The sequence below is a fragment of the Emydura macquarii genome, unplaced genomic scaffold, assembly GCF_026122565.2.
Source record: "Emydura macquarii macquarii isolate MOO-44397 ecotype Brisbane River unplaced genomic scaffold, CSIRO-AGI_Emac_v2 contig_383, whole genome shotgun sequence".
Lineage (NCBI taxonomy): Eukaryota > Metazoa > Chordata > Testudines > Chelidae > Emydura > Emydura macquarii.
In genome coordinates, this window is record NW_027130520.1 from 7,280,747 (window position 1) to 7,400,713 (window position 119,967).

General features: G+C 42.2%; 1 protein-coding gene across 2 annotated transcripts; it reads left to right on the top strand.

Annotated features, from left to right (window-relative positions):
* Positions 1-13,696: 13,696 nt before the first annotated feature.
* GRHL2 (grainyhead like transcription factor 2) lies at positions 13,697-114,102 on the top strand. Of its 2 annotated transcripts, none has more exons than XM_067537328.1 (16): positions 13,697-13,803; positions 37,050-37,239; positions 40,981-41,048; positions 43,349-43,739; positions 47,129-47,184; positions 50,409-50,565; positions 52,939-53,050; positions 62,154-62,248; positions 76,837-76,995; positions 89,139-89,226; positions 89,315-89,454; positions 92,568-92,599; positions 94,460-94,554; positions 100,122-100,207; positions 108,830-108,894; positions 110,627-114,102. In XM_067537328.1, the coding sequence occupies exons 1-16, from the start codon at positions 13,784-13,786 to the stop codon at positions 110,739-110,741; spliced, it is 1,869 nt and encodes a 622-aa protein (XP_067393429.1). In that variant the 5' UTR covers positions 13,697-13,783; the 3' UTR covers positions 110,742-114,102. The 2 variants fall into 2 exon arrangements, with proteins under 2 accessions (XP_067393429.1, XP_067393430.1); XM_067537329.1 differs by having other exon boundaries at positions 89,318-89,454.
* The last annotated feature ends 5,865 nt before the right edge of the window (positions 114,103-119,967 follow it).

Sequence of the window (119,967 nt, forward strand, 5' to 3'; positions counted from 1 at the left end):
GGCCTTTAACACTGTGTCTAATTATACTGCTTATTGTTCTGGGAGTCTGGTTCTGTAACGCTGTTTAAATATTCACATAATCACTCTAACTTTCTGTTGCCAACTGCAGTTATTTAATTGCTCTAAGCAATGGTAGCAGTTGATCACATGGGAATTCTCTGATTATTTTCAGTTTGGGTTAGGTGGAGATTGGGAGGAGTGTACTTCAACTGTCAGTCACTAATTAGACACTAATCCCACTGAGTGAAATTCCCACACATGGTGAAGGCATCCTTTGGTGACTTTCCCAATTAGCATCATAAAACCCAAAGCTTTTGAACAGTTTGTGTATGTTTATCTTTCTCTTTAAATTGCCAGATTAAACCAGTTTAATGCTAGACACAAGCCTATTGTCTGGCAGCTGTTAGCCTAAATCACCCTAGCCCTCCCCCTAGCAAATGGTTAGAAGCAAATTTATGTTAAAGTGGGCATCATATGTTTGTGTTCTGGTTTTGGATGTGCTTTTGATGGTATTGCTATAAAACTGGAATTAAATTTACCATCTAAAGGGCCAGTTTCTGCCCTTCCTCTCTAGGCATGTAGGAGCTAATAGGCAGTGGAGTCTGCAGTTCTGCTGTGAGGGTGAGTGCGCTGCAAGGGGAATGAAGGAAAGGACAACCTGTAAGGAGCCCACGCGCCACAGGAGCTGGATACATGGCAGAGGGTTTGAGGCAGGGGCAGGAACACGACCACTAGAAAAGAGCCCACATGAATCCATGGGTCTGAAGTACCCTTCTGAAAGGGGAGACAGTGGCAGGGAAGCCTACTGCAGTCCTGAAGGTTCAGTTCCTTTCCAGTGAGGTCAGAACTCACCTGCAGACTACAGACTGAGCTATGCACTTGGCCCTATGGGCCTTGATGCATAGCCCATGGAAGTCAATGGAAAAATGTTCCCTGACTTCCATAGGCTTTGGATCATCCCCTAAGAGCAAGTGGTTTAAAGAAAAGGAATTGCAAGCTCTTCAGAGGGCTGGAATAGTCTCTGTGTTTGTACAGCACCTAGCACAACAGAGTGCTGGTCCTGATTGGGCCCTCTAGGCACAACCACAGTACAAATGTTCAGTCTCCATGTTTCTAATTCATGGTAAGTCTGCAGGCAGTGGTTATGTCAGTGTATCCAGTCTTTATACTACAAAAAGCATGTGTTCAGAAATGTGTCGGAGAGAACAAAGGGAAATAGTCCAAAAGTGCTTCTAAGAATTCCCCCTGGTCTCACTAGCTGTGAGGCAGAACAAAGTGAGGCTGAATAAAAGAGGACTACACCACGTCCATGCATGGAAATTCCAAGAATGACCCAACTGTGCTGTAAATCAGGGACAGATAGGTACAGTGACTTCACTTATTTCTTACAGTTTCCCCTGGTTGCAGACCCATCATGTGATATGGCCAAGGTTCCGTAGTTGTCCAGGTCCTTACCTATCACTTTCCAAATTCACAAAGCAACCCTTCCACTATCCATCCTTCTCTCCTTCCAGAGTTAGCAATGCAGCCACTATCCATCCTTCTCTCCTTCCAGAGTTAGCAATGCAGCCAAGCCAGTAGCCATGTACCATTTATACAAACTATAGTCAACAGAGGCCAACAGCTGCTGACTTCTGAACTCTATACCATCCCGGTAAACTGCTTTTCAGTTGCAGTTTAAAGCATTGTCTTAAATTTCATTATGCTTTAATTGCTTGTTTACAATTAAGTAATCTAAATGTGTGACAGCCCAGCTGTGGCAATCTCTTCAGCTGGTCTTGTCTACAATGAGAATTTTGAGAATTTCTCCTCCTTTGGTCTAGCACCCATGCTTACTGAAGTGGAAGCTCTAGAAACTGAAGAGAATAGTGTAGAGAAAGTGTAAGCATTTCTACCATCATGTCACCTAGCAGCAGGGTTAGATGTCACAGTGGGAAAACACCTGCATCCCACTGACATACTTTCACCAATGCTAGACCTCTAGGTGCTAATGCAGTACAAATAATAAGCAACTATGGGATAACTTCTAACTTCATCAGTGAAGATGCAGCCCAAGAGTGACCTAACATGCCATGCTCCTCGATTGTACTATATATAATCTATCTTCTAGGCACTGCGCTTTCTGCAAGTATATTCCTTACAGAGAAGAGAGAGTGGCCATACTTACCTGCTGCTTAATTAATATTGAATTTTAGTCACAGTCTTTGCCCTTTGACCTACATCCACAGATGCTGCTGACTTCAGCAGGCCAATCTGCAGTAGAGAATTGCACTGTGTGTGTGCACTTAGAACAGTGTTGGCAACACTTGTGCCCTGTTACAACAACTTGTGTGGGGGATATGAAATGTGCAATAAGCAGGTGCTTCCAAAGGCGCTAGCAGTGCCAAAATTCTCTTATACAACCTGACTTGACGTGAGCCACGTTTCCAAGTGAAGAATTTGGCCCTTCAAATACTGTAATTAATTTGCTTTGTTGTACAACCTGTCCTAGAACACTTTTTCTGAACAAAAGACATCTTAGTTGTCCTGTCAGATCTAGCTTGTGCTTGATGTTTGCCCTAGTTCAAGTCATCATGTTAAAGCTACAGGCACAGCAGGCTAGTTCATCTGCATTATACAGACCCTTAACAAAATTAGTTTAAAGTATGTACTGCAAATCTCTTAAGGCATTGTACTTTGGTTTCCGCTTAAAATGTTGAGTTTCAAATGTAATCGCAAGTAATGGTGTCACATTCATATTGCAAGAATTTGTTGTACTTCCACAACCGTTTCCACCATCATGGATAACGTACTTGCTATTAGTCTAAGCAGCAAGGCCAAGCATTGACTGAGAATGCTTGAACTATCGCTAGAGCTGGTCTCTCAAAGGCAGGATTGAGGGATATTGTCAAGGTGTTGTGAGAACTATTGCTAACCATGCTGCATCTGTATGCAATATCCAGCAAAACGTTTAAGAATGTGCTTAACTTCAGAGTAGAGTCAGTTACTCAAGTGGGGCCACCTAAATGCTTTGCTGTACTGGGGCAAGAGTGTTCAGCACCTTGGAGCATCAAGCACTGTAAGAAAAAGCTGGCCTTGTGCTCATGGTCCTGGACTGGGGCTCCTACACTCTGTCTTGTCTATTTAGTCCATAAGCTTTTCATGGTGGTAACAGTCTGTTACTCTGAGCGTGTACAGGGCCTGTGAGGTCTTGAGTCTATGATCATACGAAATATTCCTGTGTTGTGGTTAGAAGACCTCACTGTCTAGCATCTGTCATGAGCTGCATTCATTAAAAGAAATATGTATCCACGTACAGCTAGGTCACACTGGAACGGCACTGGCAGAGCACTTGTTTTTACTGTCCCACCCAAACTGCTCTTTACTAATGTTTTAAGAATTTAGCTCAAATACTCTGCTTCTTCCCCAGAGGTCTGTGTAGCTTGAAAGCTTGTATTTTCCAAGTTGGTCCAGTAAAATGTATTACCTAACCTACCTTGTCTCTCTCACATCCTGGGATCAACAGGCTACAACAACACTGCAAACAACTTAACAGAGTTTTCAGTTTATAGAGCAGTGATTTGCCCCCAGTGCTGGGTTTGCATCCCTCTACGGAGTGTTAGTATGTCAAGTTAGTTTGTGGTAAAATATAGAGAAAAACACTCATACTGTGCACCCTCAAGGCTATTGCTGATGTGTGAGAGCTAGAGAAAGAAGTGGCAAGGAGATTGAAATGTAAATCTTACTGCTTTACCCCACACAACCATATGCATTAGAAAAACAAACAGCCATCTCCACCTACTTTGTTTTTCTAGCCAAACAAAGAGAGGCAAATCCTTAGAATGTTTGTCTGGCTGGAGCCACATGGAACTAACTTCTTCAGTATAATATACTTTCAACTCACTTGGTGAAAAGAAAATGCTTCCATGTAGGAGGAAAAGAGAAAAAGCAAACCTAGGAAAAGTAGAATGAAGAAAAAAGAAAAAAATACAGGCATTGTAAATCAACCTGTTTATTCTAAGATGTTTGCTTTCCATACTGGAATAAAGGAAGCAAAATCTCCAATACAACCATCATTTGTTTACAAAGTGTCTTGAGGCATTACACAGTATGAAGAGTTTGCAGAGTTCAAACTGCCTGAAAGGCTTGAGAAAACATAGATACTTTGTCTCATCCATCTCTTAAACACTGGAGCCAAGGAAACAGATGTAATGTCATTACACAGTGTGTTCCATAGCTTCGAAGCAGTTAACAAAGGCTCTGGCACCCGCTATTTACAAACTTTATTAAAGGATAGTTAATAAACCTGTGCCAGTTTATAGGACATAGGGGTTCAGCTAGATAAGCAACTGGTCTTGCAAGAGGATAAATAAGGCACAAAGCTACTCCATGCCTATACCTGTACCAGCCTGCTTTCACACAAAGGGCCTGATTCTTGGGTCCAGACATGCTGTGATCACTGCAGGACAGAAGAGCTGGAGGAAAGAGGCAAAGGTGGCTGTTAGTAGTAGTTGTATCTAGTAGTTTCTTTACTGCAAGCCTAAGGATAAAACTACTTCCAGTGGGGTCTAATATGAGAAATAAAATCTGCCTCTGTATGCTTGTGCTGCATGTGTATCATATAAACACTATCTCCTGGATTGTAAGCCAGTTGGGACAGGTTGCTGAGTCTCTCATTGTAGGAGTCCTGAGCTGGGATCTACCCAAAACAGTGGGACGGAATGCTCTTAAGGCTAATGAGCATTTGAAAACGAAACAAAACAATAACCTGGAACCAATAAGCAGCCCTGAAGAAGGCTGAAGATTATCTCAGCAAGCTATGATAGTCCAGTGTACTCAGCCTGGCTTGTTGAGCAGATTTATTTCACTTTTAATCCATGAAAAATCGTTTATATGCTCTCTTCTTAAGAACTGCCTGATTGAATCAATAAAAATAGACAAAAGAAAGTGAAAATTGACATACAAACAAAGCTTATATAGAAACTCAAATGGGGGCTATTGACCTTGCTATAGGACTAGGAGCTAGGTGTCCAGAGTTCTCCTCTTGGCTATAACTCCCTTTAACATTGGATAAGTTGCTTAACAATTCTGCCTCAGTTTCCCTGTAAGTAAAATAACAGTTACCTACTTCAAACACAGCTGTTGTGAGGATTTATCAAGTAACATTGTAAAGTCCTCTGCGGATTACAAATGCACCATCGATATTATCCAGACATTCCTTGAAAATTGCTATTCTTTTTATAAAAATGCCATTTACTAATATTTCTTCGGCATTAACATTGAAGTGCTCCCTGCCAACTACTTAATGAAGATATTATTGATATTTTTCAAGAGTCATTTTTATAATTTGTATAGTATTGATTTACTTTGTTAGCTGGGGCAATGTCCATTGCAATTAAACCTTTATTTCCTGATTTCAACTGTGCCGAATTAAAAGCTTTTTTTCCTGAGACTCTTAGGACTATGGTTCCTGAAGTATAGAGAAGATAAACAAGCTTTGTTTAGAATCTATCCTCCTTGTTCTCCTGAATGAAAGATTGCAGAGTGCCGGTAAGTATTCTGAATAAAATAACTTAAATGGGTATATCTATTACTTTTAGGACAATAAAGTAGGGGAAAAAGAGATCCTGAAAAAACACACTTAACAGTTTTTTAATCAATTATTATTTCAGCTGGAGATTTTAGATCTGTATTTTCTAAAACTAACAGCAGCTTTACAATTTCTGCAAACAGTTTGGAAATTCAGTCATAGGCTTCGATCCTAGACTGAACTGTATGCAGGCTCTGTGAAGGTCCATGGGGCCAACCTGCCCAGAGCTTACTGCAGGAGTGAGGCATTAGCGTGCAGTGTGACCAGGATTATGTTGACTGTAAAACCAGAAAAAAACATTGTTTGCATTTGTACAACTGAAGGAATTCTCTAGCATAAAACAATCATTTTAATTTTGAATTTTTGGAAAAGGAGACTGAGGTTAAATTGACGCACTGATATAGCATTTTCTCATTCACCTCCCACTCTTGCCCATTTATTCTTCAGATTGTACTGTCAACTGCCATATTTACTATAAGTTTCTGGAAACTGCAAAATAAATTATTGGGAATCGATTTCAACATTTAAAAAAAAAAAAGAAAGAAAACAACCATCCAAACAAACAAAAAACAACCACCTACATCACTGAAAGGATTGTTTAATTGTGGGATGTCTAGGAGTAAATGATTTGTTGAGAAGGGAAGGGAGAACAGAAAGTGCTATGCGTCTTGTTAAAAGAAAATCACCTGAGCTTGCTGGAACTCTATTACTTATCCATTAGAAAAAGAGAAATAAAAAGGGACCTTCTAATCATACTAGGTGAGAGTCTCTCCCCGGCTCTGGCCTCTTTATACCATGTAAAAGAGCTGGTATGGCATAGAAGGGCTCTAAAAGCCCTGGATCTGGCAAGGTGGAGAATCTCCCAGTGTGGAACAAAAGAAGACATCCGTGTTGTTGCCTTCCGAAAACCTCCTGGCAAGTCTCTGGTGTTGGGGGCTTGCTGGGAGCTGGTATGTGGATGGGCAGAGTGTGTGGGGGCTGGGGCACAGTATGAGCGTTGCAGCCCATAGGCAGTCAAGGACAGGCTTCCCTAGCTTAGACAGGCCTCCAGTGTTGCCCAAATTAAATTGGGGGCCACAGAGAAGCCCATGATTGGGGCACAAAGGTGATTTAAAGCCACTCTCTGGACTACAAGGCCCAGCCCAGAATTTTACCTGGAGCTGTAACCTCTAGCTGAACTACTGTCCTGTATCATTTGTCATAATGACATTATATGCTCCCTGCATGAAGGACTCGGAGGCAAATCCACCACTTGCAGAGGCAACCATTGAAGATGACCTGATTCCTGCAGATCTCCTTTTTTGTTTTTAGTTCTACACAATGCCATGTATTGGTAATAGCTTAAGTCTGGGTCAAGTTAGTTGTAAATGTAACAGAAAATCCTTACCAGCTGCTAACTATATTCTACAGAATTTCAATAGTGGTAAATTAATAGGTTTCTATAGAAATTCCCAGAGAAAAATGACATTAAACTGGAGTTTAGGTTGAGAGTGTGAATGAGTAATTTAGGGTAAAATACATTGTAACAATGTTGTAATTATCTCAAAACCAAGCATTGTAAACCCAGGAAATTCAGAGTTAAGGTTAACTGTAATAAAAATCCAAATATGTTAAGATATGGAAATGTACAGTTAGGGCACCCAAACAACTGTAACTGGTAGCTGAATTTTGTGACTTTGTCCTGACCCACAACTACTTCAGATTTGGAGGCAATCTATACCTTCAAGTCAGTGGCACAGCTATGGCCCCTCAGTTTGCCAATATTTTTATGGCTGACCTAGAACACCACTTCCTCAAAACTCGTCCCCAAGCACCTTCCCTTTATCTACGCTACATTGATGACATTTTCACCATCTGGACCCATGGGAAAGAGTCCCTCGAAGAATTCCACCGGAATTTCAATAATTTCCACCCCACCATCAACCTCAGCCTGGACCAGTCCACACAAGAAATCCACTTCCTGAACATTACAATACAGATAAAGGATGGTCACATTAATACCACCCTATACCGAAAACCAGCTGACTGCAATACATATCTTCATTCTTCCAGCTTCCACCCTGGACACATTACACGATCCATTGTCTACAGCCAAGCCCTAAGATACAACCAGATTTGCTCCGATCCCTCAGACAGAAACAAACACCTACAGGATCTCCATAAAACATTCTTAAAACTACAAGACCCACCTGGAGAGGTGAAGAAACAAATTGACAGAGCCAGACGGGTACCCAGAAGTCACCTGCTACAGGATAGACCCAACAAAGAAAACAACAGAACACCACTGGCCATCACCTACAGCCCCCAGCTAAAATCTCTCCAACACATCATTAAGGATCTACAACCTATCCTAGCAGATGATCCCTCACTCGCTCAAGCCGTGGGAGGCAGATCTATCCTTGCTTACAGACAGCCCCCCAATCTGAAGCAAATACTCACCAGCAACTGTACACCATACAACAAGAACACTAACCCAGGAACCTATCCCTGCAACAAACCCCGTTGCCAGCTCTGCCCACACATCAACTCTAGTGACACCATCACAGGTCCTAACCACATCAGCCACACCATAAAGAGCTCATTCACCTGCACATCTACTAATGTAATATATGCCATCATGTGCCAGCAATGCCTCTCTGCCATGTACATTGGCCGAACCGGACTGTCACTACGCAAAAGAATAAATGGACACAAATCAGACATAAAAAATGGTAATCTCCATAAACCAGACGGAGAGCACTTCAATCTCCCAGGACACTCTGTAGCTGACTTGAAAGTTCCCATACTTCTACAAAAAAACTTCAAAAACAGACTTCAGTGAGAAACTGCAGAGCTGGAACTCATATGCAAACTTGACACAATCAAACTGGGTCTGAATAGGGACTTGGAATGGTTATCTCATTACAAGAAGTAATTGTCACTGTTCACACATTCTCACCTTCTAATCAATGGTTGTGAATAGGCCTCATCTACTCTAACTGAATGGACTTTGCTAACACCTACCCTTCCCATTGTTGTTCCTTCCCTTGGATGTATATATATACCCCCTATCTGATTTCTATTTCTTGCATCTGAGGAAGTGGGTTGCAGCCCACGAAAGCTTATGCCTGCAGAAATTAAATGTATTAGTCTTTTACAGTGCTACAAGACTCTTGTTGTTTTTGCTGTATACAGACTACCCCTCTGGAACTTCTACCCTAACTATTCATTTCCAGGCTTTAACAAGTGTGGCTGTCTCTCTATTAATACTGTTGGATGGATCAAAGTACCTACAGAAAAGTTATAATTTTCTATTAAACTCTATAGAGCTGTCCTATAAGTGAGAGCAGCCTATATGAAATGTACTGATGGTCTCAGCCTAATTTTTAATAATGAGGTGGAATAGCAATCATAATCCATCATCAGACTTAGCATTTTTGTTGGCAGTCTCAAGAGGGAGAAAGGATTGCACTGTTATGTAGACTGAACTACTCTCGCCCCTAAAACTGTTTCTCCAGGTGTAGGTTGAGGCAATAAATGGGGGCACCATAGAACATCTTCACTGCTGCTACCCAGATTCTATTTAAGTCATGGATAAATTGAATGCTAGTAGCCAGCGTTATATATCTGGCAGACTTCAGGAGCACTACATCCACACCCATCTCTTCAAAAAACACCTTTTTTATTTAGTGTGTTTATATTGGTATTATGAAAATAGCATCTTTCGTTACCCTAAAAGAGATGCAAATTGGCATTTCAAATAGAAAATGCCAAGTTAAGTTTCATATCCTGTCCTATGGCTGTAAAGTACTTGATGAGCTGTTGTGCTGCATTGCTATAATTGTATTTGATACCTAGGTACTAAAGAATCTGAGGTTACTAAATGGATTGCCAGTAGATGAATGCGGTGAATTCAAACTGCAGGGTTTCTGTGTAGCTCAACAGAAATTCACTGACCAATTCTAAGTCTCCATATTAAGAAAACAGGCACCTTTTTTATGACAGTACCCGAGACATTTTACTGTGAAACATCACAACATGTTTATTATTTAGCAGCTTGGGCTTTTTTTTTTTTTTTTTTTTGGTTTTTAAATATTTTATTAGGGTTACAAGTGAATATTATAAATGGCTTCACTGTTCTAGCAAGAATATGATTCAGTCACAGGAGTCAAACTGTGGGCCAGATCTTCAGCTAGTATAAACTGGCATAGCTCTGCTGAAGTCAGCTGGGGATCAGGTCCTACACATGTATAAAATAAAAGAAATAAATTGAACAAAACAATTAAATAAAGTTTCATCAGGATGAAGTTTGATACAGAGGATGACTACACAGGGGAGCCTATAGAAAGGCTTAACATTAAATGCTACATGTCACAAAATGAGCAGGTAGGCAACTGACTTTGAACTTATTGTGATTGTGTGCAGTCTGGATCAACAACTGACAATGACATAGCGGTGCACAAGTAAAAATACAGGGTAATCCTTTCATACTAACAGAAGGGATTGTCTAACATCTGCTGTCTCACTGAGCTTCTTGATAGCATTGTTTTGATATAAATATAAACCTTTAACACTCTTTATCTCAGAGATTTCTTTTAGTAGTTTTCAGAAAACCATTTTAGGTACTTACCACAATTAGTAACCCTAGTTAAACCTTATTCGTATTTCCTATTTTCTCTGCCCAGTACTGGCAAGTCTAAACAATGCTAATATTAGCTGTAATGGAGCAAATAATGCAAACATGAGTAAGACCTCAGTTGAATTCTATGCTGGTTAAAGCTTTATAGGAGTAATGCCACAGTAAAACTAGTGGCTGCTATGCAAACAAGCAAGCCAAAGCAAAGTATGAAAAACAGTTGGTTGACTGGAACAGTAAATAAAACGGTCATTTTAATTGTTCTTGTAAGCTCCAAAGACAAGACTTTAAAATATATGCCACATGGCCATTGCCTTTTAGCTCACTCACTGTTTATATTACAAGAGAGGAAGATTGCTCTGGTCAGAAGAGACAGCTGATTTTGCAGCTGATTCAGTGACAAATAAAAAAATACATGTTAGGGAGACTTTGTAAATCATGGAGAATGAGCAGCAAGTTGGACCAGATAGGACTTGTTGGACTTGCTCAGCTAGAGCTTGACTCCAACGCTTTAAGATTTATTTCAGTCTGCTAGATGTAGCAGAAAAACACCATCCAAACAAAGAAATCCCCACCAAATATAGTCAAATGATTTCCAGGATCTATTTTCCTTCCTACACACCTCCCAGCTGGGGAATAAGGATATCACTAGTCCTCCCCAGTGCCACAAAACAGAAAGGGACACTACCCTATAATTTTCCACTCTTGTCCCTAGTTCTGACCTTGGTCCACTCTTTTTGAGGGTGAAAGCTCATTCACTCTCTAGGTTAGTTCATTCTAAGGGAATCTCCTGAAAACAGACTGCCAAAAACAGTTTTGTGTTGTGATCTGTGTACTAGGACAACAAACTTCAGTTCAGTTCAAATTACAAATTGGGCTTGATCCAGGATTGTAGATGTGATGAGAATGTTTTTCTTATAAAGTCACCCAACCTTCCATGTCAACACTCCTACCCCAAGACAGGTGGGATTTTCAAAAGCAATCATCACTGGCTTTACAGTTAATGGTTGCTTAACTAATGTTAAAAATAAAGAGAAAGAAAGGATTAGCCTCAGTATGGCAACCATCTATTTGCCTTACTCATACAAATAGTTCTTTTTGGCCCAATAGCTTCTTTCAGGAGATGAAATCTTGATCCCATTGAAATTAATGGGAGTGTCCACACTGATTTCAATACAGCCAGCATTTCACGATTTATTTGTCCAAGAAAAGCTACTGAAGAATTGTACCTTTAGGCCCTCAAGTGGTTTTAAGATGGCACCATAATTCCTTGTCAGAAATTAGCAAATTATTTGTAGTGAATAATTTATTGAATGTATTTTTATTGAATGTATTAATTTTTTTTCTGTTTGACTTTGACCTTTTCAGATTTGTTGCACACAACTACTCATATAATCATTTTTATGAATAATTATTGGTCTTTTAGATTTTGTGCAGTTTATTGCCAGCATTTGTTGTTCAAAATTCAAGATGTTACTTAGTTTTGACTGGATCTATAGGTTGCAAGGTATTGGTTTTGTCCCCTGACAATTAGGCCCTGTCTACATTCAAAACTCTACTGGTGTAGCTAAAATCATTTTAAAATCAATTTAGTTAAAGCAATGAAAACTTTTAGTAGATACTCTTATCAACTTAAATCTGGTTTATATTGATTTGAGCTTAATTTGGCTTACAACTTTGAATATAAACTCAGGTTTGTGCAAATATTTATGCACTTGATTCTGATCTCATGCTGCTTTTTACACTATTGAAATCCCATTTATTTAAAGAGAGATGAGCCTTATTTAAACTGGTGTGAGAGGAGAATCAGGCACCACAAGTTCAAAATTTTCTGTCTTTGAATATAATATTTATTGGAAAATTTACTGTGTCAGTGAATGTTCCTACCAGTGAATGCCTTTATGAACTAAAAAGGCATATGAGCAGAGCTGAAGTTGAAATACCAAGGTGTTAGGTGCCTTATGAACAGCGTTTATCTAGTGAACTACTTGTTCAAAGCATTTTACAATGCTTAACTAATTAATCCTGCTGTGAAATAGGACAACTAAGCATTATCCCTGTGAAAAACTGTATTATATAGATATAATGGCCTAGCTTTATACACTATTTAGGATATAAAATATTACTATTTATAAAGCACAGCAAGCTTTTGTCTCTAAGCTTTTCTAGCTCTTACGTTTCCTAGGACTTCTGTGCTTGCAGACCTGCCATACCATTTGCTACCATTAGCTCTTAAATTCAGATAGTGGTGTCATCTTCTGGAATCCTGTATCTGTCTTCACTATGAAATGTTCTCTTTACTGAGAAATCCACTAACTTAAAATTCAGTTCACCCCAGCCTCATGTAATATCCATTCTAAGCTTGAAGAATTGAGTGTCTGTCTAATTCCTTTTTTTGTGATGTTACAGGGCAAATGGTGATGCTTCCCTGGAGAACATCCGATGACAGCAACAAAATGAAACACAGAAACAGCCAGGGGATGTTGGTGTAACACTGGTGGGGATCAGAAATTGCAGCAATGGTTCAATAGGGAGTGCAGGTGACTAGAGGGTTAGGTAGTTGACAGGAAAAAGCCCAAAACCTAAACATTAATTTCTCCTTACCATTTACCTGAAGCCAAAAACAAAGCTGGACAATGCTGTTTAACTGAGCAGAAATCTCACAAGTGCCCTTTTATAGTCCTGATCAAGATAGTAAATCTTGTTGTAAAGATAAAACTGGTACCATGCAATTATGTAATAGCTCCACTTGTCTATAAGGCAGCTGTAGTTACATATTTCTGCCAACCATCCCTCTTTACAGGACAATAAACTTTCTTGTTTATTGTTCTCAGCCATACCCCATTGGCCATCCAGGACTCTTTATATCCTTGAATTCAATAGCATTGGCCTTTTCCCCTGCTCGGCTGGCATTTCAGCTGTCTGCGGGTGGGGGCTGGGCTGATTGTTAAACAGCCCTAAGGATAAATTGCATGGAGGGCAGAGAGCTGTGATGGGGCCTCGCTCGGGCCTGCGAGCCGCTGAACCCTCCGGTCTCCCCCAGCTCAGCTCTCCCCTTCTCAGCTGCCTGCAGCCAGCTCTTTTCTCAGCTCTTCCGTCCCCAGAGCCAGCCCCGTGCTGCCCTGCTCCCCAGTGAGTTACCTGGAGTTAAGCAGGGGCCTTACCTGAGCGCACCTCTTCCAATGGCAGCTCACCTGAGAGCCTCTTCCAGCCAATCAGCTCGCAGCTCGTCCCTCTGGCTTGTATCCTTTAGTGAAAGAATCCAGCTCCCTTGAGAAAGTTACCTGCGGGCGCCTGCTAGATCTGCTGCTTGCCTGGCCGCTCTGTGCCTCCCCACTGACCCAGCACCACGGGAGAGAGACCAGCACCCAGCCTCTGCCCACATGTGAGGGGGAGGGGGCTCTACCTGTCCTACCTCTGGGGCTGGCGGAGGGAGAAGCAGCGGGGGGGAAGGAAGGAAGGAAAGCAGAATTACCAGTAGCTCTGGTTCTCCCGTCCCGGGCGCTCACACACACCTTCACCTGCACAGACTTGAAAGTCCAGTTCCACCAGAGAGACAGAGGCAGCAGGAAAAGGGGCGAGAGTTCATTGGATCAAACATGTCACAAGAGACGGACAAGTAAGTGATCACAGACATCCCGCTGCTGCTTTGGGCTGATCAGACCAACTGGTTGGTTGTGTTTTGTTGGTGGTGGCTCTGGACCTGCTGCTGGGATTACGAGTCTGCCTCGGGAGAAGGCACTAGCTAGACTGAGAGGGAGGTTGAGTTCCTCCTCTCGCTCTTTTTAGCCCTGTCCCCTTTTAGCTGAGCTCTCTTCCGCGTGGGGGGCTCTTTCTTTTCACGCTGGAGCAGACAGAGCAGCTCCTTCCACTGGCCTCGGGCCCGGGCCGAAAAGTGGCTCTTGGCTTTTGTGTGAGTGCAACAAAGAGCTTTTATATTGGCTCACAAACGGCCATCTTCTTCCCCCTTCTCCTTGCACTTGTGCGTGTGGGCCCGAGAGCAGCAGGAGGAGGGGCTCTGAAATCTCTCCTGGGGGAGAACTGGGCCCGGGAGAGAGACCCCCACTTCCCCCCCCCCCCCGGCTGGGGGTGCTGGGAGGAGGGAGGTGTTCGAAAAGTGGCTTTTGTGGGATTTTGTTTCCTCCCCACGGGAGTCAGGAAGTCCAGGCACAGGCTTGTCTGGCCGTTGTTCTCTGGGCTGCTTGTCACTTGGAATGACCTGCACCGATGTCTTTTCCAATCTCTGGGACCTGAAACTGTTTTTAAGCCGGGCGTTTTTGCAGCGCCGAGGCCTCTAACCGCAGCCTGCGCGGGACTCCAGGCCTTACAAAATAACTTTTACAGTCAATCGCCCCGAGACGCTGCAGAATTACTATGGTTTGGGTGGGTTTAGTTTTTGTCATTAGTGCGCAATGAAAACAAAGCCGTCCCCATGTATTTCATGAAAGGACGCTTAGACCCCCCCGGCGACTGGACGTCCTGCTTCTTGTGAACAAATAAATCCCCCAAAGGGCGAACTTTGAAAAAGTTGCATCCAACTTTTTACGCCTCAATTTCGAAGGCCACGAGACAGCAGCGTGTGCGCCGGGGCTGTGTGTTACACACGGGTGTCGTCGAGTACCTCTCTGGGCAGCGGCACTCGTCCCCTGCTCGCCGAGTGCGGGGCAGGGGGTGGATCCCGCGGGACGCTGGGTTTCCCTGCTGGATTATATTACTCCGGTCAGTCGAGTTGCGTGAAAGCGCCACTGGCTCCGTCGGGTGACTCCGGATCATGCAGCAGCCTTCGGGGCCCGGCCTTTCAGCGCATGCCGATGCAGGGAAAGGGGCCAGGCGAATGCAGGGGCAGGAGGCAGGCAAGGGCTTGGGCTGAGATCAGATCAGAGCAGAGCAGATCAGGAGGGGGAGCAGATGCCGATTCTGCTCTGGCCACTTGTACCTTCTGCTTCCGGGCATGTGCAGAGTCAGACACAATGTGCGTAGCTCTGGGAAAGTCTCTGGCTGCACTGGCGGCTGGGTCAGGGTCGGGGCCGGGTTAGGATCTGAGTGGAGGAAGCTGGACTGGAGCAGAGACGTTTCGCGGATGGGGGTTGCAAAGCAGGGGAAAGGGGAAGGAGGAGGAACGGGGGGACCTAGGGCATGAGGGGACGAGCAGCCGGCAAGGGGCACCCGGAGAAGGGTGGATGGGCAGAGCAGGGGTGAGCGGGAGGGATAGTGATAAGGGATAGTGATAAGGGGGCGGATGAAGGAGGGAATGAGCCCGGGCGTGGGTGTGTGGTTGGAGAGATGCCATGCGAGTGGTAGGTGTGTGGGGCGGGGGTGTCAAATATCGGGCCCCTGCGGGGGCTTGGGGAGGGGTGGACCTTACAGTGTCGTACACCACGGGCAAGGCCTGTCAGTGTGCACAGAGGGAAGGACAGATCTTAGAGACGCTGAACTGGAAAAACCAACAGGACGGGGTGAGAGCCGGAGTGTGGGGGGTGGGAGGGGAGCTGAGCTGAGCTGAGCTGATCAGGGGAGGAGGCTAGCAGGGCCAGCAGAGAGAAGAAGGGACGCTTCAGAAGGGAAGGGTGGCAATTTTTTTTTAGCCTGGGCCACTGGGAGCATGGAGGGGCAGGAGGACACTGCTGGCAAGGTAGATGTTGATGAGGCATTAGAGAAGGGGAGGCATTGGTAGTGGAGATCAAGATGTGGGTGTTATCAGAGTTCAGAAGGGAACTGAAGCCAAGGGAGCAGATGAGATCAGTGGTACAAGATAAGGGATAAGGTTTATAGAGAGGAACAAGGCTAGAGACCTGAGCGATGTTGATGGCGAGGGAGGAGCCGCTGAAAGAGTAATGACAGAGTGACTGTGGTTTCACTGGAGTAGAGGGGCAGAAGCCAGGCAGTGAATCAAGGAGAAAATCGAAGTTTAGAAAGCTCTTGGGTGGAGAGGAAGGAGAGTTTGAAGAGGAAATAAAAGGTGGAGAAACTAGTCACTGGTCTTTGTTGACATAGGTGTGAATTAAGGAGGAAAAGAACAGTTACCGTATGTATCAAGGGAAATGGCAGGGCTGAATGAAAAATAATTTTTGGTGAAGGAATTCTGTTAATTTTGTTTTAATATATTCAGTATATCATTGTATCTAATTGAAACATAACCTGTAGAGTTATCTCCATGTGGAGTCTCCCTTTATATAGTATATATATATATACACATTTCCAAGGGGCAAAGCAAGATAGAGATGTTTATTATTATGATGTCAATTAATTCCTGAATTAAGTCCCGTCAGTTTAATTGGACTTTTTCTGTTACGTAATATTAATACGTTGGGATAAGTAGTACTGACAATATCTATGAAAAGATGCACTATTCCTTTTTCTGTGTAGCGGGGGTGGGGAAAGTTGGTGCAGGATTTGCATGTCCCACACAGGACGTCTGCATGATCTCTGCAGCACAGTTCCATAGGTGCTCCATGCACCTCAGTGTTCAATTGAGATTAGTGGGAGAAGCGGATCCAGTGGATTCACAACTGTTCTGTGTGGATCCAGTGGCTAGTCTCCCTTAAGAGAAGGTGCATATCGGTGGTCATGTGACAACAGTAAAGAATCAGTCATTTGATTTTAACACTGAACATGAAACTTTATTACAATAAGAAGAAAAACAAGTATTCTTGAAGATACTCTCTCTCACTCCTTCATTGTAGCCCTTCTGCCTCGCTTCCGTCTACAGATTTAAAGAAACAGTACACGTACTTATACCAGCCAGAAGGGCCAACAGCAGTGGTTGCTGTGCAGCCTGGAGGGAATTCTTTTCCCACAGCTGCCATGGAGCACCCCTGTGCACAATCTCTGTATTTGCACTGTGCTCAGATTCCAGGATTTCCCCCTCCATTAATAAGTTAAAACCTTTTAGTATTTATACATTCTTGCTGCATGATATATAATTTAATATATAATTCAAAGATCTTCAGACCAGTGATACTAAGTGCACCAGTGATACTGAATGATGCTGGCCTCAGTTTTCATGGGATTTAACTGGTTCATAGGAGCAGATTCACTGTTGCTCTACTACTGCATAGCCAGTGCAGGAGGGCTATAGGCCAAATCTAAATCATGCATAATGAATACCATTAGTACAGTGTCCCCTTTGACCAGACACACAGCCCCTGGTAGAAAAGGCCTGGGGCAGGTGGAAGCAAAGCTGAGTCTCCCTGGTGCCCTAGTTATTGCCCTGTGCCCCAAAGCCCATAGGGACTGTATCACTAGACTGGGTCTGATACAGACCCGGAAGTCCTGGAACTGTGGAGACAAGCTGCCTCTCCTCTGTCCTTGTCCCAGCCCGAGTGCTGGTACAAACTGACAGTGTATAATTTAGTATATCATGGTTTGGGTGGCTGAAGCCTTCCTTGCACTCTTTACAGCTTAGCACGAAGCCCTTCTCATGTTCCTTCCCAAGTGACTGTATCTAAAGGTATTTATTTTTTGTTCCCTTTGTCATAGTTAAGTTAGGAAGTTAAACAGTGTGGTTATCTAAGTCTTTATTTCTGATCTGCAGAATCTCCCTACTGGCAAGTTTTAATCCTTTCCATATAAGGCCATAGTCTTAAATTGGTCTTGAGCTGCTATAAGATATCTATTTAAGCCACATTTTCAAAGTATTCACTACGTTTGAATGCTTCAAATGCCCCAGTGTATGACATCGCTGGGCCTGATTTTCAAGTGGTGAGCATCCAGCAACTCCAAGGGAAACCAATGGGAGGTGCAGGTGTTCAGTACCTGCATTTTTCAAAATGTTGGTTTTTATCTATTTCAGTGTCCCTTGAAAAGTGTCTGACTTTGTGTCAGGGAAGCAAGCAGATGGTGGTCGCTATTCTGAGGAATGTGCAGTACCCCACAGAATTTTCAAAAGGATTTGCTTGCTAAGAATAAAGGTAGCTAACAGACATGTTTTGATCTAAGGCATATTTTACTCTTACACCTCTGCCCCGTCATAGGGCTGGAGACTGAGGCCCTACCTAAAACGAAAGCTCAGAGATGGAGGGGACACTTCTGAAAGGCAATTGTTATTGGAGAAGAAACTTTTATTGGAGTGGTCGCCTGCCCTCTCTGCACTGGGGAAGGATTGTGGAAGCAGGCTGGTGAGGATGTGCTCTTGTCCTGACCACATTGAAAAGCTCATCATCATTGCCATAGATGGGGCATCTGAATGGGAAATCACCTGAAACCAATTGACACTAGGTGTCTTTTGAGAAATACGAATTCGGTGAACTACTGGAGATTCCTCTGATCGTATCATATTTGCCATAGTAGAAGGGGATCTGGTTCTATCTTATATTGCTCAAAATACAACTTCCAAATATTCACCAAGATTCTAGGATTCACCATTGTATGAATCTGTTAGCTTATTAATGGCCCTCTGAAAAAGCAGTGGCTAAATAAGATTTTGGGGTCCTGGTGTTTAATTAGCTGAACATGAGCTCTCAGTGTGACACTGTGGCCAATAGGGCTACTGAAATCCTTGGATGCATAAGCAAGGGACTCTTGAATAGGAGTAAAGAGATTATTTTACTTCTGTATTTGGTATTAGTGTGACCACTGCTGGAATACTGTCCAGTTCTGGTGTCCACAATTCAAGAAGGATTTTGATAAATTGGAGAGGGTTCAGAGAAGAACCATGACAATGATTAGAGGATTAGAAGTGTTGTAATCGTATTGGTCCCAGGACATTAGAGAGACAAGGCGGGAGAGGTAACATCTTTTATTGGACCAACTTCTGTTGGAGAGAGACACAGAGACACAGAAGTTGGTTCACTCACCTAAAGCAGTGTCTCTCTAAAGCAGTGGTCCCCAAACATTTTCTGTCATGCCCCCCCTTACCTGGTCCAGGCTCCCTTGGGAGCTGCAATCAGAAGCCGAGGCCGTGGTCGGTGGGGCCAGGAGCAGGGCTGCAGTTGGGGACAGAGCCAGAGCCAGGAGCAGGGCTGTGGCTGGAGCTGGGGCTGGGGCCAGGAGTGAGGCTGTGGTCGGGGCCATAGTCAGAGCTGTGGCTGGGGGCCGCAACCAGAAGTGCGACTGTGGTTGGGGCCAGGAGCAGGCCACGATTGGGGCTGGAGCCGGTGTTGAGAGCAGGGCCAAGGCCAGAGCCAGACCTGCGGCTGGGGCCCCAGCCAGAAGCAGAGTTGCAGCCATGCCTGAGGCCATGTCTGGACTCCAGAGTTGCAGCTGGGGGCAGGGCAGGGCAGGGTGTCGCTCCCTTCCCACCTCCTGTGGGGGCTGGCCTGGTTCCTCTGCGCCCCCCGAATTTTCCTCCGTGTCCCCCTAGGGGCATGCCCTGCAGTTTGGGGACCACTGCTCTAAAGCATAGTTTCTCAACCTGTGGTACGCGTACCCCTGGGGGTACGCGAGACACAGGCAGGGGGTACTCAGGAAAAACAGAAAAGGGGAGGCGGGCAGCAGCTGCTGACTTCTGGGGAAGCCTGGCGGCAACAGCCCGCTTCCCACCCAGCCCCCGGCTTCTGGGGAAGGCAAGCGGCAGCCCCTCCCCCCGCTTCCCGCCCAATCACATCTCCCAGCTGGGAGGCAGGCGGCAGCCGCTAGCTTCTGGGGGAGGCAGGCGGCAGCCGCCTGCGTCCCATCGGGTCCCAGCTCCCAGGTGGGAGCCCGGTGGCAGTCTCCTGCATCTCGGGAGCTGGGTTTGCAGCTGGGCGGCAGCCACCTGCACCCGACTCCAAGCTGAGGGACAGATTCCAGTGCCCTAGCTTGAAGACAGGCAGCAGCTGCTTGCCCACATCCCTGGGTCCCAGCTAGCGCGGAAGCCTCCTCTGTCCACCTCGGAGGGGTGGCAGACAGGCAGCAGCCGCCTGCAACTTGCCCAGGTGGCAGCCCTCCTCCCTGGCTCAAAGCCAGTGCCCAGAAAACTTGTGAATTTCACTGCTTTAGCTGAGCAGTGAAATTGACAACTATGACAGCCCCAGATTTTACCAGTTTAAAAATGTTAAGAGGGGCCCACATAGTGTGATTTGCCCCAGGCCTGCACGCCCCCTAGGGATGGCCATGGGGAGCGCTGCTATCCACTCTGGGCTGCTAATGCCTGCTCATACCTCAAAAGTTCACACCTGTGTGAGGAGAACACCACGTGACCCCTGCCATCAGGCCAAAGTGATTGGCTGGTGTTGACCTTTGCTCCTAGTATGGAGGAAGGGGAGGAGGAAGAAGGGGAGAGAGAACAGGGGGTTTTGTGATCTGCCATAGCCACACAGCATTGCAGAACTCAGAACTCTTCTGCTTTATGAGAAATACAGCTGTCCAGGAGTAAAGGAGGAAAAGACTGTTTCTCAGAGTTTAAGCATGTGCCAGTTTGCTGTAGTTTCCACTTTTAGTGTTTGAATGTAACTGGGCTTGTGTTACTGTTTTAATTTTACTTATTGTGAGGTTGTTAAAATGGATCATTTTCTTGTTTGAAAGAAAAAGAAAAAAAAAGACTTCAGATTTAGAAGAAAGTAGTTCCCATACAAATGTGGAACAAGTGTTGGATCCAGAGGGTCATGTTTCGGAAAAAAAAAGCATCAGTAGTGATAGTACAAAATCTTCACAGGTTCATAAAGCGTGTAGCTACGATCCCAGTTATCTGGCTTTTGGGTTTACAACAAACAGAGGTATACCTCCATTACTACTTTGTGTGATCTGCAGTGAGACATTGTCTAATCATTGTATGAAGCCTTCCCTTTTGAAAAGATATCTTCAAATGAAACATCCTGATCTGAAGGACAAATCAATAGATTTTTTCACAAGAAAATATGAAAGTTTGGCAAAATCAAGTGCTGCTATGAAATTGTACTCTGCAATGCCTACACAAGTTCTACAAGCTTCGTTTGAAATTGCACACATGGTGGCAAAAACGAAGAAACCACATACAATTGCTGAGAACCATGCTATCAGAATTGCTGAAATCATGTTTGGCAAAACAGAAGTAGATAAAATTAAAACCATCCCACATTCAAATGGCAGCATGACAAGAAGAACTGATGACATGGCAGAAGACATAATTAAACACATTTCAGAAAAAGTCATCCAGAAAAAACAGTTCGTTTTACAGATTGATGAATCTACGGATGTATCCAACTATGCACAACTGATGTTTGTCAGATACTTTGATGATGAAGACAAGCAAGGAATACAGGAACAAATATATGGCTGCAAAGAGCTGGACACGAGAACAGGAGAGGACATTTTTAAGATTTTAAGATTTAAGATTTTAAATGAGCACGTTGTAAAAAATGGATTGTCATGGGAGTGGTGGTGTGGAGTGGTATGCACAGACGGAACAGCAGCAATGGTAGGTCAACGAAGTGGTCTTGTTGCTCGCTTAAAAACTATAAATCCTTCAATGAAGTGGAACCATTGTATTATCCATACACAGGCATTGGCTGCAAAGCAACTGAATGAAGATTTAAACAGCATACTAGGAACGGCCGGAAAACAATAAACTTCATAGAAGTGCGGGCTCTGAATTCACAGCTTTTCCGATCACTATGCCACAACATGGAATCTGAACATACTACTGTACTTCACACTGAAGTTCGGTGATTGTCATGTGTAAGGTTGTTGAATCGCCTGTCCGAGTTGAGATATGAAGTTACTGTCTTTGTCAGAGATATGAAATCTTAATTCTTACAGCATTTTGAAGATGAAGTATGGATTTGCAAATTAGCTTATCTTTGTGACATTTTTGATAAAATCAATAACTTGATCCTTCAGCTTCAGGGATACAACACAAATATATTTATTTTGCATGACCAAGTAAGAGCTTTTAGAAAAAAGTTGAGGTTCTGGAAAAATCGAGCTTTATGTGGAAATTTTGTTTCGTTTTCACAGCTCTCAGAATTCTGTGAAGAAAGCAAAATCACTCTGAATGAAGGTGTGAAAGAAAATATTAAAGAACACTTGGTAAATTTGGGGTCAAACTTTGAACGTTATTTCCCTAATGTTGAAGAGCATGAAGATCCACAGAAACTGTGGATTTTGAATCCATTTAATGACAGCGCTATTGAACAAGCAGGGATTCCAGAAAGCATGAAGGAAAAACTTTTTGAGCTTTGCATGGACAGTACATTGCAGAGGATGCAGAGCATGGGACTGGGTGACATCCCTGCATTTTGGCAGAAAATGAAATGGGAATATCTACAGCTGAGAAACATGGCTCTCACAGAACTTCTCTTGTTTGCCTCAACATATTTGTGAGAGACCAGTTTTTTTGGGCTTGACTGGGCTAAAATATAAAATAAGAAATCATTTGTGCCTGGAAAATGATCTGATTAGTAGCAATAAGTGAGATTTGGAGATAAGAGATTTGGAATGCTTATGTCATCCAAACAGGCCCAAATTTCTCATTAAATCCAGCTCTTACAAGAACTCATTTTTAAGTTATTTTGTTAAAACTAGCAAAAAGTCCTGTCTAGTCCCACATTTGTAGAACAATTCTAGAGGGGAAGTATCAGTTCCAGTCACAAAGATACCTGTGTTTAGAGAGTTTAATTAATATAAGTGTTTGAATTACATTGTTTTTACTGTTCTATAATTTTTATGATTCACGTGTTATTTTGTTTAAAAAACTGTTGTAAAATTCAATAAAAAAGAATAAATCTTACATTCTGAATTATTGTATGCTTATTTATGTGTGTGTGCGCACGTGTACCTCCATGTCTGCCTGCATGTGTGTGTCTCAGCATGTTGCTGCATGTGTCTGACTACGTCCTTCTGTCTTTTTGTCTCTGAACTACATGTCCAAACACTCCCTTCACCCACTGCCACCACAGTACTCCTGCAGACATACCCTTTTTAGAAAAAGAGCAACCACAATCTTCCCTCTTGCCCTCCTTCCCTGTCTTTCTCTCTCTCTCTCTCTCTCTCTCTCTCTCTCACACACGCACACCTTCTTTTCCTGTCTCTCTCTCACCCCTTCCTCCTCTCAAATCTATGGCAAAAAATTTGGCGCGCTGCACATTGCACAACACTTTATATCCCCAGCATTGGCATGCCACTCAAAGCCTCCTACCTTTGACCAACATCACCTCTAGCCCAGGTACATACTTGAGTTGTGCACCTCTGCTGTAAAAGTGGTAACCCTACCCACACTAGATCTGACATCTGTCATCTCAGCCCTTCTTCCAACATATGGCTCCCATTAGTCTGTGAATATAAAATCCCATGGAAAATTGAGTGTCGGGGTACTTATTAAAATTTTCAGAATTTACGGGGTACTTGCTACTTAAAAGGTTGAGAAACACTGCTCTAAAGAAATAGAAAACATGCCTTAAAGTGATGGACTCAAGGATCTCAATCTATTTAGCTTAACATAGAGAAGGTTACGATGTGACTTGGGGAACAAATGTTTGATAATGGGCTCTTCAGTGTAACAGAGAAAGGTATAACACAAGCCATTGGCTGAAAATGGAAGCGAGACAAATTCAGATTGGAAATAAGTCATACATTTTTAACAGTGAGGATAATTAAGCATTGGAACAATTTACCAAGCGTTGTCATGGAATCTCCATCACAGGCAATTTTAAAGTAAAATTAGATGTTTTTCTAAAAGATATTCTATAGGAATTATTGGGGACATGCTATGACCCGTGTTATAGAGAGGTCAGACTAGATGATTACAGTTGTCCCTTCTGGCTTTGGAGTCTATATCTTAGCCTTCTAATTAATGACTGGAAGAGTAACAGCTAATCAGCAGAGAACAGCTAACAGCAATAACTATATCTGATATCTCAGCAGATTAGGTACACTATCCTTCTTTTTTTGAATGGTACCAAATGTGTAACGAGGAAGAGAAATCTTCCTTTTGAAAGACTGACTAATTAAACCATATTAAGTGTGTTTGAACTGTGGAGAAATAAAAAATTGCCACATCCCTGTAACTTGTGAATATATTCTTAATAACTGTTGCCACAAATGAGAGACTCACAGACTTGCTATTTTCCCTAATAGTAGTAGAATGCAATTCTGTCCCTGGTATTGAAGAATGTATCTATTTTATGTTTGAAATAAACTATGATCTTATGATAATTTGCTCTTTTTCCAATGTTAGAAGTCTTGGCTCGAAGGAGGCTAGGACTGTTGCATTTGTGAGTTCCATATGATTGTTGCATCTTCAGAATAGAAAGTCTCTTTAGTCATCTACATTGTTGTTGCTATAATTATTGCATTCCTGTTAACTTCAGTGAGAGTCTTGAGTGAAAAAGGGCTGGAGGAACGAGCCTTAAAATGCAACGTGTCCAGGAAGCTTTGTCATTGCTTCTTGGTGATTAAAAAAGCAGTGCTGTGCCGCCTACACAGAGAGGTCTGCTCAACAATCTCGTACGATACTTCCTGTCAAAAGAAGCAAAATACAGAGCTAGACCCAGATATAGGTCCTGATACAAAGCCCATTTAAATAGAGGGAAATATTCCTGTTGACTTCATTAGGCCTTGAATCCAGTCCATAGTGCAAATACAGAAAGTCCTCCATTTTTCTTTGAAGTTATGCCACACAATACTGTCCTACTAATACAGTGAAACCTGTCTTCTGTAACTACCCAAGGGACCAGCAAAAATTCATTGCTTAATAGTAATTGTTTTTAATTAAAGGTCAAACAAAACTGTATTTGAAACCACCAAGATACTTTAAAGTCTTTGCTTATGATAGGAAATTGACTATTAGAGATGGACCTCGGTGCAGGTTTTACTGTGGTTTTTTTTTTATCCTTTCTTTCTGTGTCAAATACTTTTCTGTAGCTGACTTTGACACATTTAACAATATATCCGTGTTTGCAGAATACTTTACTTTCCCTCAGAGGTTACTGTAGGCAATATAATTGCTTTTAGTCATTCAGCATGTTTGATCTTGTTTAGATTTGTCATTATATTGAAAAAGAAAAATTTCCCCAGAATTACAAAAGAGTCCCAAACTAGCACTCCTGAGTAGGCAAACTCCCACTGATTTCAACGGGAGCATTGCCTGACTGAGGAAGAACTGCAGATTGGGCCAGAGGCCTGATGTCTTCTTACTTCTAATTTTGAAATAGTCTAAACACTCATTTTACTCTACTCTGAAGTTATTCATGTATATACATGTTTGCAGGGTGTGGGGTGAAGTGTATTATAAGGACTTTGTGTCTTCCTCTGAAACTTCAGTATTGTCCATTACCAGAGACAAAACATCTGACTAGATGGACAATTTTCTTATTTGAGTATGGAAATTTTTATATTTCTTTGTAACTTTGACTGGACACAGATATCTAATTGAGGTCCGGATTTTATTAGCTATTAAACTGTAATTTCTTGGACAAGTTCTCTGGATTCCAAAATATCTATTAAATAAATCAAAAAGTCACAGTGAGACTATGGTATATTTTCTTCTTCACCTCCTGCCCATAAAATATATTATGAATAGAGTTTGGGCCGAGCTAGAATTCTTAATTCGAATCCCTTCAAATTCTAGGAAAGCCAGAACAACGATCAGAATTTTGTGACTTGTGCTGATTTCTGTAATGGGCACAAACTAGAACTCTCAAATACTCTCAAACTTGGAGAAAATTCAGATCTGGGTCTTGAAGTTGTGAATTGGGCCTATTGCAAACATGCTTTTTGTTGTCATTCACCTACACTCTCAGCTTTGTTCAGGATGTGCCCTCTCTTTAGCTACACTCAAGCAGGGCTTTACTTCCACATTAACTAAGACCTGATCCACAAAGCTGAACCAGTTTTAACTAAATATTTTTATACTGATATAGTTAAACCTGTGCGATTTGTGTGTGGACCCTTGGTTTAAATCTAGTTTATATCAGCTTCACGTGTCTGTAAATTACAGGTCCAACTAAACAGATCTAATCAGTTTAAAGTGATACAAGAGAATCCACACACAAAAATTGCACTGGTTTAACTAAACCAAATTAAATTAAACTAGTGCAACTTCAGTGTGTAGACAAGCCCTGACTTAGTATCTTTTCACACTTCTATATAATGGCATGTTGCCTCCAGGCTTGAGGTTTGGTGACTTATTTAACAGCTGCTACAAGCTGCCACATAGGGCCAGTCTACATTACAGAGTTTTGTCAGTAAAAGTGTGCGTCCTCACCAGAACCGCACGTCCTCACTGCGTTAATTACCATGGTGGCTAATGTCCACACTACCCTCCGTGGTTCTGTGGAGTGCGTCCTCACAAGGAGCAATTCCACCGACCTAAGGGGCAGTGTGGGGAGCTGTTGATCTACACATTTACTCATATCTATCTAGAAGGCAACTACACAACAGCACATAACAAGAATCAGCATATCAGAGAGAAACTGTCATCTAAGCATATCTGTACTTGAAGCTTGTTGCAGGTTTTGTGTATCTGCACTAAGTGATCTGCAACAACTGTTGCACAAGCAGTTTGTATACATTACACTGTTATCCTGCGATTAAGGTATTTTCACCTTGTGTCATTGTGGCCACACAGCACTGTGTTGGTTCTAAATAAACGCTCAGTATTTTGGTCAGCCATCCCGTGGTGCATTGCTCTGTAGCTGGGCTGTATGCATTCTGGGATTTTTTGCACTGTGCATTGTGGGTATCTATCAGAAGGCAATAGAATTGTGGGCTCTGGGACACGTCATAATTCCTTGGATTCTTCTTATTTCTTCCCATCATCCATCTGGCTTTTGCGAGACAGCACCATTTTCAAAGCATGATGTCTGCCATCATGGAGGATACATATGAGAGCGCTATGATCTTCATGGTGATGAATATAAACAGGCTGTTGCAAGTGTATCTAAATTCATCCAGTATTCTTTAGAACCAGGGCAATTGGGCCCCTGATGAGGAGGCTGACATCGAGCAGACATTTCTTCTACATCTCTTCCTGGGGCGACTTCGCTTGGTGGAGAGCTGCTTTTGGGCACAGACAACTAGCACTGACTGGTGAGACAGGATAGTGATGCAAACCTGGGATAACCAATAGCAGAGGCAGATCTTCAAGATGTCAAAAGCCACTTTCCTAGAAATCTGTGCAGAGCTTGCCCTGGAGCAGCAGCAGCAGAACAGTGACACGGGAGCTTCCATCACTGTGGAAATGCACATGGCCACTGCTGTCTGGAAGCCCACAACCCTTGATTGCTACTGGTCAGTAGCTAAGCAGTTTGGTGTTGTTAAATCAACTGTCAGGGATGTTGTCATGGAGATGTGTACTGTCTTGGGCATCAGTTTGGGCAATGCATAGGAGGTTATTAATGGGTTTGCATAGCCTGGGGTTCTCAAATTGTGCTGCCCATTGGTACAACATGTGCTTATGCTTTGCCTCCTCACTCTCCAGCCTTGGAGTTAATCAACAGGAAGGGCTGCTTCTTGATGGTGCCACAAAGCCTAGTTGATCTCTGCAAAAGATTCACTAATATTGACATGGATGGTCTGGAAAGATCCATCGTGCCAGGATCTTTAGAATCTCTGGACTTTTTTTCTGCAGTGAGAAATGGAATTTTTGCTCCAGTGGTCTCTATGGACTCTACTCTGCGTTCTAGCTAAGGGACCTGCTAGTGAGCAGTCCAGGCCTGTTCTATCCCATACCATGCTGCATATCCCTGAGCACTTTCCTAAACTTCTGGTTCTCCCTCCCTTCTCTGGGTCTGCCTGTTTCACCACTCCCTCCTCCCAAGGAGCAACTGCAGCCTTCACTTCTCTGCAGCCTCCACTCCCTCGTCCCAGAGAGCAACAGCTGCCTTTCCCAATATCCCCCTTCTGTTGCCTGCTTTCTGGCTTTATAAACCCAGCCCAGCTCCTCCCCCAGCTGGACTTCATCAGCAAATTATGCCTTAGGATTCCCTGGCTCTCCTCCAGGGTGACCTGTATGTTAAGCGACCTACTTTACCCCATCAGACCTTGTGTCGGGTGGACCCTCTATCACATATACCTTGAGCGTTGCAGAATGGCAGTGGAGTGTGCACTGGGGAAATTGATTGATAGATAGATAGATAGAGGTGTTTGATGCCTAGGCTAGAGGCTGATGAGAAATAGCTGCTCCTTATGACAGTTGCTTACTGTGTTTTTGCACAGCCTTTGTGAGAGCAAGGGAGAGAGCCTTGCAGATAGATGGGAAGAGGCGGTTGGCACACTTGGCGAATGTTTTGAACAGCCAGAGAAGATGCCTCTGTGAAATTTTGCAGCTATTCAAGGGCACAGTCAGAGATGCATTATGTTCCTATTACGAGGCTAAGGGTCACTTGTGAACTATGTATATGCTTTTGTATATGGCTTAAATGAGGATCACTGTGTTCGTATTAATGTGTACAGGCCCGCCAACGAAGGGCTAGGGGGGCAAGAGAAGGCAATTGCCCAGAGGCCGGCGATTTAAAAGGCCTGGGTGGATAGGAGGATAGATATGTATCCTCCTCTCCTCCAATCACCCCCTTTACCCGAGGCCTCTGCCACTTGCGCTCTCTGCCCCTCCCCTGAGCCATGCTTATTTATTATGTGCCATGCAGAGGAGGTGGTATCTGCTACTCAGCTTCCCGGGTTCATCAGTAATCTCCCTGGGGGTTCCAAGGGACCAGGGAAGCTGAGTAGAAGATATCACCTCCTCAGCCACCCAGGAACCTGCATGGCACATAATAAATATGTAAAAACTTCTGGTGGAAGCCCAGTCGGACCTCAGCCATCCCTTTCTAGGGGGGCCATTGATGGTTCTGCCCTGGGGCCCAGAATTGCTGTCACTGGGCCTGAATGTGTATGTACAGTATTGCTAAGCTTTTGACATTCTGCATATAGAGATTCTAATATACTCTATGGGGGAATTTTTAACATAGCATATGTATGGATTTTATTATAGGGCATGTGAAGGTGGGCATTCTTATAAATTAGGTCAATGGATGTATGCATTTTCACAAATTGTTCTAGATGCAAAACCATGCAAAGACATTTTCAATACATTTTTTAATAAATAACAATAAATACACTAATTTGAAAGTTGCGATCATTAAAAAAAAGTATTCAACATTCATAAAATGTGTAAATTGAAAAACACATTACAAACCTTAGAGTTATAAAGTATAGTGTGCAAACAAGTTTGTGCTTTCAGTGTCACAAATGTCTGTGTGTTGGGCATTCAAAACTGCTCTCTGCATCTTGGGATGTGGTAGAAGGGCATCTCCCTGTGGCTGAGGGACCATTATTTTCTTTATCTTGTGCCACAGAGTGCCTAGAAAAAAAGACCTCTTTCCTGGCATTGAATGGTATGTCCCAGAAATTGGAGGTTTCAGAGGTAGAAGGCTGCAGGGATACATAGGCTATGGCTTAGGCCTTGACCACAGAGCCACCATACTCTCCAGGATTGTTGTTTGCCTTTCCATCATCTGCAGCAGCTCTGTGTATGAGGACGTAGCCATGTCCCTGTCCTTTTCTTTCTCCTCTTCTGTTGTGCTTCAGGAACCCTTCCCTCCACTCTGTCATTTGTCCCTCTCTTGGGATGTTCTCTGAACATGTCATGTCATGTCATCTCATCTCTTGAGCGCCTTTGCCTCCTGTGTAGTAGATTGGACAGATGTTCACTCAGTGTTAGCAGCACCCTATCGCTGCTCATCACAATGTGTCTCTGCTATGGTGAAAAAAAAGAAAAAAGGATAACTAGTTACTGTTCAAATTGAAGTCTCCATGTAATCAAATCTTGCTTCTTCCTTGATTTTGTAATTCCATTCCCACAATCTCATCTCAGTCTTGGGTGAGCTTGGAGATGGTGAGATTGTCTTCACAATCTTTCCTGTTTTTGTAGGACATCTGAGCCTGTGATATGAAGGGGGTAGTTTGTTCACCCAGCTTGGGGAAAGGTGTGATAAATACAAGGTGGGCAGTGGGTATCAGGGCTGGGGGCTATCTCAGGATGGTGCAGCAGAGGCAAGGTAGTAATTATGTGTGAACCTGTGCAAGCTGTCCTTACTTTGAAGGATGTTACTCTGAGGCATGTCACCAAAAGGCAGAGAAGGATTCTGTTAAAAAAGGCCATGGGCAAACCAGAAAAATGTGCTGTGCAGCTGTTTATCAGGATGATGGTACCCAGAGCTGGGGTCCCAGTAGTAAGTAACCACAAACTATGGGCAGTGACAAGAGAGCTGCATTGCTGTGCAATTGCCTTGCCAAATCAGAACCCTATGTTTGGCTTAAGATCCATTTTTTAACACCATGAATCAGCATAAAGTGCACTGTAAAATAAATAGAATGCTGCAGTAGCCCAAAGAGGGCTGAAATCCTTATAATGCCTTACAATATTTTTAGTTTAGGAACTGTTTGTGTACCATTTCTTTTCTGATTTACCTCAGAATACCAAGTGTTGGCTAAAAGCTGAGGGCGTTAATGAAACTGTGAGCAAGATAAATAATTCTAGTGTTTTTCTTTACTGTATCTGCCACTACTATAAAAGCGCCTTTACACCATCTCCTTTTTAACCCATGCAGTACTGCCATCTTGGCTGGAGGGGAGGGGGGTTGATTGGGGACAGGGGAGGAGGGAAGACCAGACAGGAGAGACACTGAGGTGGGGGAGTTCGGGAGATGGACAGGACACAGCACGCTTAAGCGTTTGTTGTGTTTTTTGTTTTGTTTTTGTTTTTTAGTTGATGCAAAGGACAGACCAGTTTGTACACACTCTCTGGGGTGGCCGCCATTTTGAGCAATGGATGCATGGGGCTAAGATAGATGAACAGGGTGGGACTCTGGTGAAACGTGGAACTAAGTTATTTGATATATCACACAATAGTAACTGGAAATGGTCCCCTCCACAGTGTGGGGCTCTGCCTCTGAGCCACATGGTTTCTCCAGATGTGATTCAGGCAGTTTCTTGGTCTCCAAGACTGTGTCTGCTTCTTGGTTCACTGGCCCAGTGAGATCAGGGATTTCATTATCATTCTCCTCCTGGTTTTCATCACGGTTGGCATGGCAGGGATGTCATTGGTGGTGTCCACAAAATGCAGTGGTTGAGTAGTGGGAACTCTCGTAACTATACAGACCAACTCCTCATAGAAGCTACAGACCCTGTGAGCTCTCCCAGAGGCCCTATTATTGTCCACCATACCCTTACCCTAGCCAGAGCTCCTTGTTGTGGCACTACTTAGGCCCCTTTCCTTCATTTGTTTGGACAGCCACATGTGCATTGTGGTGGTTAGAATTCAGATGGGCCTGTAAATGCTCCTCTCCCCAGAAGGCAAGGAATCCAGGCCCTCAGCATGAGACCACACTGAAGCATGACTCGTTAACAGTCAGGAGTACAGCACAGGTATCTGAATGCCCCACAAGCTGGATTCACAAAGGACAGCACCTAGCTATGTGCTATCCTTTAAACAAGGAGATGACATTTGGTCAGGATGACCATGGAGTAGTAAAGAACACCCAGGTAAACAGACGGACCCACCCAAGTGCTCATCAAAGCAATCGCCAGGCATTTTAACGTGACATAACTCCAATTAACCTATAATACATTTCAGATCCAGACAAGCCCTAAGCAAAGGCATTATCTTCATTAGCATAAAAATCAAGCCGAAGGCTGCCAAAACCAATAGCCAGAGCACAGGAAGCGTTAAGAGGCCCAACAACTTGCCAACCAAAAGCTCACTGAATAAGTCAAAACTCACTTATACCACACAATGGCTCAGAGGGATAAGAGTTCTAGAAGACAGACATGGACAGAAAATCACATCAAGTTGAGCCTTCCTCTATGGCACAGACAGAATAGATGGTTGCCAGGGAGCAACAAAATATCCATTAACTATTTGTGTCTGTGTGTATCTCCAATCTGGAGGTGATGGACATTTGCTGTTTGCCTCGAGCAGCAGAAACCCCTCAAGCCAGTCCCACGCAAAGACCTAGGTTGTTAACCACTTGGTATAGCTTCCTGACATAAAGGAAGCACATTAATGAAAACTGTGACTTGCTCCAGTGCAGCTGACATGGAGCAGACTTCAGGGTCATGAGGCAAGATGCACCAGTGCAAGTCAGTCCTGGTTTACATCTGTTCACATGGCCTACATTAATAGGAGGACATAACAGTGTATGATGTAGCTGTACCAGTGGCTAGAACAAGAAAAAGAAAAGGCACTGAAATCTGTCCAGATGTGCAGCCAAAAGTGAAAACAAAGGACCTATGCATAGACTGAGCGCACATCACAACACTTTCTTCCTGACCATTTCAACCAATTATTTAAAAACACCCGATTACAGCCTTTTCTGCTCTGCCAGTGCAACCAGTGGCCGGAGAATACCTATTTGCAACCTTTTTTCTTAACCAACGTACCCAACAACCGCAGACCAATGTTCTACTCCTCCTCAAAGAAGACCCCAGCAGCACATTCACAGCTCTGCCATCTGGAAGGAAAATGTACCGCAGAAAACCCATAAACAGCATCATGTCAAATAGGCTTGAGGAGAGCCAACAGCCAAGTGGTGACAGGAATTGAGGAAGGAACCTGCAAACGTGCCTTGTGTGACCCACCTGCAGAAAGAACTTAGCCTAGAGGGATACAGGAGATTGTGAAATCCTGCCTATTAGGGAAGATATGGTTTGTACCAGAGAGGGCAAGATGAATTGTCTGTTTCTTGTAATGTTTCAGAAACCAGATCCCAGGAATGAGGGAACTTTATATGAAGTATTCTGGATGTGTACATTCCTTGGAGAGTCAAAGGGCAAAGTGTGGCCTGGATAACCCAATGCTGGGACATTGAATTGCTTCCATTTGCTAAACCTGTGCTTAGGTTTCGGGGATTAAAAGGGGAAATTTTGTTTTTGTGACATGAAGTTTCTATGGACATTCTGAATCTCATGGTATTTATGAACTCCAGATGGGCCCAATGCAGGTGGCCATGCTATAGGGAGCAGCTTGCTAGAAATCAAATGTAGGAGCAGGAGGGAGGCAGACACATGGACTGAAAGGGGCTTAGCGCCATTGCATTAGTATTGCTGTTAATAATGCCTGGTGATGAGCACTCCAGATGGCTCATATTCGGGTTGCCAATTTTGGTTGGACTTATTCCTGAAGGTTTCATCACATGACATAATCTTTAATTAAAGATTAATTTTTAATCCCTGGAAACTTCAGGACAATCCTACAGGGTTGGCAACCCTACTTACTATCCTCAAATGAGTTCTTTGTGGGAAGTGCTAGTTCAGTTTAATTTAAACCTGTTCCAAGTTTACTTAAGCAACACTGGAAAAACTCCCATTTGACCACAATAAGATAGGGGTTTGCACCAGTTTAACTATATCAGTTCAGATCCACACTTTTGATTATAATTGTGCAACTTTCTTGTATAGACAAGGCCTCAGACTAGGCTTATACTATTGTGGAGACCAATTTGCTTCAGTGTGTAAAAGGCTTGTTCTACTAAGCTGACCAGTGGGTAATGTAATGGTGTTCCTTTTCTTCACAAGCTTGTATCCCTTCCTTCCATCTCACCCCCATCCTTCCTCCCCACCAAAAAATGCTCTAATGCTGCAGTTTATGCATGGCTAGCATGTTGGCTGGATGCTTCTGACAACAATCAATTGGTTGAAACAATTTCACAATGCTTAAATGGTGATAACCAGGCCTCAGCATAAACTCCCCATTGAGCTGACTGCAGGAATGAGGTTAGGAGTTTTTATTTCTGTTAGTGTTATTGTTTCAGTCTGTTTGCAAACTCCATAAAAGGACAGTGCTTTTGTTTACATGTTGCAGGCTATCTTCATAACCAGAGGAGACAGGCATTTTATTTTTAAATAGGAAAGCATAGAATCTAGAGAAAATGTGTTCAGTTCAATCTGAAGGAAGACCCTAAATCCTAGTCTGTTGATCTCTGCTGCTATGAGTTTTTACCTCCCAGACTATTTAATTATTGACATGCAATTCAATGACGCTCATCGCTTTAGTGTCTAAGTGTCCTCCAAAATGATAGATGCATCACTTACAGTACCTCTGAAGTAGAACTCTCCTTTCTTACCCCTTTAAGATGGGTCTCACTAGGACAGAGTACTTAGCGGCCGATTCCTTCTGATTTGGGTGTCTTAACATTTCTCCAGACAAGCCTGTTACAATTTAAAACCGGTGCATCTTGCAATAAACTGTAGCACTCACACTATAAAGTCAGTTATGATTGTCAAATGCAAGAGCTCCAAGTGACAGAAGACTGAATGTTTGCCATTTTTGATTAAGAACTAAGATCACTACAGAGGAGAATGTATGTGGTATTTGTGCTGTTCACAATGGGCAGTTGCCCATGTCATAAAACCATCATATGTTTAGTTAAAGGAGAGCTTTGTTTAGGAAAGAAGAATCCTAACACGGAATAATTACCTCTTAGCTGGAGAGAAGTGGCTCTTTGAGGGTGGGAACAAGGTTTCAATCACCTCTTAAGCGCAAAGAAAGAGGCTGTTGTAAATCTGAATTGAGGGTCCCTAACAATACGAAGCAGAAAAGGAAAGCAGACCTTGCAGTTCCTTGCATCTGTCACTTGTATTATAACTAAATGCTTTGGTTTCCCTCACTGTAGCTGTAGGAACCCAATTTATACATATGGAAATTGGGGGAAGCTTTAAAATAGTGCAAAAGGCTAGATAATGGTCGAAAGGCACTGCAAAAAGGAAAGGAGTATCTTAAAGTCAAGATAGTTTAAACAGAAGGAAAAAAAATGAGATAATTATTCTCGTTATTTGTGTAATGAAGTTATTAAATGCTCCCTCCTGCATCTCATAACATTTTGATCCAGGTACTGTCTGAATAATTTTGTTTTTCGTTAAACAAAGTAACATGTAAACAGTGCTATGTTCTGTAGAGATGATAATCTCTACCTCACAAAATCCTTTCGTTATTCAACAAGAAAATGAACTTTACAAAGCCCATTCAACTATCAATAGGGTTCAGTGTGAAGTTTGTGTTTATTGGTAAATTCACACTAAGGTTCACTGTAACTGGAAAATTGTAGGACAGGGCATATCCCAGGGGAGTAAGGGAAACACTTATTTAGATTATGAATTCAGTTTGATCTTTATTGTCTCCTATTTCTCAAATCAAATTTAGGACTAGATTGCAAAGTGCTTGTGTTAACAGAAGTCCCACTAACTTCAACTGAAATTTTGCCTGCTTAAAAACTGTAGGATTAGGCCAACAGTAATTAGGGAAGAACCAACAAATTAAGGTATTCTAAAATGAGCAGTTTTTACATAAATGTAAGAGATTGCTAGGAGTTTTTTTAAAAACACTTCACGAGGAAGACTAGTCAAGTAAATAGGCTGGCAAATGAAAACAGAACATTTAATTTTAAGTCATTTTTACCCAGTTTGATTCTTCCTTGGAGAGTTGATAAAATTTTTTAAGAGGAAATGTATAAAGAAGATTTCATCAGATACATAGTTTGAACAATCCCAGTGTGCTTCCAATGAACAATGGGATTATCTACCTTTCAATCCAGATAAAACAGTTCCCTCCCAGTGCAGGTTTACATTCGATTTTTGTGTAATAATAATCATTTGCATTTATATAGCTGTTTATCTGTCAGACCACAAAGCACTTTACAAAGGCAGTCATCGTTATTTCCATTTACAGTAACTGAGACTTTGTCTGCACTGGAGATTTCATTGGTAGCCAGCCATCAGTGTAGTTGCATCAATGTAAACCGCTAGTGTACATGGGCAAAACCATTATAAAACCATGATTTACACAGGTTCAGTGCACCCCAGTTTCAAGGAAGGGGAAACTACACTGGTGCAAATCATAGCTGATTGTGGTTTTGCCTGTCTATACCAAGGGTTTACAATTATCCCTGAGGCTGAAATCTACATAGACAATGCCTGAGACTCACATTATGTCTACATTACCACTTACACTGGTATAACTTATGTCGCTCAAGGGTGTGAATAAACCACCTCCTGAGCGACATAAGTTACAGAGACTAAAGTGCCGGTGTGGACAGCGCCATGTCAGCGGGAGAGCTTCTCCTGCCAGCATAGCTGCCGCTACTTGTTGGAGGCGGATTAATTAACTCGATGGAAGAGCTCTCTCACATCAATCAGCTTAAAGCAGCTACACTAGAGAGCATCCATGCAGCTGTGCCACTGTATGCTCTTCAGGATAGCCATAGCCTCAGAGAAGTTAAATGATTTGCCCACAGTAGGTCAGTAGCAGAGGTGGGAATAGAATCCAGGTCTCCTGATTTCCAGCTGCACGCTCACCCCCCTGGACCACAAATGCCCCAGTTATTAAAAGGCTATCTGAAATCAAGGTCAAATTACCTTTCAAAGTAAGCAAGAAGGGAGAAAAATAGCTCTACTATAAAACAGACCTATTTATTAAATGGAACATACTGTACATCATATGGTTTAATTATATTTACATTTAGGTGAAGAAGGATACAATTAGATACTCTTATGATTTGTTTTGAGTCACATTGCCCTCTGATAACTGCTTTTAGTTAAATTTTTATTTAGTCAGTTAGTCACAGGTCTAATTAAAAGACTTTGCTGTTAATGCAAAAACATTTTTTTTGGTATTACCTATTGTTTTAAAACTATTTGAAAATTATTTTAACAGATACACCAATATACTTAGTACAATGTGAGGAAAACAATGCACACAAATCATTGGTGTACAAATGCACACAAGTTTGGTCTTCTGGACACATAGATACATATCTTTAAGGTCTGAGGATATCCATCCAGTATTGATGCATGTTTTAACAGCAAGTTCGGTATAGAAGTCTTTGCTTGATATTGTTAGATCAATTTCACTCCATTTTGTCTTATGTTTTTTGCTCATCCTCTCTTGCAAAGGTTATGCAATAGAAAATTTTAAGGGTTTTATGGATCCAAAAGGAAAAATCTCTGGTGACTTACCATTGCATGCCTTGTGTTTTACAGTAACAAACGGCTTGTGGCCTTGGTGCCAAATGACACACCATTCAATACCAGACGAGCCTACACAAGTGAAGATGAAGCCTGGAAGTCGTACCTGGAGAACCCCCTAACAGCAGCTACCAAGGCTATGATGAGCATAAATGGAGATGAGGACAGTGCTGCTGCTCTTGGTTTATTGTATGATTATTATAAAGTAGGTAACGTGATTGATAGATCTTCCAACCCTGTGAACTAGCAGGGATCTGTTATTAAGGTGTATCAAGAAAGAGAATTATGCCGTAGAATAATTTCCAAATAAGTTTCTTCCCACCGGATGCTGGCATTAAACTCCCTCTCCAGTTCAATAAGACAATTTCAAGGCCTTTTGATTTAGCTACCACTGGGGAGTAAAGCTAAAATTACAAACCTTAGATGAGCCCTGTACCCATTGTTTTGTTCAGCAGAGTATTCCTGCTTTTCTTCACTTCTAAAAGCCTCTGATGAATATAATTAAGCTTTCTTTTGGTTTATAAACCTGGAGTATTCTTTAAAAAGCAGAGACCTTGCTCATCTGGAGGTTTTTCTATGGTATCATGACTCATTTTGGTTAACTTGAAACTTTTTTATTTTTGCCCTCTCTTTAACTAGGTTTTGTCTCTTAAAGGCAGTTTCCCTTTTTGTTGTTACTGATTTTGTATTACAGTGGTGCCTAGAGGTCCCACTGGGCTCAGGCCTCATTGTGCTACGCACTGTAGTAAGAGTCAGTCCCCGCCCCAAGGAGCTTACAATCTATGTAGACAATGAGAGAGACAAATAGTAGAAGAAAGGAAGTAGTATTACCCCTGTTTACAGATAGGGAACTGAGGCACGAAAGATTAAGGGATTTCATCAAACTTACACAGGAAGCCTGTGACAAAGTCATGGTTTGAAAACTGAGCCCCAGCCCAATACCTTAACCATGAAACCATCTTTATTTTCATATCTCTGATAATGTGGAAGTATGGCTGCTGCTAAGACTCTGACCCTGATTCCTGGCTCCGACTGAAGTCAAAGCAAAACCACATGATGCTTCTTACCAACTTTGCAATGCTGTACCCGTGTGAGAAATACCATTTAACCCCTACAGTGATTGTCTCCTGCTCTAAAGCATGAGAGTTGATGCTGATTCCCATTTGTGTAATCTGAATTTCTTTTGTTTCACTTATGTTGTCTTGGTACTAATGTCTCTGACATGATGGATGAAATTTTTTTACATTATTTTTGCAGTGAATGTGCATTGTCACATTCAAGCTGCGTTTCAATAGGGTTTCTTTTTCATGTTTGTCTTTTAACTAACCAAACAATATTTACCTCAACAATTTAAACTCTGTCAACCAGCAGAGTGCTTTAGTACAGATATGACACCACCAAGTGAAGATCAGACTCTAGCTAGTCCTCTGTGCCTCTGTTGTTATCTTAGAAATATACTTTATGTTAATTTTGATTTTAATTATGTTAATTTTCACTGGACTACAGGTGCTTATTGGTTTTTCTCCAAGCCTGCATTTCTCCTGATTTTTCTTTGGTGCTTAAAGGCTGTAAACACAATTTTTATTTGGCTTTAAGTCCTTGCTCTGTTGTCATGGTGGTCCAAAGCCATGATGAGCTGGAAATAGCTTCTTCTGTAAGAATATATCAGAAGTGCTGGTTCCAAAAATTGCTAATGCAGCAGGGGAAAAGAGGGTTAGCAAGAACTTGGGGCCTTGAAATTTTATTAAAAGCCTGAACAGCTATCTGAGATCATAATGAGGACTGTCTGAGGAAAGTGGGAGGGCCCATACACTCAGAATTCAAACAGCAGAGCCAAGAGTCTCCAGTTCCATGCTGAAGATGAACTGCAAAGGAAAAATGGAGTTATGTTCTTTTTCACGTTGTTTAGGATATGTTAAGAAAGTCTGTGATTTTTTTTGTTCTCATTGTTTCTACATTAGATATTCAGATCTTTTTCTATCTTCTTTTTCCTGGAAGACTCTATAAAAAATACTTGATATATGACATAATAGAAATTATGCAAGTGAAACTTTAAGTGAAATAGGAAAGGATTTTTATTCAGGCTGTTTTAAGTCTGACGAAAGACTTTAAAGTCTGTTTAAAGACTCTTTGGGTCTCATTCCTGTGCTTGACTCAGAGAAGGCTGGGTTGTGGTAAAGGTGGCTTTAAATTACCCTGAGTGTCACATAATCTGGGTCTATAGAGGGGCTTGCTTTGGCTTTCATTCTGCTTTCTTGGTGCTCTGTAGACTCAGCTATAGTTCAGTGTTTTCTGGTGATGCCCCAACATGTCCCCGCCAGATGTGGAAGCAGGCCTGGTGCACAACTTCTGTGCCACCTTGAGACCAGTGAGGGAGGCTCTTTGAGCAGAGGATATTCTCAGGGGGCTGTTTCTTCCCACATTAAGGCCCCTTTATGCTGCCAGCCTAGTGTAAAAGGGCCTTGAGATAACTAAGAATTAGGCCCTTTGCTTTTTTAACACCATTTAATTCAAAGGGATGAGGAGAATGCCTCTTAGTTAAAGATTCAGCAGCTCCACCACTCCAATTAAGGAGTGAGATAGTTCCTGATCCTCACCTCTGTCACCTAAGGGCATGTCTACACACAAATTTGCCCAGATTGAATCAAATTGATTCAAATTCAGGAAACCAATTTACTTTGATACACGTTAATGGCTGTGTCTACAATTCAGAGACTATACCGTCGTAGTTATGTCGGTGTAGCTTTTCCAGCATATCCCATTAGTGTAGACACAACCTACACCAACCAACAGGGTTTTTCTGTCAGCACAGGAACACTACCTCCCCAACAAAGTTAGCTATGTAGCTGCATTTATACTGCGGGGTAGGTTGACATGGGGTATGTCTACATTACAAGCACTACAGTGGCAAAGCTACAGTGTTGAAACTACACTGGTATAGTGTAGGCACTTGCTACAGTAATGGAAGAGTTTTTTTCATCAGTGTAGTAAATCCACTCCCTTGAAAGGCAATAGCTAAGTCAATGGAACTTCTGTTGACCTAGTGGTGCCTACACTGGGGCTCAAGTTGGCTTAACTACATCTCACAGGGATGTGAATTTTTCACACACCTGAACAGTGTAGCTAAGTTGACCTAAGTTTTAGGTGTAGTCCAGGCCATAGCCACCTTGGTTAGAAGTGTGGTTTTTCACACCCTTGACTGATATAACTACGTCAATCTAACTTTTAAGTGTAGACCAAGCCATTGTGTGAAGACTTTTAGTTTGGAATAAAAGTAGCTATGGGCTTGTCTACACGGTGGGGTAATGCATACTAACATGTTGCACATTAATTGGTCTATGTAGACCTTACTGGTGTGCTAAAGGTTCGTTAGTATGCAATTAATGTATAACACATTAGTGTGCTTTAGAAATCACACCCCTGTAGTGTGCATTGCTGCACCATGTAGACAAGCCCTCGGTTTGATTTAGCTAAAGCTAGTTTGTTACTAATCTGAGATAAATTGACTTCAATCATTTTATTCCAAACTAAGACTGTCTACACACAGATATCTGTGTGCCAAAATAACTAGATTGGTTTTAATTCACTTCTTTTATTATAGTTGTGAAAATTGTATATATACCAAACTTAGGACTTGATATTCCTGGTATTTCAAAGGTAAAGGGCAAGCAGAATAAAATCTTTATTTGGGGAAAGAAAACCAAAAACCTTTTCAGACCTTGTTTATACATCCAAGAACCAAAGGAGAGAACAATTCCTGTATTTTTTTCCTGAGTGGGTCATCTTTAAGGTTACTGTCAATATAATAGAAAAAACTAACCCCTGACATCCATGAGTTTGACATCCTTGGTCTAAATAAATCTTACTTTTGGTTAGACTATATTAATCTGAAGTTGCAATTACAAACTGTTACACTTGTCTGACCAATTCCTGATGCTCTTCTCAGGTTCCCAGAGATAAAAGGCTGTTGTCTGTTAACAAAGTGAATGACAATCAAGAAGACCGAGATAAAAGGTATAGTATCATTTAAAATAATACACCAATATACTGCTGCTAAAACAAACTTTGATCAGAGGTGAATCAAAAGAATTGTTATAGCCTCTGGCTTTCTTCTACAAGATAAAAGAACAAAGTCTGCCATGGGAAGTAACCGTTACACACTTCTACATACAAAAAAATGAAATGGGATCTTTAAAAAAAAAAAAGTGATTTGCAAAGTGGTGAAGAATTCCAGTGAAGTCATCATGTTATTTGAAAAAGTAAAACAAAAAAAAACATTGACATTAGAAATGCTGTTCCCCCCTGCCCTCCAGAACAAAAGCTAACTAATTTAGCTTCAGGTATCTGATTTAGGTAGTTATACGTAGCCTAATCTTATCTCTTTTAGGGAGCAAATAACTTTACATAACACCCTCTTCATTAAAACTACCTTTTGTCAAACATATTCTTCCCCCACATCTGTCAGATTATAACTTCTGTTGTGTCTGGAGTAAAAGTTGCTAAAGGATCCAGTGTGGCAGGTTAAGAAAAACAACTGACTTTATTGAGACTCATGAGCAGGAGAGAATGAGGCTGTGTCTTCACTGCAAAAAATAGGTATGTTTGTATGTTGTTAGCTATCTTGATGTAAAATCCTAGTGGAGAGAAGGCACGGGTAGTTTTTACTTTAGTTAGTCATGGTCATAGCTATTCCCCAAAGTGGGGTTTGGCTCAAGTCAGTGGCGGACCAAGTGGGGGGCCATGCCCCCAGGCGCTGGCCTCGGGTGGGGGGGGCATTGGCCATGCCCTCGGAGGAGGAGCCACCCCCCACTGACATCCCCAGTGGTCACGCCAACCCGGCTCCTCCACCCAGGGCCCCCACATGGGGGGGGTAAGGGTACATTTTACCGGGACCCGGAGGCCCCGGGGAGCCTGCCCAGGCTGAAACCCCCATGGGTATGTGTGTGGGAGGGGGCCCATGTTACAAGTTTGTACTAGGCCTGAAAAAATTATGCTTGGGCCCTGCCTCCACCTCCCGTCCTCCCAGCCCCTTCCTCTCCACGCTGGGCGCAAGGAGGGAGCCGCAGGGACTTTGGCTGCGCAGGGTCCAGGCAGCCAAAGGCAGGGGTCCGGGGCAGAGCCGGTCATGCCCCTCCCACTACTGGGTGGCCCCCCATACTTACATTTGTGGGCCCCCCGTTGGTGGCAGTGGCAATGGCAGCAGCACCCTGTGGGGGTAGAGGTCTGCGGGCCCATTTCCCACTCTCCCTCACTCCCACTCCCTGCCGCACCCACAGTGGGCAGGAGTGGGGGAGAGTGGGAAACAGCCCACAGACACCTCCCCCAGGAGGTGGTGCCGCTGGAGGTGGTGGGGGGGAACAAATGTAAGTATTGGCCCCCGGGTGCTGGAGATCCACGGTATGCCACTGGCTCAGCTAGTTATATTGAGGTAAAAACTAACAGTGCCTTGTCTCCAGCATGATTTACATCAAGCTAGCTATCTTGATGCCTAAAAAGCTACTTTTTGACAATGAAGACATATCCTTAAACTTCTTCAATCTGTATCTGGAGAGAGAGTTCCACTTCCGTCTGGCTCCGGAGAAATTCTACAGCAGGACTGACAAAACATTCTTCCAATGGAAAGCCAAGATGGCAGCATTGCATCGTCAGAACACCTCTCATTAGCTATTGAAAATGAGAATAAAGCACTTAGCAACTGCTGGTCACTGAAAATGAATTGACCATTTCACATGTCACACAGCAATTACTCATGATATTTATGGATTTTAAAGGGCACCTTCAGTTAGAGAAAGGGTGGAAAGCTACAGTGCACCCACAACAGTTCTGTTATGATGGGATTCCTGAATGTACCTGGAGGTACCCTGTGGTTGTCTGAAAGGGCAGGTATCAAAATATTAATCTCATTACTGACAATTTACTCTCTCTATTCCACAAAAAATTTGTTCTACTGTCAGTTACATATATTATTTTAAGTAAAGCCCTTGATGTTTATTTTGGGCAATAGGCTTTTGTATTGATCTACTGACTATGTATCCAAATAGTGGTCTAAGGAGAATGAAAAATAGGTCACATAGGATTTGTCATACTAGATCAGACAATTTGTTCATTGGGTCCTGCATTCTAATTGCTGTAGTGGCCAATACGTTATGTTTCAGAGGAAGGTAATCTCCTCTAGTTCTCAAAACATGAAGAAAGTTTTGCACTGAAAGTGCGTTTTCTTCCTGACTTCTGTAGCAATCAGCTTACTTCCTAAACAAGGAGATTTGATGCCAGTTTCTATTAGGACAATTCACAGATTTTTATTTGTTTCATAGAAATTGTCTTGGTACTAATGAAGCTCAGAATAATTTGACTGGAGGAGAGAACAGAGTTCAAGTCCTGAAGACAGTGCCAGTAAACCTTTCCTTAAACCAAGAACATCTGGAGTCTTCCAAAAGAGAGTACAGCACAAATGTCTCTGGGAGCCCAACACCAATCTCTGTGACTGGAGTTACCGTGGTAAAGGCAGAAGAGTTCACACCAGTTTTTATGGCCCCGCAAGTGCATTATGTAAGGGGAGAAAATGAGGAGCACCGGGGGGTTATCTTCGAACAGACTCAGTATGACGTGCCCAACATTGCCCCCCATACAAACTATCTCAAAGATGACCAGCGTAGTACTCCTGATAGTACTTACAGTGACACTTTCAAAGACGGGGGAACAGAAGTAAGTTTTTCATTTACAAACTAGTATCTTGTAACTCATTAAAAGAGTCATACAATGTGCCTCTGTGTCTGTATGGGACCAAGCACAGAGGGGGCCTGGTCCTTGACTGGTTGCTAGTTGCTACAATAATAATAACAAAAGCAGCATATTTTAGCTCTCTGAAGGACAGAGGAGCAGGTGAATGACTGTGACCATCTTTAGTAAATTCATCTGCTCTTCGCAGTTCTCCTCTCTGCCTCCTGACAGCATAGGGGTACACCATCTTCCTACAGGGTAGTTTGGCTTCTTACCTATTGGAAACAATGAGAGTGGATGGGTGTTCTTATAGAGGGCATCTTGTGGCCTCAGTCCCATTGAAAATAAAGGGGGAGGAAGTGGTCCTTTTTGAAAGAGGACAAGTTAACTATTAGCTGGCTGTAATTTCAGTCCTATTCAGAACAATAGGAGATGGCAGCCATTTTGAAAATGGGTAATTGCTCATGAGCATCTCTTAAGGGGAAGAGTTCATGCACCACTCCCTGTTGGTGGATACATTTTTAGTTGTGAAAAGTCATGGAAAAAATTACGACTAATCCTAAATAGTTCATTTCAAAAGCTACCTAGTGCACCAGATCTGCTCATCAAGAAGGGCAAGAGGGGGAAACAGGTGGCATTCGGAGAGTGCAAGGGAATGTGGAGGTTAAAAGATATGGGAAAAATAGGGTAGGTGGGTGGGCATTTGTGCAGGGGAATGTTGAGGACAGGAGGAAGCGGAGAACTAGTGTACACTTTGGCTGCTATGCACTGCTCTGGCAATGCAAAACAGCTGTAAATTCAATTTAACTGGCTAGTATCCTCTGGTTGCTCTAAAGTGCTTGACCCTAAAAGTTAAAACTAAAAAAAAAATTTAAGATTGATCCTACATATCTTCACATGACATAGTAACATTCTCTGTGGGTTTCCAGATTCCTGTTAATGTATGAAATGAATAATTTTAAAAAACCCAAGGAAATTCCCAGACAAAAACTACATTAAGATGGAGTTAAGGGCGAGAGTGTGTATGAGTCATTTAGGAAAAAAAGATTACAGGGATGTAATTATCCCCCAAACAAATAATCTAACCCAGGACATTCAGAATTAAACTTAAATTTAAAAGAAATCCAAATATGTTAAAGTATGGAAATACACATTTAGGGTACCCATACAACCTGAATTCTCTCTGTACTGATATAATGAGGAAATCTACTGTGCCTTTAAAGATTAGTTTAAACTTATTTGAGAGCCCAAGCACTATTATGCATTAATTATAATTGTATGATTTCAACCTTTGTTCTGGGCTGCTGGTAAATACGGGGGGGCTGGAACAATTTATATAATGGGAGAGCCATTGAAACAAACTGTAAACCTGTATATGATGGAAACCATTCCAAGCCACAGAGTCCAGCAGCACCCCCTGCACTCCTAGTTCAAGCACCTATGGGTAAGTACCGTTTTATAGGAGCTGGGGTGTAATGGGCACATGGGCTTTTCCCAGGGTAGCACATGGCACTGATTCCATCATGCCAATACATGCTGTGGGAGATGCAACTGGACACTGACAGAACAGTGAATCCATCCTATACACCAAGTGCTGTCAAATGGACGTAATTACAAACTGAAAAAGAGCAAATAAATATACTTGCTAATACCTCAGTGACATCTGTACTATTTTATCACATGCTTTTTAAAAAAATATACTCTGTAATTTATATTACCCATTTAAAATGAGATATTATGCAGTCTACTGTAACTTCCAAACATGGCCCATCCTACCAACATTGCCGCACATAAGCAACTTGACACATGTAAATATTCTCAGTGCATTCAATCAGATTACTCATATGAGTTCTGGCTCTTGTTTTTGAAAATGTGTGCAGAATGAGCCCAATTCTGCTCTCTTATTCATGTGAGTAATTCCGTTTAAATCAATGTGACTACTCATGTGAGCAAGGACTACATGTGTGAATGAGTTTGCAGGGCCTTGGGCCTATTGTCTCAAGTGTGAAGTATAAGTTTGTAAAAAGTAATTTTTCCACCAACAAAATTGCCTCCCACATATCATTGCCCTATGCACATATATTTGTTATAAAAGTGTAAGTGCAGATACCTTTCAGAAGAGTCATCTTGATGTACATTTCCTTTGATCAGCTAAGTCAGAATGCAACTGACTTATGTATAACATTCCATATATATTACAGTACGAAGATCATGATTTTTTCATTATATTATAAAAGTGGTAATTTCTATCTGATTTTTGCCTTATTTTAATATGAATTTAATTAAACGTGATCAGATTTTAAATTGTGCCTCAAATAGATTAAATAAAGTAGTTTAATTACATACTAATTAATATAAACTAGTTGTATTTATCTAACAAAAACAAGGATTAATATTTTAATGATGTTTATCCTCCGTAGACATTCTTGGCATAATTACACCAAGCCATACATGAAAATATCACATGAAATGATATAAAAAAATCAGACCAGTGAATTGCAAATCTACAACCACTGCTGTGCCATGGTAAAAACTGCCATCTCTTAAACAGATTTCAAGTCTTTATTACAGAGCATTTTTACCATGGCACAGCAATATGTAATTAACCTTGAGTGGTGACAAAATAGTAATAATAATAATTAATAATCCAATAATTCCTCTGCTCAGTAATGTTGTGCATAATTCTTTACTCAATCTATGCAGTGGATGTCATTTTCTTAATTCAGCCTCTTGATGCAATATATTTTGCATTTTTCAGCTATAGTTTTTTATAGATCTGTTTTCATTTTGTAAAGTGAATCTATTATTCTAACATAATCTTGTATTACATGCAGAATACTTCCTTAGCCTATGTCCCCACTCCCATCCAAATCAAATGATATGATAATATGAATTTTTATGAGCCTCAGAGCGGGGGTTGTAGAGGATAATTAGAAATAGATTCACACAAACACTCTTAAAAAAGAAGACACCATAAAAGCTTTCATTTAATCTGTGAATTAGGACATGCTTGCATTTGTCAGTGATGCATGTTATTACAGGTTTCTTTTAAATATGCAATAATGTAAGGGCAAGCAGGACACAAAAACATCTGCTGCTTTACTGATATGTTTGTGATAAGCTAGCTAGACTGACAAAATCCAAATACTTGATGCAAATGATTTCTCTGTGTCAACTCTAGAGGTGCAACCACATAGGGACTGCTCAAACTAACAGGTATTTTGAGTCTTAACTACCAAATAGTTTCTTACAGGGTTCCCTAGTTAGAAAAGTTTTGCTGTGATCTTTTCAGTAATTTTAATTTACTTTGTATCCAATAATTCCTCATCTGTTTTTGTTTGTTTGTTTATTTGTTTTATTTCTATAACTTTCAGAAGTACCGCAGTGCATCAGTAGGGGCTGAGGAATACATTTACGAACAAACAACAAGGTATGTGACTGAAAGACAATGGACAATAGATGGAGTTGATTGGCCTCATTAAAATATATTATGGAGAGCCCCACTTTGCCACCCCAAAGGGTGTACTGTGCTCCCCCAGCACTGGAGCACAGCTATTGCTGCCTTCCTCCATTTCGGTGCATGTTGGCTTTAAAATCTAAAGTGTGTGCCTTCAGTGAGTGCGGGGGCCTGATGCTCTTCCTACTTGCACTAGTTTAAATGAAAAGTAACTCTGCTTAAGTCAGCGGAGTTATACAAATGTAAAACTGGTGTGAGATGAGAGCCAGGCTTTCAGTACCCCAACTATGGAGCATAGATTGCCAGCCTACTCCTGGAAAATCTCCACTGCCTTCCAGGATGAGAGGATGCAGAGCACACGTCTGAGATGGTTGAGTCAGCTCCCCCAATTTTATGAAGTTCCCATTTTGTTTTGTTTTGTAATGACTGGTTTTCATGGAGACCTTTGTCTTAGACACTATATATTGTGGTACGTTTCTGTTTATTTTCTATTATTATATCTGTTAGGTGTCTATCACAACCCAGCTAAGTGCTGCACAATAAAACAAAACTTTTGGAGAAATACCTGGTCATTGCTTTATTAGCTACTAAACACAGCAAAATACATGCATATAAATGGGCAAGAGCTAGATTAATCATTGACTCATATAAACTGTGATTTGGGAAAACACTTAAGCATGTACTTAACTTTAAGCACATGCGTAGTTCAATTTATATTAGTGAAACTATTCCTGTGCTTAAAGTTAGATGTATGCTTAAATTTTTTTCCTGGATTGGGGGCCCCATGCATGGGTTGTTTTTTCCATGGTGTAGCTTTCTTAGGGCCCAATCCCTTTCCTGCTGCAGTCAATGGCAAAACTCCCTTTATCCTGAATGAGATCAGGACTGAGTCCTTAAACAGGAGTATATTTGAAGCAGCAATGTAGCAGAGTTTCCATTTCCTGTGTTGGGTATTTTTGAAACATAATCCAGGAATGTTTGCATTGTCAGCATTTCTGTGAAGGTGAAAACTTTTAGCATAAGAGCCAAGGGCAACTTCAGATGAGAATTTACCATTTGGAAAGGAAATGCCTCCCCACTGTGAATTATATAGCATTTTGCTAAGTGTTCCGTACCCCTCATGGACAGAAATGAATGCTTCAGTTTAAAAAAAGATGATAAATAACATCAAAATAATTTAGGGCCTGGTCCAAGACCCACTGAAGTAGATCGAAAGATTTTCAATGATTTCAAAGGGTGTTTAGATCAGACAGTTGGTGAGATTCAAAACAGGCTTAGAAACTTTTCTGAATAATAACTGAAGTTACATTTGCTAGGGTAAAAATGACAAGTGATAGCAATGCTCATGCTTTAGGGCATAAACTAATTGCCAATTGGGATCAGGAAGAAATTTCCCTTACGGTATAGTACAGATATTGCACAATTGGCCAGGTGCAGTATGTCTGGGATCATGGGTTGTTTTTGTTTTTTTAACACCTTCTGAAACATCCAGAGTAGAAAACTGTCATAAACAGGAGACCATACTACTGCACATGGACTATTAGTTAGTTCTACTGTGACATTTTCTGGGTCTGATTTTGATTCACACTAACATCCCTCTTAGATTCCTTTATATGCCCAGAGTGATGTAAAGGAGCCTTAATGTTATGAGAATCCAGCCTTCTATGTTCAAAATACCTTTCTATCATAAACAAAATGTATACTGTACATAACATTAGCCTTTTCAAAACAATGCCAAATTTAGCACAAAAAAACCCCCAAATTTTTTTCTTTTAAACATTAAAATGAAATAGATTTTAAAGTAACATAATCAGGAGCACCTTGAAAATTAAGCCTTCATTTCAAATAATAAAAATTAAAGTACTAAATTATATTGATACTAAACAGTTTCTGAATGTTCTTGCATTGACTGGAGAAAATATGCAATGGACATTTTTTCATCTCTTTGGGTGAGATTTGAAAGTAAATTCTCATTATTACTGCATTTTAGTTTATTTTTAATTTGGTGGGTAAATATAAGAAAAAAAGTGGTTTTTATCTTTGCCTCACTTCCTTTTCATATTGTCATAGGCAATGGTATGACATCAGAGTACATTTGGTTTAAACTAGAAATTCAATAACACCTTAACCTTTTGGTTTAGCACGTTCTTGCTTTTGGCCCTGATTCAGCAGTGCTTAAATGCTTTGTTGAATTCAGACCTTTATGAAGGTATTATTTTCTTCAACTTGTAGCAACATCTTGAAAGTGAGTTTTACATTAAGCTTCCTTTGGGGGCTGTGAAAGTACTTTGAAAGGAAATGTTTATTCAACAAGTAAATGTATTTTATTAATGTTATAGTGTGATGGGGATGAGTATTCTGAATTGTCGTGAAGCAGCATGGTAGGATGCTGATAGATGAAGTTCTGTGAAGAGTGTGTTTAGAGAAGGAGTCTATAGAAGAGCGATTCTCAAGCTTTTTCCTAGTGCAGCACTGATAAAGGTGCAGGTCCTCATATGGAACGCCTCCCCTTCCAAAATCCTAATTCCAATATGATGACATCACTAGTATCTTATCTTTTGTTTTTTCTAATTATATTATTAGTCAATTGTACTGCCAGTGAAATCGAGGTACTCTGCACTGCCAGGTTCATTTCTAAAGATACTTGTAAAAAATGAAGTTCAAATTTGTCTAAAAAAATTAACCCCACTCTGACGTTTCCCTGTCCGATCTCCTCAGAACAGTAATCAGAAGTCCTGTTCATTCCTTCCACCCACTGTCACTGCAGCTTCTGTGATCCTCTCATTGGACTCTTCTTCTTGTGCCAGCTGTGGGTTCAAATGTTCATGGAGGCAGCTAAGCTCCTCTTATCAGCTCTATTCCCACCTGTTAGTCAGTACTCTCATCACTGGTGTGTTCCTAGAGTCCCATGATGGACCATAGCTATGTACAGAGAAACTAAAGACATAGTCCTTGTCCGTAGAGGCTTACAATTTAGCCAGTTTATTTTTAATGAATGCCAGATTTGATTGATTAAAGAAATTCTCTTTCTTCACCTGTCTCTGCTTTTACTTATTTTGGCCTTTTCCCATAATTATTGCTATTTAGTTTCCTTTTCGTTTTATGCCAATACCTTCTGTACTCATATAAAATGTATAAATAAATAAGGACAAAAAGATTGTTTGTGTGATTTCACTCTCTCTCTCTCTCTCTCACAGCAGCACTTTTCAGTATACTCTAGAAGCTACCAAATCTCTGCGTCAAAAGCAAGGGGAAGGACCGATGACCTATTTAAACAAAGGACAGTTTTATGCCATTACTCTGAGTGAGACGGGTGACAACAAGTGTTTCCGACATCCAATCAGCAAAGTCAGGGTATGATCAGCTTTTCCTAGACAGAACAGAGCAGAACTCTTCAAATATGTTTAGGCATTTGCTCCTGGTTTGTTTTATTTTTCTTGTGGGAACAGCAGAAACACTTGACTACAACAGCCAACATATATATGGGGAATAGTTATCGTCTATGTATACTTGCTGTATATTTTGATCTTTTTTCAGGCCCATCTCGTGAGCGACCCAGTTTCATATGTATGTTCAGCACGTGTTTAACTTTAAGCATGAGTACTCCCACGGACTTCAGTGGAACCATTCATGGGCCTGATTCAGCAAAACACTTATTCTTATGTTTAACTTTAAGCACATGCTTAAATTCCACTGAAATCCAATGTTAAGGACCTGCTTGAGTCCTTATGGCCCAGACTTGTGAGGTGATCTCCCAGCTTCCAGTCAAGTCATTGGAAGTCGATGGCATTCAGCAGCTTGCAGGATTGAGCCATTAATTTACCAATTATCTGTTTTAAAAGTCAAAACAAGTGTGTTGTATGTGTGAGAACTGTTTTATATTCAAGAAGGACACAAACTTTAGGGTGATTCCCACCTTAGAACTGAGACCTATGGCTTCATCTAAGTTCTCAGCTTCTGAAGTGGAGTTGCAACAATCAAACTGGTGAACAGACTGGGCTCATCTGATAATGTTTCTTTTGGATTAACTGGTGCTCATCCATTAGACTTGAAATGAAAAATGAACCTCAGTGAGAATTGCACTATCTCCGGAAGCTCAAAGTGCTGCAAATATGCGAAGCAGATGAAATACTCTCAGGTTGAGAAAGCTATGGCCATTGTAGCACAATCTCATTTTCAACATGCTTGTCTTGCTGTGTGTCAGAGACACGGTGGGGGATTAAAGCAGGATCAAATTAATCTGTTTATTCAGGCTCTTAGATGATTAGATCTCTTAAAGGGGCTACCAGAGTTTGTGACATAACCCCTTCTGAGACAGTTTGGGGACACTCCTCAAATCCTGCTAGAAGGGAGAAAATGTAAATATAAACCCGGAATAAATGGCTAATGCAAAGTCAATTGAAGTTGGTGAGAGGCCATTGCACTGGATCAGGCCCAAGGGAACAGCATAAATTGTGCTCTTTATCTCACACGTAGCTTTGGATACTCTTTTGGGAGAGGCAGTGATTTTTTTCAAAACGTTTGGTGATTCAAGGTGAGAGGTTATTTAAAGGGAATTTGTGTGGAGATTGGAAAGATTTCTTCAGTTGAGAACAAAAAGAAGACATTAGGGGTCTGTTTTTTGTGCTCCATAATTTCAGGTTACCATGGCATGCAGCGCTTGTGACTGGATTTTTTTTTTAAATGTGCTTAAATAGGCAATTTTTCCCTGAGCTTTTATGACTCTAGTGTTAAGATGCAGAGTGATGTTACAATCCGGTTTGGTTTGATTTGGCTTTTGGTATCACAATATTAGAGCAAAATGAATCCAGAACTTGAAATGAAAACTCAAATGAGACTCAGTAAAACAACCATAAAGCATTGTGGTAAAAATAAAAAATGTGAGACTTCTGATCATAAAATGGGTGGTTGGGACTGAGGGATATTTAAAGTGGTATATCCATAAATGCAGACAAAGAACTCTTTTTTTTTTTTTTTTTAAGTGATTGCTGCTCATCACATGTGAAAACATCTTTTTGAAAGAAGCTCAAATCTTTACATGTTACATGCTGTAATGTGTCTTAATTGTTAACTGTTGCAGGCACTAAAATACAATATGTTTTAGTCAGGGTGTATTTTCAGTTGTGTTAAATCAATTTACATAGATACTTTTAAAAAAATCAAATAGCGAGAACATTCACAATGATATTTCCCTCCACACTTCTGATTTTCCTGAGGTGCTGTCAACAATACCCCACACACTTAATTGACTGCAGCATTAAAGGAACTTTTTGTATATGTTTGTTTTATCCGGAAGAGCTTCTATCATACAGATCATATCATTTCTACTTTTATATAATCTTCTAACAGCACAAGTCCAAATGACTTAATTCTGGTTTCTCAGTAAGAATTAGAATCTGGGATGGCTTTTGCTTTTGAGATTATCACTTTTAGCACTATGAAATACAGCCCTCTTAAATTTAAATACTCAGTTACATTTTATTCAAACTCCAGAAAAAGTATCATCATTGGCCCTGCTTCATTTTTAAATTACCTCTTTACTGCACACAAATATTAAATGCATCACACGTGTAGGGCGAAAATACAAAACACTGAACGTTTTCCTCTTCAAGGGAAGATTTTCTAGTGGCAATAGAGGCGGGTGGGAGTTTCTAGTACTTAGGCATCTCAGAATTAATTAAACTTGACGTACTGCCAGTAATGTAGTTTCCACTCCCTTTTCTGTAGAGCGTGGTCATGGTGGTATTCAGTGAAGATAAAAACCGAGAGGAACAGCTGAAGTATTGGAAATACTGGCATTCTCGGCAGCACACAGCTAAACAGAGGGTCCTTGACATTGGTAAGTGAGTAATTAGTTCTCTGAATTTATATTCTCCTCCATTCACCATATTGAAATGTGAAGAAGCAGTTTGTTATTATGTGAGGAATAGAACATTCAAAGAGGGAAAAATCTACTCTGTTAGTAGAAGGTAGATGCAATTTATATGTGAACAGCATTGCAAATACTATACAAAAGTACCATAGGATGTTTCACAACTGATCACAGGGTTATCATATATTCTGGAGATTGGTGGTGGAACTTTTAAACACATGGCCTACCTAGTGATTACAGGTAAAGGCTTTGTGCCACAACTGTTAGCAATTGCTGAGCCTGGCTGAGGAATGGGCTGAGGGGAATAGGATGCAACAAAGGAACCAGTGAAAAGCCTGTGCTGTCATGTAGGAGGAGTGGACTCAGAGAATATCATGTCCCCAACTCTTCCATTGATGGAAAACCTATCCCCTGTACTCCAACTCCTCTACATGGGAAAAATTCTTCTCTACAGAAAGGATGATAGTTTGGGAACTTTGCAAGCCTAAACTTGTGGGAATCTCGCAACCACTTTTTAAATTGGAATAGCTAATCTGTCCCTCTCTTTCTAGATAGTTATCTCTTAGGGCTTGTCTACAGGGGAGAGTTATGCTGATATAGGATAAGGTGTGAATTTAGACCACTCTAGTTATATTGATATAACCCCCTGGGTGGACATTCTTATTCCAGTATAAAAATGACTTTTCCTGATTTAATTTATGTCTCCTTGTAAGATGCTGAAACTAAGCCAAAAAAGAAAAAAAAGCCACACTTACTCTGAAATAAGAATGCCCACATGAGGAGTTATACCAGTATAACTAGGGTGGTTTAACTATACCAGTAAGCTTAAGTATGTGCTTTTGTGCTTTGCTGAAGGTGAGGTTACTCACATACTTAAAGTTAAGCATGTGCTTAAGTCTTATTGAAATCACTGGGAATTGAGCACATGCTTAAGAGCTTTGTTGAATCAGGGCATCTGTGTATGTTTGTTTCCTTAATCTTTAATTAGAATGCAAATGAGGACTTATAATTAACTGGTAAAGATTGCCTCTTAAAAGCTTTTTCTTATTTATTTCTTGACTTTAATTTTGAAGACGAGTGGCTTTATCAATCATTTTATCTACACTGCCATCAACAGCTGAATTTCTGATTAATTAAATATTAGTGATTGGTGGGTTTTGGGGTTCTTTTTGTTTTAGTTGGAATAAATACCAGAAATTGTCAGTAATATTCTAATAGTGTCAAAAATAATGGTATCATGTTTGGTCCTGGGAAAATAAGGCTTCTAATAATAGTACAGCTGAGTGCTCTCTCTGAGAAATGCACTATTTGGTTTCAAGGGAATGAATCCATATTCCAGTTTATTTGCTGTTTTCTTGAGTGGTATTCTTACAAGGTTGGATTTACCCTCAAATTGTGCCTCCTCTCTATATTTCTCAGATATTTTTGTTCAGCAGCAGTTTAAGGCAGGCAACCATATAGTATGACTAATGTGAAGAAATTCCACATTTCTAAGAAGCCTGCACTGATATTGTCCAAGGCAAGGTTCTTTATTTTTAAAAACAAGATGGTTCATTGACCAAGGCATGATCTTCATCCAACACTAAAACCTGATTCTTTAAATGATAGTGTCCTGGTGGACTGCTACATCCCCACAGAGCCTCATCAAAACCAAGTAGTGGGTCTCTGTGAAGACACAGCAGTCCATTTGCACTCGATTGTAGGATCAGGGCCCAATGTCGTGTCCATTCAGCACTTCATATATGATGGCCTAGAAAACGTGAAAGGGGAAACATACAGAAACTCCAATTCTAAATCTTAAATTGCCTGCTATGAAGATGTCTCTGCTATAAAACATTCCTGCTATTAAAAAACAGTGTTGCAAAACAATACGTATGTGCAAATATCCATTCTTGGTCTCTGCTCAGGAGCTCTGAGTCTGCATGAGTGGTAGCCAGTGAGCACTCAGCGCTCCCCATCTCCCTTTGTTTTCTGCTTTAACTCTTTGTCTCACCAAAAACTGAGAGTAAATCTGTTTGAACCCCATATGAGTTATACTGATAGCTCATGTATTGCTCATCCCACCACATGCATTTACAAGATTCTGTGAGAGCCTGCATCTGCCCTCTCCATGTGGTTGGGAGGGTTTCATCACTGGCAGAGCTTCCACCTGCTGCCAAAGATCCTAAACCCAAATCTGTGGGAGTGTCTAGACATCAAAAGCTTCCCTCCCATGTGCAATTTACAGATAGGGTAATCTGCCAACAGATACCAGCCTAAGGAGTTTGCTAGACCAAAGCAGGCAGAGTTTACCTTGTTTTGACTGCCTGAAGGAACCAAATAATTGAGTGCAGGGACAGAAGGGGAAGAAAGGAAAGCAGGACTCAACCTAACTATGTAAGCATGCACACTACTGTGTTCTCTGTCGCTGTAACTCGCCATCTATGCCGACCTAATAAATCCACCTTGGCGAGAGGCGTAAGGCTTAGGTCGACATCATTTGTAGTTACTTTGCATTGCCTGATTGACAAGAATGTCAATTTCACTGCTGGTAAGGTCCTTGTTTTGAAGTTGCACCTCCAGAACAGGGGAGTATTCCAGCTGTGAGCCCCACAGTGCTGACAGCTGGAGCCTCTACCAGTGGTGAGAGCCCCGGCTGCAGGCTCTGTGTGCAGCTTACAGCTGGAGCCTCGCTGCCCGGTGCTGAGCTCCCCATGGAGCTCCCAGCTGGGAGCCTGGCTGCAGGGCTCTGAGAGCCCAGGCTCCTAGCTCCCTATGGAGCTTCCATCCCCCCACACTGCCCTTCTTAAGTCGATGGAAGTGTTCGTGGTGAGGACACGCACCACCAGCAGAAGAAGGGTAGTGTGAACATGAAAAACCACAGTAATTACTGTGGTGGCTGTTAAGTCAACCTAACATAGGTCGACTTAATTGTGTAATGTAGACAAGACCTCAGACTAGGATTGTTTAGAAACCCACCTGTTTGGTCAGAGCTACTAAGGAGCTATTATTAAGTTCCTTTCCTACTACCAGCCTGGCTCCAGTGACTCAAGTTGAAAACTTTGTCCATGTTGAGAGGATTCATTAAAAATTCTCTCTTTCAGCTCCCAGGCCAAATGAATCTGTCTGTTTAGTTCTTGTGGGAAATACACTAACAGAGAAAATATAGGGAGAAGTTGTATCATGTCACAACTATTGTTTAAAGCTGTATATTTTGGCACTAGTACATACATGCTGCAGTACCAATGTTCGTATCTTTGCACATTTGATGGCAAGTGGTGAAATTCCTACTGGCTTCAACGGACCAGGATTTCACAATGGTTTAATTGATACATTTTAGGACCCTTGCCCAAACATGTAAATCGACAGTGGGTGTTCAGTGTGTCAAAATGAATGCTGTGCATAAGCAGTGTGTTATACGTGCTAAAATTAATGTCTTTTACATTAGTATTAATTTGAAGAGAAATAGGCTGGTGCTGATGTCCACTCACTCATATCTGTACTTTTTATTTAGAGGGTAAACTTGAATGAAACCTGGTATAACTAGATTTAATGATACAATGTTCAATGTCAAACATGAGAACTATTTAATAACATGTATCTAAACTTTGCCAAAACATTTCTGAGGAATAAGCTGTAGCACTCTAGAAACTGCTCTATGGTATTTCAGCTAAGTGCAATTGAAATAAGCCCTTTGATGGTTACCATTGTCAAATAAAATGTTTACAAAACAGAATTTCCTTTAAGCAGGAATTAAAGTTTTGGTCATTAAAACCCAAACTGCTGGTGTCACAAATGATGCTGCCACTTCAGAACAAAATGATTGCCAGGTATAGTTCATATGTGAGCTTTCAAATGCTGTGCTCAGCAAAACTGTTGCACTTCTCTTATAAGATGAAGTTTTCATGGTATAATAATTCAGTGCTTAGTGTATGCTACCTCTATTTCAAACAAAAGGCCAAGTTGTGGCAGGGACAGAACATGCTACACAACATTGTATATAATTTTCACGAATTTTTATTTGCACGTAGATCTGGGTGTGAACTAATGAACACACTTTATTTGATCTTTACTCTTTATAGTCAGTATATTATTCCTCATACTTCTGTTTCTGTTGCATCTAGAATACAATATCAGGATCTTCTTAAAGATAATTCAGTAGCTGCCAGCTTCCTCTTGGAGGGGAAGAATTCTCTTTCTCAGAGTGCTAATATAACAATAAACTGGCTTAGAGTTTGTGATCATGTCTCCCTCTAGTGTCTGGTCCAAGAAACTCCTTTCTGGTCTGTTCTCATACTAACTGGTTGTGTCATTTCTATATTCTAGCAGCTATCTAGCAGAATCTATCTATCTAGATGTATCTTTCTAACTATCTAGCAGAATCTAGCTTGTAAACTCTTTGAGGCTGGGCATTATCCATCCTGTGAGGCACTTAGGCATGGAACAAGTAATGCACATTGGACATTCTTTATATTAAAAGTACAGTACAGTTGATAAAGGATTAATAAATGATTAATTGATGTTGTAGTAAACTGTTTGTCAATTGTCATAAATAGTTATAACCATCTATAACATGTGCTTATAGCCTTGTATGTAGTATATTATTCATGCCTGTTACATGCTTATAACCTCTATTAATCATTCACTAATCCTTTATAAACTATTTATAAATATATCCTTAATATAAAGTATGACCTACATAACAACAGTGACATTCAGAGCTAACAGAGTAATTCCTTTGGCTCAGATAATAGAGGCTGGTGCTGAAGGTTCCAGTTGTGATCGCTGTTAACAGCAGGGGTGTCCATGTCTCTGAGCCAATATTCCATCACATTACTTCTTTTTAGCTGCTCCTGTCATCAGCTTCTGTGCGTTCTGATTCTTTGAATTAGAGATGGGCTTGAGCTGCAAACTGCAGTTGTGGTGCCAACTTCTACCCAAATTCAGGAGGGTTCAGATCTGGGGGTTTCGCTTGGGCTCATCTCTACAGAAAGGCATCATCTGCTGATCATGTGAATGAATTAAGCTTCCATGGCAGGTTGATGTCTCAGTCGCAGTATTCAGTTTGGGTTCAGATTTGAGAGCGTGGTACCATTCTTGGAGAGAAGCCAGAGCAGTTATTCACCAGTGAACAGCTTGTGACTCCCTTTTTGTCTTCCATTAATAGAGGATGTGTGTGAGCAATAAACCAAATGATGCAAATTTGTATTGACAACCCTTGGAACTTGAGGAAAGTCAGTTTTCCTACTGCTCACTTATGCACCTCAAGGCTGGAGAGACCAAACTGAGGCAGAGGGAGTCTGAAGAAAACATTGCGGACACTTTGCAGAACTGAAGACTCCTTTTTTTCCCTAGCTGCTGCAAAAATGAGCCGTCTGAAGGCTGACTGTAAGGGGTTTAACTGCTGAACAGCTAGCAGTGGGAGGGATCCTTAGCTGATATTCGGACTAGCCATGGGAGGGTGAATTGGCTGATATTTGGATGTTGTTTATATTGAGGGGTCCAAATATTTGGGTGATATTCAGACACATACCCAGCCCGAAAACATGAATGACTTCTGATAGCCTCAGTTTCCTTTCTCTGCCTTCCCCAATGACTTAGGACTGCCCCTGAGGAACACTTCTCTCTCTGACATAGGGTTGTCTTCTGAGGGTAAGGAGTAAGCTCGGTGGCCTGTTCCCTCATCCCAGATATTTAGGGGTGGCTAACTTGGTCCACTTTGATTTAGTGCACCAGCTGATAGCCTTGCTAGGGAGGAAAGAAGATCCAATGGTTAATGTGCTAAATGGGGGCTTTGGAAACCTGCATTCAGTTCCCTCCACCACAGACTTGTGACCTTGGTCAAATCACTTAACTCTCTGTGCTTCATCTGTAAAATGGGACTAAAGCACTTCCCTATTACATGGGTGTATTGTGAGGGTATGTTTGCTAAAGATTGTGAGCTCAGTTTAAGTACCTTAGAGTTCTATCTCCCAATCCAACATCTTTAAGCATATGCTTAATTCTAAGTACAAGCTTAAATCCAGTTATTTTAATGGGACAAGCACATGTTTAAATTTAAGCAGGTGCTTAAGTACTCTTCTAAATAAGAAAGGATTTAAGTTCTTAAGCCCTTAATTAGCAGGGAGGAGAGGGGCTTTACTAAATGTAGGTATGGATTTTTGTGGAAAAGGAGATAGGTACTTCCGTTTCTTTCCTTCAGCAGAAGGACTGGAAAATATTTCTGACCTTTTAACACTTCAGACATCCCACAGTGCACTGACTTTCTCTTTCAAAACAATGTAGCATAAAGAATATAGTAGTGGATTACATTACAGCATACTGTATTCTTTTGGCCAGTATTGACACCATAATATGACCAACAGTGGTTCAGTTTTACCTATATTTTACCTAATCTCTTGGATGCTTAAAACAAAAATGGATAGTCATAGCATATAATCCATGTACCCAAGTTATGAATTATTAGTATTTTAATAGAGAGTACAAATTTCAATATTGGTTTCATATGCAATTTTCCAAACAAATAATAATAAATAATTCCTACAGAGCCATTGTCTTGCATATCAAAGAATCCCAATTTTCTATTTCTGTTAAAGCAGCAGCAGCTTGAGAGGAGAAAGTATAAGATAGCAACTTTCAAATCTCCATGGAAATGAGTTCTAATTGAAGGTTTATTGTTCGTTAACATTTATACTAAGGTAGCACCTAAAGGCCTAAGTTAGGTTGATGCCTAAAATAGCTACAGTAAGTCATTTTCAAAACCCAGGAATGATGTTTTATCTGCTCTGGATTTCTTAGTTATCTTTGGGCTGGAGGGAGTGATGTGCAGTTCTGTTTTTAAATGGCATGTCACACATTTCCTGAGATTTGTGTATGGCAATTAAGGAAATGGGGGCATGTATTGGGGGAAGAGAGAGACTAGTGGGATGATTGGTACTTATTGTCTTTTACATGAAGAAAACATATGTCTTTACAAGACATCTTGTTCACCCCTTTCCAAGATGCGCCTACACAGCATGCTCATGTGCAGCAACCATTTGCATTTTTGCATTTTTGGGTGAATCATAAATCGAAGGGATGGGTGGGAACGTGAGTGCATGTGCATATGAAACTACATATGTATATCTCCTCATTCTTCTTGCTTGCACTCCCCTTATAAACAGGGAAGTCAATGTCTTAATTTAGAAAGATGAGCTGTGTTCACGGTGGAGATAAAAATCAGGAGACCCCCTCAAAACACATTTACTGTGTCCAATTGCTTGAACTCACTGAAGGTTTCATGCCATGCCTGTGGTCTGAACATCCTGAATTCTTTGATCCAAACAGTTAAGCATTCCAGACACATTGTTTCACTAATCCACACAGCATCCCTGTGCTTCAGAGCAGAGAAATATATATTAATTATACTTCTCTTCTTTATGTTAAATCATTACACCCACAACACTAGCACTTTTGCCATGCAAATGTACTTGAAATTATTGTTGCTTTTTAATTAGTTTTTGAAAACCTAGATAATGTTAATTTTTCTTAAAGGGATAACAAGGTTGAGGAAAAAAATACCAAATTCATAAAAGGCCATCACTAAAACATTCCCTTTATAAAACTGAGTACAGAGCTATGAATCAACACACTTTTGAAGTGCAGGTAAAAGTTAAGATAAAGGTTATTAATTACATTGAGTAATCTCAGTCCTTTGGTACTGAGTCTTTTTACAGCTTTCAAGGGATTTTTGGGCAGCACATGCCCCATGGACGGTCGACACATTTTCTTTTTGAAGAATTTGAAAGCTCTTTTAATCTGTGATTAGATATGCAGCTAGAAATATTAAAGGTGACTGGCAAAGGAGAAAAAATTGGTTATGTCCCTTTTTGCTTCTCTGTGATGTGTAAAGAAAACCTGAAATCTCTCCCATGTTCTTGCTTTTTTTTCTCACATTTTTTGCTGCTGTTTTCTATGTTAGAAATTCAGGTCTCATTTACACTGGGTTTTTTCTTTTCAATATCTTTTGATGAGTAGAGTATTGATAGGATTATGACATCATTGGTCCCAAGGAAACAAAAGCCAATTAATTGCGAGGGGGCACATTTGGTTACTTCTGTTTTCCTTTGTTTTTAAAAACTCATTTTTTTTTTGTTTATTTTTGTTAATCCAATTAAATTTTTGGAAGAAAAGATCCCTTTGTTAAAGATCCAGTGCTCTGCACATCCAGTTATGGGAAAGCAGAGATAGTTTCTAACCATTGTTCTGGGGACACCAATGGATACATTCCTGATATTTCTAACTTAAAAACAAGCATGCTTTTTTGTTTGGTAGTGGGTGGTGAATGGTTTGTTTGTTTGTTTATTTAAATTGCAACCCAAACAAAACTTTCTAGTCAAATTGGAAAGGAGCTATATATGTATGTGTGTGTGTGTGTGCGCGCGCCTTTTCTTTGATGATTACCTGAGCTTTCTTGCTTGTTAAAGTGATCATGTCTTTAAATGTACTCAGTCATGACTTTTCCTGCACTTTGAAAGAAAAGATCCTTCGCAAAGTTTGCAGTGCAGGAAGCTGGAGAAAGGAGAGAACACTACTTATTTTTTTCTAAAAACGCTAGCGGATTAATGCCAGACTAATTCTTGCACAGCATGTTGCAAGCCTTCCTCAAACTTCGTTGTAAGGTCAGTGGTCTCCTCAGTGCCACGTGTTTCTTAAAGGGTTAAATGTTCCTTTTAATGTTCCCACTACTTTGTTTAACTTCCCAGTTTCAGCCTTTCCCTCCTATTGCCACGTTAACAAGTACATGCACTCATTCCCAATATAGAAATACTGAATCTGTGTTAAGAATAAAACCTCCAGTAAAAATACAGCTAACTCAGTGTAATAAAGAGCATGACTCCATGAGGATTTATTACTTTGAACAGCTGAAAGCTTACATCTTTGTAAATCAGATTTTTAATCATGAAACATGAGCAACACCATAGCTTTTCCTGGCATCCTAGACATGCCTGCATGAAAGGCATAAGACAACCTTGAAGAAGAATCTGTGAACTATGAAAATAAATGATAGAACCCTTTTCTTAATGTCAGTGTTATTGGTTGTGTCTTACAGCTGATTACAAGGAGAGCTTTAACACCATTGGAAATATTGAAGAAATTGCATACAATGCTGTGTCCTTTACTTGGGACGTCAATGATGAAGCCAAGGTGAGTTACAGCACAGAGTGAAAGTGTTGTTAGTATGCTATTTATAAATATCACCTTCCACCCCATTCACTTCTTTAAGAAGCATGAGAAAGACAGAGGTGAGCAAGTTCCACATCCTCAGAGCCAAGTAAAGGCGTGGTCACTTGCTGATTTAAGTTGTGATGGCGGAATCTCTACAAGGCAAGGTAGTGTGTGAGAGTGCGAGCCTATCAGGAGGAGACTCCTGGAGGAATGTTTCAAACATAGCCAGGTCCCTGTCTACTAAAATGAGGTTCAGGGTAAAAAAAAGGACTGTAAAAATGGCATTGTGTGGGTCTTCTTTTCCTCCTATGCCTCTTATTTCCTATGCCTCTTATTTCTTTGCATATGAAAATACCTCCCAAAACCTTAAAGGGTCATGCCCTGCGATTGGAGGGTCTAAACCCCTAGGCACCACTGCCCTTAAGGGGCAGACTACACTGTCACATACTGATACAACATGCAATCATTTATCCATGCAAAACAAAACTGATGAAAACAGCTTTAGAACCAGTGAAGGTGACCCAGCATGAGTGCAGGAATCTGAATATCCCCCAGGAGTAACTATGAATGAATGTCAGAAGGACAAGTGATATTTTTTTTCCTGAGTTTCCCGTTTCAAAGGAGGTGGATTTTACTGTTGGGAACAGAAGCTACTTCTACAACTGGTTAACATTTTTCATTTGCTACTTTTGGGAGGGAAAGGAAGGGAAGGAAGGGAAACGAAAAATGGGCTTTTTCCTTCAACTGATCGGAAAGGAATTTTTCCTATATTTGGTTGTGCAGGGAAATTCTAATTCTTTTTTTTTTTATTCATTCTGTTTCAAAACTAAAAAAAAAAAATTGGAAATTGTGGATTTTCGTGCACAATGAAAAATCTGGCTCATGCCCAGCTCTACTAGATGGGAGCGTTCCAGCCTGCAGGAACAGATGCAAATTCTGACTACCGTAATTTATTCATGGAGATGCAGTTAATCAGAGACTGAATTGAGTGGGTATTCATGTAGAGATTATGGGGCTACCTAAAATGGCATGAGCTTATCTAAACTTCCCCCTATTAATGCTTAGCTGGATTTCAACTGGCACTTTCTGGGTTTTTCCTATTTTGTATCAGCATGCAGGTCATTGCAGTAAGCTGTACAGATGCAATGATATGTCTGAGAAATGAAAAGCTATAGGTAATGCCAAAAACAAGCTTGTATTGTCTGAGCTTTTATTAGCAAGCAAAATGTACAGTGTAAAAAAGCTCTTCAGAGATCTAGAAATAATAATAAATATTGAACAACACTGTCAATGCTCAATAGATTATGGGTCCAGCTTCATTTTAAATACAAACCACACTGTAATGTAGCACAAAGGGGATGACAAACTCAGGACAGTACCCTCACAGCCTAGGTCACCACTGCATCCTACCACACCAGCATTCTCCTTGCAGCAGACTGCACTCAGAACTGAGCAGTAACCTTAGCTCCCATTCCCCTGGCTGTTTGTGGATTGAAGTAGGAACACAGAGATTATTTTAAGAGAGATTTTTATATTTAATACACATTTTAGAAGAAAAATACAATAACCACATCTGTAAAATAAAGGTGCTGAAAAGCTTCCCAGCTCCTTCAAAACCTGGACCTTGCTAAATGATATCATTGTACTTATAATTGCCCAGTTGTCATGAGAAATTCCTGTAGGACTTCCAACCCATCCTACCCTCTCATGCCCAAGAAAAGCAGGTGACTCCAGCTGAATGTCCAAGAACATCCAAGGTGCGAAGAGAGAGCCAGAGCTACATGGACCCCTCATTGACGGAGCTCTCTCTCATTAGCAGCTTTGTGCATGTGGTAGTAGCATGATAATTGTAAGGACACTGGCCAGTGGAAGCTGGTGCCCAAAGCAAGTGGTGGGGCTTGCAATTAGATATCTGCCCTGCCCTGCAAAAATATTTGGCACCCCATCATCAGAACGTTGCCAACTGTCATGATTTTATCATGAGTCTCACAATATTTAGTGTTTTTTCTTAAAGCTCGAACTCTTGGAATCACAAGAATACTTAAGCATCTTAGGTTTTTTTAAATTAAGTTTCTAGCCCTGGTGCTTGCAGAGAAAAGTTTGAAAATGTGACCTGAGTGCACCCTAAAGACTCAGAAACCAGAAGAGAAATAAAAAGGCTTCCAAATAGCAGGTTTAGATAACATGTACCCAAGAGTTTTAAAAGAGCTGCCTGAGGAAATCACTGTACCATTGAAGTTGATTTTCAATAAGTCTTGGGACACTGGGAAGTTCCAGAAGACTGAAAGAAAGCTAATTCTGTGCCAATATTTAAAAAGGATAATTGGGATGACCTGGGTAATCATAGGCCTCTCAGTCTGACATTGATCCCAGGCAAGATAATGTAGCAACTGATACAGGACTTGATTAAGAAAGAATTAAAGAAGAGTTTTGTGATTAATGCCAATCAACATGGGTTTATGGAAAACAGTTCCTGTCAAACTAACTTGATTTTTTAAGTGATATTACAAATTTGATTGATAAATGAAATAGTGTTGCTATAACATATTTAGACTTCTGTAAGGCTTTTGACTTGGTACCGCATAACATTTTGATTTAAGAATTACAACAATATAAAATTAACATGACACACATTAAATGTATTAAAAGCTGGTTAACAGATAGGTCTCAAAATGTAATTGTAAATGGAGAATCATAATCAATCAAGTATGTTTTCTAGTGGTGTCTTGCAGGGATAGGTTCCTGTCCCTAGCTACTTAATCTTGTTATCAGTGACCTGGAAAAAACATAAAATTATCAGTGATAAAATATGAATATGACAGAAATCGGTGGAGTGGTAATTAATGAAGAGGACAGGTCATTGATACAAGCCGATCTGGATTGCTTGGTAAACTGGGTGCAAGCAACAATATGTGTTTCAGCCTGGCTAAATGTAAATGTTTACATCTAGGAACACAAAATGTAGGCCATCCTTACAGAATGGGAGACTCTACCCTGGGAAGCAGAGGCTCTGAAAAAGATTAGGGGCCGTGGTGAATAATCAGCTGAACATGATCTCCCAGTATGATGTTGTGGCCAAAAAGGCTAACATGATCCTTTGATACATAAACAGGAATCTTGAGTAGGACTACAAAGGTTATTTTACTCCATATTGGTACAGGTATGATTGTTGCTAGAACATTGTCCAGATCTGGTGCCCACAATTCAAAAAGGATGTTGATAAATGGGAAAGGGTTCAGAGAAGAGCTACAACAATGATTAAAGGATAGAAAAGATGTCTTGTAGTGATAGACTCAAGGAGCTCAATCTACTTAGGTTGACAAAGAGAAGATTAAGGATGACTGTCTGAGTACCTACCTGAGTAACAAATATTTGATAATGAGCTTTTAAGTTAGCAGACAGGGGTATAAGATGATTCAATGGTTTGAAGTTGAATTTAGGCAAATTCAGACTGGAAATAAAGCATAATTTTTAATATTAAGGGTAATTAACCATTGGAACAACAATTTACCATGGGTTGTAGCAGATTCTCCATCACGGACAACTTTTCAGTCAAGATACGCTCTAGGAATTATTTTGGCCTGTATTAAACAGGAGGTCAGATAAGATGATCATACTGCTGCCTGCTGCCTTTGGAATCGATGGAATGTCTTGTTTTATTAAAAATCTCATTATTTCAAAGCCAATCTCATGATTTCTGGGGGCCTGGCTCCTGATATTTAGCTACTTGGCAATTGTGTGACCAACCAAAACTGATTCTGCCAGGCCATAGCCAGCCAGCCAGCCCACCAGGGGTTTTTAGAGTGGTAAGGGCTCTGCCATTCCATGTGAGATAGGAGCAGAATGGCCGAGGGAACTTTCTCATACTAATCCTCTCCAATCGTTCCGTTTCCATGATGTTAAGAAGGCAACTCTCACTTAAATCACTGGGAATTTAAAATATTAGGAACTAATGAGTCTTTTTATGACAAAACAGTGCTGCCATGCGGCTATGCATGAAGTCTAGGAAACATGTTTCTTGCCAGAGTTGCTTATTGAAATTCATGGCAGGAGCCAGGCACCCAGAAATCATGGTTTATTCATTCACATGATCATCAAATATTTGACCCAATGTGGAAATCTATGTGTATTGACAAGAATGAGATGGTTAATAATAAATTTGGGGGATGCAATTAGCAGGTTATATGATAACATGATAGGTACAACTTGCTGTGAGATATTACCGTATACTAAAATGTTTTGGCCAGCACACACACACACTTTGAGCTAGGGGTGTGATTCCCCTGCTTGTGTACACAATGCTTGCTCTGGTTCTCATCAAGCTAGCGTGAGTATAAATAGCAGCGTAGCTGCAGTAACACTTGTAGGCGGCAGCAGAGGCACAGCTGAACCGTGCCAAGTAGAAACCTGCCTGAAACCAGTGGGAATGTACTCAGTAAGGCTCAGACAGACCCTGTATCCAGAGATAGGTCTTTCCTTTCTCCATCATAGCCTGCTCCACCTGGTGGGCAGCTGATTTAGGGCCAGATCTTCAGCCTGAGGGGAACAACTTGAGGAGAAAGATATTACTCAGCCTGAGTAAGGGCGTCAGGATCTGGCCATCTGCAAGGAAAGGCTGTCCAAAACTTTGACGCAAAATCTCAATTTGGTCTTATGTAAAAGAAACAAACACGCATACAAAGAATTCAGGCAGAAACCTCTTTTCTCTCCTCAGTTATGAGAGAATTAAAGCCTCAATAAAACCAGCTTATCTTGCAGTAATCCTTGATTTTTCCAGTGTTCCTGAGTGTAGGTTGGAAAAGGGAGAGGAATCATTCTCTGTGAACCTGCTACATAGCACACGGAATTGAATGGGAGTCTATTCATCAGTGTTAGTGGGCTTTGGATCAGGCTCATTTGGATTCGTTTTCTTTTGCCAATTAAGATCCTTCCGGACTTGATCCTACTTCCACTGAAGTCAGCAGTGACAGAATCATAGAATCATAGAAGATTAGGGTTGGAAGAGACCTCAGGAGGTCATCTAGTCCAACCCCCTGCTCAAAGCAGGACTAACCTGAACTAAATCATCCCAGCCAGGCTTTGTCAAGCTGCATCTTAAAAACCTCTAAAGATGGAGATTCCACCTCCTCCCTTCCCCCCCGCCGGTAACCCATTCCAGTGCTTCACCACCCTCCTAGTGAAAAACTTTTTCCTAATATCCAACCTAGACCTCCCTCACTGCAACTTGAGACCACCGTTCCTTGTTCTCTCATCTACGACCATTGAAAACAGCCTAGCTCCATCTTCTCTGGAACCCCCTTTCAGGTAGTTAAAGCCTGCTATCAAATCCCCCCTCATTCTTCTCTTTTGCAGACTAAACAAGTCTAGTTTCCTCAGCCTCTCCTCATAAGTCTTGTGCTCCAGCCCCCTAATCATTTTCGTTGCCCTCTGCTGGACTCTCTCCAACTTGTCCACATCCTTTTTGTAGTGGGGACCCCAAAACTGGACAAAATACTCCAAATGTGGCCTCACCAATACCGAATAGAGGGGAATAATCACTTCCCTTGATCTGCTGGCAATGCTCCCACTAATGCAGCCCAATATGCTATTAGCCTTCTTGGCAAGCAGGGCACACTGCTGACTCATATCCAGCTTCTTATCCACTGTAACCCCCCAGGTCCTTTTCCGCAGAACTGCTGCCTAGCCCATTGGTCCCCAGTCTGTAGCTGTGCATGGGATTCTTCCATCCTAAGTGCAGGACTCTGCACTTGTCCTTGTTGAATCTCATCAGATTTCTTTTGGCCCAATCCTCCAATTTATCTAGGTCACTCTGTATCCTATCCCTACCTTTCAGGGTATCTACCACTCCCCCTAGCTTAGAGTCATCTGTAAACTTGCTGAGGGTGCAATCTGCCCCATCCTCCAGATCATTAATGAAGATGTTGAACAAAACCGGCCCCAGGACCGACCCCTGGGGCACTCCGCTTGTTACCGGCTGCCAGTTAAACATGGAGCCATTGATCACTACCCGTTGAGCCCGATGATCTAGCCAGTTCTCTATCCATTTTATAGTCCATTCATCCAACCCATACTCCTTTAACTTGCTGATAAGAATACTGTAGGAGACTGTATCAAAAACTTTGCTAAAGTCAAGGTATATTGCAATCACTGCTTTCCCCACATCCACAATGCCAGTCACCTCTTCATCGAAGGCAATCAGGTTGGTCAGGCATAACTTGCCCTTGGTGAATCCATGTGACAGTTCCTGATCATCTTCCTCTCTTCCAAGTGCCTTAAAATGGATTCCTTGAGGACCTGCTCCATGATTTTTCCAGGGATTAAAGTGAGACTGGCCGGTCTGTAGTTCCCTGGATCCTCTTTCCTCCCTTTCTTGAAGATAGGCACTATATTTGCCTTTTTCCAGTCATCAGGGACCTCCCCCAATTGCCATGGGTTTTCAAAGATAATAGTCAATGGCTCTGAAATCACAGCAGCCAACTCCCTCAGCACCCTCAGATGCATTGCATCTGGCCCCATGGACTTGTGTATGTCCAATCTTTCTAAATAGTCCTGAACCTGTTCCTTCAGCACTGAGGGATGTTCACCTCCTCCCCATTCTGTGCTGCCCAATGCCGTAGTCTGGGAGCTGACCTTGTCTGTGAAGACAGAGGCAAAAAAGGCATTGAATACCTCAGCTTTCTCCTCATCCTCTGTCACTAGGTTGCCTCCCGCATTTTGTAAGGGGCCCACACTTTCCCTAATATTATTCTTGTTGGTAACATACCTGTAGAAACCCTTCTTGTTCTCCTCCACGTCCCTTGCTAGCTGCAACTCCAATTGCGCTTTGGCTTTCTGATTTAATTCCTGCATGTTCGAGCAGTATTTTTATAATCCTCCCTAATTATCTGACCACGCTTCCACTTCTTGTAAACTTCTTTTTTGTGTTAAAGCTCACCAAAGACTTCTTTGTTAAGCCAAGCTGGGTGCCTACAATGTTTGCTATTCTTTCTGCACATCGAGATGATTTGTTCCTGCGCCCTCAATAAGGTTTCTTTAAAATACAGGCAGCTCTCTTGTATTCCTTTCCCCCTCATATTAGCCTCCCAGTCTTTCAGTGAGAGCAGGAATAGGCCCTCAGTCAGCACACATTTCCTCCTCCCTCTCAATGGTGACTTTTCTTACCTATTCTGGCTGAAGCTTGCACTATACCATGAGATTTATTGGCTAGATCTGGGGCCCAGAGAAATCAGAAGAATTGATTTCCAGCCATGTTAAACCTCATTTCAGCCTCTTCAGAAGAAAAGCACTGTAGCTATAAAGGGAGTGTCACTAGAATGGAATGGAAAAAAGGGTTTTCATTCCCCCGTTTACTCTTTATGTATGGAATATTTATATTTAAGAACAAGGTGATCAGCTGGGTTCTCACTTAGTTGAACATGAAGGCAGCCTTTAATGTTGGTGAAGGGAAACGAAAAGCAAATAACTAAACGTGAAGTGGCTGTGTGACTGTACAAAGCTATTATTTCTGCAATGTCTGTCCTGCTGCCCTATGGATGTGCTGAAGTCACAGTTTGGCTGGATGACAAAGATCTAGTGGAACTTTGGTGACAGCATAATTCATTTTTTCTAATAACAGTTACATTTTCAGTTTGACTTATGATAAAATTTGAACTTTCAGGGAAAGTAATTAAAAAACAGACCATACTACATGCATGGAAACATTTTTTCCTAAGCTGCACAAACTCTTAAGATGTAGCTGAAAATAAATTGGTGCCTTGAGCATGATTAACAGAAAATGAATTTAAATGGTTAGAACTGAGCTACATCTGAGCTTTCTCCATGATAAAAAACGTGCATACAGACAATTTACTTTCAGCAGTTATTTTACATGAAAGTCAAGGCACAGTTCATAAAGAAATACATCACTTTACTGCAGATACAAAGCAGAATGTAGATTGGGCTGAGGTGAATACTGATGTCCATGAAATATAGTATGGGCACGTGGATAAACAGGAATTGTAGTAGTACCTTGTTCGCATGGGTGCACATTTAGGGCTTGAACCCATAAACTCATATTATTGGGTGCAGTATGTACTACTTGAGTAGTCCCTGTCCCATTGTAATCAACTGGACACTGTAGGTTTGATCCAAAATGCACTGAACACAGAGACGCTTTCCACTGACTTTGTGGGCGTTGGCACAAGGCCTATGGCAGTAAGCAATACACTCAGTAAGTGATTGCAGGATTGGGTCCTGCAGCTTTCTGGGACAAATTCAGCCCTAGCACAAATGGGTACAACACTAAAAATCAAGATACCATCAATAATACAGAATCTCCAACAGTATGTGGATCAGAGCTAAGGCTGTTTACCTTGTGATGACCTATGCATTTCTGTATAATCAATATAGATAATGTGTTTTGTTTGTCTTGTGAGGAGTGTAGGATTTACGATGGCTTTACCTATTCATTTCCTTGCTAAAGCCACATCAAATTCCATTTAATTAAGGAAGAAATTAGCAAATATTATTGTTATTAAGTTTTTATATTGCTGTAGCACGTAGGAGCCCCAGGTATGTACCAGGTCCCTATCGTGCAAGGTGCTGCACAAACACAGACCAAAAAGAAATCTCTCCCCCAAAGATTAGTCTTTTTCAAACTTTTTTATTAATATTGCTTTTTAAATTTAGAGCTGGAAGGAATAGGCATTTTATATTTGAGTATTGGTACTAGAACTTCTGTAGTATGAGGCTTGGAGCCAGGTTTAATAAATCATTCCTCTGTATATGTATAAAGGGGAAGGTAAAACAGCTTGTGTGGTTGCAGGCAAGGTTGAAATTTCATTGTATAGAAATGGTTCGGTAAATATGCAGTTCGGATTCAGGGCAAATGGCATTTTTATGTAGTTGCCGGGGTGGGGTATGGGTTAAGGAAGCTTCAAAAGAGAAATGTAAACATTCTCTGGAGACATTGGTATTGAACTACAATAAAGGCTTTACCTTTGTGTAGGATTTATAAGGTAATGGGCGACAAGAGAAACTATAAAGCTGCACTTATGGTATATAAAAGGAATGATGGGATTGATTTTTTTTTTTTTTGATGAAAAGACTTTTTTAACTCTTTGGTGTCACAGTATGCAAAGTGGTGTTTCAAAAGCTGAAGACCGATCAGTTCTGTAAAGAACAGTCCACTAGGTGTAGACTCCATATACGGCCAGCGCTATATAGAGAAATGGTTCCACAGTTTTTAACTTTATGTTGTGAAAATCTGCTATTGGTTCTTTTTAAGATGTTGAAAGCAAGAAATGTAAACAGTGATAAAAGGTTTATACATTACAGATTTAATAATTGCAGACCTTTACAATGTATAAATCAGGAGACTGAGGTAGGAGTCATTTTCGCTGGATTAAATGCTAAAGGGGAAATTATCCCCTGAACCTTGCATTCTCTCAAGGCAAGTAGTGGTGTTTTTTGTCTTGTACAGCACTAATTACCCTGCCATTGTTATCAAACAATAAGTAATCCTCATAATAATTGCTACACAAGACAGGAACCGCTGCCTGAAAAAGGTAGAGCTTTTTGTTATAGGTTCCCTTTTTGAAACAATATAGGCTGTTTTAGGCCAGTTTGTCAGCCTCTCATGCATCAAATGTTTCTCCAGTTTAATTTTTCATTGTCCAAGTGCACTTGATCCATCCTCAGATAAGCAGATGGATAAAATGCCCTCATTGTCTTGTTGCTCAAACATGTTCCTCACATCCAGCGGAACCCTAGCTAAGGCTTTCTCTGTACCAAAGATACAACCAAAGCTCTTTTCCGGTTACAGAATGTAGTTAAGGTCCAGTCTACACTACATATTGGAGCCATATTTGTAAATTAATTGGAGGACAATTGCCTGTGGTCAGAATCCCAAATATGGTTGTATATGGAAGATTAGACAGGGCCTTAGGGAAAACAACAGTATTTTTCTAGCCTATTACAGCTTTTTCCAAGTCTATGTTGTCCAACCATATGACTACCATGGAGGAGGCCAGGGGCAAGAAGGCTCTTGGACCAAAGAGTATCTCTGTATGTGATGTTCTTGTTTCTCCTGACTCCTGATGGTCAGTATATTAGGAAGAATGGGCCTGGGAGCCTGATATGAGTTATTCTTTTGCACCCTTTCATGGCTAGTTGTGATGTGGCATTGCTACCTCAGAAGAGGCTGTTTGTACTCCTACCCTCAGGCCAGAATATGGTTTACATGGATATTCTACAAGGAAATGTGGATCCCACATGAAGGGGCAACTTAAATCACTGTTGGTCAGAACAGCCCACATTCCTTAGTCATTTCCTCAGAAAGTGAGGAAACGAACATTATGGGTCAATATTGGAAAAGGGGAAGGAGAATCTCCACTAGGTTAGTTGGGTTCCTTTCACTGCAGAGAGATGCTACAATAGCTATTATGGCCAGTGCTAAATTCTTCTAGAGGGGAAAGAAGATTAACAATGTAAGATATCAGAGGAGGTGATAAGGCAAGGAAGAAGGATGATACTGTAGAGGATTACAGTCTGGGTGATCAAACAGAAAAGGTTCACCTGGTTCCTTTTTCATGTTGTTGCTTTTCCCCTCATATCAAATTCCAAACTTGTCTTCCTCTATTCTGGGGAACAGCTTATATGGGATTGTATGTAATGCACTTAAAGAAGGGATCAAAGGTAGAAGCTGAATTCATAGTTATCAATAGGACAAGTGGAAAGACTGGACTATGGTTCAGCTTGTATGATTTCATAGAACATATATAACAGAAAAGGCATCTGCTATAGAATAATTTGTTTGCAAATAGCAATTCTACTGTTTGGAGCAAAATAGTCCATGTTTCAATTTCTCGTCCTGCTGCATGTGGTAGTTTCGATTTCTGTTGTGCTCTCTGCTGCCTGCCTATCTACTGATCTATTTCTAGAGCATCAGTCACCATGGTATCTAAGTGCCATCCTGTCTAGAGCAGCTCAGTGGAGCCAAACACTCTGTAAAAATTGAAAATGCAGTAAGAAATAATTTAAGGACCCCTGAGCATTCAAATAATTCATGACTAGTCAGACAAGTCTTCCATAGTCAACTCCAAGGGAGCACATTGTCATTATCAGTGATGCAAAATAAGAAAATAAACTCCAAGAAGCTGTATAGTCTCCCCACCCCACCATGTTGTAAATTGCTTTTCCAGATCAAAAGCCTGTTTTAAAATAAAGCTAATAGAAAAGTGTTCTGAGGCACAAAATTCTTCTGAAAATCTATTATCTGTGTTAATTCTAAGCCCTGTCTAATCCACATGGTTCAAATGAGACAACATTAAGCACAGTATGCCAGTCCTCACCTCCATACGTGTGCCATGAATGTACAGTCATTGACCATTAGAGAGATGAAATATCACTATGCAAGATTAAGATATTGAATTTTATAACCTCCATCTATTATTCTCGTTGAATTATATCTGTCTCTGTAATAGGACCTTTGAAATGTTACAGAACAGTGAAAGAATGTTGCAGCAGTTAACCTATCTTCTCTGACTGCTAAAAAGACAAGTACTTACTACTTCTCCTAACCCCCAGAAATGTAGGCCAGAAAGAATACACAGTGCATGTAACTGGATAAGATGGGGCAGTGCTTTATGTCCCATGTGAGCACACTGTGTGCTTCAGAGTTTGTAGATGAGCAACCTGTTGGGCAAACATGAAGTGCAAACATGGTGTGAGTTTCTCCTCCCGTTTTTGATGTTGCATTCGGTCCTGACCAGTGCAAAACTATAGACTAAAATATAGCAGGACCAGAGCCTCACCTGTTTTAAGGCCCTTGACGTGATCTAGCAATGTAAAGGGGTGTTTATGCCCTCTTTAAGGCACTGTCAGAGCAGTGTAACAGACTAAGGCAGTGGTTCTCAAACTTCTTGTATTGGTGACCCCTTTCACACAGCAAGCCTCTGAATGCGACCCCCACCCCTTGTGGGCACCTGTCCCTGGCCCCTGTGGGCTCCCCACTCCCGCTTTGTTCCTAATCCCTGCAGTTTGCCCTCTTCACCCCTAACCCCTGCAACTCCCTCCTGTGCCCACCTGGGAAACTCATCTGCACGCACGGAGCGGCTGGTATTGCTGCTTGCTCCCCCCTTGGACACTGCTCCTCCACGCACCGCTACGGGCTGTAAGCAGGAGGAGCGAGAAGCAACATCAGGGTTCCCTGCATCCAGGTCACTTTTCCCACTTGGGCTGCATAAGGGGAGGGCAGAGAGCAATAGCTCCTGATGCTCGCCTCATAGCACAGCCCAGGTGGGGAAAGTGACCTGGATGCAGGTAGCCCTGGCGTTGCTCCTCGCTTCCCTCCTTCCCCCGCCACGGTCCTCTTGGGGGGCGCGGAGGAACGTTAGGGTTGTGGGGGTGAGCAGTATCTGGGTATCACCGCTTGCCTCCTCCCCCCATGTTCCTCCATCGAGAGGAGGCAGGGAGGTTCACAGCCCCGTGCCTGGCCAGGGTTGGGGTTCCCAGTTCGTGATCCCCCACATAACCATGTTGCAAACCCCAGTTCAAGAATAAATGGACTAAGGTAAATGAGAGTAAGGCCCCCTGTGTTTCAAAGAAATTTGCACCCCTGTCCACACCTAACCTATGGAGCTGGGTAGGCTGGGCTGTAAACTGAAGCAGAATAGCACTATCAGTTTCAAAATCAGAGTTTCAGCTAGGGCACTTCCCTGTTGCCCTCCCCTCACTTCAGTTAAAGTTCAACTATTTCATTTGTAAATGCAGCCAGTGTGATACAATCAAGTGCAGAAATGCTGCTGTGCCATTAGCTCAATCAGGCAAACAAACTGTGCCAACTCCATCATAAAATACCTTGCAGTAATATTAAATCCCGCAGTTAGAGTGAAGTGCCCCTCCCCCCAAAGCTACACCGACACTGCTCTTTTTTCTGGGTGCCAACTAGCATGGGGATATTAGGATTTGGACTTTCTGAAAATGTTCCCTGTTAAACAAAATGTTTTCCCTTGGTGGGTCGGGAGAGGCCTCTGCAATTCCAGGACTTCGCTAATCTTTATACAACCCTGGGGATTCCTACCACCCACAAGTCTCTCCTCTGCACCCTTAGAGTCCCGCCACCAGCTTGTATCCCTGCAGATGAGCAGGACTTTGGGCTCCCGATGGAGCCTGCCAAAGCTCTTCCTTTGGGAATTTTACTCCAGAAGATTTCATTGCCATAACTTAGGAAATTAGCAGCTTTCCTTTGTATCGTCTGACTATGAAGTGCTTAGTTTTCATCGATGGGAAAGTGATAGAGCTAATCAAGTTAAAACTTAATCAGCACAAATGAATATATGATGCCCAGGTACTTCAATGGGAAATAACTAAAAGCAACTGGATCTTTAGTATCACATTTTCATCTTTAAAATTCCATCTGAGGTATCCTGGACTGAGAGAAATCAGTATTTCAGAGCAAAAATAAGAATTTATTATTTGTATTGTGATAACATTTAGGAATGCAAGTCATGGACAAGGACCGCCTTTGCTAATCGCTGTCCAAACACAGAACAAAAAAATGGTCCCACCCCCGAAGGATCTTACAATCTAAGTATAAGGCAAGAGACAACAGGTGGATACAGGCAGACAGACCAGGGGAATACAAGGACGCAATAAGGCAATATTTATCAGCACACCAACTGCCTAACTGGTCTCAACCTTTATGTAAACTTTATGGCAGGGAAGAGTGTAAAGAAAGGATCTGGAGGTGGAGAACGAGGCAGTTTGGCAGATGTTTATGAGAAGTTTGTCCCAAGTGTGTGTAGTAGCAAAAAAAAATTTCAAAAATTAACAGTGTGTGGGGATAGGCCATGAAAGTGAAGACAAGTAGCTTATTATTTGACGGAGAAAGTGGAGGGGTGCAAAGAGAGGGGTGACATGGTCAAAGGGCCAGGAAAATGATCTTGGAAGCAGCATTCTGAATGGATATGAGCAAAGCATGATGGACTTTTGAAGGCCAGAGAAGAGGACTTTGCAGTAATTGAGACACAAGCTGATGAAAACCTGGATGAGAGTTTTAGCTGTGTAGATGATTAGGAAAGGCCATATCTTAGAGAAGTTATGCAGAAAGAATCAGCAAGATTTAGACACAGCCTGGATGTGAGAGGTCTGAGTCGAAGATGACCCCCCGGTTATGGGCCAGAGTGACAGAGAGCATGGTGGCGGTATCCACAGTGCTAGAGAGTGGAGAGGGCTGGGGGGAAACGGGGTGGGGGGAGGGGCTCTGTTCTGGCCATGTTGAGCATGAACTGATAGCTGGACATCCACAAGGAGATGTCAGAGAGACAGGCCGAGATTTTAGTTTGGACAGAAAGAGACCGGTCCAGAGCAGTGAGTAGATCATTAGCATTGAAATAGTAGTTGAATTTAATAACAGTATCTCTTTTGGATGTGTGGTTTTGTTTTGTTTTTAAATAAAGATGACCCTTACTTTAAACTTTGCCAGACATTTCCATTTGCTCCCAAGAGTCTACATTTAATAGCAATTTCAGAAAAATAGTTTGCACAGCATTTTAAGGTAACTTCTGCTCTCCATCTCTTTGTTTCAGATTTTCATCACGGTGAATTGCCTGAGCACGGATTTCTCCTCACAGAAAGGAGTGAAGGGGCTTCCTTTGATGATTCAGATAGACACATACAGCTACAATAATCGCAGCAATAAACCCATCCACCGGGCCTATTGCCAGATCAAGGTTTTCTGTGACAAAGTGAGTGAAGATAACATTGTGAAAGATGGAGGGAATCTTGTTAGATGGATGTAGCCCATCTCCCAAGGTGTCCCTTTTCTCTCTTAGGTACTTGCTATTGCCAGTATGTGGCGTGACTTCTCCTCTCTCCTTGCATGGGTTGGGGTTTGGATTCTTTTTTTTCCTTGGTGCATGGATGACTCCTCCTGTGCCCTACACACAGGGATGCAGTCCCTTGAAAAAATCAGTGATAATCCTGCAAGCTAGAAAGGAGTGTCAATCCCAGGACACAGGACAATATGGTAAATAATACTCGCACAGAAGCACCCTTACAGAAACAACAGTGTAACAGAGGGAGGGGAACTTTATTGAGAACAGGAACATAGGGTCTGGGGAAGGAAGGGATTAAGATTAACTAATAAACATCTATAAATAAGCCAACTTTCTGCCTCCTAATGCTAACAAATGCCTCCAACCGCGCCTTTCTACCTGGCACCGTACCAAAGTGGGTGGCCAAGGCTGCATGTGGTGAGGTGGAGCGTTGCAGTGCAGTGTCATTAACCAGCTTAAACAAAAGTCACCTTACTTTTTCTTCATCCCTGTGTGGAGTGGGGTCCTCTCCTGATTCCAGCCAGGGTCGTTGGTTTCCTGGTCTGAAATTCTCCTAGGGTCTTGGCTGGCTTTCAGTAGCTGTCACTGGGTGGGATCTCTCTGCCTTTGGACATTGGTTGCCACAGTGCTGCTGCTGAATGATCCAGGCAGCTAAAGTCTCAGAGCGAGCAAACGCCCTTCCGGGGAAGGGAGAATTCAGCACGGACTCCCTGAGCTGCACCCACTCTCTCTCACTTCCCCTCCCTCTCTCCTCCTCTCCCCGCCCCCCAGCTCCAAAACTCAACAAACCCCCCAAACCACCTTTCTTTGTCAGGCTGTCCCTCATCAATTAACTTGCTGGGGGCTGTACAGCCCTGGTTTGTCACTGCTCCAGTGGATGCTTGTCCAAATTACCCAATGCAGAAGCCTCCCTAACTGGCTCCAGCAGGTGTTTTTAGTTTCTTTTTGCCCCCACCCCTAACTCCAGGCATGCTGGGAATAAAGTCAGAGGGCTCTGGTAGCCATCTTAGTTGTAGTTCGATTGGTAGCACCTCTTAGGGTATGTCTACACTGCAATTAAAAATCTATGGCTGGCCTGTGCCAGCTGACTTGCGCTCACAGGGCTTGGGCTAAGGGGCTGCAGACGTTCAGGCTCGGACGGGAACCTGGGCTCTAGGGCCCTGCGAGGTGGGAGGGTCCCAGAGCTTGGACTGCAGCCCAAGCCCGAATGTCTACACTGCAATTAAACAACCCCTTAGCCCGAACCCTGCCGCACGGGTCCCTTGTTGGTATAAACTAGAGTAAATGGTCTGTTCTCTGTAAGTCAAAGTAGTTAAATCATGCTCTCAGGACTTTGGTGACTCAGCCAGCAGTTATGGGTCTATTGGAGTGGGTAGGTGAGGTTCTGTGGCCTGTGCTGTGCAGGAGGTCTGACTCGATGGTCTTAATGGCCTTAGTGTCTGTGAGTCTATCCACAGCAGAACAGCTTCAACAGGAGAGACTCTGGGGGACCCATAGCCCAGTGGTGAGAGACTCTCCTGAGAGGTGGGAGACCCTGTTCAAATCCTTTCTTCTCCTGTGGCAGAGAGAGGGGAATGAACCTGGTCTCCCACTTCCCAGGTGAGTGCTCTAACCACAGGGCTAAAAGTTATAAGAAGGGCACTCCCTCCTCCAGCCAGATTTGGAATGAGCCCTGATCCGGTGGGTGTGCTGAGAGGCTGCCTACTGGATCAGGCCCTGCACGCGACATAGGTGGATGAACACCTGTCTTTCCCTCGGTCATGAATTGCTCTGAGGCTGAGGCAGGAGACGGGCATGTGGACGCTTAGAGGGAGGCAGCAGTGTACATGCCGAGAGGCAGAAACTTAGGCTCTGAGGGAACTTAACCCTGAAAGCTTAGGTGCCAAGTGAGCTTAGGCGCTCACAGGGTTCAGCAGGAGTTCTGTGGATTATAGTGGAGCCTAAAACTGGGACTTAGGCACCTGAACAAACCAGAGACGTAGGCGCCTAAGTTTGGGATTGAAGTGCTTAAGTACTTTTGTGGATCCTGCCCTAAGTGAATTAGGCACCTAAGCACCGTTGAAAGTCAATGGGACTCAGGCAATTAAATCACTTAAGTGCTTCTTTACACTATCAGAATTATCATTCCCATTTTACAGACAGGGACAGAAAGGTTAGAGGCATGCTCGAGGCCACAGGGAGTCAACTTTTAAAGTGAGAATAAGATCTCAAATGCTCCCAGTTCCCAGGCCTCTCCTCAGATCACTATATCACTCCCTCTCCTTTTTTCCACTACCTCTCTCTCAAATTCTCCCTTCCTTCTCACACCCTCTTGGCAACAAAATCTTTGAAGGCTAACCAGGCAGCTTTATGAGTGGAGAAAAAAATGTTAAAAGTAATTAATGTAAATGTATGCGCTGAAGTCGTCTTAAGGCCTAAGTGCTATATTTTTATTGTAACTTTGAATGTCAAATATTTAGAGAATTGAAGCTACAGCTGGCTGTGAAAAGCTCAGTAAATATCAAAGGAACAAGTGTTTTTCATCTACCTGTTTTTGAAAAGCAATTAGAAATATCTGAACTATAAAAAAAAGTAAAAAAGAAAGAAAAACATCTAGTGCACAGCCTCATCAAGGGTGACCTGTAGACACCACAGGGTAGAGATCTGAATGATAAATGTTCATTACTTAGATAGCCACCTAATTGATACTTCACATTTCTAGGATAGGAAGCAGGAAATGAATGCTGAGACATTTAATCAAAACCATCTTAAAGTAGGAGAAAAAATTCCAAGGGTAGTTAAAGTGTTACATACATGAAAACTATGTTAAAGGTGTGGGCTGGAGGGCTCACAAGGATTGGGAATAGGATATAAAACCTTTTAACTGTAAGTTTTTCTAAAGGCTAGTAATGACTGAGATTCATCCCTCTCTGAAGGATGTTTAGTGGCCTATGTGAAATGATTTGGTGGGGTCTCAGTCCAGTTCTTAATGTACAAAGAGTTCACTTTGCTAAACCCAACATCACAATTGGTGTTAACTGGCACTTTGCATAAAGACTGAGGCCTGATTTTCCACTCCATTACACTGGTGTAAATCAGGAGTAAGTCCACTAAGCCTGATTTACATTGATGTAAAATGCTTGTAAGTGAGAGGAAAATCAGGCCCCAGGTATTGGTTGGGCATGGAGGCTGAACTACCCTCTGTGCTCTCTCCTATACATATATGTGTACCACCCACATCCACCTGGTTTAGTGCCAATTTCCTTACGAGTTTTGATGGACAGGCCTGGGTTCTTCTGGATCCTGTCTCCAGCTCAGCAGATTGTAACTTCTTTATTTTCTTACCAGGTGAATTTATTTGGTGGTGCCTCCACCCCCTCGCTCTTTCCTGGCAGGGTCACCAGGGCAGCTTGTTAGGAAAGCTAACCACAGAGTAACCCCCTCTTACTTGCCAGGTAGTTGGAGACTCGCTCCCAAGAAATAACACAAACACCCAATATATATTTAACAGAGTAGTTATGTTAAACAGGAAGCAAGTATAGCATGATAGGGTAAAACACTACTCTTAGGTCACTGGTGCCCACACTGATAATACCAGGAATTTCCCCAATCCCATCACCCGATAGAGCAAAAGTAAAATTTAGTGGCCTGTTGGTACACACACGTCATAGGAGTCCTTGATGAGCTGTGACAATGTCTTCTGTATCTGCAAAGCAGCTTGGCTGACTGAGTTCAGTACAGCCCACAAAACTCACACATGGGATAAGGTGGTAAGTCCCTCCACAGCTTTAATAGGCGGCAGGTAATAAAATCCCCAAACCCTTCCCCCTTGGATTGAGAACACAGTTCAGGGAGTAGGGGGTCTCCCGAACAATTTCCCTGGCTATGTAACTAAAAGATGGTGCACGCCCAGCTCCGCCAATGATCCTCAGGTTCAGAGATGACTCTGGGCTCCTCAGCAACTGCAGAGGGGCTGACGATCACAGTTGGCAGGGATCCTCTTCGTGAAGGAATCAGGCTGGTTCTGCTCCCCAGATTTCCCCTCACCACTAAGGAGTGCAGGGCTCAAGGTGCAGATGATGAAAACGCTAGCACTCAGATACACTCACAGCAGGCAGGCAGCCTGGAGCTGGCAGCAAGAGCAGCCCTGGCTGGCCACGTGGTAACTGAGTTGACCTAGGATCTGGGGGGCTAGCTTAGCCGTTGCAGGGTAAGGAGATTTCCCAACAGAATTCGATACCCTGGGGAGTGACTTTGAAGAGGGAAAGGGCCAGGCTTAAGGCTATTTCATCCAGGTACCCAGAGGCCAGTTCTCAAGGGAATCCTGCATGCAGGTTTGGGACTCAGGAGCTCACCCCACAGCCAGTCCTTCACTTTCAGTGGCTGGTTCCAGACGCCTTCAAAAATGGCTTCTCCCCACTCACAACGCTCCCACGGGCAGGCACCTCACTTCCTGTTGGTCAGGCTAGCTCTTCTTCCAGGGCTTTTACTTATCAGTGGTTTGACTCTAACTCTCCACACCCTCTTACCCCCACTTTCTCTCAGGCATTGCTCCTCCTTTCAACCTGTGTACAGGTGGCCATCTAGGCAGCCTCCTATGTGCTCCCCTACGCCCTGAACCAACAGGGGCCTTTATTGCTTGAAACAGTCTCTTTTCCTCTTGGTTGCCCAGCAGACTCTGACACCCCTCTCCTTGGTCCCCCTGCCTACCAGGGACAGTGCCTCCCCCTGAGTTACAAGGACACAGAGACCCAGGAAGCAAGGAAGCTCCCAGCGGTTTCATATAGTCATTCTGTGCTTCTTGCAGCTGGGCAGCCAGACCTTCCTGTGGATTTAAACTGACGGTTTCAGCGTGACTGCAGACCAAAGTACTCAGTGGGAATTGCAGCAGCAGCAGATGGTTTTGCATCCTGCTGAGGCAATCAGAGAAATTCAGTCAGCACAAAGGAAGAAGAAGAGCCGGACATGAGCTGAACAGAACAGCAAAATAGACAAAGATACTGGATTTTTACTACCAACAGTCTAATTAGAGTTTTTCTGGTTTGATTTCTCTTACAATTCAGATACACACCACCTAGTGACGCAGAAAGGAATTACTGCTACAAAGGAAGAACAGAACATTTCTTTGTGCCTTTTGCTGCTCATTTCCAAGATTAAAAAAAAAGACCATTAAAAACAGTTTTTAAAAAGACAAGCATACAATCCCCTGATGTGTTTGCAAAACAAACATTGCAGCATCATGCTGGCTGGCAGATAGTCAGAAAATGAAAGTGACTAGAAAATGATCTGGTTATTTTCATTTTCCAGGGAGGGGGAATTGCAACCTGAAACTCTCCTTCCATCATAAACAGTGAGATGAAAATACAATTAAAAAAATTCTTTTAGTTTTAATCATCTAAGGTGTTGTTTTTAAAATGGGGAGAAAACATTTTAAAGTGCTTTGTTTTTTAGCCCAACAGTGTTTTTGCAGATAGCTTTCTGCAGTTACCATGTCTCTTTAGAGCCCATAGAAGTGTGATATGTTAACTAAGGGTACATCTACAATACAGCCACTACAAAGGCACAGTGTGGTTTCAGACCATCTCAGGGCACCACTGACATGATTTTTGTGCACAACAGATTCAAGAAAAGTGTAGAGAACAACACCAGCCATTGTTTATGGCATTTGTTAACCAACAAAGGCCTTTGATTCCATCAATTGTGAAGTGTTATAGAAGGTGCTGTTTAGGTTTGGTTGTCCACTGAAATTCATTAGTGTTCTCAGGCTACTTCATGATGGAATGATGGCTACCATCCTCTGTAATGGGTTAGAGATGGACCTGTTCACCATCCATACTGATGTTAAGGAGAGCTGTGTTCTTGCCCCAACCCTTTTCCCCAGCTATTTTGCTGTAATCTTGACTCTTATTTGTGACCGACTTTCCTCTGGAATTGAGATTGAGTATCACGTGGATGGCCAGCTTTTCAATCTGTGGCATCTTCATTCTAAAACTAAGGTCACCAGGCCTGTTATTACTGACCTTCATTATGCTGATGTCCGTTCTACTCGTGTGCACACTGGGGCTGACTTGCAGTCCCCCCTAGATCTCTTCTCAGGTGCCTATCATAATGTAGGACTCTCCCTCAACATTAGGAAGACTAAAGTGCTCCACCAGCCTGGCCAAGCACAATTTGCCCCCCGTCTCCCACAAATTGTCATCAGCAGGGAGCCTCTGGAAAACATTGAGCATTTCCGTTACCTTGGTAGCCTCTTCTCCTAGACATGTGGAGATAGAACATAGGATCCGTTGTGCCAGTGCATCCTTCAGAAAGTTGCTCTGTCGTGTCTTTATTGACCGAGAACTGTGCATGGAAACTAAGATCCTGGTCTACAATGCAGTAGTCACCACACTCTTCTTTATGAGTGCAAGACATGGGTGACATATCGAACCCATCTTAAGTGTCTAGAATGGTATCAACAGCGCTGCGTTAGGAAGATTCTCCGTATCAGATGGGAAAACCATTGCACCAATGCCAGCATTCTCTCTGCAGCTAACATCACCAGTGTTGAGGTGAATATTATGAAACATCAGCTTCGCTGGACAGGTCATTGAGTGCAGGTGACTGATACTTGTCTTCCAAAGCAAGTCCTCTTTTCTCAACTTTCATGGTAAGAGAACCTGTGGGGGACAGAGGAAACGCTATAAGGATACACTGAAAGTATACCTTAAGAAGGGAGGCATTGACCCCACGAATTGGGAAGAGCTGGCTGGCAACGGACTGCAATGGCGTCACATCACACATGAAGCCTCAGTCCATTTAGAAGAGGATCGCCTTGTTCACGAGGCTGAGAAATGGCAGAGGAGGAAGGAAATCATCCGGCCAGCGGTTGTTCTCTCTCCGAGCAACTGCCTGTCACGTGGAAAAATCTGTAGAGCTTGAATTGGACTTCTCAGCTATCTTAAGTCTCATCAATGACTTTTCCCCTAGCAGACATCATCCTAGCAGTTGTTCTCTCTCCGAGCAACTGCCTGTCACGTGGAAAAATCTGTAGAGCTTGAATTGGACTTCTCAGCTATCTTAAGTCTCATCAATGACTTTTCCCCTAGCAGACATCATCCTCATATTGAGAGATAGCTGACGACAATGGCACGCCTATGGGGCTGCAGTTTTGCCACTGTGGTTTGGACATTTCCTATATTGACAGAAGGTTTCTTTCCATCGATTGTAGGTAATTCATCTCTCTTCGAGGCCATAGCTAGGTTGACAGAAGGATTCTTCTGTCAACTAACCTCATCTATATCAGGGGTTAGGTCGACCAAATTATGGTGCTTAGGGTGTGAAATTTTTCACAGCCCTGAGGGACATAGCTAAGTCGACCTAAGTTTTTAGGCTTAGACAAGGCCTTAGTCAAATCACAGGTAAATGTGGCTAATTTTGAAGACAAACTTCTAGTTGAATGAATATACTATAACTGAAATTCAGTATCAAAGTACTATAAGCAAAATCATCAAAGAAATACAATTGTATCCAATAGTACATTGTATATATAGCAATATTATTTACTCAAGGATTGCATTTCTTTTGCATATCAGTTATGTAGCACCTGATCTAGCATATGCTTTCCTTGAAGCATGACAGTAAAGTGATAAACATGACAAAGGCATGACTGGTAATCTATCCCCTCTACCTGCTTACTACATATTCTCCAGTGCTTAGTCCATGTTGTTGTCCACCAAGTACAATTCAAGCAACCTTTATGGAGTTTCATTTTCCTACATGTTAATCCTACTACCCTTAATGCTCCTTTACAATGTGGAGAGCATTCATGCCTTCTTATCATAAAATGATATAATTTTTATGCCTTAAATAAAATTACATAGGTTGTCAGGGAAACTTGCCACCAAGTCTATTTATATTCATGTATTGTAATGTACTTTTACCACAAAGAATGATAGAATTAGGACTCCAGAAGAGTTTGATTCTTTATGTTATGGTTCTGTTAAAATAGTCAAAAAAGCATTTAAATCAGGGCATTTTGTTTACAGAACAATACTATGTTTTCTTCCAAAGTCAAGAGGCCTGGCCCCATATTCCTTATTCAGGCAAAATTCCCTTACATTTATTGTTGTTCCAGTGCCTCCCACTCCTTTATACTTTGATACCAGTGGTACAGGTGGGTATGGGTTTCAGTTTGTAGCTTATTACAGTACATCCACCTTCAGTGCTAGATAGAGAGAATTTGGTTTCTATGGGCTTGCTCCTCCAAGTCATTGAGCATTCTGGCCTTGATCCAGCAAAGCACTTAAGCATATGCTTAACTTTGAACATGGGAGTATTGCTGAGTAGGTTCAAATGTAAGTACCTTGCTGAATCGGGGCCAGAGTGCTCAGCACCTTACAGGATAGAATCTTATATGAATTTCAGATTTGAGGAGAAAGAAACACGTCATATAATCTGAAATTCACATACTGGGATTTAGCTGTATTACTAATAAATAACAGAAGTAGTGCACATGTTGCTGTTATACAAAACCCAGGCATGAGCTACTAATGCTTGTTTTGGTGAATCCATTCATAGAAAAAGGCCAACAGCATTAATGTTACTAAGAAATAAAGGTAGACGAGTCAAAGCTCCAAGGTGATTTATGGATCCAAACTTCCTGCAAATTGAGGCGGTTTGGAGCAGATGTTATGCTTCAGGACCATGCCACCGAAGAAGAGAGGGAGCCATGGTGAAAATAATCCAGCCTATGCTGTTGCATTTTGGAATTATGATTGTGCATACAGTAGAGGGAGGAAATACATCTAGGATGGGATGGAAATTCATTTATATGATTTGTCTGGCTATAGCCTGATTTTCAGCCCAGCATTTCTGGGCTGAGGACTGTTTCCACTACAGAGAACCATTCAGTTAATATTAAAGCTCTGATTTATCAAATATCAATATTAGAAGATTCAGTCACAGAAATCCACCAGCAGGAATCCTATACTCAGCTAAAACTCCAGCATGGCCTATTGTCTCAATCTAAAGCAAAGACAAGCAAAACACGCCTGATTCACCACTGCTTTGAAAGTTGTGTAATCAGTGGCACCTGTGCAAAGTGAGTGCAGCATACTAACACATCAGAATAGTAGCTAGTTTTTACATTCACTTTTCATGCATGTAAATAACAATGCAAGGTGCAAAGCTGTAGAGAATTGTATCCGGTAATGTGCTGTTAAATAGCTGGTTCATTTCAGTGGTAGGCAAAGTGATTATTGTGGGCCCAGTCCTGCAAGGGGCTAAGTACCTAGGGCCCTATCCACTGAAGTCAACAGTAATCTTTCTATTTCTTTCTGTGAGTGTTGGCTCAAACCTTACTGCAGACTACTGAGTGTCCTGAACTCCTGCTAAAGTCAATGTATTTGTAAAGCTCTTTTGGCACCATTGGGATGAATGGCACCAAATCAATCCAAACTATACAGATTCTTTTCTGAGACTGTCTCTGTCCTTTAAGGTTTGGATGTCTAGTAACATTTGGCTTCAGGGGCAAAATCTTTGCAGGCTCAGATCTTTCAGAAAATATTATAGGAAAGCACTAAAATATAAGTTGTGTGTAATGTGCGAAATATCAATCAGGGCAACGGGGGAAAATACCTCTAACTTTTAAAAATAATTAGCATCAAATATAGTTTTGGCAAGTGGAAAATATGTACTGAGAAAATATTTACGTGCCAAATTAAAATAGTCAGTGCTACGTGTTAGCCTTCTCATGTCAAGTCAGCACAGAATTTACATGTGCATGGCCAGATTTCATTGAAATCAGAGGAGTTACTCTGGATCTATCCTTGGTATAACTGAGATCAGAATCCATCCATGCAGTTTTCAGTTGAATTGTAATGTTACAGTGGAACTGACTTATAGAGCTGTTTTATCTCCCTACTTTGTATTTTATATTTTGAACATTTTTCCATCTTTATTGTCCCATTTGTCCATTCGCTAATAGTATTAGTGGAACTGTGAGCACTGACACTCAAATGGCTCCTCCGTGGGGCTTCCACTTGCAGTGAGTGTGGAGAGAAGATCTATTTTAATAGTCAACAGAGTGGAAACCATAGGGGCCATGCTGAGTCTAGCTTGGCGAATTGCTGTGCTCTCTGCTACCACTCATTTCCGGTGTGTTTACATGGCCAATTTTTAAAGGAAAGTGCTGCTGTAAAAGAAAGCAGGGCAACAGAGAGACATGGTATGAGTTATGTGGCTTTCCACAGCAATATGGACACTATATTTCAGGGAACTAATGCCTTAGCTACACTTGTATAAGTTCCTGCTGTGAAGAACAGCATAAAAAGCAGTTGTAATATTGTATCAATTATCTTCCAGAGCAATTATGCTGAAGGCCAAATTCTCCTCTGCTTTTAGGTAAACCGTGAATCCATTGGATTTGCTTTGACCTAGCTCCAGACTATGCAGGTTGTGTGTGTCGACTGATAGCAGCAACACTACTCTGGGGCGACACTCACAGAAAAATACCTTTTTCTCCTTTAATGAGAAAAACTGCACTGATGCAAAACGTACAAGCCCCTTTCTCATTAAAGAGAAAGAAGTCTTTTTAATACAACGTCACCGATTGTAAAGGTTTGTAAAGGCAATGGGATTATCCTGCTTCCTTTGAAGGCAAAGGGAGTTTTGCTGTTGATGTCAATCAGAGCTGGATCAGGACTTACATCTGGGTCAGAGGTTCTGTTATACATGTTCATTTTTAACGATAAATAACTTCAGTTTTTTTCTCCAAATGAACATTTGCCGTTTTCACTCTCTGGGTTGGCTTTTGCTCCCATTGCAATCATCAGAAGTGCCATCAATGGGTCATGTCTAGGGTTCTCAGCCTACCAAATAGTTTCATTCTCTCTTACTTTCTTTCTTAGCTTGATTCGTTTAGCTCTGAACAAGTACATGTGAATTTTACTGTCTTCAAGTGAATATTTTCCTCTTTGATTAAAAAAAAAGAAAAGAGGAACTTCTATTTTTAATTTGAAAAAACTGGGATATTTAATATCGAACGATGACTTTTCTTGGAGCATATGGATTTTCATTTTGCTTAACAATATGTCTGTGCTTCTATTTATACAATAAATTTGAATAGCTTCAAAGGAGGTTTCGCTGCTTGTTATGTCAATAACAAGGCTTATTTTATAAACTCCTGAGGAATGTATTTACATACCAGCCCAATGATTGCAAAGAAGCTGTTAGGGCCCATTAGGTCAACACTATGCATCCTCAAAGTCAGTATGTACTTCTCCATGTCTGTAAATGTCTATAAATATCTGTTTACATGCTTGAAGGCTGGGGCTGTACACTCTTACCCCTAAGGGCTATATTAGCTTTCCCACCATTGCTAATAATAATAATACCTAACTCTTATGTAGCACTTTTCATTAGTAGATCTCAAAGTGCTTTACAAAGCTAGCTGCTGTGCTGATCCAAACCTAGGAGATGCTAAGGGAAAGCTCAATGTAGACAAGGCTTAAAGGAATGTCAGTCCTGCAGGGTTCTCAGTTTATTGCAGGGGTTCTCAAACTTTTTTTTCCGGGACCCCCTTTGAAAATATTTCAGGCTGTGATGACACCCTCCCCTAAAAATGACACCCCTCCCATGCCATGCCACCCTTACTTCTGCGCTGCTGCTGGGGGTGGCTCTGCCTTCAAAGCACCCGGCCAGCAGCTGCTGCTCTCCGGCCGCCCAGCTCTGAAGGGGTCTGGCTGTCAGCCGTGCACAGGGCTGACAGTTGCAGCCACGGCATGCGCGGGGGCTGACAACTCATGACTCTCCCCCCCAAAATAACCTCGCGATACCTTGAGGGGTCCCGACCTCCAGTTTGAAAACCCCTGGTTTAATGCATAATGGAACGAAGCATCTAGGCATAGTGAAATGATACAGAGTTGGCCATTGTACTGAGTTTTCACTTGCCTTGGTTTATTTCACATTAACATGGTTCTCTCTCTTTCCGTTTAAGCATTTCTAATGCGCCCATGAGCATGGTGTCTAGGCATCACATGCAGTAGTTTGATTAGCTGATCCCTGTAAGGTAATAATGGTATTTTTGGTCTCAGGGAGCAGAAAGGAAAATCCGTGATGAAGAGAGGAAGCAGAACAGGAAGAAAGGGAAAGGCCAAGCATCACAAGCCCCATGCAATAATTGTGAGTAAGAAAAGGCCAGTCCAGATTGCACTAAGTCATGCTTCTTATGCCTTCTGTCATAATAACACTGCTCTGTGATCCCTGTCAGCAGCTGAAGGGAAATTGTCTGCTCTCCCTCTGCAAAAAAAGAGTGATATCACCTACTTCAAAACAATGCCTGACCTGGATTCCCAGCCAGTTCTCTTCATACCAGATATTCACTTTGGAAACCTACAAAGGACTGGACAGGTAGGAAACAACAACGAGACGCACAGGTGTCTGATAGGTGTCCAGCTGCATGTGCTGTAAGACACGCTTCACAGACTCAAAGCAGGGTTTTTGGTGGCAGGGCTTTGGGGTTTTTTTAATTTAACGTTGCTCCCGAGTAGCCCTGTGGTACAGGAACACAAGGGAGACCTCAGAAGAGAAAGAAAACATTGTTCACAGTTCTGTAGGGGAAGGAAGGAATTAATTCAATATATCTAGATGTTTTAAGGTGACTATGAAGGGAACAAATAATTAAGACTTTCAGAATAGGAAGTTGGCATGTGATTGAGAGAAACAATTTTTTCTTGTCTGTGCTGACTGACTTTAGAGAGAGAAGGAGGGTGAAGTAGTATCTTTTATTGAACCAACTTCTGCTGGTGAAGGAGACAAGCTTTTGGGCTTACACAGAGCTCTTCTTTAGGTCTAGGAAAGTTACTCAGTGTCACAGCTAAATCCGAGATGGAACAGATTGTTTAGCACAGGCCCACTGACAGGGAGTGGGAGGCAAAGGGGGCAATTGCCCAGGGGCCCAGCGATTTTAAAAGGGCCTGGGCCATGGGCAGCTGGTGAAGCTTCCCCTCGGGAAGGCTAGCTCCCCATCCTGCATCTTCCACCTGTGACCCGCCCCAGGCCCTGTCCCCGTCCCCTCCCCGCCACAGCATCCCCCCCAACTCGACCTCGCCACTCACTGTGTCCCTTGTTCCCCCCCTCTCTACTCAGCCCTCTCCTCTCTTCCACATCCCCCATTCCTCAATCAGCCTCCCTACTGCCATGTTCCTCCTTCCCGTTCAGCCCCCCCACCATTGCTTGCCATGTATGTCCCTTCTCTCCTCCCCAGCTCAGCCCCCCACGGCTCCTCATTGCATCCCTCCTCCCTCCCTGCTCAGACCCCCCATCCAAGAGAGGAGGGGACTGAGCGGAGTGGGGAGGGATGTGGGGGAGAGGCCTGGGGGCAGGGCCTGGGGTGGAGCAGGGTGGAGCATGGTCGGGGCCGCTGGTGGAAGAGGTTGGACGGAGAGCTAGCCTCCCAAGTGAAAGTTTCACCCGCTGCCCATGGTCATAAACCTCAGCCATCTCTTTCTGGGGGGGATAGGGGGGATGGGGGACATTAACTCTTCTGCCCTGGGGCCCAGAATTGCTGTTGACAGGTCTGTTAACACACACTGTAAGAGACTTTAAGAGCTAATATGCCCCTTTGTGGTAGAAGAGACACCGATTCCCAGGATGAATGACAAATATAATCCAGCATTAACTCCATGTCAGTCTGTCAAGTTTTTGCAGTCCTTAAAAGTAGTCACAAGGAACAAGCTCCCCAAACTCCATTACATATTTAAGATGCCTGTTATCTTGGTATCTGTATTTCCTTAGAATAGTCTTGCGCTCATGTAGATTGTGATAATGAAACTCTGGAGATCGAGAGTAGTGCTCACAATCATGACTTCTAGTGGTCCCAATCATGATTTACCTTTTTTTTTCTTTAAGTCCCATGAATTAACTACAACAGAGTGTTTGCTGGCTTGAGTTGTTAGACCCACTCCTTTAGCTCCTTGGGAAAGCTGCACACCTGAATTCTAGTTCCATCAGTGGCTGTTTCCTAAACATGAATATATTAACTGTGTACTGCTTAGTGGATGGAGCTAAAGCTTTGATTTGTGTGTGTGTGTATATATATATATATATATATATATATATATATATATGACAAAGTATTGAAAGTAATAGGGACTGCCAAATCTGTATATAGATATATGCATATCTTACTAGAAATGTAAAAGGAACAAAGGCTAAAGTGACACTGAGTATGAGTTTGTCATTAATTTTTAAAGCAGCCAGCCTTACAGAAGAGATTACCAAAAGCACAAAAGACCTTAGACATCATGATCATAGCTGCCAATAAAATTATTCCCCAGCAATCTAAAGACTCCCACTTTTATGTCAGCACCTTCTATCCATGTGACTTTTAAATGTGAATGTGTATTTGCACTAAAATGTAAAAAGATAGAATTATTCCTTACTATATGGAATGTAAATCATTTTCCAAATTAAAATGGGACATATCACATTCTTTCTCACTGCACGCTCATAATTAATATTTATCCCTGTGCTATACTGTTGTATACCAGGGTTTTCTGAGTATCCTAATGTTTTTCTCTTAGCTTTTCCATGTTTTGTATTTTACAAAACCTCCTATTTCTTGGTTCCAAAATGTTTTATTATAACAATACTTTGGAGTCACACATCACCTTTCATCTAATGATCTTATACTACTTTACAGATATTCAAGGGCGGCAGATATAATAGGCTGGGGGACGCTAAGCCTCCCCAAAGAGCTGCCACCGGAACCTCCCGGTCCACCTCTCTGCCTTGCCCATACTCTACTGCATACCCCACTCTTCCCTGGCCCTGCTCCCATTCGGGCCCCCTCTTCTGAGGCTCCCTCCTGTATGAGCAAGGCAAAGTCTGCTAGCCCTGGCCAGATCCCTGCAGCCCAGTGCATCTCCAGGGCTGGCTGAGCCTGTGGGAAACCACATGGCTCCAGGGCCCTCCTCACCAGGCCCCCCAGCCTCTTGCTGGCCTTACACCTGGACCTGGTGGATCCAGACCTGTGGGGTGCCCCAGGCAGCGCTCACCAAGTCCCCTCAGCTGTGGGATCGCATGTGGGCTATGGGCCCGGGGCAGGTGCTCCATGGTGACACCCCCCAGCCAAGGGGGCTGGGAGCAGTGGCTGTGAACCAGGGGAAGGACCCAGCGGCAGCCTACGGACCCTCAGCTCACCTGGTGGCAGCACCCCCACAGCCAGTCCCTAGCAGATCTGACAGCATGCTCTGTCGGCCCCTCAACCAGACTGTTGAGGATTCTTGTCAAAATGCATTGAGGTACCGCTATTGTGGCATGCTCAATAGCAGTTGTTCTGATCCATATTTTCTTCAGGTCACCATTAAAAACATAGACAATTGTTTTATACAAGGGAAAACATTTAACAGCTGCAAAATTGCAAACTGTGTTTCTTCTCTTTTTTTTTTTTTTTTTTTGAGTTTTTTTACACAGTGGGAATCTGCTGTAGCAATAAACTTGTTCTTTTTCCACCCCTACAGATTTACTATAACACAGAGGATGAGAGAGAAGGGTAAGACATTTATTGCTTCACAAATTTTGCAGCCAGTAGTCCAAACCTTTGAAAATCAGGCACGCAACCACAAAGTCAAATAAACCTGAACCTTTTTTTCCTTCCAGTTCTGTGTTCATAACTTGTGAAGTTGATAGGGCAAAGCTTTTTTATTTTGACTACTGTTTTCCTCTACATGGGCTGGCTTCTTTTTATATCTGTTTACTTTTACTGTCTATAATAAAATAGAGCATTAAGCAGCAAGGGTCAACATCGGATCAATACAACATGTTGGATCATAACATAAAATAATTTTACATTTGTATTAATGCCTTTCACCTTAAGGAACCACAAGCCACTTTAAAAACTATCGTATAGGAATTGCATATAGAAACTATCTGTGTAGGAATGCAGGAAGCTCTTGGGTGGAACGCAGAAACCTTTTAACTGTGCAGAGCAACATGTGATACAACTAGACGAAGTGACAAATAGCATATCCAGTACAAATGCAGAAGGATTTTAAGTTGGCTGAATATAGTTAGGTCAGCATGTTGGGGCCGACTCCCCTACTCTTAAAAGCACAATGGATTTTTTAATGGTACCAAGTGCCCCAGTCTCTTTTGACATATCCTGAAGATTGTAGCTCCAATCCCCCCTATCAGCATGCAGAGACATTAGCTTATTATCAGCGTAAAGGAAGAATGCCATCTATTTAACCACCACCACCACCATTTCCTGCAGCATCTTTCGTTTCTCTAGTGGTCTCCCAACCAAGGACTAACCAGGACTGACTGACTAAGCCTGCTTAGATCTGGTGAGATCACAGACAGACATATAAAGTTTGCCAATTGTAATCGCAACCCCTTCCCATTCTACAATTTTGCCAATTGTAATCGCAACCCCTTCCCATTCTACAAATTACAAATTCTCTGCATTAACTTCATGTTCTTCCTTTCCTTCTCTATCTTCTTTACAAAGAAGATCATGGTGTTGCCTTTTAAACAAGTGCAAAGAATAGCATTTTGAATACTATTGAGCTCAGCCATATAAACCATAGGATATTATTGGCCAAGAGAAGCAAAATCCTACGTTCAGATTGATTGCATTTCTCTTTCTGTCTATCTGTTTGGATATAATGCAATAATGCTTCTGATAACACATCCAACCACATCTGTAATTGTCTACAGATCAAAGAATTGGTTGATGACAGCCTTTAATACCTTCCAGCATAACAATACCCCTGTCTCATCTCTGCCTATCCTCCCAACAGAGTTTCACTGTTGACACCCTGGATGATTATTTCCCAGACAGAAAGAAAAGGAATAAAAATGTGGGGAGAGGAGAGGAGAGATGGGAGGTACACAGAATCCAGGCTGGGAAGGAGAATGGAGAATGTTGCATGGGAGTAAGGGGGGAATGGGGTGCACAGAATCCCTGGAGGGGGGAAATGAAAGGAAAGTGGGGGGCACACCCTGGCATGGGGGAGGGGGAAGAATGTTTTAGACACTCCCTGAAATAAAGGCGGATGGGAGAGTGACTGTATAGTGACATCAGCAGATGAGTCCAGGTTTACCCCCTAACTTAATTCTTTCTTTTTTCATGCTCCTTCTGCATATGTTTAAATAGATATTGGCCTTTATAATTTGTATTTAACATCGGGAAGCATATTTACCTATCATAGTCATTCTGGGCAATTCAAGAGGCTTGGATAATGTAGAGAGGCATCAGAATCTAAATCCTTGCAATTCTTGCTCTATCGTTCCTTGAGAAACTAGTGGGAGTTTTGCCTGAGTATGAAGTGAGATATAAAGTGTCCCTGTTGTCTCCTATCTTGTTGAGAGGACAATATTACAACAAAAGGGCTGTTTTATTATTTTCTAGTAGCAGCATCCTGGTTAAAAGGATGTTCCGACCTGTGGAGGAGGAGTTTGGCCCATCGCCTTTGAAACAAATGAAAGAAGAAGGACTGAAAAGAGGTAACAATTAATTCTTAGGAAAATAAATGCACTGGACCTCATTCTCCATTCATGCAGTCTAGGGTGCATCAGAAGTTACTCAAATGAAAGTCAGTGAAGTTACAATGGTGTAAAAATAGGGTAAGTGACAGGAGAATCAGGCCCACTGTCATCATACCAACTATTATATAAAGAGACTTCTTAGAAATGCTACAGATAATTATAGGCACTTGTCCGCATGCTAGCTGAAGAAGGAATAGACAAATGTGATTGTATAAAATATAAACTGTCGAAACAGTTCCCAACCCTTGAAACAAACTTTGAGGTTCAAAAAAGTTCCCCTGACAAATTCTTCACTATTTGTTTTTCATTTTCATTCATCTTGGCATTTCCTTGTTCTGATTACAGCCACAAGGAAAAGGACCACAATACACTGGGTCAGATACAGAGATCCAAACTCCTGCTCACTTCATTGGGAGATTAGGCTGAGCAAAAACTTAGTAAGGACTAAGGAATGAGTCCAATGAGAGAGCTGCCTTTATGAGGCTTTCAGTCTAATGTTGTTGAAGATTCCAGAGGTTTGAATAATTCAGATGAATCAAATGTACACATGTTTTGAGATTGTGTGTGTGTGTGTGTGTCCGTCCTTCCTTGACAATACTAAGACAACAAAATACAGAGATGTGCTACACATAGGTGTCTTTTACAGGAATGTCTCTCCACATACTTAGATCTCTGATCTTTCTTTGTTGGCCGTGGTGATGATGTACATGGAATCTGTGAAGGGTACAAGATGTACCAGGTGGATGCCATTGTCTGTTTGGAATTAATGAGCAGAAACATTTTTAAAAATCTAAATGAAAATGTGAGATAAGCCCCAGCCAAAGACCCAGATCTGACCAACCTAAAGCCTTGTCCAGTGCAGATTTGGGGTATTGGCTCCATCCACTGAAAGCAGAGGGGACAGCTGCAAGGGCTGGTTGTGAAACCCTTTTCTCCTCACCCAGTGTGCCCAACAAAGAATTCCCAGCTAAAAGCATGGTGAACTGGCAGGAGAGAGATGCTTCTTTTGATTCCTTCCATCGAGTGATTAATTTATAATATGGTTCAGGAAGATCACACGGGTATGCACATAGGAGCCATTATTGCAAAGGTCAAAGATACCTGTGTAATTCAAGTGTTCTGTCATTTGATGTTTTAATAGTATTCAGGATTCCCAAGCTATTTCAGGGTGAAGAATTCAGAACATAAATCATTTTAATGGTGACAAAATGTGAACTAATTAAACCCAGTGGAGGCACCAGATCAGTGCATCCTCCAGCTGCCCTATTCACAGCCCCTCCCATGCAGTGCTACCCAAAGGCTTTACTTTGCTAGTCCCAAACCAGGCCTCTTCCATCTTTCCCTCCTGCTCTGGCACACTTTCTGCAACCTGGGACCTTGTGTCTGGGGTTGTGCTGGTGGACCTGGAGCGTGGCCCTGGGCTGAATCTACCCCTTAGGTAATATTGTCTTATCCACTATATCAATAGGCCATTGGATAACAAAATTTTCTGCCCTATTTTAGCAGACTCAGCCATAGTAGAACTTCCATCCCCAATATTGTTTGTTCTGTTGCAGCCCAACTGATCAGGTGGTGGGTGCCAGTGTATATGTGGGGCTATTGCAGTATGTTCCCAAGACAGTGTAATCCAAGATTTGGCCATTGATACAGCCAGCGAGATAAATATCATGCAGTGCTATCTAAATGCACCCCAGGCAGAGGGTAAGAACAAAGCCTATGCACCAAAGGAGTCCCACTTAAATCCTCAAATTCATGTTGAATAGTGGAATTTAAGTAGTGCAGAGTTTGTGATGCCTACTGCACAGGGCTGAATTTGGATTCCAATACTGTCTGCTAAGAACAAAAACAGTTAACAGTACATTCAAAGAGCAGTAATATAAAAGGCATTCCCAAGCCATGAAAAAATCCATGCTCATCTTTGAATGATCTGGTTTCGTCCCAATGAGCTGTCAGGGGGGTTATATATGCCCTCTGCAGAAATGCAAAGTATGTTAATCAGCTGCTGAGACCAGTTAGTTGTTTGGCCAGGCATGTGGCCCTTTCCTGTTTAGATTTCTCACAATTTTCAAATCTCTTTCCCATTCAGATTTAACTGGGACTCTCCCCTTAATTGTAGATCTAGCTTCTATCTGACAGAGCAAGGAATACTTCCAGTCTCAGATTCTCCACCCTGAAGTATGCCATGTCTTCCTAGCTTTTGTCTCTCGAAAATCATTCTAAATTACTCTAAAATAGTTTGAATTTGTAAGTATTAGGGTCATGCGAGCTGTTCACATGGAACAAAAAACCCACCCTAAAGTCTTGTCTACACTGTAAATTTGCACTGATACCAAACCCAAGTGTAGATATGGAAATTCATAGTAATATGTACTGGTGGAATTCACGCCCTATTTGAAGCTGGGGTAAGATCTACCAGCCCAAAACATGTCTTTACTTGCATATACCACGTCTGCTTCTTCATTGCATAAATCACATCTCCCTTCAGTGGCTGGTCCCCAAAGAGACTAGTAGCTACTCCTTTAGCTCAAGGGGTAGAGGATGGTGCTGGGGCTCTGAAGATCTGGGGTTCAACCACTGCTGATGACCCATGCAAGAGGCCTTTTATTGTTGTACATGATGAAATATCTGGATTCTCAGTTTCCATTTTATTGTTTTTAAAAGCTGGTTTAGTTAATCAACGCAGTCAGAAAATATCCCTAAAAGAGGTTTCGTAGTTGAAAACCATGATAATCTGTCAATTATCCATAATCCGCAACACAACACATTGCACTAATTTTCACACTGTGGTTGCTTGCATCATACCATGGCAAGTTTGAAGGCTGAAAGGCATGAGGCTAAGATTTTCAAAGAGACTGCCTGAAGTTAGGATCCTAAATTCCTATTTTTTCTTATGTGTTATCTCCATTATTGGAGCTTTGCGACCATGTTAGCCCATTCTGGACAATCCTCTGCTAATCTCTTTGTGGACGATCGGTCCTTTTGACCCATCCAGGATTCCATGTCGTCAGTCCAAGATCTTCTTTGCCTGCCTCATGTTCTTCTGCTACCAACTTTCCCTTCCAGTTCCCATTAAAATGCGTCTCTGCCCAGCATTTGCTGAGTTCCAGTCATCGTTTTTCATTGGTTACGCAATCTATCCATTATCTTTTAAGAATTCTTCTATAACATCATAATTCAGATTCATATTTAGACACCTAAATTAGTGGACTGATTTTTCAAAGAGTGCTGGACATCACAGCAGCCTTGCTTGACTTCAGGGAAGCTGCTGAGTGCTCAATATTTTTGAAAATCTGGCTGTTTATTTAGACACCTAAATATAGACTTAAAAGTTTTTGTTTAGGGATTGTATTTGAAACTCTTGGTCTTAGAGCAGTAGGGCATACAACACATCCAGGCCTGGGAAGGTAGTAGGTACTGAACATTTAGAGCCAGGGACAGATAGCTTAGAGGTTAGAATTTCTCTGATTTCCCCTACAAAGAGCTCACAGTCTAGTACAACATGTAGCCGGTCCCTAACACTGTCGTTTATCCTTTGTAAGGGAGACAAGCTGGATGACATGGAAATAGTGACAGTATGATGGACACTTAATCACATCTGATGGGGTAGTTTGAATCACATAAGTGAGAAAATCAATGACAGAATTCCATTCAGGTCACTAAAGCACCATATATTTACAACTTCAGGTTCTGTGTATGCATAGCAGTGATTCAGGTTCCTCATAATCCCTGTAGTGGATCTTTCATTCAACATAATGTTCTTTGACATTCTCAGTACAGCAAAGAGATTTAAATCATGCTCTTTACTACCCTAATTTTAACACTGGATTGAGTGATTTTCCTCCTTTCGGGTGTATGTATTATTAAGTCTGGCAGCAGGCACCTATATTTGAAAAGCTGAAGGTTACATGAGAACTGTTTCGAGCCACAAAAAAGCCGTTCTTGAATAAGCAAACAGGGTTACTACATACCATCAGATAGATTAGGCTTCCAATACTTCACTATTACATGGATTTTTAAGGCACGTACCCATCCCTGGGTGCACTTTATGTGGTTCTATAGAAAGGTCCTTAACATTTCTAAATATGAGGTGCAAAAACATCATGATCCCTTTAAGCCCACAGTTTTAAGGCAGAGAATGGACAGCAATCACCAGTCAAATATGAGCCACCTGAAAACCTGAGCAAAGAAGTTTCAATTCTTTCTAATGTGTCCAGGTTCACAAACGTATTTCCAGTGGGAGTTAATTCCAGTGGCACTGGCTTGCTATGACATATACCCTTCTGCCTCTGTCTTAAAATTAATATAATCTGGTGGAAAATATCCTCAGACTCTTAATGGTTAGATTTTTAAAAATTAGTCTCCCTTTTTTGCATTTCCAATTTGTGGGTACAAATAACGGCAGATGCAGTTTGTCACATAGACCTCTTAATATCTGATAGAATATGTGTATGTGCATGTAATATACATTAATTGACAATGAATTTCCTGGTAGTTTAAAATATACTGTCTCTTTAGAAAAAAATGATAAACTTAATATCTCATACTTCTGTCTAAAAAAAGTTAACCTACTGCAGTTACAAGTAACACCTAAGATTAATATAAGTGAAAAAGATTAGACAATTTTTCTAATTTTCAGTTTGTTTACTTTGTACATTTGTCCTCACTTTGTGTAGAGTATGTTTCACTGTTTCCCCTGAATTCCCAGCCAATCGGTTTCCCCTTTTATCTAAGTGGGTCTTTAGCACAGCAAGCGGGGAGAGAAAAAAACATCTAGAACAGACAAACTATGATTGCAAACCCACAAAAATAGGCAGGGGTCTGAGGAGGAGATGTTCAAAGGCACAAAGGACAGGTGAAAATCAGTGGGAGGTAAGTGCCTAACTACCATTTGTGCCTTTGAATAGTTCCCCTGTGGTGCCTGAAATGACTTTTGACTCATTCTGTTAAATTGACTAGATTTCATATTGAGGGTGCACATTGACCGGTTGCCAAAGTGGTAACATCAAAGAATGTTACTTTTTTTTTAACTTACTTTTTTCTCAGAGTATTGGCTAAAGGCAAATTTAATTTATGAACTAGACTTGTCTTTTCTGAATTCCTTTCCCAGCTCTCTGGCTAAAGGTTAGAGAGGTGCAAATCTTATATACATGTTGCAGAGAGAACTGGTTATAATTTCAGTTGTTTTACCCCGCAGTTCAGTCCAGTGATTGAATATCTACAAAGCAATAGCTCAAATGTTCTTTGACTGGGACTTCCCATATTTCAATAAAGCCATTAAATCAGCTTAAGTTCACAAAAGAATGGATTTCTTTAAAATGTAATGTAATTAGTTTAATATGCCTCCTGCAAGTTTACATCAGTGTTTTCAGGAGATGGTTTTATGTTTTAACAACAACATCTGGCTTTCATCATTTGTGTTGATTTGTCATTGATTCAAGATTAATGTTTGGCTTTCTGTTTAATAAGACATACTTCATCTGTTCAGTTGTCTGTGCCTGCTTCAAATTTGATCCTTGCTCTTTCAGTGCTTCTATATGTGAGGAAAGAGACTGATGAAGTGTTTGATGCTTTGATGCTAAAGTCACCCACAGTAAAGGGGTTAATGGAAGCGGTAAGTATCTAACATCCCTACCTCATTAATCTTTCACTGAAAGAAAATCTTGACATCTGAATGTATTACTTAGCTACAACACATAGTGCACTGACAAAGCCATCCTTATACATATTTAAATGATTCAGAAAGGCTTTCTGGAGCATGTCTCCTTATCTGAAATTCTGACTGTCAGCGGGTCAATGAGATAAGACAGATTCGTACACTATATTTATTGGTCTTGAGTCTTGAGAAACTGAGGTAATTAACAAATGCCAGAAGCAGAAAATAGGGTCAGACTGTGTGTTCCGACATGCCTCCCTATGCAAGAGAGATTCAGAGCTCTTTAAACCTTTGCCTGTAGCACCTGCATGTGTGTCATAGCTAATGCTTTTTAACCTTAGGATATTGACTGAATATCCCTTTTCCTAGGGCTTTTCTGGGATTGCTCTGCTGGGGATGAAAGGATTGTTAATGGTTACTTGGCAAGAGCCTATTCTATCCTATCCTCTCCTTGATATTTCTTTTCCAGCCAAAGTGACCTATCTTCCCTATGTGCCCGCTCTGCTTCTCCTCTGATTTGGCTTTGCTGCTACTTGCAATCCAGTGATCCCTGATCAGCAGTGGACATCTCCAAATTTAATCCTAGTCTGATGACATGGTACCAATCAAACTCATGTTGTGGGGTCTGATGAGGAGTGGGGAAGAACCAACCATGTGTCAGATCATCAGTGTGCTGTGGATGGGGGGTGTGGGTGAGACAGGGAGGTTAGAATGTGGGAGGTTAGAATTTAGTTAAGAAGAGAAACAGGAAGAATATAAGAATGGCCATACTGGGTCAGACCAATGGTCCATCTAGCCAGGGTCTTATCTTCCAACAGTGACCAATGCCAGGTGCTCCAGAAGGAATGAACAGAACAGGTAATCATCAAATGATCCATCCCCGGTCACCCATTCACAGCTTTTGGCAAACAGAGACTAGGGATAAGGAAGCTAGGGATAAGAAAGGGACAGGAGTGCCTGCTGGGAGCTTGTTTCTATGCTGTTATCACTAAAAAAAAAAACCCTCAGCAATGAGCACTAAAAAAAGTACACTTGTACTGTTAGGGTTAATGCTGAGCAAGTTCTTTTCTACAGCACTACAGCAGAGGCCTAGAACAAAATGTGCTGATTTACAGTCACCTGTAGCAGGCGAGCAGTCGGGGAGAACAGACTACGGGCTCATGAAGTAATTTTAAGGGCCCCGAAGAGCTTGCTGTTTAAATAATAATAGCATTATAATAGGATTTGATTTTGTTGTTGTAGCTGGGCTCCAGGTGTGTTATAACCATGTTACTGTCCTTCATTCTGACAGTAACTTTAGACCTATTCATCTCTGTGCCTATTCACTGGGCAATCTGCATTAGAAAAGACAGCAAAACTCATCCAGAGACAGAAAAGCTCCTTGTTTCCTGTCCATTGGCATGGCTGTGGATTCAGAAATATGCTCTTGGCATTGGTGGAATTTAGTCTGGAAGTGAAATGTTCATTTTAGTCATCTTGAACACATTCGGAAAACAGACCTCCTCATTGGTAGGCAGAGTGATACTACGATGGAGAAAACTATACCAAAAGCTGTTTATTTGCATGTACCATGTAGTATCCCCACAGTCTTTCCATCAATTCATTTTATGAGAAGGTAATTTGAATTTTTACACACTCTAAGCTCAATAATAAGGTTTGAAAGAATAAAGCTCAAACTCCTGAATAATGAAGGGCTCCCTGTGTGATCCGAACTCAAACTCTGCTTTTGTGTTTACAAGTTTTATACATTTTTCTTGTTTATCACACTTCCTGGTCTTTGGCATTCTCCAAATTTTCCATGACACTTCTCAGACTTAGCATTTGTTTTATTCTTTTCCTTCCTATCACTTTCCAAAAGAACTGTCAGTTTCCTACTCAGATTACTCTTTTCGGGGGAATATCTAGTGTTCTCAGTTTTCAGAGGTAGGCGGACTCAAAGACATGATACAAATACTTGTCCTTTCTATGCTCGCCTTTTACTTTAGGCAGTCGTTGTCAGCGGAAAGCAGTTACATGTATCAGTACTGTTTAGAAAAAGAGATCAGCTATCACTGTGTTCCTGCTCCTTGCTGACAGTTAGGGGCCTAATTCTGCTTTTGCTTGAGCTGATTTTAAATTGATGTAATTTCATTGATTTCAATCGAGTACTCCAGAATTAGACTATGTAGGACCAAAAGGGACCATTTGCTTTATTCTAACTGCAGAGGGCAAAATCCAGGCATCTCCCAAGCATTGAATATCTCTCCCATGGTTACTAAAAAGTAACAAATGAATCCACTGGAGCCTGTTTAGACAGAAATTGGAATATAATGGGTCAGGTGTACCATCTGAGTGCAACTTGCCTGTGGAATCAGCTGGACTGCAGAGAGAGAGAGCAGTCATTTTAAATCACAGCCAGCGATCCATAGGAATAAGGGCAACTCCCAGCCAGCCTGCCCTCCTGAACTGGCCTGCATGCTTTGTACACTGTGCTGACAATCCCCAAGACCCAGTGGAGCAGGAATTGCAGGTTGCTTGTACCACTGCATCCCTGCTGCCCCCTGCTATAGGCTGGTTTTCCCCCACTGGATACCTGCAGCCCAGGGAGTCAACAAAGCCTAGTTGGTTTAATGAAATTCACTCTTCCTTGTGAACTCCAGATCAGATAGGTGTTTTGCAGGAAACCAAACACAGATTGGTGGAGTGAGGAGATATAATCCACCCCACAGGCAATGGGCAGGCTGCAGGGCTACAGGAGCAGAAAGATGAAATAAAAACAACCAAAATCTATAAACTAACATCATCCTTAGGGCTTCTCCCTTTGTCTCATGTTATATGTCAATTTACATTTAGACAGCAAACTTCTCAGCTCAGGGGCCCCATCTTACTTTATACAAAACACAGAGGGAGCTATTTGGGCTTAACAAATTAGTAATAGAAATAAAAAGATGTTTAAAGATAGTGTTTTAGGCCAATATTGGCCTGTGACATCAGCAGATTGACTTATTTGGAAGACCATAAAGTGCCAGTGCCATCAAAGTACCACATCCAAAGTGGCACATTCCATTGCTGCCTCTGAACTAGCCAGCCATGGCACTTACAGTACCTCTCAAAATAAGATAGAGTCAGATCTTCAGGTCCGGCCAACTTCCACTTTGGATCCCCCCACTATATCCATTGATCCTCTCCAAAGATGTCTTAAAGCCAGTGCAGTGAATCATGGGAATCCCATGGCTGTGGTGCATCAGGAGACAGGTAGTCTGTCCAGGGAGCCCAGGGTGTAGAAGAGAATGAGGGCATGAGACAGCCAAACTACAGCTCCCATGAGGCACTGTGGCTAAGGAAGACATGGTTTAATGTCAACAAGAGTCAAAACAAACCATTTTCATTTGGTTCATTTAGATTAAAAATCTCAAAACAAAAATGTTTCAACATTACCAAAAGGAAAGTTTCAATTTTCAGTGAAAATCTTTTGGCTGAATGTTTTCCATTTTCAGCCAAAAACTGGAAACGTTTTGTTTTTCAGGTGTTTGGGTTTTTTTTGACAGTTGAAATTTTCCATGGAAAGAATATCCTTTTTGCAAAAAATGTTGCTTAGTTGAAAATCTAATTTTCTATGAAAAAACAGTTTTGACTGAAAATATTTGACTGGCCCATCTGACATGCTTCAGCCATGTTCCCTTCCCCGCCAGATACATCATCCGGCCTCCAAAATGACCTCTAAAATGGGGTGGGACAGGAGTGGGTCACATATAGCCAGGAATGACACAAAGGGCTGGAACAGTTAGTCGAGGATCTGGTCTTTAGTTTCTTTTTCTTTTATAGATATTTTTTCTGTGTTCATCTCAACATAAGACTATCCCTATTGGTCATGTGACAGGGATATTTTTTAGCTATTTAGAAATCTATAGTAAAGAAAGGATAGAATTCGCTAGTAAGGATGGTTCAAAAGTTAACATTTGCTGTTAAATTTTTATGGGACCTGCAAATACTGAAGTGACTTCACGTAGGGCTTGTGAACATGGTGTGTTAGTCCACACTAGAGGGGGGGTAACTTCTAGTGCGCACGTGGACCCCACTGGTGCGCATGAAAAGTTCCCAAGTGCACGTTAACGTAGTCCCGTTTCAAACAGTATGACATTAACGAGCACTAAGGAACTTTTAATGTGCGCCAGCAGAGTCGACATGGGCGAGTTAGAGCGCAACATGCTAGTGCGCATTAGAATTTATACACTTCTAGTGTGGTGTAAGGCTTTGGCTGCACCAGCACCTTTGTTGGTCAGGAATGTTAAAAAAAAGCCAACCCCAGACCACCATCAATTTTACTGCTGGAAGCACCAGTGTGGACAGCGCTATGTCGGTGGGAGCTGCTCTCCCGCCGACATAGCTACCACCGCTCATGGGGGGGTGCTTTAATTATGCCGACTGTAGAGTAGCTACATGGGAGACCTTACAGTGGCACAGATGGAGTGGCACCAGCTGTAAGGTCTCTAGTGTAGACATACACCATGTAGACAATCCCTTACTTATCTAAGGGAATTGGCCAATATTTTAAGGGTGACCACTCGAACTAGGAGCAATGAGATGGAATTGAGGAAGGGAATATGAAGGCTGAATGTTAGGAGCATGTTCCTCACAGAGATGTCTATGCTACTGTATTATAGTCTCCCTGGGGAAAGGGTAGAAGCCCTGTTATTTGGATTATTTATAATGAGACTGGTGATAGCGCCAGAGAACATTTTGTATACTATCCTGCTTTGGAAAGATCCTTCTTCCAACAATCCTGCTTTGGAAGAGGGCATTAAATGAGATGCCCTGACAGTACATCTCTAAATTCTCTGATTCTTTAATAGGACTTTGTGATTCTAGCACGTTTGCTGTGGCTGCTCATTTTCAGAGCTTTCTGAATCAGAGGCATTCCCATAACCCCATTTTGAGTCCCTCTCCATAGTTTACTATTCTAAGTAGTTGGCTGAATCCTTAGTGGTTCCTGAGAAATGTGCTTAATTTGATCAACTTCAAATATTTCCCAACGCCCAGTAATCCTGACATGTTATATAAATCCTGCACCTGCTATAGACGGTTTGACAGACAATACATTCCCCGAAATATCTCCTAATAATATACTTAGAGACATCCCAAACCACTTCCAACAACATATAGTGTATGTGTCTTAGGTCCACTCAGGCATCTCAGGAAAGCTTTACCTTGGTATGTGCAATATGCTATGCATTAGCTGCCATCAAATGGCCTTGGCACAGGGAGATTTTCTTTTTCATGTTTACTTGATGTTTTCTGTAAGCATTGCCATGTGAAAGACACAAATTCAGCAACTGTTTCATGTAGCTGTGTTAATAGCCTGTTAAAATATTGACATTTAAGTCATCATTAGGCTTCAGAGTAATCACCCCAGTGAGATAAAAGGGGCAGTTCATACCTCTCACAAAGCTATTGTTTGAGACTGTCAGCAAATTCAGGCAGACGTTGCTGCACCAGTTTACATCTGAGTCACAGTTTTTCAAGGGTTTCTTCACAACCAACAGGGATAAGAGCCTTAATTCTTTTTTTCAAATGAAAGTGTAGACTTGGGAACACACGAGAGCAGCAGCCACCAGGGGAAGGTACCAGCTCACTTACCTGATATTATCTGACTCCTGGTTACTACTTAACAAGGATTGTGGGATTCTGTGTTTGCACAGTGCCTAGCAAAATGGGTCCATGACTATGGCTCCTAGGCACAACGGGAATACAAAAAATCAATAATAAGGGGGCATTAAAGGAGGAAATAGAAGTATCTCTGAGAATGTAATGCCTGAAAATGGCAGCGACTCTTATGGATTTTCTTGTTGCATTACAGTGATAGGGAAATTTGCCTTCCTCCCTTTTAGCAATGAGACTTGGACGCTTTTTCTATCACTTCTGTTTTTCATTTCAGCTAAATTACTTTTAGTGCTTCACCTTTTTAGCCTTAATTTGCTGTATCTCTTTCTTCCCCCCTGTTCAGACAATGTGCACAAATATGGGTATGTTCACCTTTTGATGCATGTAACCCCCTGCCTTTTTGGATGAGAATCAAAAGCAGTTAAAGAGCCTTCCCAAATAGCAATTCTGACTGTGATTAGTTTGATAAGAATACTGTCTAAGATTCCAGTGCTGCAATGTGAGCTACGTGCCTGCAGCAGCTTACCTGCTTAGATCACAATGCAGGATTGGAATCTAACTTTGCAAGCAGTTACATGCTGTTAACTACAGGTTCTGTGTCATGACAAAAAACCTCATCTCTCACGCCTTCTTGACATTAGCAGAGCGTTAACTGGTTTTTAAAGCAAACCAGTTTAGTGCATCTTTACCATCCTGCTATGAACAATGGGCCTGACCCTGCAAGATGTAGCGTGGCCCTGGGAGATGGGGAGAACTCCCACGGAAACCAAGGAGAAATGAGAGTGCTTGGAATCTTGCATGATCTTATCAGCATTACCTTTGTCCTTTCTCTCTCCCATCCTTCCTTGTGTTTGATAAACTCACCTGTTACATTTTGTGTAAATTAGATTGGTGAGCTCTTTGGGACAGGGACTGTGTTTTACCACATGGCTGTAAAGTGCCTAACGCAATGGGCCTTGATCCTGATGGAGGCCTCTTGACATTACTGTAAGACAAATGATAGCATGGGACCAGGCCTAGCATTAGCAGATCCACCACCGTTTCCAGAGGCAATGAACTATGTCAGAGCCATGTCTGAGAGCATCATCCTGACGAAGCACAAACCTGATAAAATTGCGAATTTGCAAATTTCACAGCCTAGATGGAAACCACACTGCCAAAATTTAAACTCATCACATTCCTCACAAGGTGTAAAACCAATAGTGTGGATGGCACCTAAAGCTCTTATCAAATCTCCCTGATTTACTCTTGCTGTTCCTACCATGGCCATTCTTAGGAACTGATGTAAAGAGATACCAGACAAAGCCATTTGCAATGCCCAACACGTTTTATTGGTCCAGCAAAATCCAGGAATTATACTATATATTCTTGAGCGCCATCTGTTGGTGCCTTATCTATTAACTATTTACATAGAGTTTTCTTGTAACATCCGTCACCCATCATGTCCAAGCACTTCTCAGATAATTAGATCAGTCTTGTAATCTCCCTAATGACTTCCTAGGCGGGTTATGACCACTTCTTCATGTTAGGAAGCCATGTTTTGATTTCTGTAGTAGCATTTTCGTTTCCCTTTGAGACTGCCTTTGGTGCTATAGTACTGTACATTCATTGCTCTTCATTCTCCATTTTCCAGCAATTATTTTCATTTACCTTTCAAAAGTCATGCTGAACACACACACAGACCTAGGGCTTTCTAATGGCTGATGTCTGACAGTCTTTTCTCAAAATTAATTTTTAATTGTGCATTTCACTTCTCTAATACAGCAGACAATGAGCCATTTAGTTGTTCATTTCACCTGGGAGAGGGCAGAGAGTTTGCTGGGATGCTTGAGGTGTCCTATTGCCTGGAACAGTCTGTGACCGAGAAACTCCCTTTGACATAATTATTTTCCTTTTTGGAACTGTCTGATATTGACCCTCTTTTAAAGGAAAAAAGACACAGAGCTCCTCCCCAAAGAACAAAGTAATAATTCTGAAATGAAATTGGTATGAGATTGATGGATACTGAAGGACACTAGAATTACTATCTCCGTAAACATCAAAGGCATTTATCATACCATGGTTTATGCTGCTATAATGAGCATCAAAGTAATTACCAGTGAGCTGCTACATACTGCAAAGGGCTGCCTGAAACATTACAATGGAATGGATTTGTCTTTAGTAATTTCAGTTAGCTAAGATGTCACCCTTCAAAAGTTCTCTTGTATGTTCTGGTTCACCCATGGACACGTCTCAAGAGATGTTTTGAAAGCCCTGTAGTTTAATGAACTTTTCTGATGTGCCTTAGGGAATCAGAATACAGCTGGTTGGAAACTTTCAACCAAAAAATGAAATTCTGATTAAAAATGAAAATGCACACACATTTTTTCATTGGTCAACCAGTTCTAATCTATGTTGTGGGTGATCCAGTCCCAGCCCAGCTTCCATTCTGGGATTAGGGTGTTGCTGCAGACCTGTGCTCCAGGAATGCCAGGAGCATGAACCCCTGCATAGAAAACTACCACCTTTAGCAGAATGAGAAACTGCATTTAATTATATGGAAAGCATATCAATGGCCTTGCTAGATGTACATACGTGGGCAGTGACAGGAAATGTTAACTGCTGGAGCAGAGCACTAGGAGGAACTCTCAAACTGCTTTGGTGGGTCGCACTCAAAGGTGATTATGTTTACTGTATTTCTTGGTGCTGAACTGCTATTTTTATAAAAAATGTAGTTGTTTAGAATTATCCTTCTCTAGATCACAACACTCTTAAATTAAGCCACATTGTCCATGAAAGTAGGTTAGTGGTGACCCTTTTAGCATAGGAAAAATATGTGTGTTTGCTAAAACAGTCTGCATGAGTTGGGGCTTCAGCATCTTAGCCTAAAGGTACAGAATGTTTTTCCTATTCCTCAATTGTCTTTAATTCTTTGTTATTGCCTTTGTTTAATGATTTCAGATATCTGAGAAATACGGGCTTCCAGTAGAAAAGATTGCAAAACTTTACAAGAAAAGCAAAAAGGGGTAAGAGAAAGTAAAACATTAATTAATTATTATGATTTTATGTTGCAGTAGTGCTTAGAGACTACAGATAAGATCATGGCCCCATTGTGCTATGCAAACACCTAGTAAGAGACAAATCCCTAACCAAATAGATGTGACAAAGGGTGGAGGATATGGAAAAGTTGAAAAGTTGATCTCTAATCTGTGGCTGGAGCACATTATTTCAGTATTTGTAGCCTGAATGGGGTATAGCTGGGTATCAAGTCCATTGTGGGCCAAGAGCATAGTCCTGTGTGTACTATATATGTAATATTTATGATATATTGGCCTATGTGGTTTTCCAGCCTTTAACTAGTGGGTGCATTCAGAACGGACTTGGCAGGATATAGAGTTTTCCTGGAATAGTCTATGGCCCCATAGCTGAAAGTGAGGGCATATCTACACTGCCGCAGAGGCAGACATTGATGCAGTGGCATCAATTGAGCGGGTCTGTGTAGACCCGCTCAGTCGATGGGAGAGCACTGTCCCCGTCGACTGAATTAGTCCACCTCCCCAAAAGGCGGAAGGCAGCGTTGTGAAGATGCCGCGTTTCGTCGACGTAAATATGTTGACGTGAGATACGCTAATTATGTTATGTAACTAGTGTATCTTGCATGGACCCAGCAGGGCAGCGTTGACCAGGCCTTAGACAGGGAGGTGGTAGCTAAGGGAAGGGACAGAGCTACATTCACTGTTAGAACGCTAACTGAGTACATTTAGACATTTTATAATGATTCTAATGTTGTACCAATAGTTTAAAAACAACCAGCCTCCCATTGCCTTGCCCTCAAAACTTAATGTCCTGACTTAACTACAGCATTCCAGTAATGTCATTTTAAATTAATTGGTATCTATTTACAGCCTTAATTCTAGCCGAGCAAAGTGTTTGGTCTGGGAATTTCTGGGGCTTTTAAAAAGCCAACTGACATTTCTTTATTTCAGCTTCTTTTAACCCCATTTTCAGATGTTATATTTCTTAGAAGAAGCTATTTTTGTAGAAAAGAATGAGGAAAATGTGTGATATTCTCACATACAAGCTGGCCTTTATGCCAGCCCACCACATGTGGTGTAGCTCAGGCTTTACACCCAGCTACAAATCATTTCCAAAATATCATTGACTCACGTATAAGTGTGTAATACAGCAGTAGTAAACCAGGCTGGGAGGAGCAAGATGCATCTGGGCAGCCCAATACCTGTGCAGGCAAATATGAGCTACTGGGCTCAGGGAAAGTCTGGAAGTCTCATTAGAGCTACGTGACACAGAAGTTTTGGCTGTGCCTCCACTTCTAGGCAGTTTATAAACTCCACAGATGTCCTGCCCTGGCAGTTCCCTTTTGTCTTGCAGGGCTGATAAACACTACAGGAGTTCCCAGCTCTGGCAGCATCCGCTGGCCCAGAGGCTATAAGTAAAGAAAATAAAGCAAATGAACTAAATCCATTCTCCCTCCCCCATTGAGATTTCACAGTGCATGGACAGGGGGTGGGGGGAGAAGGGCAACATTCTGTTCTCTTCAGGAAGTGGAAGAAATTTCTCCTGGGGGTCTCAGAGATCTCTGTATGTCCTTTACAGCCTCCAGCCCACATCAGTTTGGGGTAAATCAGAATTAGGAAGTGAGTACACTTAGCCAGGCAGCATTGCTGTGGGCAAGTGTGCAGAATCTTCCCTTTTATTGGCCATGTATGTAAGAATACCGATGTCTTCATTTGTCACCAGTATCTTGGTAAACATGGATGATAACATCATTGAGCACTACTCCAATGAGGACACTTTCATCCTGAACATGGAGAGCACAGTGGAAGGCTTCAAGATCACGCTGACTGAGATCTAACCCAGCTCAGGGCCCTTTCCTGAGGAGCCACAGCATTTCATCCTTGTCGCAAAGAAGATAATTCCCCAGGAACCTTGCAGACTTGTCACTGCTGATCAGAGAAACTGTTACAAAAATGCATTGAAAATATTGTCCACTCTGTTATTCAACACTAAAAACAAACCCAAGAAACAGTGATTTGAGTTTGTCGAGCATGAGGCCACACATGTTAACTTGGTCCCTTATTTATTGTTACCCCCTCTTCAATGTACGAGTTGTTACCAGACCAGTCACCCACTGCTAATGTGAAATAGCAACTTTTTAACCCAGAGGTTAAAATAGCACAAGTGCCTCATCAATTAGGGAAAGGAATTGTATTGGTCCAACTTGGGCAATCTGGTTGAAACTGCTTTAACAATAACTCCCTCCACAATCAATTGCCAGAAAATCTGATGCTACTGATTTGTGCAGTGCTAAAGATGGGGAAAGTGGCCAACTGAATTCACCTGCTCAAAATGATGCTTATTGCTTTGTAGTGCATAGTCTTGCCAAATACCTCTGGTAGTTCTCCGCATGTAGCAATGAGGACGTGTAAGTAAGGCATTCAGCTATATTGTAATTTGTAAGTAAACTAGAAAAAATACCATTTTAACCTTGTACATAATGTTTATAATATGCAATAATATATTTTAACCTACCATACATGGGCATGTTTACTGCCACTATGGTTTTTGTGTTTGGATTAGGAGTGAACCGACTCTCTGTTCTCCTCAAGCCTTAGATTTCTGCAAGCTGCTGAGGGGTCAGACTGTGCTGGGAAGCTGATATTCATAGCTGATTCATGGATTTGGTCCGGTATTTATATGGGAATATTTACACGTATTGCACCAAATTCCTTCCATGACTTCAAAGGGCTAAGTTTGGGGATGAATTTGGTCTATGGCCTCTAATGGTTGAATGCACTGCAATTGTTTGATGGTTCTATTGGTGTCTCTCTATTTTTTCTCCAAAATCCTTTCCTTTCTGTCTCAATACTCTTCCATTTCAGTCATGTTATTGCGACAGCCACCTACAGAAATGTTGCCCAAGTTAATGGGCCTAATTATCTATAGCTTTGCACCTCGTATTGTCATTTACATCTGTGTAAAGGGGAGTGTAAAATGCTGCCATTCTGATTTGGTGGTATTTTTTTTACACTCGCTTTGTACAGATGTAAGCGCCCGACCCTGCAGACACTTGCACACATGGTTAACTTTATGATTGTGTCCCACTGAAATCAGTACTTCACAGTAACAGTTCATCATGTGCATAAGCATTTGCAGGATTGGAACTCAGGCAAGGTTCAGGGGAGAATCAGACCCAATGTATCCAGAATCTGCTTTTTGCTGAATTTCTGTCTGCACAGTACATCTTCTATTTTTTCTCTTTCCCCTTCCCATCTGTAGCTTTCTCCCCATTAAATTATGCTGAATTATGTGTCATGGTCTTTTCATACTATACACAGTCCTGCCTAATTACTTTTCTCACCCACCTGTGACTATGTATCAGAGTGGACACTGAGGGAATGGGAATCTTGTGATATTTGAATTTGGCTTTTGTTTGGAGCAAGGATCTACCCTGACTTGGGCCAGATCTTTGTTTCCATGACTCTTCACAAAAAGAAGTGAATTCTGGCAGGTTGGATTCAGGCCTGGGTAAGACGCAGTTTGCTTTTGTATTTTTCTTTTTTAAATGGAAGAAGTAAGCGGTGTTGTTTGGAATTCCAAGGCATCTCAGCAGGGTCTTTCAATCAGTCACAAGGGCCCAGTAGGATTACTCATGTGGTTAAAAGTAAGCCTGTGGGTAAATGTAAACAAGCATATGAGCCCTTTGATATCATTTGAGCTCTTTTATCTATTTTAAACATCTGTGGCTTTTGATACTGGACTGTTTAGCAAGGCACATCATTGGCAGATGTAGATGGGGAATCTGGATTCACCATACAGTTTTCATAAAGAAAGAAAGCCCAGCAAAATTTTCACCTGCAGCAGCATGAAGTTTAGGGGCCTCCAGTGGATGGCATCACAAGCACCTCAAGTCTCATAAAGAATACAGCTCACTGCTCTGCTTTAGGCTTTAGGAATAGCATCAGCTCTGGAAGGAGAAACTCCCCTGTCGAGTCTAAATGTCCATTACACATTGGTTTAAAGGCTTCAACTGGCCCTGAAAAATACAATGCATTTATTTACATTCATACTGTTAAAACATGTATGTCACTTATACTTCATCAAATAGTATGATGAACAATGTATCTTACATTTAAATGAGAATGAGATTTGGCCATGGTACAATAGAGGACAAACATGCCTGTGTTATCTTGCTGATCTTTTTGTTTGTTTGCTTTTTTTGGCACTTTGTAATTACTTGTTTAAAAGAAAAAAAAATCTCTTCCTGCAAGAGAGAAGTCCTGAATGTGAACTAGTGCAGTCCGAAAGGCAACTTGCTCATGGAGATCTTTACACTAAGGGCATCTTAGTGTTTACAGCTGTTACATTAATGTCTAAAGACGCTGACCCACAAAAGAACAAAGCTATAATGCAACAAGTAGTAATTCCTGACCTGTCATTGGTTCATTCCATAAATTTGTTTGTATATCCGTCCATTGAATGCCAAAATATGCCATTAAAGTCTGATGCTGCTCCAACATATTTCAGCTGCTTATAGTCCAAAGAAAATGCATAGAATCATAACAAAGGTACATTTTTGTTGGTGGATAGTGGGGAAAGGACAGCTCCCACCCCCAGCAAGGTTAGCAATAACTACAGTTTGGTGGTTTTTGGAGAATTTTTGCCACTCAAGGTCAAACACTAAGAAAAAAATTGACTTTTCTTCCTTGTGTATGTATCTCCTGCTATCACTTCTCTTGCACAGTATGTTGATCAATGACCTACAGACAATATTTTTTTCAGGCACCTTTCCTGTTTATTTTCCTCTATTTAAATATATGAATTGTCTAAAAGTTGCAGAATGAGTCAAATTGATGGATTCAGTTCTATCAGTAACAAAGCTGCAGAACTGTTCTGAATGCACCATGTAGTGTGATGTGGAACTGAAAAAGAATACTCTTGCTGAGACTTTTAAAGTGTAAAGTATATAAAATGTTTATTCCCTACCCCACTTCCTTTACATTGTGATAAGATACAAACAAGTGTGTTTGTGCCAAATTTTGTGACAGTCTTTGGCAAGCAAGGAAGCTTCTGTATAAACAGTGTGTGTTTATATTAAGGTAATAGCGCATGTAACTTAATAGTGTTGTAAATGGGAGAGGGGACTGATAAACTATAAATACAGGTATTTTATTTTTTTGTACATTTTTCAGAAGGAAAAAATAAATATTCATATGTAAGAGAGCCTAGTGTCCAATAGGTTCATTGGTGTATAGTGCATTATGAGGTACTGGTTTTCCATTTCTTGGTACTATCTTTAAGAAACTTTCTAAAAAAGTAAAAGGAGTAATTATTACGAAGGAAACGTGAGGGGATGGTGAAAATACAAATTACTCAAGCGCTGGATTCACTACTCATGTATTTATAAGTAGGGCCTGGAAGTCACAATAGCTGCCATAATTCATGGGAAGTGAAGCACAGTATTACACTGTTGTAATGGTTGATTGCTACTCAGAGACTCCCATGAGTTACACATGGTTCATAAAATAAAGGCAACAAATGTGAGATAATTGAGGGGGAGGCCTCAGTATGGGGCATGCCCCAAGCTCTATAGCAAATGGGTGTCAGACACACATTTTCACAGCTAATTATCATCCACCACAAAACGTGTGTGCTGGATCTGCTAAGCAGGAGACTTCAACTCCCGTTTACCATCTTCCCCTTACACCTCTCCTTCCTCCTGGCCAGGTAGGAGCTAGGACTCAGATTGGGCAAACTTAGAAGCCAGGAGCTGCAGAGACATGAGATGCTGAGAGGAGCCCCCAGGAACTGTAGGCAGAGCTGGGGGTGGGGAGGAAACACGGTGGGCTTGCCTGATGGTACAGATAGATGCAGGTCTGTGTGGGCTTGAAGTTGGAGCAGCAGGGCAGGGCATCAATACAGCAGGGCCCCAGTGAGAGAGATCAAGTCTGATCTGGAGCCCTGCAAACTACAAAGAGTGGCCTGGAGCAGGCACTAGGCTTGACGAACCCTGACTCCCAGTTGACTTGCCCCGGGGACCTTAAACATTTACTGCTATTGCTTGCATGAACTGTGACTTGTTAAGGCTCTGTACCTGGGGCTCTGCAACATCTCCCGCCAGCCCTAGTTAAAATAACTTTTCCCTTAGCCATACAACTGAGTGGGACCCACCAGGGCTAGCACCTATACGGCCAACTGCTGACGCACTACTGTACTTGCTTCTGCTTTGCGGTACACTGATACGTTACTAGCACCGTTGGGGTTGGTGTAGGCCAGCACTGAGCCACTATAATAACTACACTTGGCAAAAGTCCCTCTTCCAAAGTGTGCAGTTTTTAAACTGCTTTTCTGCCCCCCTTGCTTAGCCAGGGTTTTCAGTCACGGCCCCAAAAATCCACAGCAGGGATGTTTTCACATAGGCCTTGTAACTGAGCAGATCCATCTGCTGAATGGGGAGGAAGAAAGGGCTAGTGCTTAGGGCACTAAACAAGAAACCTCAGTCATTGCCTTGGTCTGCCATGGCCTCCCTGATCTTGGGCAAGATCACCAAGAGATCACCAAGGGACTTGGGCAGGCATTACACTAACTTTAAGGCACCTAGAAAATCACTGGCATTCACAAATCCTGACTTTGGTACCAAGACGCCATCTAAAATGCAGGCGGAGCCATTGGGGGGGGAGGGGGAAGGGGTGGTGCGGAGGCTGAAGAATGGGCTTTGCGATAGCCAGCACACTGAGTGGGGGAGCAACCTAAATTAGTCAATGGGAGATGCCAAGGACATGAGTGTGTCCTAAGCCCAGCATCTGCCTCAGAGAATTAGGCACCTAAGTCTGGGCTGCAAGAAGGTGCCTCACTCTGCCAGTGCGGCTCAACCATGAACCTCGTCCTGGAGGCGGGCTCGTGAGGAGGTGGAGGCGGCCCAGCCTCATAACTTTCAACCCAGGGGTTAGGTACGCACTTGGGCTGTAGGAGATCACCTCATGCCAGTCTGCTGCTACCTGACAAGACGGGCTCTGAACAGGAGAAGGTGGAGGAGGGCACCTGCCTCTGAGGAGACCACGCTAACTACTACCCTAGTCTGACATGGGGCTCCCGCAAGCCGCCTGTTGACGCTATTCCAGTTTGGATAATTGATTGACGCATCACTGGGCCAGCCAGTGAGTGAGAATGACCCCCAACTTTTTTTGGGCGGTGGAAAGGCACTTATCTAGCAAGTGGCAGACCTCCCCAAGCCAGTTCCCCTGCGTCAATGATAGTTTAATTAATTAGTCACAAGCAATAGGGGCAAAAGGAAAGATTGTGGGTGCCCCACATCAAATTATCCCATAGCTAAGTGACCTCTCACCTGCTAGAGCCCTGCTTAAAGCCTGTCTCTTCATTAGGCAGCGGGTTGTCCAGCCCAACTGAGTACTCCAATCCCCTGGGCTAAAGGTTATACGGGCGCGCTCCTTGGGCTGTTCTGTGTGGCATTAGGCTGGGGGGGGGGGCATGAACTTCTTTTTGGGAACCCCCCCTTTGAAAACATTTCAGGCTGTGCAGACACCCTCCCAAATGACGATGCCCTCCCCTCCCCAAATGCCATGCCACCCTTAGTTCTGGACGGCTGCTGGGGACAGCGCTGCCTTCGGCACACCTGGCCAGCAGCCGCTGCTCGCCAGCCACCCTGTGCTGTCAGCCATGCATGGGGCTGACAGCTGCAGCCATGGTGTGTGCCAGGGTTGACAGTTTGTGATTCCCCCCCCCCCCCCCGAAAAAACCTCATGACCCTCCCCCTCCAGTTTGAGAACCCATGTGCTAGGCAGTCTCTGAGCATGTCTACTACCTCAGACCCAGCACTCAAGTTAGGTGGTGGTGCACCGTCCCCTCCCGACACACACGCAGGTACGCACACACGCACACGCACACACGGCTGTGGCTGGCATTGCTGCTCACCTGAGCCCTGCCTCCCCCGCACTGCCCACATGCAGCTGGCATCGCTCTCCCGGCACTGCACCCACGTTCTTGCCGAAAGAGGCCATTCAGCCCAGTGGCACGTGCCGACTGACCAAGTGGGTGCGCGCACACAGAACAAATGCCCACTGTTGCCAAAAAGTCGGGCCGGCTGGAACAGGGCTTTAACAAAGGAGTGTTCTGGCCAAACCGAGACGTATGGGCACCCTAGGGCTTTATGAGCGGTTTGGCAGCTTGTTCAACAGGCCCAATCCTGCTTGTGGCGTCTGCACGGCCAAAGGACGTTGGTGGCGGCATTATAATAGCATTTTCCCCCACTACAGCAGCCGTACATCACCTTTCACATTGGGCCACAATGGCACTAAAACCATGGTCAGAGGCACTAAAGCATCCCACCCCCTCCCCCCCAAGCCTTCATCCCGCTCTGGCCATGCTAGGGCAGCTATAACGCATCAGTTATAACACGTTTCCCCCCAAACGCCACCCTGATTTCTGCCGTCCATTTAGCACAGCTGACTGTGCCAAGGGGACCCATCTGGGGCCGCCGGGGGGGGGGGGGGGGAGGAGGAGGAGGAGATGACTGCTGCAGATGCTGCCCTGCAGTGGGATGGGCAAGGCCTCGCATCGTCCCTCACTGGGCTGCCCAGCAGCGAGGAGGCAGCGGCAGCCACTGGCAGCGGCACTCAGCGTGTGTCCATGCAGTGTGGGGAGGAAGGAAGCAGCAGACTGGCTGGCTGTGGGCTGAGCCCTGAGGGCCCCCCCCCCCCCCCCCCCCCCCCCCCCCCCCCAAACCCCACCTGCAGCTGCTGCTTCTTCGCTGCTGCTGGTGTCCCAGCACATCCCGCTGCCTTCTTTGCAGCCCGCCCTGGGGCAAATGCGCCGTGCGTGTGCCCAGGGCAGAAGCTATTCACACACGTCTATAGCAGGGGCCACTGAGCCCCCATGCTCTGCAGCAGGGCGTGCCCTGCCTGCCATTTAACAACAGCGTCTAAGGTGAGTTGGGCGGGCCGGGGGGGGGGTGATGGAGGTGGCCCTGCCTCCGTCACATGGGGCTGGCCTGATCTATCTGGTTTTGCTGCTCATCCCCCAAATGTTCTTCCACGCCTCTCCTGGGAGGTGGTGCCCCCCCAATTTGAAATCCTCTGTTCCAGCTCCAGTGATGACACATGGGGGCACCCACCCAACCTTTAAATTGTGCCTCACACCCCACTAGCAAGAGTTATGTGTTGCCTCTGTGTGCGTGTAACAATTAAACTGGATGGTTTCACCCTGAAATGCAACCAGTTCGCAGCACGTACTGTGCCGGGTATACTGTAAGTGTTGAAACAATCATGTTCAGTGTTAATTGTCAGTGCAAGTGTTTGTTTTAGGGAAAAAAACCATGGAAGGTAAGATTCTGAGGTATGTCTCTGTTATATCAAAAATCCTGCCTGTGGCTTGGCCAAGTGGGCATTTTTGGTCCTGGCTCCAACTTGTGAAAGGATCCGGCCGCTGCAGTGGAGACAAGCGATAGCCGAAAGCCTCTATCCACCTTGCCTGCTTGGCTTCCTATGGCCAAACTCAAAGCAAACCTTTGTAAGGTCTGAAAACACACCCTGGACCCCCCCTGCCATTTTTCAGGCCAGGAATAGACCAAACCATCATGAGAAAGGCTGTCTTTGTGCTATTATTGTCAGCTGTGTCTGAAAGCAACACACCCAGGGCTATTTGAGAAAGGCTGTTGCTGCCTAAAATTTCTAATCCAGTTTGTAGACGTCAGAGCTTTGGATCATACAGATCTACCACAGTTCGACTGGAGTCTTATCCATACTAAACCCCGGCCACAGTCACCCAGGGCCATTGATGAGAGCCCTTCCACAGCCATTTACCATTTTAATTGGAGGCCTATTGCTGCACATTTGGTATCTTTATCTTTTAATATTATTTGTTAAGCCACCAGTTTATTTAGTGGCATCCTACAACAGGGACAGCTGGGAAGGTAATGGGCTGATCATTAAATTAGTCTGAATGAATCACAATAGCAGAAGGGATTAGCTGCTACTGATGCCCCTTTGCCTTTTCACATTTACAGAAGTATGATGGTGTGGTGACACACAGCCCCTACCTCTCGTTGGATGACTGCTGGTCCCAACTACTATCCTTTGTGCAGGGGTGTCATCGATAGGAACATTTGTTCCAGGCATGTTTTTTTGTAGCTGGTCCTTTAAATATGACAGAGGCAAGTGGCTGCAACCCTAATGTGGCCATTTTGGAACTAGCAGCTGCTTGCTGTCTCTTTGGCCCTTCCAGCTGATAAGCATTCTCTGTTCCTCTAGTTTCCCCCACCCTTTTCAGTTCTGGAGATGGTACATGCTCACAAATACGCCTAGTGGTTTGTCTCTCTTTTACAAAACCTCCCTTTATATGTTTCCTTTAGTGCAGGGCACAGGCAGGGACACTGTACTCAAAATGTCTCAAACATGCCATGCGAGGAATAATTTCAGTCCAAAAATAGTGGGACTTAAAGATGCACAGACTTCTTTGCACTGGCCCTGTAACCCAGGATGAACTTCACCCTAAACGCATTAGCAGGAAATCCCAATGCTAATGCATCTCTCCCAAATAGTACTTTGAATAGTTGTTTATTCCCTTTATAAGTGTGAGCTTTATCCTGTTCCCAGCAGGAAATTGCCAATCCCTCTCATCAAAGCTGAGTCCAAATGTAGAGGCATAGTGTTTAATCCCCTTTGGAGGATGCTTAGTACAGTGCTGGTTTCACAGCAGGCCTGCAGGAGCACAGGTTTTAACTCTACATAACTGTATGTTACAAAATCAATATAGCCTGAAAATTCTTGATCATTGCTTCCTCTCACACGTTTAGAAAGCTCTCCGCCACCAAAGTCACATATCTATGACTAAGACCCAAACTGAGGGACACAACTGAAATGGGCTAGAAGGAAGCTTGCAAAGATGCAGAGATATGGTAGTTTCCTCTAAGACTAGCTTCACCGTTTGTCACTTCTGATGTCAATAACTCATAACAACAAACAGGGCAGTGAAGTCAGCCTTGTGAGAGAGGGAGATTGTTTGAATTTAAAGTGATTAACATTTCAGCTCAGTCAGAATGAAGCAAGCTAGAGAAGCAAGGATTG

What these genes read in the sequence shown, in the direction of transcription:
- GRHL2 (XM_067537328.1), top strand. Translation starts at nt 13,784, where the DNA reads ATGTCACAAGAGACGGACAA. An exon ending in ATGTCACAAGAGACGGACAA is followed by an intron (nt 13,804 to 37,049) that starts GTAAGTGATCAC and finishes TGTGTTTTACAG; the next exon opens with TAACAAACGGCTTGTGGCCT. An exon ending in ACCTACAAAGGACTGGACAG is followed by an intron (nt 89,455 to 92,567) that starts GTAGGAAACAAC and finishes CCACCCCTACAG; the next exon opens with ATTTACTATAACACAGAGGA.